General features: G+C 53.1%; 3 protein-coding genes, 1 long non-coding RNA gene and 1 other non-coding gene across 6 annotated transcripts; 2 read left to right on the top strand and 3 right to left on the bottom strand.

The window, feature by feature from the left end:
- Positions 7313 to 7384, top strand: TRNAM-CAU. The gene has a single exon. It is a non-coding gene; the product is annotated as a tRNA-Met (tRNA).
- GLTSCR2 (glioma tumor suppressor candidate region gene 2) lies at positions 11858 to 20745 on the bottom strand. 2 transcript variants are annotated; one of them, XM_018062682.1, is made up of 13 exons: positions 20491 to 20745; positions 19996 to 20060; positions 18284 to 18392; positions 17491 to 17690; positions 17052 to 17122; positions 15913 to 16008; positions 14659 to 14763; positions 14383 to 14583; positions 13868 to 14043; positions 13575 to 13641; positions 12794 to 12870; positions 12645 to 12701; positions 11858 to 12380 (listed from the first exon to the last, which is right to left on the bottom strand). In XM_018062682.1, exons 1-13 carry the CDS (start codon positions 20712 to 20714, stop codon positions 12374 to 12376), a joined length of 1455 nt encoding a protein of 484 aa, XP_017918171.1. In that variant the 5' UTR covers positions 20715 to 20745; the 3' UTR covers positions 11858 to 12373. The 2 variants fall into 2 exon arrangements, with proteins under 2 accessions (XP_017918171.1, XP_017918172.1); XM_018062683.1 differs by lacking the exon at positions 11858 to 12380 and having other exon boundaries at positions 12641 to 12701.
- On the bottom strand, positions 22386 to 41022 carry EHD2 (EH domain containing 2). Its single transcript, XM_018062680.1, has 6 exons — positions 40900 to 41022; positions 38228 to 38686; positions 37610 to 37707; positions 32793 to 33205; positions 27094 to 27258; positions 22386 to 24207 (listed from the first exon to the last, which is right to left on the bottom strand). Exons 2-6 carry the CDS (start codon positions 38629 to 38631, stop codon positions 23656 to 23658), a joined length of 1632 nt encoding a protein of 543 aa, XP_017918169.1. The 5' UTR covers positions 38632 to 38686; positions 40900 to 41022; the 3' UTR covers positions 22386 to 23655.
- On the bottom strand, positions 46333 to 121079 carry GLTSCR1 (glioma tumor suppressor candidate region gene 1). Its single transcript, XM_018062679.1, is given in 16 exon segments — positions 46333 to 48355; positions 48846 to 48948; positions 49163 to 49257; positions 49369 to 49517; positions 50622 to 50683; positions 51756 to 51865; positions 52166 to 52346; positions 52516 to 52976; positions 52979 to 53159; positions 61081 to 61257; positions 61808 to 63772; positions 65640 to 65705; positions 67796 to 67838; positions 67936 to 67981; positions 69881 to 69981; positions 120924 to 121079. Coding segments are annotated over 14 exon segments (4755 nt in total). The 5' UTR covers positions 67977 to 67981; positions 69881 to 69981; positions 120924 to 121079; the 3' UTR covers positions 46333 to 47234.
- LOC108638116 lies at positions 121348 to 122206 on the top strand. Its single transcript, XR_001919591.1, has 2 exons — positions 121348 to 121628; positions 121992 to 122206. It is a non-coding gene; the product is annotated as an uncharacterized LOC108638116 (long non-coding RNA).

Here is a 141822-nt window from a genome sequence, read left to right as displayed (position 1 = left end):
CCAAGAGACAAAGGCACACAATTACACAGTAATACGATGGTACACATCACCATGGCAGGGACAAGACACACAATGAGACTATACAACCACAGTGCTACCCTGGGAGGCAGAGCCTGGCACACAGCAATACAACCACACACACACACACAACATTAGCGAACACAGTAACCCAGCCAGACTCTCACCGGGATGCATCGCGACTTGAACACCATTGCACAACCACACACCAGCCCAGGGACACACTCAGGCAGAGACACTGCAGCCCAATTACACGCACACAGAGGCTCCCCCTACAGTCTCGCAGTGACCCGCACCCAAGCTCCGCAGGCCTGGGGTCACACAGTAAGCAGACGTGGTCCCCGCCTTCTGGGACTCACATTATGGTCAAGCAGACAGACACGGGAAAACAGAAACAGACTTCGAGAGGCTGTCGCGAGTGCTGGGAAGAAAAATAAAGCCAGGAAGGATGGTGGGGGGTTCTGTAAACAGATCAGGGAAGGCAGCTCTGTTATTAATAAGAGCAGCCAGCCCTTGAATATACAGTGACATAAAAGCCTCCTTCGGGCCCTAAAAGGCAGGAACTGTGATCATCCCATTTTACAGATGGGCAAACTGAGGTACTTGGCTGAGGTCACACCAGGCCTTGTCTGACTGTGGAGCCTGTGCTCTGAACCAGCTTCCTGTCAGCGTGATGGATAAAAGCAGGGTGGGGTGGGGACTTGTCAGGGACCTCGAAAGCTTCCCTGCTGGCTCACATGGTAAAGAATATGCCTGCAACGCTGCAGACGTGGTTTCCATGCCTGAGTCCAAAAGTCCCCTGGAAAAGGGAATGGCTACCCACTCCAGTATTCTTGCCGAATCCCAAGGACAGAGGAGCCTGGCGGGTTACAGTCTATGAGGTCACAAAGACAACTGAGCAACTGACACGGAAAGCTCCAAGGGGGTGAAGGAGGCCTGGACTTCTGAAAAGTCAGGAGATCCAGCCTCTGCCTCGTCCCTGTCGCAGGGAAGATGCTACCCGAGGCTCTGTGTAAGGGAGGGCTTCCTGCAGGAGGAGACTTCTGAGACATAGAGGAGGGAACCCGGCAGCAGGAAGAGCAGGATCTCCCACACCCAGACCCAGCAGGGCGTCGTGCTGCACCCCACCTGCGTCTTCGCCAACAGCCCCGAGGTGCTGCACACGCAGGAGCAGGCGGCCAGTGGTGGCGACGGGAGCCGAGGTACCGGGAGCCCCGGCGGGGGTGGGGAGAAGCCCTCCATCAGGGGTGTGAGGGGGCACAGTGATCTCGGGGTGCCGCTCGCCGTCGGGGGTTAGCCCTCCATCAGGGGTGTGAGGGGGCACAGTGATCTCGGGGTGCCGCTCGCCGTCGGGGGTTACCCCCCTCACACCTCCCACACTCCACCTTCCCTGGGGCTGCTGACCTGGGACCCGCAGGTCCCTGGAGCCACACCTGGCTGGGTGGCCTTGAGGGGGTCCACCCCCCTCCCCACATGGTGCTGGCTGCCCCGAGCCTGGAGCCTGGAGCCTGTCCCACAGCCTGAAGTATTAGTTGCTCAGTCGTGTCCGACTCTTTGCCACCCTTATGGACTGTAGCCCGCCGGGCTTCTCTGAAATCCCAGTTCATGGAATTCTCCAGGCAAGAATACCAGGGTGGGTGGCTATTTCCTTCTCCAGGGGATCTTCCAGACCCAGGGACTGAATCTGTGTCTTGCGTCTCCTGCATTGGCAGGCGGATTCTTTACTGCTTGCGCCAACTTGGAAGCCCAGCAAGCTCCCCTAGCTGTTCACAAAGCTGCTCTGTACTTTCGTGTATACACGTCTTTGCATGGCCATAGGCTTTCCTCAGGAGGGGTGGTGGTGAGGAGATACCCCTCGTCCAAGGTAAGGAGCAGCGGCTGTGCTTTGCTGGAGCAGCCGTGAAGAGATACCCCACGCCCAAGGTAAGAGAAACCCAAGTAAGATGGTAGGTGTTGCAAGAGGGCATCAGAGGGCAGACACACTGAAACCACACTCACAGAAAACTAGTCAGTCTAATCACACTAGGACCACAACCTTGTCTAACTCAATGAAACTAAGCCATGCCCGCGGGGTCACCCAAGACGGGCGGGTCATGGTGGAGAGGTCTGATAGAAATGTGATTCACTGGAGAAGGGAATGGCAAACCACTTCAGTATTCTTGCCTTGAGAACCCCATGAACAGTATGAAAAGGCAAAATGATAGGATGCTGAAAGAGGAGCTCCCCAGGTCAGTAGGTGCCCAATATGCTACTGGAGATCAGTGGAGAAATAACTCCAGAAAGAATGAAGGGATGGAGCCAAAGCAAAAACAATACCCAGCTGTGGATGTGACTGGTTATAGAAGCAAGGTCTGATGCTGTAAAGAGCAATATTGCATAGGAACCTGGAATGTCAGGTCCGTGAATTGAGGCAAATTGGAAGTGGTCAAATAGGAGATGGCAAGAGTGAATGTCAACATTCTAGGAATCAGAGAACTAAATGGACTGGAATGGGTGGATTTAACTCAGATGACCATTATATCTACTACTGCGGGCTGGAATCCCTTAGAAGAAATGGAGTAGCCATCATGGTCAACAAAAGCATCCAAAATGCAGTACTTGGATGCAATCTCAAAAATGACAGAATGATCTCTGTTCGTTTCCAAGGCAAACCATTCAGTATCACGGTAATCCAAGTCTATGCCCCAACCAGTAACGCTGAAGAAGCTGAAGTTAAATGGTTCTATGAAGACCTACAAGACCTTTTAGAACTAACACCCCTAAAAGATATCCTTTTCATTATAGGGGACTGGAATGCAAAAGTAGGAAGTCAAGAAACACCTGGAGTAACAGGCAAATTTGGCCTTGGAATGCAGAATGAAGCAGGGCAAAGACTAATAGAGTTTTGCCAAGAAAATGCACTGGTCATAGCAAACACCCTCTTCCAACAACACAAGAGAAGACTCTACACATGGACATCACCAGGTGGTCAACATTGAAATCAGATTGATCATATTCTTTGCAGCCAAAGATGGAGAAGCTTTATACAGTCAACAAAAAAAGACCAGGAGCTGACTGTGGCTCAGATCATGAATTCCTTATTGCCAAATTCAGACTTAAATTGAAGAAAGTGGGGAAAACCACTAGACCATTCAGGTATGACCTAAATCAAATCCCTTATGATTATACAGTGGAAGTGAGAAATAGATTTAAGGGACTAGATCTGATAGATAGAGTGCCTGATGAATTATGGACAGAGGTTCGTGACATTGTACAGGAGACAGGGATCAAGACCATCCCCATGCAAAGAAATGCAAAAAAGCAAAATGGCTGTCTGAGGAGGCCTTACAAATAGCTGTGAAAAGAAGACAAGTGAAAAGCAAAGGAGAAAAGGAAAGATATAAGCATCTGAATGCAGAGTTCCAAAGAATAGCAAGAAGAGATAAGAACGCCTTCTTCAGCGATCAATGCAAAGAAATAGAGGAAAACAACAGAATGGGAAAGACTAGAGATCTCTTCAAGAAAATTAGAGACACCAAGGGAACATTTCATCCAAATAAGGGCTCAATAAAGGACAGAAATGGTATGGACCTAACAGAAGCAGAAGATATTAAGAAGAGGTGGCAAGAATACACAGAAGAACTGTACAAAAAAGATCTTCACGACACAGATAATCACGATGGTGTGATCACTCACCTAGAGCCAGACATCCTGGAATGTGAAGTCAAGTGGGCCTTAGAAAGCATCACTATGAACAAAGCTAGTGGAGGTGATGGCATTCCAGTTGAGCTATTTCAAATCCTAAAAGATGATGCTGTGAAAGTGCTGCACTCAATATGCCAGCAAATTTGGAAAACTCAGCAGTGGCCACAGGACTGGAAAAGGTCAGTTTTCATTCCAATCCCAAAGAAAGGCAATGCCAAAGAATGCTCAAACTACCACACAATTGTACTCATCTCACACGCTAGTAAAGTAATGCTCAAAATTCTCCAACCCAGGCTTCAGCAATACTTGAACCGTGAACTTCCTGATGTTCAAGCTGGTTTTAGAAAAGGCAGGGGAACCAGAGATCAAATGGCCAACATCCGCTGGATCATGGAAAAAGCAAGAGAGTTCCAGAAAAACATCTATTTCTGCTTTGTTGACTATGCCAAAGCCTTTGACTGTGAGGATCACAATAAACTGTGGAAAATTCTGAAAGAGATGGGAATACCAGACCACCTGACCTGTCTCTTGAGAAACCTATATGCAGGTCGGGAAGCAACAGTTAGAACTGGACATGGAACAACAGACTGGTTCCAAATAGGAAAAGGAGTACATCAAGGCTGTATATTGTCACCCTGCTTATTTAACTTACATGCAGAGTACATCATGATAAACACTAGGTTGGAAGAAACACAAGCTGGAATCAAGATTGCTGGGAGAAATATCAATAACCTCGATATGCAGATGACACCACCCTTATGGCAGAAAGTGAAGAGGAACTAAAAAGCCTCCTGATGAAAGTGAAAGAGGAGAGTAAAAAAGTTGGCTTAAAGCTCAACATTCAGAAAATGAAGATCATGGCATCTGGTCCCATCACTTCATGGCAAATAGATGGGGAAACAGTGGACACAGTGTCAGACTTTATTTTGGGGGGGCTCCAAAATCACTGCAGATGGTGACTGCAGCCATGAAATTAAAAGACGCTTACTCCTTGAAAGAAAAGTTATGACCAACCTAGATAGCATGTTGAAAAGCAGAGACATTACTTTGCCGACTAAGGTCCGTCTAGTCAAGGCTATGGTTTTTCCTGGTCATGTATGGATGTGAGAGTTGGTCTGTGAAAAAGGCTGAGCGCCAAAGAATTGATGCTTTTGAGCTGCGGTGTTGGAGAAGACTCTTGAGAGTCCCTTGGACTGCAAGGAGATCCAACCAGTCCATTCTGAAGGAGATCAGCCCTGGGATTTCTTTGGCAGGAATGATGCTGAAGCTGAAACTCCAGTACTTTGACCACCTCATGTGAAGAGCTGACTCATTGGAAAAGACTCTGATGCTGGGATGGATTGGGGGCAGGAGGAGAAGGGGACGACAGAGGATGAGATGGCTGGATGACATCACAGACTCAATGGACGTGAGTCTGCGTGAACTCCGGGAATTGGTGATGGACAAGGAGGCCTGGCGTGCTGCAATTCATGGGGTTGCAAAGAGTCGGACATGACTGAGTGACTGAACTTAACTGAACTGATCTGAGGCTTTCCTCTGTCTGGCATAAATACCTAGGTGTGAAATTCCTGGGTCATAGAGGGGTATATGGTTCATTTTTTAAGGAAGCTGCCAAACTGTTGTCCATGGAGGTTGTAACATTTCATATTCCCACAAGCCGGGTGCCAGAGTTCTGGTTGCTTCATCCCCATCCTCACCCTCACCAGCATTTGGAAGACTCAGTTTTTTTTTCATTTCAACATTCCCATGGGCCTGGGGAACTATCTCATTGTGTTAATTTTGCACTTGTCGGGACTTCTCTGGTGGTTCAGTGGCTATAATTTTGAGCTCCCGATACAGGGGGCTTGTGCTCCATCCCTGGTCAGGGAACCAGGTTCCATCTGCCACATGTAACAGCTCACCTGCCACGACTAAAGATTCCCATGCCACAGTGAAGATCGAAGACCCTGCAGGTGCAACTAAGACTCGGTGCAGTCAAATAAATAGAATTTTTTTTAAATAAATGCTTTAAAAAATTAAAATAAAATTGCATTTCCCCAAAGATTAATGAAGACTTTTCATGCCCTTAGTTGCCAGTCTTTTCTACTTCCTCACATCTTTGGCCCATTTTTTATTGAGCTATTTCTCTTCTTATTAGATTGTAAGGATTCTTCATAGATTCCAGATACAAGTTTTTTGTCAGCTATCTGTCTTGGAAATATTTTCCCAGTCTGTGGCTTGCCTATTCACTTTTGCCACAGTGTCTTTTGAAGAGCAAAAGATTTTCATTTTGATGAAGTCCAAGGTACGTTTTTCTTTCATTATACTTCATGATTTGTGGTTATATAAGGTGTTTAAGATTTATATAAGGTGTATAAGAAGGCAATGGCACCCCACTCCAGTACTCTTGCCAGGAAAATCCCATGGACGGAGGAGTCTGGTAGGCTACAGTCCATGGGGTCGCTAAGAGTCGGACACGAGTAAGCGACTTCACTTTCACTTTTCACTTTCATGCGTTGGAGAAGGAAATGGCAACCCACTCCAGTATTCTTGCCTGGAGAATCCCAGGGACAGAGGAGCCCGGTGGGCTTCCGTCTATGGGGTCGCATAGAGTCGGACACGACTGAAGCGACTTAGCAGCAGCAAGGTCTTTATATCAAACCTATGTGTGTGCGCCCAGTCGTGTTTGACTCTTTTTGGAGTGGATTGCCATTGTCCTCCTCCAGGGGATCTTCCCCGACTGAGGGATCAAACCGGCGTCTTCTGAGTCTCCTGCTTTGGCAGGCGAATTCTTAACCCATGAGCCTATATTTTCTTAAAGATTAATGGTTTTAGCTCTGCTTTGGGGACTTAGGCTTTCTTTTTCTTATCTGGTTTCTTGTCTCCTTATCACTGCTAGTTGGAGAGATAACAGATTCAGCCTGACAGCAAGGGTGGGAGGTGGGGGCAGCTGGATCGCCAGAAACAATTACTAGCATTAGAAAGGACTGCAGGTAAGATCCGCCCTCCCCTTGGATCAGGGAAACTGACTGATTTTCCTCCCCTAACCCAAAACTTTCCTGAAGCTAAGAACTGCTCTCTCTGCCTAGACTTACAAAGCAGTATGGTTTAAGCTGCTGGTGTCTGCTTCCTTTCTGGAAGTCTGGAATTTAGGTACATGCTGGGTAGACTGTGCCTACATGAACAGCCTCCCCAAATTTTCGGGTGGGTCCTGAGTCGCTAAGGCGCTTCTCCGCGCGGAAACTTTGAATACAAGTGGCCGTATTTTCGTTGCTAGGGAAACGTGCCTGGGCAGCCCTGCTGGGAGGAGCCAGAGGCAGGAAGCTTGCCAGTGGATGCCCCGGGATTCTTCCCTTTGATCCGCTGCGTGTCCTACTACATCTCTACGGTATCGACTATACTGTATCAACTCTATATTGACCCCTGTAGGACCTCCTAGCAAGTCGCTGAACACGGGAGTGGTTTGGAGACCCTGACTCAACTGATAACCCTGGGTCAGACCCAGATGGAGAGGGGGCGGTGCCTGAAAAAAAGTCTAAAATGCAAACTACACCATGCTGTTCGCTGTTCCATTGTGTGTGGGCTGCCAGGAATTGCTTTATTAAATTTCAATTCTACTGCACGAAATGTTAGCAGAGTGGCGCAGCGGAAGCGTGCTGGGCCCATAACCCAGAGGTCGATGGATCGAAACCATTCTCTGCTAGCTGCAATGTTTTTGGGCTTCCCTGGTAGCTCAGCTAGCTGGTAAGGAATCTGCCTGCAGTGCAGGAAACCCCACTTGGATTCCTGGGTCGGGAAGATCCTCTGGACGAGGGATAGGCTAACCGCTCCAATATTCTTGGGCTTCTCTGGTGCCTCCGTTGGTAAAGGACTCTGCCTGCAATGTGGGAGACCTGGGTTCGAACCCTAGGTTGGGAAGATCCCCTGGAAGAGGGCAGGGCAACCAAGTCCAGTGTTCTTGCCTGGAGAATCCCCATGGACAGAGGAGCCTGGCGGGCTGCAGTCCATGGGGTTCGCAAAGCAGTAAGTAGGGAGAGATTGGGCATTTATGGGTATGGAATATAATTAATGCAGATTCCAAATGCATATTTCTAGCCCTTGAATGCTAGATTTTTATATCCAACTGCCTACTCCACACAGCCAACTGAGCGTCTAACGGGCACCAGCAATCTGAGTTCCTGATTCGCTCACACCACCTTTGGGCCCCTCTCTCTCCCGTCTTCCCCCATCTTGAAATGACAACTCCAGACCAGGCAAAAGTCCATTGGCTTTTTCTTTGTAGGTCAGCCATTGATGGTGGATTCACTCTCAAAATGCACCCTGGGTGCACCCACCTCTCTGCACCCCGACCTGCTGGCGCTGATGGAGCCGCCACCACCTCCGGGCGGGGCTCAGGGAGGCCTTGCTTTCCCTGTCTGTTCCCCACACGGCCACCAGGGGGCGCCAGTCCGCACCAGCGGCCGCTCATGCCTGGCTTCCTCACCCACAGTCACCGGCGTGGACCACAGAAACTGATGTTCTGACTCCCGCTTACCTTGTGATCTTACACCCTCCTCATGACGCTCCAGCTACACTGCGCTCCTTGCTTTTCCTGGGACACGACCGACACACTGCCTCTTCAGAGGTTTTCTTTTGGGGAGGGGGGGGTTGTGGGGTTTTTCCCTTTTTCAAAAAACTGAGGTTAAATTCACATCTCATAAAACTAACCATCTTAGGCTGTAGGATTCAGTGACATTTGGTACATTCCAGATATTCTTTTTGAAACAATGATCTTGTCATCATTTGTTACACGAAAGAATGGCGATGGGACTTATGTTTAAACTGTGGTAAAACACACCCTAATCTAACCTTCACCCTTAGAATTAGGAAGACTTCCCTAGTGGTCGAGTGGCCAAGATTCTGCTCTCCAATGCAGGGGGCCACGGTTCCAACCCGAGTCAGGGAACTAGATCCCACATGCCCCAACTAAGACCCTGTGCAGCCAAAGACAAATAACTGTGAAAATAAATAAACTGGTCAGAGTCATACTGTGTTCTTCCCTATTTTAACAGTTCTCTTAGACCTTAAGTATATTCCCCTGATCATTAAAAATTCTCCCCAAAGACGGTGTTCTCTTAAATGGTGATGAAATATCCTATTGTGTAGACAAGACCCTTTCTATTGCCTACATTTGGACAGTCTAATTTCAACTGTTCCCAGTCTTCCAAACAGCACAATGACTGACATCTCTGCATTCATCAAGGCATCTTTGTCCACAATCTGAATTCCTTTGGAAAAAAAAAAATGTGGAAAAGCTGGAAAAAGTCTTAAGAAGGAAAAAGAATCCCCTGGAATCCCCCACCCAAGAGACTCTGGGGTTAGTTCAGTGAACTGCAGCGTGGATGTGGGCAGATCCTGTTTGCTTTATTCCACAAAAGAACAGAACACAAACACATCCCGGTTATTACACACGCTTCCGATGCTGGTAACGGCTGCAGAGGCTGGCCTCCCTCCCCCGAGTGGCCCGCCCACCCCACAGCCATTACCACGCTTCCTTCCATTCTGCACAGCCCTCTGACCAACCTGTCTCTACATTATGTTTTTCCCCCAAATTTCCGGCTGTTTCCTTCGGGCATGTTCCCAAGAGTGCAATCAGTGGGTCAAAAGGTAAGAACATGTATGAGCAGTCTTTGGCACGGATTGCAAGTTTCCATCCTTTTTTTTCCCTAACCATTTTTGTTTCTTCCCTAACATTATAATAGCCAACACTCCTCTAGGGCTTACTCTGTCCCAGGTTTTCTAAGCACTTTTATGTACAGATTCCATCCTTGGAATAACCCACACTTGGAGACAGGGACTCTGGGGCACAGAGAGGTGAAGTAACCTTCACAAGGTCACACAGCTAGTAGGTAAGGGAGCTGGGATATAAAATCAGAAACTGACTCCCAAGTCCACACTCCTAACCAGTTTAAGGCTCATGCCTACAGGTGGTTTTTTTTTTGGCTGCATTGTGTCTTAGTTGCAGCATGCAAACTGTGGCATGTGGGATCTAGTTCCTGGACCCGGAACCGAAACCACGCCCCCTGCGTTGGCAGCGCAGAATCTAACCTAGGGAACCACCGCCAGCAGGTAGTGGTAAAGGATGGAGGGAAGCCCCTAGTAGCTGAAGCTTTAGAAGGCCACCTCACGGTCACTCGGCAGTATCAGTATACTATCAGCCATCACCCAGCTGGTGGGTTAACTCCACTTTTATACCACCATCAGGCAGATACAGGTTCTGTGGTGCTGGAAGCTGTTTCAACTGGGGGGGCTCACTGTAGGAAAAATACCAAGTTACAAGTTCAAAAGGAGGCGTAGGGTCTTGAAGGGACTAGTGCAATTGGCCTCGAACCTAAGCTTCACCAGCATCATGCTAAATCCTAATGTACTTTTCCCCAATAACTATTAGGAAGATTTTCAGACAGTAAAGCCCAGAGTTTTCCTGGGACTGCCACCTAGATTCTACCATCACAGTTCCGAGCTTGTTTGAAGTCGAGTCTAGGTATCTATCCCTCTCTGACCTGTCCCCCGTTCTATTTTATTTATTTCAAAGGAAGTTGCAGAACACGGGGTATCACTGCAGCTTGCAAATCGTTTAACTAGAGTTCAGCACTTTTTTTTCTTTTAATGTAAAAACCGTAAGTGAAAATGTAATTCACGTGCAGGAAGACCCACGAATGTCTTCATGACCGACCCCCGGTTTTTGTTATTGCACACAGGTACACACACATCCCCCCGGGGCCATTGAACAGCACTTCCTGAGGACTCAGCATTTGCCCTCCGGTAGCTGGGACCACCCCATCCCCCAGGTGTCCTCATGTCTAGCAGATGCTCTGCTGGCCATCTATGGACATTAACCATCTCCTCCCTTCTTCCAGAAGTTTAGCTTCCTTCAGACTCCCTCCCCAGGATGGATTACTGGGTCAAAAGGCTGAGGCTTAAGGCTTTACCAGATGTGGCTTTCATTTTCACTTCAACTCACCCTCTTCTGACCCCTGCTGTATACACACGCAGACTTGCTTTCTTGTCTGTACAACACTCTTCTATTTTTAAGATGGCAGAAGGGGAGGAACAGCAGAAACCCTTAAATCATGATGTGGGGGGAAGGGGAGGCTCTGACGTTAGTCTCTCCCTTCAGCCATTTGTTTTATAAATTGCCTGCTCTATTTTTATAAACATCTTGTCCTGGAGCAATCCACCTAAAGGCTATGGTTTAAAAAAAAAAAAACACACAGAGGAAGACTCAACACTTCTGGCAAGATACCGTGCATGTATCTTGTAAAAACGAAGAGCCTGGGAGAAATGTCTGTAGCATGTATGATATCTTCAGATCTGTAATAAACAAGCAGCTACTACAAATAAACAACAGTCCACGAGGAAAATAGTCCAAAGGTTTGAAAGCATGGAAGAAACTGCGAGTGATCACCTGAAACGATGCTCAACCTCACTGGTAGTCACACAACAAACTTTAAAAATTCACGAGGCCATACAGTAGTAGTTAGTAGTAGCAGTGTTCTTGCCTGGAGAATCTCAGGGATGGCGGAGCCTGGTGGGCTGTCGTCTATGGGGTCGCATAGAGTCAGACACGACTGAAGCGACTTAGCAGCATATTTAGCAGCAGCAGCAGACAGTAGGAGAGCTATGAGCAAGGAAGGGGGCGCCTTGGCTGCTGGAGGGCACACATCAGCACAGCCCACGCAGAGAGCAATTTGACTGAATCCAAACGACCCTTTAGATACTTTCCCTGTAGCCCAGAGATCCCCTTCCAGGTACTTGTCCTACAAACTCATGTGAAATGGCACAGCCATCCCCTTCCAGCTTCACCAGGAGTAACATGGGCCTGGGTGAGTGGAATTCCATGCAGCTGTGGAAAACAATAAAGATGCAGCCTACACAGACGCAGAAAATTCCCCAACATGCGCGACAGGGCAAATTATAGAGCCACATTAATATGACCCTATCCAAAACGCAGAAAAGTGAAAAGACTTCTATTTTCTGATGCCCGTGTATATAATTTAATAGACCCACACAGGGTACGATGGAGCCATTCACAGGAAACTGCAGAGAGCCACCTGTGCAAAGAGGTTTGGAATGGAGGGCAAGGGTCAAGGGTGATATTCACCTTTTCTCTGATATATTTATGAACCACAGTGACGACTTACAGTGAGACCACAGCACTTTACTACTTATAGAATAAAGATTTGGAAAAGTCCTTTATGGTGGGGGGAGTGAGAGGATTAATCCCTACTAATGAGCATCAGTTTCCTCACTTTTAAAAGGGGGACAGATCATTCCTGCCTCCTGAACCAATGGCTGGACAAGGCGGGACGGGCAGGTAGCGGACGTCAGGGGCTGCTCCGGCCCTGTGACGGTGCTCTCAAGGGCTGCCTCCCCACCGCTGGATAGCCACCTCCGCATCAGAAACCCAAGCGCAGGCAGCCCACACCGCAGGCCTGTCTCCTCCGCCCACGCCTCTGCCGGCCCGCCGCGGCTTCCCACCAGGCTTCGGTGGAGAGGAGGTCCCGGCACCCACATCCCTGTGTGCTCAGCAGGGCGGCAGGGGGAGCAGCTGCCCCCGGGAGGGAGACGAGGCACGAGTCACGCTCAGCGAGGCCAGAGGTGTTGGTCAGGAGCTGCTTTATTGAGGGGTGGGGGCTCCGGCGTCTCTTGGCAGCTACAACCTGGGGACAGAGGGGAGGCTGAGGGAAGACCAGGGGAGGGGGCCCGACATCCTGTCCAGGTGACGCGCTTCTTCTGGCTGGGGGCCCCCCACATCCCCTGGGGCGCGCTCCCTGGCCTGACCCTGGGGACTGATGGCTCTGGTGGGCTGAGCCTCTCCTGGGCTAGGCCAAGGCAGCATCGCTCCGCCCCCGGCCACCGCGACTGGGTCTGGGAAGGGCCCCGGGACCTGCTGCACACCCCTGGGGAGAAGGGTAGCCACTCACTGGATCTCCCGGAACGCACGCTTCTCCACCAATTTCACCTTGTACTTGCGCTTGAACCTGGAGGAGGGAGGAGACAGCAGTCAGCGACCACCAGCCCACCCCCGCGGGAAGGTCCCGGAGGCCCGCCCCCGCCGCGGCCCCGCCCTTACTTGGCTCGCTCCCGAGGCTCGATCAGGTTCCTCCTCTGGAAGCTCTTGAACCGGTCACGGAGGATGTTGCCCTCGGGCTGCGGGACACGGAGAGGCCTCAGCGGGCGCCTGGCAGAAACCCTCGGGCCCTGACTTCTCCACGGGGGCCAGTGGGGGGCTAGCCGGGGGCCAGCCTTGCAGTCCCCCCGTGAACCAAGGCGCCCAGTCCGGCCTCGTGTACACCAGGGACTTGGCCTGGTCCTGAGCTCGTGGGGTGACAGGTACTGACCCGTGGACCAGCCCTGAGACGGCGGCTGGAGAAGTGGGAACGGGCGGGGCCAGCAGTGGGGCTTGGAGGGTCAGAGGGAGAAGGGTGCACGGTGGCCCACTGCCCGGACCCCCGAGGCAGGAAGGACTACACAGGGCCCATGGCCGTGCGGGGAGCTGGGTTTTCTCCTGGGGGCACCGGGGAACCACAGCAGCTTCTGAGCGAGGGAAGAACAGGCTTTGCTCTGAGCTTTAGGGAGACCCCCGTGGGACCAAAGACACGGAGGGTGGGGCTGGGGGACCAGGGACAGCACAGGAGAAAAGACCTTCTGGGGGTCCCAGGCTCCAGCCATCCCATCACCCGGCCCATCACCCTGGGGGACCCCGTGCCCTCAGCCCCCAGGCATTAGCCCCACTGGCCCCGCCTGGGGGTAGCCGTGGTGTCGCCCACAGTCCCTGGCGGACACGGGGAGCAAGGATGGGTGTCATCACTGGGCACAGGCGCCTCCCCTTCAGTGCCCAGCGGGACAAGTACCTTCAGAGTCCTGAGCGAGTCAGAGAGCTCCGAGCTGAGCTGCACGTCGATGTCGGGGTCCTGATACCTAGAAGACACGGGGCGGGATGTGCCGGGGGTCAGCCCAGCCCGGCACACAGGACCTGGGGCTGCTCCCGGGAACCGCAGGCCCGGCAGTGAGGGTTCGAGAACCTGGGGTGTTGGGGAGAGAGGGTCTCCTGGGAGGAGCCCAGGCTGAGCAAAGGTAGGAGGGTGCCCGCTGTGGGGTGGGGACCCCTCCCGGTCTCCCGGGGAGCCCCCAGGCCGGGCCTCACTTGAGCCGCCCCAGCCGCCGGGGCTTGTCTGCCTCCGCCAGCCGCTTTGCCTTCCGCTGCTCCCGCCGCCGGGCCAGCTCCGCCAGGCGCCGCGCCACCTGTGCCTTGATCCCGCGCAGCCTGAAGAGCTCCTGGTGCCGGAGGCGGGCGGCCCGCACTGCGGCTTGCTGCGTCCTCTGCGGGGACAGCAGGGTCAGGGGCCCGGCCAGACGCCACCCCGCCCTGGCCACCTGCTGCCAGGTGACAGGCATGTCCCCACGGTGACTGTTTGCTGAGCCCACCTTCCTGACCCTGACTCTGACCCATTTGTCTCTACAGTCCACACCCTTCCCCAGCCCTCACCCCGAACATCAGCCCCATGGTGGCAGGGGCTTGACCTAGAATGTTCCCCACTGTGTCCTCAGAGAGGAGGTCGGGAACTAGTCCTCCGCTGACCAAGTGGCTTCAGGGATCCCAAACAGCCCCGAAAGACAGGCTGAGCCTGGGAGAAGCCAGCCGGGGCCCACGGCGCTCACCAGCATCCTGGCAGCCTTCTCCCGCCGCCGCTGCTGCTCCGTCTTCTTCTCCAGGGCAGCCGGGCGGCCGGGCGCGGGCGAGGCCTCCCCTCTTGCGGCCGGGTCTCCCGCCTCGGGCCCCTCGTCCTGGCCCTCGCCCGGCTCGCCCTCCCCGTCAGACTCCTCTAGCAGCCCCTGACACATCTCCCGGAAGGCAGACTCCTGGGGAGAGGGGGCGGGTCAGGCGCGGGCAGGGGCGGGGCGGGCGGCGAGGGTGGGTCTGCGCTCCCGGCTCACCTGGGTAGCGGCCTGCTCCGAGGCCGGCAGGGCCAGCTGCCGCTCCAGCTTCTCGGCCGCCTTCTCCCGCTGCAGCTCCACCTCATGGGCCGCCCAGAGCAGGTTCTGGGAGGGGACGGGGACGCGGGTGAGGACCCAGACCCGGGGGGCCCTCTCCTCGAGTCACAGACCTGGCCCTCCCACCTCCGAACTGCGCCCCCACCCTGGCCTCCCTGCAGTAGCCAAGGGGCTTTGAATTCTTAACCTCACCCCGGTTCTGCCCTTTCTCTTCAAAGACGGTCTACTCTGCCCCAGTACATGGAAACTCCTCAGACAGGGCGGAGCAGGGGCTGTCCAAGACCAGGGAAGACTGCAGTGGGGGGTGACCGCTGACCGGCACGAGCCTTCTTTCCGGGGCGACGAGAATGGTATAAAGCTGACTGCGCGATGGCTGCCCGACTCTGGATATGCCTTGCACCACTGAACTATGCCCTCCAAGGGGGCAAATCGCAGCGGCCTGGGAATCAGATCTCAATCTGATTTTTTAAAAAGAGAAAGACTATCTGACCTCTCCATGAGTAACAGCCTTAGTGAGCAGCCATGTCGTCTCCGAGTTCAGCATGGGTTTGCCCCCAGAGACACCACTCCCCAGGTGAGGGTCGCGGCCCCCGCCCAACTGGCTAGGAACCCATCCCCCAGTAAACGACCCTGGCTGGCATTCACGGAGCACCTGTGTCCACTAGTGATCTGGGTTTCTCTTAGGAAATCTGTGCCCCCAACGGCAGGGGTTCGTCCTCTTTGCTCGTGACATCGGTGCCTAACAGACACCTATGAGACGAACAGCGACCCTCGCCACCAGTTTCTCTGGCTGCTAAACTACCTTTGCCAACCTGCAAGGCTCATGCGGTCACGTGGTTTGTTGCTCATAGTTGAAGGCCTCTTGCATTTATGTCTGAAACATGCCACGGTCTCCCCCACCTCTGGGCCTTTGCAGATGCTGCTCCCTCTCGCTGGAACACCCCATCCTCTCTTACCACAGCAAACCGCCCCCAGTCCCAGTGTTGATGCCCCCTCCTTCAGGAAGCCCTCCGATTCCTAAGGCTGGATCTGACGCTCCCTCCGTGCCCCTCCACCCCAGCCCTGCCCACTGTGGGACATCACGGTCCAGGAAAAGGTCTGTCTGCCCGACAAGACTGTGATCCCTGGGAGAACATGCTGACGCACTGGCCAAGCACCAACCAAGGAGAGGCCTGGCAGGGCGGGCGGCCGGCGTACCTGGTGGTCCTCAAAGGTTGGGTTGTACGAGGCTCCCGCGGGTGTCACCTCCACAGCAGGCGCCTGGGAGGGCTTGGTGTGCAGATGCTGCGGCCGCTGGAGGAAGACAAGACCAAGGCCGGGTGAGGCCTGGGAGTCCCAAGACTCAAGCTCCTGCCGGCACCAGTGCTGGGACTCCGGGCCTGGGAGGCGGCAGAGGCCTCAGCACGGTCCACGGCCTTCAAGCTGGGAGAGGCCTGTGCATCTGAATGACGCAGAGAGGGACCGGCACCCTGGGTACGGCGTCCCCAGCACATGCAAGGGCTCTGCTCGCCTTTCCTGAGAAGAGTCTCTGTCGTCCAAGTGGGGGACCCTTGCAAAATCGTGCAGCACAGTCACCAGGCCACCACTGCAAGCAGCAGCCGGGTCGGGCAGAGGGCACAGCCGACAAAGGGCCGACAGACCCTCAGAGCAGGCCCCTGGGAGCTTGTGACGGCACGGCTCCCGGCTCAGCTGAAACCCGCCCACGGGTTTCTAACAGCCCCCCCGGGACCCAAGCACTGGCTCAGCTCTGAGCAGCAACCCCCAGCCAGACCCCCGTGTCCCTGCTCAGCTGGCTCCCACCCTAGCGAAAGCCTGGGGGTCACCAGGCTGCCCCTCCCCAGCCCCCACTGCCCGCCAGGCTGGGTGCTTCCACCTGAGGACTTCTCCTGGGTCACCCCCCATTCCTCTCCATGCCGGGGTGCCTGCCTCACCACAACCCCACCTCCGCAGAGCGCCCCACAACACCACCGCCCTCCTGTGCAGAAGCACTTGAGATAAAGCTCACAGCCTGAGCTGGGGTCCCTGCTGCCTTCTCCCCATCAGCTAGCCCCACAGGCCTGCCCTCACCTGGAGGCTCCGTCCTTCCATCTCCAAAGGCTCACTCACTACCCCAGGGCTCCAACCCATTTGCAGCATCTTATTTCCCTGTGAAGGTTTCCCTCGTCTCCTTAAAAAATGTCCCACCACTCTGGTTCCTCCCTCGGAGGCAGCAGATTCGCGGCCTGGCTCCAGCCTGTGCGTTCGTAGTCCTAGGATGCTCGGGCTCTAACGCGGCATCTCTATGGCCCCATCCTCTGACCCCTAGCTCCGAGGACGCCCTGCTGACGAACTCTCACCTTCACGCCTTTCTTCTTGGTCTGCTCCAGGAAAAACTCATCCTGGCCCTCCAAGGGCTGGTCCAGAGGGTCTGTGGAGGCAGCGCGGGGGCGGCTGTGGGACAACACCGTGGCCCTGAGGGGCTCCCTGCTATCCCTCCTCCCTTCAGAAAAACAACACTGAAGTACTTATGCAAAGATAGCCAAGGAAGGACTGATTCTCAGACCCTAAAGGGCCTCGAACGCCAGGAAGAGAGCACGTGAATAGGGTCCAGAAAGCAGAAAAGACCCAAGGCCAAGGGACAGGCATCAGTCCGTTCCGGAAAGCGGAGCAGGAACGAGGACAGGGAGCCACTTCAAGACACCTGACTGTGCCGAAGACCCTCAGTGACACCCGCAGGGTGCTCCCCGAGGTCACTGCACAAGCCAAAGGCCTGGGCCTGGCAGCAGGGACACTCACTGCCTTTGGCCCAGAGGTCGTAGAAGGGCCGCTGGACGGTGTCCTGGGGCCCAGGCTTGGCTCTGGCCGCTGGGGGGTTGAGGAGCCGGGCCTGCGCCCTGCGCACCTCCCCGGGCAGCTTGCCCTGCTTCGCCAGCCTCTCCCATAGCTGCTCCTTCCGCTTGAGCTTCCTGGCGTTGGGAACCTGGTGGGCAAGGACGCTGGGTGGGGGAGAAGTGGCCCGGAGCGGTGGGTGAGTCGGTCCCTGCCTCTCAGACACCCCCAGCGTCTCCTCCCTCCTAGAGGCGCCTCCTCAGGCTCCTGCTACTCCTCACTCAGCAGCTTCAGAGCCTGCCTCCCACACCTGTCTCCCTGCTGAACTCCAGACCCGACACCACCACGGCCTTGGGGGGCCTCGCCCGAGAGGCCTCCAGGGAACTCACCAACCTCGGCCTCCCTCCACCCCCACCCAGCCCCCTCGAACTCCTTCAGGGTCAGTCACCAAGCCCTGCCAGACCCTGCTCCCGATTGGGGCGCCCGCCCAGCCCTGCCCTCCGGCCCCAAAGCAGGTTTAGGCTCTTCTCTGCCTGCCCCAGCCTGGCCACAGCCTCACTGCCTCCAATGTGTCCTCCAAAGCCCCTAATCCGACCCCGTCTCCCCACCAGCACCCTTCACCTGTCACTCTCTTTCCCTACAATTCCTTTGGGGCCAAGAAGTGAGTAGGGGCCCCACAGAAGGGCACGAGGCCAGACCTGCTGTGGGGGGGGGAGTCGGGGAGGAGAGGACAGTCTGGGGGGGGTCAGGGGACACTCACTCTTTGGGAGCTGGGACCTTGGAGGTGTTCTCTAGGATAAGGTCACTCCGGAGGGGCTTCTTGAGAAGCAGTGACCTCTTCTGGCCTTTGGTCCTCTTCTTGTTCAGTTCTGGGGGTGGCAGAGAGCAGAGAGTCCATACTTCAGGCCTCCTCACTACCCAAGAGGGACTTCCTGCCCTTCCCAACCCCCACCCCCACCACTGGAGCCATCAGACCTGCAGGCCCCAGGCTCCCACCTGAGCAAAGAGGCCCCCAAGGGCAGGGCCCAAGCTGTGACCACCCACCACACCCATTTCCTGGGCCAGCTGGAGGCAGCCCTGCGCTGGGGACCGAGACCCACAGCCCTGCAGACAAGGGGCTTCCTGAGGCAGCAGAGAAGTGGCCACAGAACCTTCAATACTAAAAATAAAAAAGTGATGAGGTGACACGAGGCCCAGGGAGCTGGACTCAGGACGGACCCAAGATCATTGATTCTCAGCACCGGGCCATTTCCTGCCTTTACTTCTAAAGCATAGTAAGAACTCCAGGACAAAACAAGCTGAGACAGAATCTGTATCCTTCCATTGGCTACGAAACCTGACGGAAGTGACTTTGCTCCTATGCAGCCAAAACAAGAATGTTTAATGCCTACCCTAGAGATCAGATATGATTACAACTGACCACTGAACAACACGGGCTGGAACTCATACCCGACTTGCTTCAATACTAAATACTACGAGAATCCACAGGTATAACACCAAGGATAGAGAGCTGATCACAAATTATATACGAATCTTCGACCATGTGGGAAGGTCAGTGCCCTGAACCCCTGTACTGTTCGAGGGTCCGTTGCCTTCCAAGATCCCACAGCAGTGATCACCCGAGAAAGCATGCAATCGCTGCCGTTGTTTAAAAAAAAAAAAAACTAAGACAGAATCTATAACTACTTCTTCTTCTATAACTACAGAACAAATCTCACTTCTGTAAAAGCCGATCTCTTTAATAACCCTGTCTTACCTGCTCAAAGACTCCACCCACCCACCAAAGAGGATCCTTCATTTTCCTTAGACCAGATCCCCTGACTGATCTCATAAACGTTCATAAAGGGTACGCTCCTGTAACAGCAACCTGGTGTTTTGCTTATTAAAGCTACTGGCTTTCCGATTAAAACGCATCTCTTGGCTTTTCTATCCTCTCCTTAAAGAAGGCCGCTTATTCTTTATCTTTCTACGTATTGAGAGTAAACCCTATTATTCACTGAAGGAAACCCTAACTTGCTTCTCCTCCGTTTGTTTTGGCAGGTCCCAACCCTGTACTTTGACAAGTTAAAGCAAGCAGGCCAAGACAAGTTTCTTACCAACTCATTCGAGTTGATCCTTTTGTTCTCATTAAAGCACATCTTAGTGACTAAAAAAGGGCTGTTTCCTGACAAGTCCTTAGTTTGCTTTTCTGCAAATTAACTGAGACCTCCTAAGCTATGCCGTTATCTACCCATCAAGGCAGACCCCTACTGGCTTCTTCTCTAGGCACTGAGATCTCTCTGAAACTTCAGAAAGAAAAGGACTTATTTAGGTTAGTCACTAGCTTGCTTTCTGCTCCTTTCAGGTCCTCTTGTTTATAGCAGAGACCCTTTTCTGATGGTGTCTGCCATCCAAGCCACGCCGTGTTTTGGAGGCCGAGGTGGCCTAAGTAACGACTAATCGCCATACACCGCCACTGAAACCCTTCCTCACCTTTATCCTTGAAGCCAGTGTCCACGAAGAAAAGTTTCTCATCGGGGGCCTCTGATATCAAGCCACTGGGAGATGGAAATGCAGAATGTCAGCCATAGATGGGAGGGGGCTGCGGAAGGAGCGGGTTTAACCTCTCAGGGGCAGGTTTTCTTATGATGGTCATTCAACCACGCACTAACCGCCTGGAGTCCCCTCCAGGCCAGGGTCCCTCCGTCCACTTTGCAGAATTTAATACGTAAAACGCACTAAACTACAGTGGGTCACTGGACGCACTGACATCAGGAAAACTAGTCGCGGTTTACCTGGGAGTCTCGCATCTAGTAACCTGATCAAGTCTCCCAGCCTCTGGCCCAGAGTCCCCGGCCCACCTGCTGGGTTTCTTCGGCTGTGCCCCAACAGGCGCTCCCAGCCCGCCGGAACTAACCCCAGGCAGCACGGCCTCCCACCTCACTACACAGAACCTGGTCCTGCTGCCGGAAGTCCGGACCTACGCACCCGCTCGTGCGCTCCTGCAGCCGCACGTCCTCCAAGAACTGATCGACCTCCAGTCCCAGAGGCTCTTGAGCGAGCCTCCGCCAGCCTCGCTTCTTATTTCTTGGGCCTCGCCGCCGCCTCCTCAGCGCTGGATCCACTGACGTGGGCCGCAGCCCCAAGAAGCCGGTATCGGTCTCGCTTTTCGAGCACTGCCCGCCACCACCACCATTACTTCCTGCCGCCATCTTGTTAAAGAAAGAACCAGGCCGCCGGCACCCGGAAATCCGGTTTGGGGCATGCGCGCGCCGAAGTCCTTCCCCTTCTCGTGACGTACTTCCTCTGGCCGCCATCTTGGTAGGGTGGCCGGAGCCACAAAGACGCGTGAAGGCCGCCGTCTTGGTAAAGGATAAATGGCTCCTTCCTCTTCTACAGATTCGGGCGGGGCCTGGCTCGCAGGTTCCGGGTTTTAGCCCTAGGCGAAATACCTTTCACGACAGTCTAGAAGTACTTTTTTAATCTGAATATTTTTAATTTGCTCAATTTTTTTTTTAAGTCTAGTTTTCTTAAAAAAGTAAAGTTAGATGGGACGTCCCTGGCTGTCCAGTGGTTAAGACTCTGCGCTTCCACTGCGGGACGTAGTGGGGAACTTAAGATACCCCACATGCCCCACTGTGTAGCCAAAAAAAAAAGAACTGTCAGGGCAGATTCGGCACAAGGCACATTCCAATCTCAGAACGTTTGACCTGTCAATGTTCCAATCCTAGAATCTTGGAAATTAAAGAGCTTTCAGAAGTCGAGGTTGGGAGCACAGAAAGTTATGTAAGCATGCCGTACGCCAAATGTTAGCAACATAAAATATTAGAACCCTAGAAGCGCAGGCTTAGAATACTGAGCCTCATAGGTTATTCTGGAGATTGAACAAAGTAATATATACAAAGTCCTTAAGATGGAGCTAAATGTTAGCTATTGTTACTGCCTTGCCCCTTGAGATTACATCTTATAACAAATCTAGTCTGTTTACAAATAAGGAAGGAAGCTCAGAGGCCCTGGGGCCCTGGCAAGCGTCCATAGGGATCCAGAGCCTCATAAACGCACAGAGAGGGAAAACGCCACTCGGGGATTCACAACGCAGAATTCGGCATGGGAATGGTGATGGGGCCCCGGGTTGTGACCCTGGAGACCCGCTTACCCATCTTCTGGGACTGTGCCGGGGGCGGGCAGTGTGAGAAGTAGGGGGTGTGGTCACCGACTCTCCAGCCTAGCTCTCGAGCGTCCACCAGGGGGCGCCAGGAGCCGAACCACTGGGCGCGCGTGGGCGGGGAAGGCGCGAGGACAGCGTGTCCCCCGGCGCTGTGGGTGTGGCCTGGGTGTGAGTTCGCGGAACCAGGAGCTGGGTCCGCTGCGTTGCGGAGGCCAGAGGCCCCCGAGTGTGAGCCAGCGCGTGCGCACACTTGGTGTTCCTGATGGGCAGCATCACCGCCTCTCCGGGAGCCCGCTGGTGTTACATGTCAAGCTGTGTACCCAGGTTGTGTGGGTGGACGTTGGAAGAGAGGGAGGAGGGCAGCGGTGTATACACACACACACACACACACACACACACACACACACAAAACCCTACGCCCCAGGGCTTGGTTCCCAGGCTCCCACGGCAGGAGGTAGGAGGGAGGGATGTCCCAGAGGGAGGGCCCCAGAGTAACTTTTCTACGGAAAATATGTCGGTCTGGCCCCCAGCCCAGGCCTGAGTCATCAGGCTCCCGATGCATTGAGTCATGGCCTCCGCCTCCGCCCCTGAGAGCTTGGAGGGACCCCCCTCCACTCCCCGCCGTGAAGTCCTGCCCAGGGTCATCCTTCCCCAGGGGGTTTGGGCGGAGAGCGATCCCTGCCCTCATCCCATCCCAAGACAGCCAGACTCGCACTGGGAAAGAAGCCTTGGCTTTATTTGCACTCTGGGAACGTTATTCCGTTCACAGTCCCCTCCGGGGCACGGGGTGAGGGGTGATGGGCGTGGAAATCCCAGCGAGCTCCCTGGAGGGGGCGTCATCCCCATCTATTTCGCTCTCCCCCCCCATCTTTTCCGTGGGCTCCTCCACCAGGGTCAAGCACTAATGTGTGGTGAAGGCAGGGAAAGGTGTGTAGTGGGGGGTGAGAGTTCCTTTTAGGGGAGGGGAGGGAGGGCTGTAGCACCAAGAACCCCTCCCCCCACGACGTCCCTGAAAAGGGGATTGAAATGACGTCCTGGGGCTTTCCTATCTGGCAGGGGCTCCACTTAAATATGGACTGCGGGCGGAGAGGCCGTGCCCCCCGCCGTCTAAAATGCAGATCATCACTTGTGGCGAGCCTGGGGTGCGGGAGGGTGGGGCGGGCAGCAGGCCAGGCTTTCAGTCCAGAGCAGGTGAGCCGTGGAGGACAGGCCTCAGAGTGTGCGCCGGTCTGGGAGGAGCAGGCGTGGAGGGGGCTTTTCGTCCACCGAGGATCCTTAGTCAAGAAAGGGGTGTGGCCGGAACTGGGGGGCGGGGCTAAGAGGGACCCCGCGGAGGGAGTAGGAGGTTGCATCTCCCCGCTCTGAGCCCCTGGTGGTCCCTAAGCCTGAGGACCCGATGAGGTGGAGGGGCCTTGCCCTCATGGCAAGAGGAAGTGGGGCGGTGGGGCCCCTGTGTTAGTCATTTCAACCAAGCGGCGGCTCACTTATGGGGATAGGCGAGGGGTCTCGCTCAGAACCAGGGATCAGACTGGTTGGGGCTGGGTGTATGTCTGAGTGTGAGTGACCCTTGGGCGTGCTCTCTCCTGAGAATGTCAGCTCCATGAGAGCCGCAGACAAATGTGTCTGTTTTACTCCCCAGTGTCTAGAAGGAGCCCTGAACATAGAAGGTGCTCAATAAATACGTGAATGAATGAGGCACGTATGGGTGCTTGTGTGTGTTAGTGTCGGAATGATGTGCTAAGTGTAACGTGAGCGTAGAGGTGTGGAGGGTGGGCAGAGCAGCCTTGCCCCTCCCCTGGTCCCCACTGTTTGACGGTGGGGAGTGGGGGCAGAGGGACCCCCATCCTTACAGCTGGGAGAGTGGGCAGGGAGCGCGGTTGTGGGCCGGGGGTGGAGATGTGTGTGCAGCCATCCGGAGCTGGGGAGCCACAGCAGGGCAAGAGGGAGGGAGAACGGGCAGGCGAGGGTGGGGCGGGGGGGCTGGCTCACTCGGCTGAGCCCTTGTGGCGCCGCTTGGAGGGTGGCACCAGACGGCGGGGCAGGTTGGTGGGCAGCCCGTGGCCCTCGAGCTTGGCCTCGATGAGGTGGCTGGCCAGGGCGAACTCCTCGTCGTCCAGCATGCCGTCGCGGTCGACATCGCTCAGCTTCCAGATGCGACCCAGCACGGAGTTGGGGAGCTTGGTGCCCACCATCCAGGTCTTGACCTTGGTGCCGCTCAGCTTGCCGTCGGCCGGCGCCAGGTTGTAGAAGATCTCGTCGTACTTGGACTTGTCCTTGGTCACCACCCACTCGGCGTCGTCATCCGAGCCCTCCTCGCCGTCCTCCAGGGCCTCGTCGGGCCCCCGCTCCACAAAGGGACCCATGTGGGTGCCCTCGAAAGCGCCCCCCTGCACACCCACATCTGTGCTCTCCAGCTCCTCCTGCCGGAGCAGGGGCATGAGCTTGGCAATGTCGTGGGTCAGCATCTCATCCAGGGCCTCCAGCAGCTTCGGCTTCAACGAGTGGAACTTGGTGAAGTCGTGAGCCATCAGCAGCTCCTGGTTGCAGGGAGGTTGGGTGGGGGGGACACAAAGAAGTCAGGAGGCACCATCCCCAGGCCCCCCAGGCCCATGCTGGCTCCAGGACACTTGGCCAGCTCTTGATGGAGATGGGCAAAAGTATCTGATTATGGGGGAACACCCCAATTCACCTGGGTACCCACCACTCAGTACAGACTTGGCAGCAAGCTCCCACTGCCCCGTGACTCACTGGACGGGAGGGAGAACAGGGACCTCTGAGTCAGAGCAGCAGCCGTCCGCCAGCCAGGGGAGGAGGATTTCAACATGGTGACGTGAACTTCACCAGAGCGCAGCCCTCAGCCCTGCCCACCCGCTACAGCCTCCCCGACCATCATGCAAGTTAAGAAAATGCAATTCCTGCCACCCTGCTGGCTCTGTTACCCCACCACACAGAAAGGGCTAAGCGGCTTGCTCCCTATTTGGTGGTTAGGTTTGGGATGGACAAGTCATCAGGAGCTCCTGGGACGGGCCCCACCACCCCACCCCACCCCCAGTCCTGGCCCCAGGCAAGAAGTCATCTGGTGTAAGAGCTGAGCCGCTGCTGGGCGGAGTCTGTGATCACCCTGCTTCTCACATGCGCCATTGCTAAGCCAGCTGCACCAGGACAGTCGCTGCAAAGACTAATCCATGTTCTGGAGCCACGTTAAATTCCCACAGCCAAGGCATCAAGGTCGTGAGACCATAAAGAGACAAGGGTGTGGGGGCTTCCCCGGTGGGCTCAGTGGTAAAGAATCTGTCTGCCAATGCCGGAGTCACGGGTTTGATCCCTGATCTGAGATGATCCCACGTGCCTCGGAGCACCTAAGCCCGAGTGCCACGCTGCTGGGCCTGTGCTCTAGAGACTGAGAACCGCAACTACTGAGCCCAGGTGCCGCAACTGCTGACGCCAACACGCCCCAGAGCCTGTGCTCCGAAACGAGAGAAGCCACCGCAGGGAGAAGCCCGCTCGCCACAACCAGAGAAAAGCCTGAGCGGCAACGAAGGCCCAGCCCAGCCCGAAAAAAAATCATAACAGAAAAGTGACAGGGGTGTGATGGTTGTGAGGGAGGAGGACTCCAAGGCCAGACTTCCCAGGTTCCAACCCAGCTGTCACCTGGGAGCTGTGCACCCTCAGGAAAGTGACTTCACCTCTCTGGTTTCCCTGTCAGTTTTCAGATTTGTAAAACAGGTTGAGAACTAGCACTCCCCTCATTGGGAGGTGGCAAAGTCTAAATGAATTTATCTGGATCAAGTGCTCAGTAAACGTCAGTGTAATCTTCACAGCTCCTCTTTATCAAGTCCAGTGGCTCTCGGCCAGGGATGCTGGTATCCCCCAGGGGACAGTGGGCAACATCTGGAGATGTTTTTGATTGCCGTAATTTGGGAGTGCTACTAACATCTAGTGAGTAGAGCCCAGGGATGCTGCTAAGCACAGGGGGCTGCAATGCACAAGACAGCCTAAGGAAGCCTGTCCTTAGCCTTAGCCTGTCCTAAGGAAGTCACTGAAAGTGAAAGTGAAGTCGCTCAGTCGTGTCGGACTCTTTGCGACCCCATGGACTGTAGCCTACCAGGCTCTTCTGTCCATGGGATTAGTACTGGCAATAGTACTGGAATAGGTTGCCATTCCTTCTCCAGGGGATCTTCACAACCCAGGGACTGAACCCGGGTCTCCCACATTGTAGACAGACGTTTTACCGTCTGAGCCACCACTAACACCAGTCAATTCAGCATTCAGGGTAGATACAATCAGGATGATGCCGATTTTCCAGGTGAAGAAACTGAGGCTCAGGAAAGGTGAGTGCCTTGCACAGGTTCACGGAGCTCGTCAGTGGCCAAGAGGAATTTCACTGTACTATAATTCCTCAGTCTTGGAGTAGAAACATCGGAGACCCAAAGGTCACAGGCTTTGAGTATCACCCCAACACAGCCTCAAAGCAGAGCCTGGGAAGGGGCTAGTCCTCACCTCCATGCCTGAGCTCGGACCTCTGTCCCCATGCACACTGGTTGCTCCTACCCCGGCCCACCTCCAGTGGCTCTTCATGTACCCCAGGCTGCCACCCTCAGACCCAGGGCTTTCCATGTCACTGGTTAAGCCTAGGCCTGAAAATGGGAGGAGCCTTCAGTGATCCCCCAATATCCATCCTCCCTTCCTCCTCAGTATAGAATCCCCAAATGTTACCTAGGCACCTGGAGGAAAAACTACACTTCTAGCTTCCCTTGCAGCACTGTGGCCATGTGACTACGTTCTGGCCAACCGGAAGTCAGCACAAGTGGCACTTGCAACTATAGAATTACCCTGTTCAATACAGTAGCCACATATGGTTATTTAAATTAGTTAAAACCTAAAATTTCAGGTTAAATGTGGCAAGTGCCTACTACATTGGACAGCACAGCATAGAACATTTCCATCATCATAGCAGTATTGGACGGCACTCCTCTAAAAAGTGTTCTTAGAGAGCCTGTACCATTAACTCCCCCCTCCCCCACTTCTTGCTGGCTGGAATGCAGACACAATGGCTGGAGTTTCCACAGCCATTTTGTACCATGAGGAGTTCCTGGGCCTGGAGGCCAGGCATGGAGGAGAATAGGCCAGGCATGGACAGAAGAGAACTAGTTCTGTAAAGCACAAAACCAGCCCTGGACCATCTTCCAGGATACTTATGAAGGAGAGAAATAAACTTTTATCCTAATTAGGCCACCATTACGTTGGGATTTCTCTTCACTCCCTTATCCTAACTCACACAACCATACTCTCACGGAACCATTTGTGGGAGGTGCTTTCAGGAACCTGCCATCCATCCCTCTAGTTTTCAAGGCCCCATCCTCAGCCTACAGAAGTTGACCTTCCCATCACCCCTTGCCCATCCCTCCTGGGCGTCCACCCACCTGCATCTTCTGGCAGTCCGGGAAGTCGCCGGGAGATATGTGATGCTCCAACTGAATCTTGGCGAAGATGACAGGCAGCTTGAGGATCAGCTGCTTCTTCTTGTTCTCCTTCCCAAACACGGAGGGCATCTCCTTCTTCAGGTAACTGATGATGTAGGCGTGAACCTGTAGGGAGGTGAGTTCTTGCCTGAGCCTGCCTGTGTCACCTGGGAGGCTCCTTAAAACATGGGTTGGCTGGGGTTTCCGAGTCACCAGGTCCGGCGTGGGGCCTGAGAGTGTGAAGTTCTAACAGTTACAGGTGAGCTGCTGCTGTTGTGGGTACAGGGGCTCTCCCCTCTCCTCTAGGTCATCTCGGCCGCTCCCGTGGCTTCAGCATCCCTCCACGTCCACTGCCAAGGCGACATACCAGCCGCGGCCTCTCCCTGGAGCTCGACTCAGAGCCGACTGCCTTGTCAACATTCCTGGACAGCTCCATCTCGGGGACACCCGCGGTGGAATTCAGGCCCCGCCCGGCCGGGTCACCCTCAGCTGTGCCCATCTCTGGAGGCAAAGGGCACCCGCCCCCCACCTCTGCCTGCCCAGTGGAGCCCAGAGATCTGGAAATTACTCCTGATTTGATCCTCCCTCCTCATTGGTCACATCCACTTCATCAGCCGTTCCTTTGAACTCTCTCCCACTTTTCCATTTCTCTCCACCTCACCATCTCTTGCCTGGTGGGGGACACACCTGTCACCCCACTGGACTCCTGGCTCACCCTCTGGCCCCTTCCATCCTTTCCGCATGAAGCAGCAGCTGGAGTTTTTTTTTTTTTTTTTTTTTTAGGAACAAGTGCCAGACCATGAGACACTGCTCCCAAGTTTCAATTTGCTTCTTATCCAAATGCAAAATTCCTCCCACAGCCGCCAAGGCCTTATGGCAGCAATTCTCCAAGTGTGGTCCAGGGAATCCCCAGGGGGTCCCCAAGACTCTTTAAGGGGGTTGCACACTCAAAACTGCTTTCACAAGAATGCTGAGGGGCTATTTGTCTTTTTTACCTTCATTCCCTCCTGAGTGAATCGTGGAATTTTTAAAGGCTAAAAGGTACTGCAACTACCTGAATGTAGAAACAGATGTTCGAATCCAGATGTCACCTTTGAAGCCAGACATTAAAGAGATTTGCAAACATGCAAAACAGGGCCACTGTCCTCTCTACGTTGTTTTTTGGAGGGTTTTGGAAAACAGTTAATTTTCATAGAACATCTGTTGTGTGTTTCTGTGCTTAGTCGCTCAGTCGTGTCCGACTCTGTGGACTCCTATGGGCTGTAGCCCACCAGGCTCCTCTGTCCATGGGATTCTCCAGGCAAGAATACTGGAGTGGGTTGCCATTTCCTTCTACAGGGGATCTTCCCGACCCAGAGATCAAACCCAGGTCTCCTGCATTGCAGGCAGATTCTTTATCATCTCGGCCACCAGGGAAGCCCAAAACATCTGTTACTTAGGTTAACAGGCAATAGATTTTTCTTGCTATTTTAAATTATTTGATAAGACTATCAATATCTGTTAGTATACATGGGCATGATCAACAATGTATTGATAACATTTATAATCAATTGTTATCTACTATTAAGTATGTAAGTATTGTTTGGGAATCCCCAGTGGTCCAGTGGTTACGACTCTACACTTTCACTGCCAAGGGCTCAGGTTCAATCCCTGGTCGGGGAAGTAAGATCCTATAAGCCTCATGGTGAGGCTGATATAAGTATTGCTGGTTAATTAATATTATGAGAGAAAGTGCAACGTTTCTTAGTTTTAACTTTTTCCTTTTGGGGCTGCACCACGAGGCTTGTGGGATCTTAACCAGGGACTGAACTCAGGCCATGGCAGTGAAAGCCCCAACTGTTAACCTCTGGACCACCAGGGAGTTCCCTCAGTTTCCTAATACGGTTAATATAGAAAGATCTAATCTGTGTATATACAAACTCTTTGGGGTCTTCAATAATGTTTAAGAGTGTAATGAGGTCCTGAGATGGAAAGGTTTGAGAAACTGCTCGACATGCCTTGCCCCCTGCCCCTATCTGCTCAAGCTTCCTCAACAGCCTTCCTTTTTTTTTTTTTTTTTTTAATTAAATCAGCCTGCAAAACTCTCCTACATCAAGGCCTTTGCACATGCTACCCTCTGCCTGGAATTCTGCCCTGGTCTTCCAACAACTGAGTCCTTCAGCTTCCCTCTTCTTTTTTGGCTGTACCAGGCTACATGTGGATCTTCGTTCTTAGCTCCCCAACGAGGGGTTGAGCTCACGCCCCCCGCACTGGAAGGCAGGGGCTTAGCAGCCGGGCCACCAGGGAAATCCCACCCTTCAGCTTCCTTCTGATGTCACCTCCTCACAGAGACCATCCTGTGGGAAGCAGGTGCCCCAAGCACCACCATCCAATTTCTCTCTCTCTTTACTTTCATTGTTTCATTCACAGTACTTATCGCAATCTGCCATTCTTACTCTGTGCTCTTTCATCCTAATGTGCGCTCCAGGAGGGCTGGGACCTTTTCTGTCTCCTCTGTCCCCAGCGCTGGCACAGTGTGCAGAGAAAAGACTCAAGAAATATTTGGGAAGTAAACCAGTGAACTTGAGAACCTCTGAGCCACAATCTCATATGTTATCAAAAAGTAAACGAGGAGAGAAAACCAGCATTCATACGTCCTGTTTTCAAATGTGCTGTGCTTAGTTGCTCAGTTGTGTCCGACTCTGCGACCCCATGAACTGTAGCCCGCTGGGCTCCTCTGTCCATGGGATTCTCCAGGCAAGAATACTGGAGTGGGTTGCCATGCCCTCCTCCAGGGGATCTTCCTGACCCAGGGATGGAACCCAGGTCTCCCGCATTGCAGGCAGATTCTTTGGCATCTGAGCCACCAGGGAAGCCCTATTTTTAAATAGGAAGCTCAATAATTAAATGGATATGCTTAAGTAAAAATAGAATGTATCTGGAAAAAGACAGAAGAAACTATTCCTGCGGGTTGTCTGCAGGAAAGAGAACCTGAGGGCTGTCGGAGTCAGGGGTGGGAGGGGGCACCTTTGACAGTACATGAGTGCCTTCCCATGAGATGGTCTTAAATGTTCAATTAAAAACATTCATTAAAAATTCCTTTTAATGAGTCATAGGTTTAGAATGCTAAACATTCTGGTGACACCTTGGCTGGCTTTGAATCCTCATATCCTTTCACCATCCTGTCTCCTCCAGCCACCCTGGGCTCCATATTCAAGCATGTCCTGGTTTCAGGGCCTTTGCACTTGCTGTTCCCTCTGCCTGGGTACAGTTTCCCTCATCTCTCCACTCTGCTCACCCCTTCCCCTCCTTTAGTTCTCTGCTCGAGAATCACCTCCTCCAGGTGACCCTCCTTGATGACCCTAGTCCCTTAAATAGCCACCAGTCTCTCCTCTGCTTCATGTTTCTTCACATTCAGTGTATCAGGGCTGAATTTGTTTAATACTCACTTCCCCATTAAAAAGCAATTCTACAAGAAAAGAAACTATCTGCTTTTGTTTCCTGTGGCATCCCCAGGGTTTAGAACAGTACAGGAGCCCAGTGTCGGCCCTCAGTCACTGAGGAATGAAAGCTACTGGGCTGCATCAGAGAGCTCTGTAGGAAGGCTCAGGGCACCCTGGCCTCTTTAGAATTAGAACCTCCCAAGACCCTGCCCATCAAGGGTCTTGACCTGTGCTCAAGCGTCACACAGCCCATGGAAATCGCCCCTTCTAACAGCAGCTGTCGCTTCAAGCAAAGGGCAGAGCCAGAGGGCTCACCCACATCCTAAATCGTTACAGACAGGGAAACTGAGGCATAGAGGGGTAGTTACCAAGAGTGAGGAGAGGCTTTGTACTGTCGGGGGGAAAGCATGTGGGGAGGTGAATCGTGTGGGCTGTTGTTTGATGGCTGGGCCAGGTGTGGCAGAATCCCACGTGGGGGATGAGCGGGTAACACAGGGCAGGGGAAGGGCACCGAGGCTTGGTCACAGTAGACCCAGTATCTTGAGGGGCACTGGGGGGCCACAGAGGAGCTGCAGGAGCAAGGGGGGAGGCGGGGGTGCCAAGGGGGGAGGTCTGAGGGGACCAATGGGGCAGGGGTGTGGCCAGGCGGGTGGGTGGGGCCTGCGAGAGCGGGCCAATGGGGAGAGGGGGCGGGGCCTAAGGGCCGCTCTTCTGGAGCCCAGAAGACACGAGGAGGGGGGGCGCTAATGGCTTTTCCAGAGAGGAAGCGGGGGAAGGTGCCAGGAAGAGATAAGGTGGGTGGGCGGGCTGAGCCTGGGCGCGGGTCCGGGACTCCGGGGTTTGTCTGGGTTTCCGGAGCCGCCTCCTGCGTGGTGGGGGCACCAGGTGTCCGGCTCCACCCTGCCCCTCGGTCCCACGGACCCTGGGGTTCCAGCTCCTGCTGCTGCAGGAGCAGCTTCCCCGAGGGGCCTGCGGGACCGGGTCCGTGCGGGAAGCGGGTGAACCAGGCGGAGACCGAGGGAGGGAGAGGATGGAGAGAAGAGAAAAAGAGAAAAGAGAATGATGAGGGAAAAAAGAATAAGAGAAAAAAACAGAAAGAGGTAGGAATGAGGAGATCTAGAGAGAGAACTTGCCTGGAGAATCCCAGGGACGGGGGAGCCTGGTGGGCTGCCGTCTGTGGGGTCGCACGGAGTCGGACACGACTGAAGCGACTTAGCAGCAGACAGAGAGACAGAGACAGTCCAGGGCATGGGCAGAGGAGCGAAAGGTGTTTTCTGGAGGCTTCAGGAGCTGACCGCACTGGGCCGCTCCCTCCTAAGGAGGATTCCTGGGGTGGGGGGTGGGGGCTCTGACTCACCCCCTCTGCTGCTCCTTAAATCAACACCTCAGGCTCCTCCACCCCCCATAACCTTCCAGGCCTCCTTGCCTGCTCAGCTTCCTGCCCCACCTCCAGCCTGGCTGGCAGCCTCCCCCGTGAAACCATTCGGCCTCCAGAAACGCTCTTAAATCAGTGCTCCCCTCCCCTTCCCCAAAGCTATGTCCTGATGATCCAGGCTCCTCCTTGTTCCTCGGTCCCCCAGCCTCCTCCCTAGTCTGGGAACCCAGTCTTACTGCCCTTGAATCCACCCTCCAGAAGGCAGCAAGGGTCTGACTCTGTCCCTCCCCTACCCTGAGTCCTTCCATGGCTCCCCAGTGCCCTTGGGACAAAGCACAGGTTCCAGACCACAGTCCCGGGTGATCTGACTCTCACCCAGCCCACCCCAGCCCACCCCCACCCCTCAGATGCAGTTACTCCCACCATCTACACTGGCTTCAACACTGGCATTTCCCCTCTTCCTTGAACTGGCCATGTTCTGATTGCCAGTCCATGCACTTGCTGGCCCCATTTTCTAGAATCCTTTCCCCTCCTCATCCTCATAATCCTCCAGTTTGCAGCTCAGATGCCCTTTCCTCCAAGAAGTTCTCCAGGATTTCTCCTGGGCCCCCAAGTTCTCAGCCTTGACGATGCTGGATGGTAACTCTGGGGATGAAACGGTCTTCTCCCCTGGACTGCCATGGTCAGCGCTCCCTTCCCAGTACCACCTGGCAGAGGGCCAGGCACAACAGTAGAACTTTCTCAGATTAGTGAACTAATTCATCAGATAGCTGATGCCAGATCAGAGACCAGCAGCCAAGTAGAGGAGGATCAGAGGAAAGGCAAGAGCGGCTGCTGCCTCCCCATCCCCCATCACTGCTCACCCGCACCAGCCGGGCTCTCTTCACCAGATCATTGAGCTTGCGCAGCGCCGCGTGGCGCGGCAGGCCCTGGATGTCGCGGAAAAGGTCTTGTTCCTCCAGCTCGAAGAGGCGCCGGTTGTCAGGTACCAGCAGGGGCTGGGACCAGAAGGAGCCGATATAGACACGCAGCACCTCGGGCGTGCCCACCACCTTGCCCAGCGCCCACATGAGCGCCCCGTAGACACGCATCAGCTGCTGCGTCTCCACCATGTCGGCCTTGTTGAGCACCACGCGGATCTTGTCTTCATGGCCTCGCAGGGCGCCGATGGCCTCCGAGAACTCGTCAGAGATCTCCAGCTTGTGAGCATCAAAGAGCAGTATGATGAGGTCCACGCGCTCCGCGAACCAGCGCAGCACAGCCGGGAAGTCGTAGCCTGCAGGGGAAGGGTGGTACAGGGGCGTGTGCCTGCGTGCTCACTTCAGTCATGTCCGACTCTGCGACCCCAGACTCTGTAGCCCCCTAGGCTCCTCTGTCCATGGGGTTCTCCAGGCAAGAATACTGGAGTGGGTTGCCATGCCCTCCTCCAGGGGATCTTCCCCACCCAGGGATCCAACCGTCCCTTGCGTCTCCTGCACTGCTGGCGGATTCCTTACCGCTGAGTCACAGGAGCTCCAGTCCCCCAAAGCAGAGGTCAGCCCCCAGTCTTCAGCCACTGGGACACATTCATTGCTTTGGGCTCAAACTGGACTGTACAGATGTTCAGGTTGTTAACCACTGAAAATTTTGTCTGTGGGAAATAGGTCCAGGCCCCCAGCCTCCAGAGTTTCCCCATCACTCTGGCCCTCTAGCCATCCGACTACGGAGGACAATCACCCCCCTCACCTTTCCATTCATTCTTTGGGCAAATATTAGCAGCTTGCATCAGTCCCCTTATTAAAACAGTGAAATGTTTACTAATAGACTCCTTATGCTTCTATGGACCTCCGAGTCCCCCAGATGCCACCATCAACCCCAACTCCTCCCCAGGAAGTGTTTGATCACCCTACCATCCAGCAACTGAAAATTTTACTTGGGGTTAAGAGTCTTGCCATAGCAGATGTTAAATATTCTAAATTTATTAACAATAAATTACTGAGAGTCTCCTGTGTGCTGGGCCCTGTCCTGGACACTGGGGATCCCACAGAGAGCATACAAAGTCCTTGCCTTCGTAGGGCACCTATCCCACCAACAGCTGGCTCCTGGGCCCCATTCATTCATTCCTTTCACTGTGCATTTCTTCGTTCACTCATTCATTCAGCGGCAGGCAATGCCTGGGGGAGCAGAGAGGGGCCGTTGAGACCCCCTGACTCAGCAGTCGGGATGGCCTGGATTTGAATGCCGACTCTGCTTCCATCAGCTAGGTGACCTTAAGGAAGCAAGTAATCTCTCTCAACCTCTGTTTCCTCTTTGGTAAAGTCATAGAACCTACCTCCTGGGACTGTGTGAAGATGGAAAGAATACACATGAGCTAAGCTGTATGAAGAGCTTAAACAGTGCCTGGCTCTGAACTATACACTTAAAAGGCGTGCGCTTTAGGCATGTAAATTATACAATAAAACTTTAAAAACAAAAACAAGGACTTCCCTGGTGGTCCAGTGGTTAAGAATTTACCGTGCAAAGCAGGGGACCCAGGTTCGATCCCCGGTGGGGGAACTAAGATCCCACACGCTGTGGAACTAAATGCCCACGCACTGCAGCCACTGAGCTGCATGCTCTGGAGCCCACCTGCTGCAGCGAAGACCCGATGCCACCAAACGAACAAAGAAACATTAAACCAAAAAAACCCAGGGAGCTAGGCACACGGTGAGCAATCCACAAGAGTTCCTCATGACGCCCGCGAGACACTGCGGTGGAGCCGTCGAGGAGCCGCCCTCCGAACAGCCTGCTCTGTGCTGGGCACACAGGGTGGCTCAGACAGCCCCAGTTCTGTCCTTACTGGGCTTACCATCCAGAGTGGTCAGGCTGGCATGGGAAAACCCAGGGAGCTGCAGGAGCCCGGGGGCGGGGGGCGCCTGACCACCCAGGCTGGGTGGTCAGGGAGGGCTTCCCGGAGGAGGAAACTCTGAGTGGTGATCTGGGGGGTGAGGAGTTAACTGGAGGGACAGAGAGCCATCGCTGATTCACCAGAAGTCACCTCATGCCCTCCCCAATTCAACTCATCGAATCTTCAAAATGACTCCAGGAGACAGGCACTCTTAGGACCCCTATTTTCCAAAAGGGGAAACTGAGGAACAGAGTGGTTAAGGAATCCACTGGTTCATTTGCTCCAGACACAGAAGCACAGAGCCGCAGCCCTGGGGGTCTCCATGCTCTGCTGGGGAGCTGGTGCCGGGCCCATCCTGCCTGAGCGGAAGTGGGTTCCTGTAGCCACAGGGAACTGGACGGGATGGGATGGGGTGGCGGACGCTGTTTTGGGGGGAGGGAGGGCCAGGTCAACAGAGGGACCAAAGCTAGGGCCCCTCCTGTCCCCAATGTTTACACACACACGTCCAGATTTGGAAAGTGTGTCTCATGCAGGGAGGGAGGGAGGGAGGTTGAGTCAGCATGGGAATGGGAGACGTGGCAGGCAGACACCCCAGGTGCAGAATGACAGCCTCACAGAGGAAAAGCAGTCATCACAGGACCTTCACTAGCTCCTTCTGGGGGCCACACACTGCCCTAAGTGCCTCATACACTTTGACTCTTTTTTTTGGCCTCGCCACGTGGCATGCAGGCTACAGGATCTTGGCCCCTCGTTGGGGTTGAACCCGCACCCCTGCGATGGAAGCATGGAGTCCTAACCACTGGACCACCGGGGAAATCAGCAAGGTATGGCGTCAGACTATCATGTTCCCATTTTACAGGTGAGAAAACTAAGGCACGGAGAGGTTGAGTGGCTCGGGCAACGTCTCAGTGTAGAAGGAGCAGAGGCCAGATTGGAACCCCGTCAGAAGGCTCCACTCTGCCACAATCACACACGTGTACATTCAGATATTCTACACAGAGGCCACATGCTTCATCAATGCACACACACGTGCACATACAAACTTGTGCACCCTAGAGCAAGCAGACACCTGGACACCATCTGAGTCACACTACAAGGTGCAGACCCTCGCTCACACCCTCGCCAGCAATCTGGAACCTACACAGACAACCAGGGTCACACAATGGCAAAGATGTTTGAGAGCCGCACAAAGTAACAAATAGCAGGCACACAAGGAGCCTGTGTGCACCAGCACACCCACCAAACAAGAGATGCAATCATATAGTTACACAAAAGATACACCCATGCGCACACACACACCCCCTCACTTGTACAGCCCAAGAGCACAATTGTATACAGACATGCGGTTATACCCTATCTAACAAAATCACCTCAGTCCTACAGGGCCACACACAGGTACAACCACAAGCACAGCGCTGACACCTCAGAGTCACACCCACAGTTACACGGATGCAATCCGCCAGGCTCCTCTGTCCATGGGATCCTCCAGGCAAGGATACTGGAGTGGGCTGCGGATTCCTCCTCCAGGGGACCTTCCCGACCCAGGGTCGAACCCGCATCTCCTGCATTGGCAGGCGGGCTCTGTACCACTGAGCCGCCTGGGAATCCCACACACCTTCTGAGACACACACTAAATGATCCACACAGTCACATAAAAGTTCCCCTGCACAACACACCAACCACACGTTTCACAATACAACTACCTACAGAGACACGGTGAGTCACAGTCACACACAATCGCACAAGCGCCCCGCCCCCAGGCCCTTGGAGCTGCCCAAAGTCACACCTAGCCACCCACATGGGCACAGACGCTCATACACACACTCACCCTCAAGACAGACAGACAGACACAACTCTCCTCTTCCTCTACTCCCGAGGCCACAGAAAGAGACCCCCATTCTCTCCCCCATGGCACCCCCGCCATGGCTTGGAGTCGCCCCCCTCCCTCTCTCCCGAGGGACCCCCCAGCCCCCTGCCTCCCGCATGGGGCTGGCAGCTCACCTCCCCCCTCCCCGCTCTCCTCTGCAGCTGTCTCCTGCCTCTCTCCCAGGGGACGGGTTCCAGCTGGGCAGCGGCCAGGGACACCGGTAACCCTCCGCGCCCTCGCCCGAACGAGGCCCAGCCTCCCTGCCTCCTCGCCGTCGCCTCCGGGTCCCCTCTGCCCCACACTGCAACCCCCTTTGCCCCAGTTTCTGGCCTCCGAGGCCTCACGGGGCAGGGGTGGAAGGGACAGAAATGCGGGGAGGTGGGGATGGGGGGGCGGCGCGGAGACTGAGCCAGGCAGGGCAGGGGTGGGGGCCGGGCTCACCCAGAGGCCCCGCTGGAATTCACCCCCTCCCCCCGCCTCTCTCCCTGCACAGCTGTTTATAAATTCCTGGCCGCCCTTGGCCCCTGCCCAGACTCCCCGTCCCTGGCCCTCCTCAGCCGCATCCGTGGCCCAGAGCTGGAGCCAGGCGCTGACAGCGGCGCAGGGCCTCCCCGCCCGGCTCTGCCTTCTCGCTAGGTCTCCCCCTCTCCAGATCCTCTCTCTGGATCCCGGCCTCGCCCTCTGAATCCCTGTCCACCTTGGAGTCTCCCTCTCTCTTGGTCTCTCCCCGCTCCATCCTTTGGACCCGCCCAGACATGCAGCCGCAGCGGATTCACACGTGTTCATCCACACGCCTCCCCCACCCTTCAGCGCGCGCCAGCTCGGAGGAGTCACAGCCTTCCACCAGCTCCCCTCAGCTACGCAGCCAGCTCAGGGCCGGCCTCACACAGCCCCAGCAGCGACCCTGGGCCTTCCTCCCTCAGGCCCAGGAGCCCAGCCTCACTCACCACGGCTCACTCTCTGCTTGGCCCCCGACAGGATGCCCGGGGTGTCGATGATGCTAATGCTCTCCAGGACCTGATTGGGGAGCTGGGCGCACATGAACCTGGGGCAGAGGGAAGGTCAGGGGTCAATGCAGGGACAAGTAGGCGAGGGGACACATGAGAAGGGAACCCAGGACTTGCACGGAGGAGAATCAGGTTCGGAGAGGGAAAGAATCTTGGAAGAGAAAAGGAAGATTTGGACAGAGAATAAGAACTATTAAAAAAAATCAGAGCTGATGTTAATTGAGCACTTACTTTGTGCGGGGTGCTGTTCTAAGCACTTTGTATGTTTTCATTCATTTAGTCCCCACAACAGCCCTATGGAGGAAGGACTGTGGTTATCCCCATTTTCCAGATGAGGATAAGAAACAGAGAGGTTACATTGCTTGCCCAAAGTCACCCAGCTAGACAGGAGTCGAACTCAGGTGTCACTGGCTTAACTGCTCCCCGAGAGAGGGCAAGAAGAGGAAGGCTCTAGTAGAGAGAAGGGGATTAGGACTGAAAAGGAGAGAGACACAGGAGGGGATGGGACAAAGATGGGGGCCAGGGACAAGAGGACCCTCCGGGCTGCTGGCTGCGCACCTGTTGAGGAAGGTATTCCCAAAGGGGTTGAGTTTACGGAAGGGCTTGTCCGGGTCAACGACGAGGGCATTGCCAGGCACGGTGCCCTCGGTGTCACCGTGCATGACAGCCACGAAGCAGTCGGTGGTGGGCTCAGGCCCCACCCGGGAGCCGGGCACCTCCTGCTCCAGCAGGTACTGAATGAAGCTGGTCTTGCCCGTGCTGTACTGGCCGGCCACCAGCACCATGGGCTTGCCGTCGAAGTCAGCATCCTCCAGGGCCGGAGAATGGAAGGTCCCGAAGCGGTAGTGCTCCTCCAAAGGCAGCAGCTTTTCGCGGTACAGCTCCTTGAGGGCCGAGGTCACCGTGCGGATGGCCTCCGGCTGCTGGCCCCGAGCCCCGCCCCGCTTCAGCCAGCTGAACATGGTGGCTCCACACTGCCCACTGAGCTCTGACGGAGATGCACAGCGCGAGGGCTACCTGTGGGAGGAGAGGATGTTGATGGGGGACTGCCTGGAGGAGGAGGTGGAGAAGAAAGGGAGCCAGAAAGTAGAATCGATGGAGAAGGCTGGTGGGATGGGTTGGGGGGGAGAGCTTCTGAGAGCACTGAGGGTGGATGGCAGGAGCTGACAGCTGAAGGAGGAAGAACGTGATTATTCCAGCTGGAGGAAGAGAGAGAGAGAGACAATGGCATGCTGGAAGAAGCGAGATTGGTGGTGGAAGCCCAAGAGATAAACAAGGGGAAGGAGGCAGAAGCTGATCCGAAGAAAAGGATTCCTCCGTCTTTTTCTTTCTCCGTCCCCACCCCTTCCATTATTCGGCAATTTTCACTGAAATCGCACCATGTGTCAAGAGGTATGGATCCAAAAATAGACCAGAGACCAGTCCCCACACTCCCAGAGCCTCCAGTGTGGAGAGAACCAGGGCACGGAGCAGTCAGCAAGGCCTGGGCAAAGTTGGGTGGTGGACTTGTAGGCACCAGAGGGGGACAGGGTGAATCAATCACAGGATTAGGAAAGCTCTGGCTGGGCTGACTTTTCTTTTCACGTTTATTATTTATTTGGCTATACCAGATCTTAGTTGTGTCCTGTAGAATCTTTTCCCACACATACTCTCCAGGCCAGAATACTGGAGTGGGTAGCTGTTCCCTTCTCTAGGAGATCTTCCCATCCCAGGGATCGAACCCAGGTCTCCTGCATTGTAGGCAGATTCTTTACCAGCTGAGCCACAGGGGAAGCCCCCTGGGCTGACTTCTGAGCTGCTCCCTGAAGAGTGACAAGGGCATTTAGGCAGAGAGGATGGTGGGTTTCATGACCTGGAACTGTAAAATGGATGGACAGAGTGGCTGAACACGTGGGCACAAAGATGAGAAATGAGTCTCAATACTGCCTGGGTCCCCCCCGTCCCCAAGATCATGATGTTATCATTCACAAGAATAATAACATTTGTGATTACTGCATGCCAGAAACTGCTCTAACTCATTTAATCTTCACAACAACCTTGTAAGGTAAGGCTATTATTACCCCCACTTTTCTGATAAGGAAACTGAGGTTCAGGAAGATAGTATAACTTCCCTGAGATCACTTTGCTAGTAAGTGCTCAAGCTGGGACTCCAGATAACCTGACCTCAGAGCCAACACTCCTATCCCAGATCTAAGGAGTTAGGGAGAGAATGAATTGCCAGCCCAGCAGCAACCAGCACCCCCAGCACCTAGACTGTGTTCACTACATCCCCTTACTAGCCTTTCATTCACTGTAGGATCCGTAGTGATGTCCCCCTCCCCCTTTCATTCTCAATTATCACTCATTTGTGTCTTTGCTTGCTTTCTCCCCCTGCCCCGCCTTGATCAGTCTAAGTGGATGCTTATAATTTTACTGATCTCTGCACAGAACCGACTTTTGGTCAGATTGGGGTCTCTAAATACCATTTTCCACTAAAACAGAAACTGAGGCTTCTGGGAGAAATGGCTAATTCTGGGGCTGAGGCAGGGAAAGAACAAGTGAGTCTGGGTCAGATAGTGGGGAAGTGCTCAAACTGGGATGGGGCATGTCACAGGGACAAAGTCCTGGCTCGACAGGACTCCCACTGGCCAAAGATGGGACACTTTGAGCACCCAAACTAACTGCACGTCCAATATATTACAATCCATAAAATCATTGCCACGCTTAAAAAAAAAAAAATTTGTGTGTGTGTGGGAGGGGGAGAATTCAGGGAGGGTGTGCCAGAAAGGTGAAGGAGAGGCTGGAGCCAGACCTGGGAAGTGGGCAGAGGGAGGGGGCCCTGGGTGGTGTCCTACCCGGGGAGGGACCTGGGGGACATCTTAGCGAGGACGCTTTGGGTGGTTGGACAGGCAGCGGGGTTGGTGAGGCAGGAGAGGAGCTTTGGGGGTGGGAGGAGGAATGGAGCAGAGGTGGATGAATGCGATGGAGGGAGACTCCAAGGAAGGCCGCGGGAAGGGAGGAGGAGAGTGGGGAACACTGCTGCAGAGTGAAGGGGCCGCCGGGGGGTCGGGGCAGTGAGGGAGATAGAGAGGTTTCCGGAGGGGCTGCGGAGAACTGAGAGACCCCCTACACTGCCTGGGGTGGGAACTGAGGGTCTTCGGCGAGTAGGGGAATGATCCAGAGCCAGGGCAGGCTCGAGGGCTCCGCGGGCGGAGGCTGGGAGGCCACAGCCTCAGTTGGGGGTCACTCACCAAGGGGGCGCGCAGACTGCAGGACCTGGCAGGGAGAACTGGGCGGGGGTCCCGCGGGGATCGGAGGCGCCCGCGGAGCGGCCTGTGCTCGCGGTCCCGTCCGGAGCCGTCTGAGCCGGGTGGGGCCCAGAACGGGGAGGAGGGACCGGAGGGGCAGAGAAGGGGGGGGCGGGACGAGGCGCCCCCCCATCCCCAAACCGGGCGCCCGGCCTCTGGCGCCCTCTGGTGGGGACAGGCACAGTGCCTTTGCGAAATGGGTGCGTGCGCGGGTTCCCAGTCCTGCCTTCAAACTCCACCCCTGTCTCCCTTCCTGACATGGGAACAGCAATAATAAAACAGTAACACCACCAACAATATTAATTTTAATTATAAGTAATCATAATTTTTTCAACGGAAACGAGTGCATGAAAACTCTGTTCACAGTCCTCCATGGTTCTTCTTTCACTCAAAGCAGAAGCCAAAGCCCTCAGTGGACCGCAAGGCCCTGAAAGATCCGCAGGCTCCCTCTGCCGTCTCCTCCCTCTCTCCGCCTCGATCACTCAGCTCCAGCCGCACTGGCCTCTCCACTGTTCCTCAGACAACCCTCTTTTCAGCGCCCTTTGCACTTGCCCTTCCTCCCACCCGGCCACTTCTATCCTGGCTCCCACCCTTCCCTCCCTCCAGTCTCCACCCAAATGTCACCTCTTCCGAGAAGCCCGCCCTGATCTCCCTGTTTAATGCAGTACCCACCATCCATCCATTCTCACGGCTTTATTCTTCCCCGCAGCCTTTCTCACCATATTTTACATTTTTCTGTTTCAGGGAGGGTCTCCCTCACGAGAACATGAGTCCTGTGAGAGCAAGGATTTCAGACCGTCATCAAGAGGAATCTTCGATGTCCTCACACTGTGTTTGGAATTTCCAGTGATTGCTTACTCATCACTGATTAGACCCACTGCGAGCTAGCTTTCTAATCATGCACTGGTACACCAGACCCTATTACCATGTCACAGCTTTGTTGATTTCAAAAAATACTGATAACTGCATTTCAGTATAATTGGTTCCCTTGTGATCCTGAGGGTTACATTTTGTGCATTAAAGATAATATTCTAGGAAGGAGTCAGTGGAGTGAAAAAGCTCCACGCTGACGTATTCAGCTCCATTAAATACCCTTTGAGCCCTTAATAACCACGGTGGCTGTCGCATCTTGCTACCTGCTGACCTCCCAATCAGGGAGTCTCTGACATCTGTCCCCAGTGTCATCCAATTTCCTTGATGCCTTTGCAGCCTCTGGAGTCCCCACTGCAAAGCACAAGCTCGGATGTTCTTTTCTCTGCCCCCACCCTATCTGTCAAAACTGAAAAGAGAAACTGACATATTCTACGACATGAATGAAGATGTTCGGTTGAATGAAACAAGCCACTCACAAAAGAACAAATATTGTGATTCCACTCCCACAAGGGTAGTCTGATTCAGAGACAGAAAGTGGAACGGTGGTCGTGGGGGAGCTGGATAGAGGGGGAGGGGGGACAGGGTCATGCTTTCATGGGCACAGAGCTTCAATTCTGCAAGATGAAATGAGTTCCTGACATCCAGGCTGACTGCCAGCTCGTTGGTCCAATGGCTAAGACTCTGAGATCCCATTGCAGGCACCCCAGGTTGGATCCCTGGTCAGGAAACTATGAAGCCACATGCTGCAATTAAACAAACAGACAAACAAAAAAATCCTTCACGTTGCAACTAAGAGCCAGCACAGCCAAGTTAAAAAAGAAATGATGAGATGAGTTCTGAAGATTGATGGTTGCACAATGTAAATGTCTTAATGCTGATGTGATTACGAAGGTAAATTTTACGTTATGGGTATTTTTTCACAATTTAAAAAAAAATGGAGAAAGCAGCCAGTGAGCTTGTTCACTTGGGACACTGGTCAGTCTTGGGTTCCAGTTGTGCTCCATGTCCAGGTGATTTGGGTCCAGAGGTAGTCATTTCTGGCTTCTTTTCCCGTATGGCTCAGCTGTAGAAAGGGGCTTTCCAGGTGGCATAGTGGTAAAGAATCCACCTGCCAATACAGGAGATGCAAGGGACTCGGTTTCGATCCCTGGGTCAAGAAGATCCCCTGGAGGAGGAAAAGGCAACCCACTCCAGTGTTCTTGCCTGGGAAATCCCAAGGACAAAGGAGCTTGGCAGGTTACAGTCCATGGGGTCGCAAAGGGTTGGACACGACTGAGCGACTGAACACTCTCCAGATGCCCACTCTGCTGTACCTAGCATCTAAGAGCGAGTATGCCAAAGGCTAACTGTAGAAGCTGAGGTCAGTTTTGGTCTCATACCCCGGGGCTTGGGGAGGCTGTCTCTGCCTTTGCACAGCAGATTTACCAAGGCCTTGTATACAGGACTTCCCTGGTGGCTCAGACGGTAAAGCATCTGTCTACAATGAGGGAGACCCGGGTTCGATCCCTGGGTCGGGAAGATCCGCTGGAGAAGGAAATGGCAATCCACTCCAGTACTATTGCCTGGAAAATCCCATGGACAGAGGAGCCTGGTAGGCTACAGTCCATGGGGTCGCAAAGAGTCCGACACGACTAAGCGACTTCACTTCACTTGTTGCTGTATACACCCCTCCCCCCAGGCCGGGTGTGCACAGGGGAAGATTGCAAGCTCCTAGCCAGACCGCCTGGCTTGCAGCCCAGTCTGCTACTTACTACATCCCTTGGGGCCTCAGTTTCCTCATCTGCAAGATGGGGTTATTAATTCCCACACGGCAGCTTCTGTGAGCATCAAATAAGACATTCCGGGTGAAGAGCTGGGAGCAACGCCCAAAGTAAGTGTTCTGGAAACGTTAGCCAGCATGTCCCTCTGTCGGGCTGCGTTCAGCTAGCCTTCCGATGTTCAGTTCAGTTCAGTCGCTCAGTCGTGTCCGACTCTTTGCGACCCCATGAATTGCAGCACGCCAGGCCTCCCTGTCCATCACCATCTCCCGGAGTTCACTCAGACTCACGGCCATCGAGTCCGTGATGCCATCCAGCCATCTCATCCTCTGTCGTCGTCCCCTTCTCCTCTTGCCCTCAATCCCTCCCAGCATCAGAGTCTTTTCCAATGAGTCAACTCTTCGCATGAGGTGGCCAAAGTACTGGAGCTTCAGCTTTAGCATCATTCCTTCCAAAGAAATCCCAGGGTTGATCTCCTTCAGAATGGACTTCCAATGTTAGCCGGTGGAAATGACCGGCAAATTTCTTTCCACGGCCACATGGGGTCTTCCAGGAGCGCGCAGGAATTCAAGGATGTTGAGCACCGCTGTTCTCCTTTAGATCTTTATTACATACGCGGGGGAAGTAGGTCTAGAGCTAGGAAGGAGGGGGCGGTCTCTCTCTTGGAGATCCCATGTATCTGCTTCTCCCCTCCCATACACCCCCAGGAGCCTGCCGAGGAACGGGGTGGATCACCCTAGTCCAGCCGCCGTCACACCCACCTGACTGTGGCCGTTGCCTCCTTGCCCTGTAGCTTGCATACATGGCCGCCAGAGGGCGCCTAGGAAAACGAAGTCAGCTCACAGCCCTCTGCGCAGAACCTGCCGGTGGCTCCCGCCTCATTCTTAGAGTAAAAGCGAGGTTTTCAGCGCGGAGCTATAGGATCCTACAGGATCGGCCCCCTTTGTTCCCACTGATCTCACCTCTCGTCTGCACCCCGTTCTTCCCCAGGTTCCAGTCATAGACCCATTTGGCGGTTTTACATTCTGTCCACGCTCCTGCCTCAGGGCCTTTGCACGGGCTGTTCTCGCTGCCTTGGGTGCTCTCTTCCCGTGGTCCCCTCCCTTCTTTCATGCAGTTCTCTGTTCAGATGTCACCTCCTCAAAGAAGTCGTCCCTTCCCACTTGATCCTGAGGGCCTTCATGTGCGGTTGGGCAGGTTGTTCACTGCACAAAGCACTGGCTTGATTGAAAGGGGCTGGAATCCGGGTCATGTGCTGCTCTCCAAATCCCCAGAGGAAGGGTTTTCTAGTTCACACAAAAGGGTTCTAGGAACGAGCAGCTGCTGTGTCCTATTGAGCTGCGCCTCCCCAAGAGATATGCCAGTATCCTAACCCCGAGTGAATTACCTGTGAATTTGTGATCTTCTTTGGAAACGGGGTCTTTGCAGATGTCATCTAGTTAAGACCAGCACATACTGGAGTAGGGTAGGCTCAAATCCAATATGGCTGGTGTCCGCATAAGAGAAGACACACCCATGCAGAGGGGAAATGGCTCAGAAGGAGAGAAGGGAGGGATGTGGCTACAAGCCAGAGGAGACCCGGGAAGACGAGATTGGAAAATGGAAGGAAGGACCCTCCCCTTGTCTCTAGGGGAACTGTGGTCCTGACCACACTTTCGATTTGGAACTTCGAGCCTCTGGAACTGAGAGAATAAATTTCTTTTAAGCCACCCACTCAATTGGGATTTTTTTTTTTTCATATAAAGTGATTTTGTTTATTGGCTGCACCACGTGGCATGTGGGATCTTAGTTCAGCCATCAGGGATGGAACCCATACACCCTACATTGGCAGCGTGTTTTAACCACTGGACCATGAGGGAAGTTCCCGGAGGTACCCTTTTTTCGTATCCACGGGAAGCTAACATATCCTGCTTGATTGCCCCCACATCTCTGACACTCTACACATTTAGTCAATCCTATCAGCAGGTACCCTGCTTGTGGAACTTTTGCCTGTTGCCAAAAACCCGTGCTACTTCCACGGACATGCACAGAGTGGCGAAAACTTTGAGTCACCCAGCAGGCATGTTTCCGACTGAGTGCTGAATAGGTGAGGACACTCTCCTACTTGAAACGAAGCATCCTTTTGCGAGTGGATTCACATTTTGCTGCTTTTGTAGATTTCACTGTTTTAAATGGCCCCCGGGGTTCTTGAGTTCTTAAGCCCAAGGAGGCTAGGATGTGCCTCAGAGAAAACACCCGTGTTACAGAAGCTTCATTCAGGCACGAGTTAATGCTTTTGACTGTGTGATCAGCGTTAATGAATCAACACTATATATTAAGTGAAGGGTCTTTAAATAGAAAACACACATGAAGTGATGAGTTGAGGGTTTGACAAAGATGTGATCAGAGGCTGGCCAGAAGCTAGCCGCCTATTTTTCCCAGGAGGGATGGTTACATATTGACGAATTCCGAGCTCCGGGAGACCACAGAACCCCACCAGGAACGATACAAAAACACCTAGCTGATTGAGTTTTTCTCTGTCTGCCCCCTCCACTAAGAAGTCAGCCCTCCCAGAACAGGCACTTCCATCATACTCAGCTGCACCCTTGTGCCTAGAATAGGACCTGGCCCCCAGCAGGGGCTCACAAATGAATGTGTAGTAAGTCCCCACAATCCCCCTCTCCACCCACCTGTCGCCCCAACCCGCAGACTCCAAACAAGTTCCCGAAAATCCCAAAGCAATGCGGGCCGGGGGAGGGGGCGTCAGTACAGTTTTAAAAAAAGGATCGCTTTTTAATTTACAAGAGTTCTAAATGTACAGAATTCTTTTAAAAAAATCGTTATACACAATAAATACAGTACAAAAAAATTTATCTTACAGTACTAGTTTTGTCTCCAAGATTTCAAAATCTGGCGCGGGTGGCTGGCGGCAGGAAGAACAGAGGGGAAGACTGGCTGGGGAAAGGGGTGGAAGGAAGATCCCGGTTTTATTTGGGAGGTGCTCGGATTTCAGTCGAGGGACTGGAGGCTTTGAAATCTTTCTCACTCGAGCACATACAGAGGGACATAGGACACACACACACACACACACACACGGATGCGACACGGGTGCCCGCAGGCACGCACTGCCAGGTGGGGGTCCGGGGGGGGGGGGGCAGGCTCACGCCACCCTTTCCCTGCGTTTCCTGTCTCGGCCTGTAGGGGGCATTGGAGAGACGCGGACCCTGCCAGCGATGGGCGCAGGGACAGATTGAAGCCACGCGGGCAAACCGGGTACCTGGATGCGTGTGAGCGGTGGGGAGTGCCAGGGAGCCCTCCTCCCTGGCCAGTGCGCACGTGTCCCCCCGGGCGGAGGGGCGGAGCGTGGCTGGAAATGGGAAGAAATAGGAAAGGACACACCAGGATTACCCCCTCCTTTGGCAGGGGGGACCTTGTACATTAGAGCCTCCCCTCCCCGAAATCCACGACCCCCACCCAACCACCCGGCTGAAGCAGGAGGTGGGTGGGACGAGGCCTTTGTGACTCAAATAACTTAGGCAAGAAAAACTCAAGGGGTCCCCGGCTCGTGTCCCCCAGGAGGCTGAGGTCAGACGCCCGGCTGTCCCCCTCCCCGCTCCCGGCTGCGTCCCTGCGGAGCGAGGGGACAGGGAAGGGAAGTCCAGCCCGGTGTTATCTGTTCAACGTCCTGGTACCGAGGCCACCGTTGTGACTGGAGGGCGGGTAGGCCTCCGGCCTGTGCAGGGGCGTCGGGGAGGTGGGCGTGACGGCCGCCGGGGCGGCGTGGGGGTACGGGGGTGCGGGCGTCCGGCCGGGGGCTTGTTGGAGGTTCAAGATGCTGTCGATGGCGCTCTGCAGGTGTTCCGTGAGCGTGTCGTCCTGCGGACTGTCGCTGGAAAAGCTGGCCTGGTCCACGTCGGGCGACTCGGACTTGCGCCGCTTGGCGGGGGGCAGCGAGGGAGCCTCCCAGCTGGGCTCCCGGCTGCCGCTGCCCTGCCCGGTGCCCGCCGCAGGCTCGGCCGGGCCGGCCTTCAGCATCCGCTGGTACAGCTCGTCCTCCACTGCCGCCAGCTCGCGGATGAGCCCGCTGGTGGCCTCGTCCACTTTGGTGGGCAGCGGGGCCGGGCTGCCGCCCCGGGCTCTGCCCATGGCCGCCGCCACCGCCCCCTCGGTCGCCCCGACACCCGGGGCCTCCACATTCTCGCGGTAGGTCTTGCGGAGGGGTAGGCGGGGGCAGTGCGGGGCCGGCGGTGGCGGCTTGCGGTCAGCGGCGGCCGGCGGCGGCGGCGGGTGGTCCACCGTACCGTTCATCTGGCCGGGGGCGGGGGGTGGCGGTGGGGGCCGGGGCGGGGGCTCGGCCGCCTTGAGGGAGGTGGGGGGCGGCGGCGGCGTTTGGTGCACCGGGTCCAAGGCCGTGTTGTGGACGACCTTGCTGAGCCCGGCTTCCTGTTTGATCTTGAGCTTGAGCCCGATGCGGCTCCGGGCCTCGTAGGTCTTGATGGGCGGCCGGTTGCGGGAGGGCATGGGACCGTCCTCGTCGGCGTCCAGGGAGGAGGCGGCGGAGGATGAGGAGGACGAAGACAGGGAGGATGAGGAGGCCCGCGCCCAGGTCACGGAGGGGGAGCCACCCACGCCGCCGTGTCGGATCACCAGCTTGGTGGGTAGGTGCAGAGGGGGCTGGGCTGGGGCCCCGGACGCCGAGGACGGGTTCGGGCCGTGGCCGGGCAGCCGGTGTCCCTCGGAAGAAGCGGCGACGGGGAGGCCGAGAGTGCGGGAGGAAGACACGTACTCATCTGTAGGAGAAGGGGGCCAAGAAAACCCTGGGGGTTAGCCAAGGCAGGAGGCCCCTGCAGAGCTGAGGAGCCGGTGTCCACTGAGTACTGACCATCTGCCGGGCCCAGGGCTAAACCCTTCACTCACGAGGACACTGCGAGGCAAGACCCCTTCCCCAAGTCCCAAGTCCCCATAATATGCCAGCAGCCCTCGGCACCGGACAGAGGATACCACCTAACTTCTGCAACCCACCAACTTCTGCTGGCTTCACCCCAGTCCTGGCTCTGCTCTCCCGCTTTTCTGTGCCGCCGGGGGTGGCAGAACGTTCCCTCCCTCCAGGGCCAGGATTGAAGGGGGCGAAATGGACACAGGATGGTGGGACGAGCAGGAAGCAGAGGTCCACTCTTAGGGCTTTCAGGCTGGGCTCGGGCGCCGCCTAGTGGCGGAGTGAGGGAAAGCGCCGCAGCCGGCGGAGGCGGCGGGGACCCGGCTCCCTCTGCTCTCATCTACCTGGCTTCTCCTTGGCCAGCTGCTTGTCCAAGGCCAGCGTGGTCTTCTCCTCTTGAATGAACATTCGGTCGATCATTACCATCTCCGCGGAGGGGCTCACCCTCTGGGGGCAGGGAGGGGGAGACGCGATTAGATGAGCCAGTGAAGAAGCGAGGTGGAGGAGGGGACGCGATCGCCAGGGACGGATGGGCACAGATTCCCAACCGTCCCTGTGATCTGATCCACTCTCCCACCCTCCCTCCTTGCGGCGGCGGGGTGGGGGTGGGGATGGGGGAAGGGCAGGGTCCCCCAGGGAGAAAGGTGACAGGCCACCCTACCCGGGACTCCTCCAGCAGCAGGAGGCGGTATTTATTGAGCATGGCCTGGGTGCGTTTCAGCAGCTGCGTGGAGACGGTCTCGAACTCCTCGTCCACTGCGGAGGAAGAGGTCCAGAGACCCAGATGTTGGGGAGGACCCGCAGTCAAGGGCGCCTGCACCTTGTTGGTCTTCACCACCCGCCTCCACACCCAGGGGGAGGCCTCACCTTTGTGGTAGTCGTTGGGGGAGGGGAGGGCACCCTGGTAGACATGATAGGGCAGGAGGCGGTGCAGGGCATCCTCGAAGGAGGGGAAGGCCGTCTTGCAGTCAGGGTGCAGGACAGAGCCCTGATGTTTGTGCAAATGCTCCAGGAAGCTGGGGGGTCGGGGGAAGGACCACACACACAGATAACTCATGGTGAGGCCAGGAGACAGCAGAACCAGACCTTGAGCCCCCAAGCCACAAGGCAGACAACGGGGAGGGAAGGAACGGTGCAGAAGTATGTGCGAACGTGCGCCTGGCCTGCCTCTCTGTATCTCTGGGGACAACCAATGGCAGGAAGTGCTGTCCTTATGCCCATTTTACAGATGAGGAAACTGAGGCCTGCAAAGATGAAGTCACTGATCCAAAGCAGCTAGAGGCAGCACTGGGAGTTAGATGCCAGACCGAGCGACTCACCTTCCATGCAATACCATCTCCTGCCACTTGGGGTCAGCATGTCCCCGCTCTACCTGGAACCCAGCAGCAGGCTTGGGGAGGCGGGCAGGGAGGTTGGGCCCTTGGGTGGTTGGTTGATAAGATCTGCTTTCTCACTGGGCACTAGACTATCGCCTACTATGTATGGCTGTCTCTCCCATCAGACATGCTTGCTTGTCTGTACCCAGTGCTGAAGGCCAGCAGCCCTCACACACGGTGGATGCAGGACCTGGTCTGTGCAGTGTTTCCAGAGTCCAGCACAGGACTGGGCACCCGATGAGGATCTGACCAACACTCAGTGGACGGAGGGCAGGAGAGAGGGACAGAACGCGAGCATCCAACACTTACCCGCCCACCCGCCCAAACAGCCATCCGTCCAGCCACGCACCTGCCTGAGTAGCGTCCATCCACCCATCCATTCACCCTGGCCCCCAGGCATCCCTGCGTCCACCTGAACACGCACCCCCCACCCCCAGACAGGAGCCACTGCCTGCCAGCCTGGTCTGAGGCGCTCAGGGTACTGCGGTGATCAAGCCACACCAAATATCCACCCCTGCTCACTTGAAGCCACCAGCCTAGCTGCCCCATGAATGCTGCTAACACAGCCACACGGTACTCTCGTCATTCACTCTATAATCACTACTATTCACACCCCCCTCCCTAGAGGGGGAGGCAGAGAGATCAATGGCACTTCTCGAACCCACAGCGGGGGACGGCGCCCACAGGGGGGACGGCGCCCACAGCGGGGACGGCGCCAGGAGGGGAGGCACCCACGGAGCTCACCAGGCTTCTTTGCTGGGCTGAAGCACAGGCGGTTTCTTCAGGCTGCCCAGCTTGCTCTCATACTGCAGGGGAAAGAGAAGCCAGTGAGGGGGGTTTCGTGACAGAGGAGGCTTCCCTTGGCACCTGAGCCTCTCTACCCACAGCCTGGGATAAAGATGGGAGGGGCTGATGTCACCCAAGATGGGGTCCCGGTCCTAGCTGCAGGATTCCCCACCCAGCACACTCAACCTGCGGGGAGACTGGGGCTGGATCCGGCGGGGGACACGGCGAGGAGAGGGTGATATGCAGGCTCAAGCCCCAGGCATCCGCGTGGGCCGCCTCCTCTAGCCCCTTCTCAGGCCTGGGTCTCTCAGCTTCCACCTGGTGCCTCCCTCCCTGCCCATCAAAAGGCCCATAAACCCCCCCTCGTTGTCTAGCACCTGATGGGCACGGCCTCTTTCCTCCTAGCCTGCCTAAATCTCTACCTTGACTTCCCTTGTCCTGCCTATTCTTCCCTTTCAGGCTCTCTCGAATCCTGTCTCTGCCTCAGTCTCATCCACCCTCCCGGCCTATGCCCCTCTGGCCTGGGTGCCACCATCCTAGCTCTCCTCCTGACCACCCCCCCCCACCCCAATCTCCACCTTCTCTCTTTTTTCTCTGGCTGCACTGCAAGGCATGTGGGATCTCAGTTCCCCGACCAGGGATTGAACCCGTGACCCTGCACTGGAAGTACGGAGTCTTAACCGCCGAGGCAGTCCCTCTGCCATCTCTGACTCAGTGTCTCACTGGCCACCCTGCCCTGTCCTTCCTTTTAGGGTCTCCCCACCGCCTGTCCTGAGCCAACACAGTCCCTCCTCCCACAGCCTCCATCTCTCATCTGCTCACGCCCCCAGTGACCGCCTGGGATCTCTCTCAAGCCGTCTCTCCCATCCTCATTCTGTCATTTTGGTGTTCGGGGGTGGATCTCCGTCCAACCGTCTTGGTTTCCCACATGCCCCGGCCTGGACTGGCCTGGTGGCCTGCCCCCACCTGGCTGTGTCTCTGCCCAACTCTACCTTCCTGACTGCCTGCCGGCCTCCCCTACCCCTCCAGCCCCATCCCAGTTCCCCAACGACCTGGCCTGGGCCCTAGCCCGCCATTCTGGGTGCCCCTTACCTGCAGCCCGGAGGACTTCGCTGGCCCGGAAGGGGCGGCCTTCGCCACGGTCAGAGTTGGGAGGTTGCTGGCAAAGGCTTTGCTCTCGGCAGGAAGCAGAGGAGGCAGGCCTGGGGTGGGGGTGTGGGCAGACAGGGATCAGGGGTCACGGTCACAAAGGCCCCCCAGAGACCCTGCACCCCATACTGCTCTGGTTCTTGGGCCTCGGTGGCCGTGGCGGCCCCAGAGTGAGTGCCCCTGGAGGGGACCTGGGGTGTACAGCCTGCCCCCCTCCACCGTCCCTGTCCCTGGAGATCTAGGCGACCCTTGGGCTCTGGTGCCCACAGTTCTGGCCCACCCGTCCTCCTCGTCACTCCCACCCACCCGCTTCGGGCCCCCCATGGCTCCGTTGTGGGCTCCCTCTCCCTTACCTGCGGCGGCCATGGGCGCTGGGGCGGGGGGATGGCTGGGGGTGGTGGGGGTCCCGGATGGAGCCTGCCCGCTGACCAGCACGGAAGCAGTGGGGCTGGCGAGGGGTCCCAGGCTGGCGGAGGACTGTGGGGCGGTGGGGGCCCCCACGGCCTTGCTCTGGAGAATGATCCCGGACGGCACCTGAGAAGGGGGACAGGTGGTTTGGGGGGGGACACACGCTAGGAGCAGGGGCAGCCAGGAACCAGGACCGGGGGTGAAGAGAAAGCCAGAAAGCAGCGGGAGGGAATCGGATCGGCGGGGAGGGCGGGGCTGCGACGTGGGCGGTGGGCCGGCCCCTGCCTCCAATTACCTGGTGAAATCTCTCGAGAAGAGCCTTCGGCTGGGGCAGCGCCGGGAATGGGGTGGTCACCATCTGGAAGGTCCGAGGAGGCGGTGGGGGGGGCGCTGCGGGCTCAGGGACCAGGTGGAGGGTCGGAGGGGGCGTGGGGGACTTGTGGGGCCCCTGGCTGGGCGGGTACTGCAGCTGGAAGTCAGGCGGCGTGGGGGCTGACAGCCGGGAAGACGTCTCGGAGGAGGAGGCGGAGGCGGCCCCGACAGTGGAGGTGGAGGCCGGAGGGAGATGGGGGGCAGGGGCCAGTGGCCCCTCCAGGGGCTGGGATGGGGGTCGCAGCGGAGGCTGGGGCGGGCCTGGGGCGGTGGGGGCCGGGGTGCTTGCAGCGGGGGCGCCGCCCAGCTGGTTCTGGATGACAAAGATGCCAGGCAGGGTAGGGGGGGCCTGGGGAGGAGGGCAAGGGTGCAGGGCGGGCTCTGAGGGGGGCGGGACAAGCTCTGCGGCTGGGAGGGAGGGCGGGAGTGGGGGCGGGACGGGGGGCGGGAGGGGGGCCGGGCCGGGTGAGGGGACGGCAGGTGGGGGCTGTCCCCCAGGGGGGCCTGGTGAGGTAGTGACGGGGAGGAGGAGGGGCCAGGGCCCTTCAGCGGAGCTGCCGCGGGGATCTGGGCAGGGGAGGGAGGGAGAGGGGAGGGGGCGGGGGTCAGAACCAACCTTGGCTCTCCTGGCCCCAAGACGCTGGGGACCCCTGCCGCTCCCACCCAGAAGCCCCGCCCCCTTGGCCACCCCTTGTCCTGATCCCCGCCGCCACCATCCTTCTCATCACCCCACCTCCGTCCCCAACCTTGCACCTGCCCCCCACCCCCTACCTTCCACCTACCTCGTTCCCTCAACCTATCCCTTCTCGACCCACCCATCTGCCCCCCCCAACTCCGTACCTCTGCCTTCTGATCTCCCCTCTGCCCCCCAGACCCCCCTCCCCACCCCAGAGGAAGGCGAGCTCTGCAGGCTTTGGGGGCAGCAGCGGAGGAAGCAGTGGCGGCGGGAGCACCACACCAGCTGCCAGCGGCAGGTAGGCAGAGGGGGCCAGGGAGCAGAGCACAGCAGCAAGTGCAGGGGGGTGGGGAGGGCGCCGGGCCGACGGGCCAGCTGACCCAGGAGAACAGACATCAGCAGGGAGACCAGGCTGCTGCGAACTGGGGGTGGGGGTGGGGACCGATGGCTGAGGAGGGCACGCTGGGGATGGGGGAGCCGCTGGGGACGGGGGAGCCAGGGATGGGGATGGAAACCAAGGGTCAAGGTCAGGGTCTGGTCCCCCTGGATGCCAGCACATGAGTTACGAGTCCCCTTCTAAGTGTCCATGACCTGTACCTGTGGGGTCATGGCTGCATGCCTACCTGGGGGTCGTGGGAACCTACAGGTACGGGTGTGTGTGCGTGCATGCGTGTGTGTGTGTGTGATCAGGCTTGCATATGCAATCTAAGCACTAGTCTGTAACACGTACACAGTGACCTCACCTAAAACACACCTCAGTCAGGGCGTCCTTCTCCCCATGAAGGTCACCTAAAGGTGACCTCTCCAAGAACCTCAAACCTCAGCAGCTGCTATTGAACCATGGGCAACAGCTGGGCACCCAATACTGAACTGGCACCTCTCTGCTCTGGGTCATAGAATCTACCCCCCCACCGACAGCACCCACTGACCCAGTGCTTGCAGCTGGGAACGTGTACCCACTCATGGGCTCTCTCCATGGTCCTGAGAACTGTGATCATATCCGACCCACTTCACAGATGAGACATTGAGGCCAGGGAACCAAAATGACCAGTCCAAATGATACAAATGAACTTACAACACAGGAAGAGACCCACAGACCTAAAACCTAACCTACTGTTTCCTGAGGGGGGGCGGGCGGGCAGAGGGAAGGGGACTGGGAGGAGTTTGGGAAGGTCATGGACACACTGCTATATTCAAAATAGACAATCAACAAGGACCTCCTGTAGAGCACAGGGAACTCTGCTCAGTGACATGTGGCAGCCTGGATGGGAGGGGGGTTTGGGGGAGAACGGATGCATGTACGTGTATGGCTGCTCACCTGAAACTATCACTGAGTTGTTAATCGGCTATACTCCAATACAAAATAAAAAGTTTAAAGTCTGGAAATAAATAAAAAAATATTAAGTGAAACAAACAAAACAGAAGAGCCTTGAGTGGACCTGGTAATCTCGCCTGCAGGAATTCGTGATCAGGAACATTCAGGCTCTTGTTCACAGGGCTGGCCACCGCGGGACTATTTACAACAGAGAAAACCAGAGAAGAAAGCTGGTGGGAGCCGCAGGCGAAGAGCTGACAGTGAGGACCAAGGGAACTGTCCCGCTTGGCACTCTCCCCTCCTAAGCACAGACTTCAGAGGGCACGGTGAACTGGCAACACAGACCAGATGCTGAGTGAGAGAAGGACAGCGATCCACGACATGATTGCTAGACAGCTGGCTGCACTGCATTATGGACGGTGAATTTGATAACAGTATTGTCGCAACGCTAGATGCACTGGATCTGATGACTGCGGTGGTTGAGTGAGAGGATGCTCTTATTCTCAAAGACAGAAATAATCAGATCAAAATATGAAGGGGGTGCAGAAGCATGATGTCTGCAATTGACTCTCAAATGATTCAGGAAAAGAAAAAAGGATACATGTTGAGAGGACCATGGCTAAAGCTAATGTGGCCAAATATTTACAGTGGTTAAATCTGGGGTGGCCCCCAGCGATCCCCGCCTACCTGTTTTCAAGCTCCAATCAGGGGTGGCCCCCAACAATCCCCGCCCCCCTGTTTTCAGGCTCCAATCAGGGGTGGCCCTCAGCAATCCCCGCCTCCCTGTTTTCAGGCTCCTCCCACACTGTACCAGGGTTGGTCTCCGCAGCCATAGGAACTCAGCAGAAGAGATCACGTACCACTTCCAAGATTAAGTTATAAGAAAGACTGGCTTCTCTCCTGGGCAGCTCCCTTGCTCTTTTCCCAGTCGATTGTGCGCTCAGGCGAAGCCGACTGTGGACCATGTTGGGAGCTGCCCTTCGGGGAGGCCTCAGTTTCTCTCTGCGTAGGCCCTCTCTCCCACCAGCAGCCCTGCCAGCGCACCATCTTTGTAGCTGTTATTCTGGCTGCGCAGTGCGGTATGCGGAATCCTAGTTCCTTGACCAGGGATCGAACCCTCACCCCCTGCAGCAGAAACACAGAGCCTTAACCACTGGGCCACCAGGGAAGTCCCACGAGTGCAGCTTCTTGGAAGCAGACTGTCCAGCCTGGTCAAGCCTTCAGATGACAGACAGCCCTGGCCGATACCTTGACTATAATCTCCTAAAAGATCACAAACCAGAACTCCCAGTTAATCTGCTTCCAGATTCCTGATACTTAGAAATCATGTGAGGTAAGTTAATGTTTGTTGTTTCAAGCCGCTCAGTTTAACAACAGGTAACTAAAACATCTGGTTATAGTAAAGAATTCACATGGGTATTATACCCACATTCTAGTCTTACAACTTTGCTATATATTTGAAACGACCTAAAAATGAAAAGCTTAAAAATAACCCAAAAATTGAAAAATATTTTAAAAAATTCTCATCCTCAATAAAAATACAGGGACAAATACTCACACACTCCCCCCAAACCAAGTCAAGAAGCAAATGACATACTGGGGAAAATAGTGAGAGTCCCTTGGACAGCAAGGAGATCAAACTGGTCAATCCTAAAGGAAATCAACCCTGAATATTCATTGGAAGGACTGATCCTGTAGCTGAAACTCCAATACTTAGGACACCTGATGCGAAGAACCCATTCATTGGAAAAGACCCTGACGCTGGGAAAGATTAAAGGCAGGAGAAAGAGACAACAGAGGATGAGATGGTGGATGGGATCACTGACTCGACAGACATGTGTTTGAGCAAGCTCTAGGAGACGGGGCAGGACAGGGAAGTCTGGTGTGCTGCAGTCCATGGGGTCGCAAAGAGTCAGACACGAGTTAGTGACTGAACAACACAGCCTAGACAAAGCTCATCTTTCTCATAAAAAGAGGCTCTGGAAATCACTAAGAATAACAAGCCGTGAGGAAAATGGGGACAAAGGATATGATCAGACACAGTGTAGAAAAAAAAAACACACGAGGCTTTAATCCGTCAAGAGATGCTCAACCTCCCTTGTAATAAGAGAGATGCAGATCAAAGGTGCCCTATGGAGCCAAGTTAAGGCCACATTACAAACAAGTCATATGTCTCATAAAGGCACTCGCACGTTGCCCATGGGAGCCTAGACTGGCACCATTTACTACAGCCTCAGAGGAATGCAATTCAGCAGCTGCTGTGCAAACTCTAAGTGCTCCTGTGCTTTGATCCAGCAAACAGGCTTCTGGGAAGTGACCAGAGAGATACACGTACACGAGATGACGGATGTTTACTGCAGCTCTGTGTGAAGGACCAAAGCCTCGACGTGGTCTAAGGGCATCAGGACAGCATGTCCGAGGATGAAAGCCCGTCCAGCCCCATCTACACAAAGGAATACTTCTCCACTGTAACAAAGGACCAAGGAAATGCTACCCAAGTACATGGATAATGTGCTACCTGCTGGGTAGAGAGAAATATTAACCTATACTTGCACAAGGTTGTATATGCACAGAGCTGGAAGAAAATACGAAAAAGTAAGTGCTGAGGCTATGGGGAGGGGTTGGGAATAAAGGATGGGGTGGGGTACTTCCCCTCATACTTCAAAAATCCTTTTTGGAACGTCCCTGGCTGTCCAGTGGTTAAGACTCTGGGCTTCCACTGCAGCAGGTTCAATCCCTGGTCAGGGAACTAAGATCCCACACACCACAGATAAAAAGAAAAAAAGATTAAAAAAAAAAAAAAAGCTTTTTCATGATTGAACCATGTGAATATACTACCTAATGTCAAAAGGGACAAATGTTTGAAATGGATGAGAAGAAGAAAAGCAAGGCTAAAAGAAGACTTCATACCAAAAATGTTGCCAGCAGCTTCTGCACGCTGGTATTTCGGGTGATTTGTTTTTCTTCTTAGTTCTTTTCTGTATTTTTTAAATCCTCTAGAGAAGCATGAAATTATTTTTATAATTACATTTTTTTTAAGCTCCCACATGAGTGGACTGTTTACTGAGAGATTCCAACTGCCCGTGGGGAGATGGGAAGACATTCGAATCAAGCAGAATTTGAAAGCACAGGAGTGGGGGGACATGCATTTTCCCCTGTGGCGGGCAATGAGTGGGTCGCTGATCTAGGGTTGAGGAGGCTGACAGAGGCCTTTACCAGCAGGAACCTCATGAAGGACCAGCTGGATTGGTCCATAACATGCTTGGGCAGTGCGTACTGTCAACCCTCCATATCCACAGGGGCTAACCCCATCAGATACCAAAATCCAAGGATGCTCAAGTCTTTTATACCAATGGTGCAGTATTTGCATATAACCTACGCACAACCTTTCATATATTTTAAATCACCTCTAGATTACCTGCGATACCTAATAAATGGCGCTAGTGGTAAAGAACCCACCTGCCCATGCCAGAAACGTAAGTGACGTGCATTCAATCCCTGGGTTGGGAAGATCCCCTGGAGGAGGGCATGGCTACCCACTCCAGTATTCTTGCCTGAAGAATGCCATGGACAGAGGAGCCTGGCAGGCTACAATCTATGGGGTCGCAAAGTGTCGGACATGACTGACGTGACTTAGCACGCGTGCACAATGCCAATGCTATGGAAGTAGTTGTCTGCATATTCAAATGGGGCTTTTTGGAACTTTCTGGAATATTTTCCCCTGAATATTTTCCATCCACTGGTGGTTGAATCCAGCGGAGCAGAATCTGCAGATTCGGAGGGGCAACTGGATACCCTCCGATGCAGCAGTTCTATTTTTAGACATTCACCCTATGGGCATTCTCACGCACGTGCAAAGCCCGGTATGAGAATATGGACGGGAATGTTTGTTAGCGATTCCGTGGGACTGCATACCTTAAGTGTTCACCAATAGGGGACTGAATAAGTGAAGTCTTGCACATCTACATAATAATAAAATAAAGATCTCAAAAGGTTTGGCAGACTAAGGCCCAGAAGCCAAATGTGGCCTGCTGCCCGCTTAGCCCGACCATTTTGGACGGCCCGCAAGCTAAGAATAGTTTTACGCTTTTAAATGGTTGAAAAGAAATCAGAGAAGAAGAATATTCTTTGACTCGGGACACTGATAGGAGATTCAAATTTCAGGCTTTATGGGAGCCCACCCACGCTCATTCATTCATCTAGAGCCATTTCTAGGCTATAGTGACAGTCCTGCAAAGCCTAAAACCTTTACTACTAGCCCTTCATGGAAAGTTCGCCGGGCTTCTCTCTCATGCTCCGGGACTTCTGACATGTTGGTCCTGTTGAAGCACTTTACATACACTGATTCATTTACTCCTCACAACAGCCACTGTCCTCAAACCCATTTGTCAGGTCAGGAAGTTGAGGCCCAGGGAGGTTAAGGGGCTTGGGGGAGGTACCATCTTGGTACTGTTGGTCACCCAAGGAGCGAGTCCAGACAAGCACCTGCAGGGTGTGTGTAGATCACATACGGGCCTTGCCCCGGCTCTCAACCACAGCACTCAGAAGAAGGGCACCTACCAGCCTCGAGTTCCAGCTGAGGATGGAAGGCTGGGAGAGGGGACTGCCCTTGCCCCAGGGACCCAGGCCCACGTCTGACCACCCTAGAAACAATACTTTCAACCTGAGTCTCTCACAGTCCAGGCGGCCCCTGGCCCCTGCCCTTCCTCCCTGTGTAGAGATGACCTGAGGAAATCTTGGCCCCCTGTCCCTCTGGACTGACCCGCGCCTGATGCCACAAACACAACAGCTAAAACCAGCGTTTGTTGTTCAGTCGCTGAGCCACGTCCATCTCTTTTGTGATCCCCATGGGCTGAAGCCCGCCAGGTTCCTCTCTGTCCACGGGATTTCCCAGACAAGAATACTGGAGTTGGTTGCCATTTCCTTCTTCAGAGGCTCTTCCTGACCTGGGGATCAAACTCGCCTCTCCTGCACTAGCAGGCAGGTTCTTGACCACCGAGCCACCCAGGAAGTCCCCAGGTGATAATAACAAGAGCAAATATTTTTGGACTGCTTCCTCTGTGCAAAGCACATAGCAACTCGGTTACTCGTCCTAGTAGACGTATAAAGAAACTACTATCCCCGTTTTCCAGATGAGGAAACTGAGGTTCAGCAGTTACAGGGACTTGCCCAGTGTTAGCAGTTACAGGGACTTGCCCAGTGTTAGCACAAGGCCTGGCACATACTTAGCGTTCTCTTTTCCCTAAACAACAGTTGACGGAATGAAGAAGCTGGTTGCTTCCAGTCATGTGGTGAGTAGCAGAGTCTGAGAGTGAAATCACGGCTATTGACGGCCAAAGCACAGAGGATTTCTGCCTGCCTGGCCCTTGTTCATCTTATTTCCTCCTCTTCTGCCTGTCCTAATCTACCTACCCATGGATCCTTTTTGGACAAGTGCAACATCTATACCTCCAGAATAAAAGGGGCCCATCCTAACCTCTCATATGCTGATGCACTGACGACTCATAGGAGACAAAGTCTATTTCTCTAATATGTAAAGAGTTTCTACAAACCAACAAGAAAATGACCAGCAACTCAAATTTGGAAATGGCCACATGTATGAACAGATAACTCCACAGAAAACACAAATAACTCTAAAACTCTAAATCTATAAAAACCTGCCCTCATTTACAGTAAAAGAAATACAAATTAGAACAAGATACTGTTTTTTACTTACGCAAGTGGCCAAGTTCAATATCACTTGAGGGTGGGGGCAAACAACCAGAGATCATATACTGATCAACCACAGATAATCCATTAAACCAATTTATACTCTACAGGGAGCAATTTGGCAATATTTGTCACAGTTATAAACGCATATGCTCTCAGACCTAGCGATGTCCTTTTAGAATTTATCCTACAAAGAGACATATGTACAGAGTTGTACTTTGCAGCCTTGCTCATCTGACAGCTAAAGACCAAAAGTGACCTAAATTCCCAACAACAATATCTGGGTACATAAAGAGCACCCACACACAGTGGAATACCATGCAATCGTGTAAAAGAGTGAAGTACAGTCCCCAAGATGAACTTCTAAATGATAAAAGGTGCAGAATGCATGTAGAGTATTGCTTTCATTTTCGTAAAAATGGAAGGAAAAGAACCCCGTTGTCTTTTTGTTTGTCTCTTCGTGGGAAAGGAGTGAAAAAAACCCTCTTGGGGAGGGAAAGCCAGGCTTGGATCTAGACCTCTTAGTGTCTTCCTCGAAATGTGAGCTACTTATCCAGACAGAAAAGAGATCATTCTAGGACCTAACTATGGGTCCCTGACTAGAGTGTGGTCTCAAGCATCCACGGCCCTCGGGAAACATCTGGGGAGCCAAGGGGAGCACCGCTTCCCAAGCCAGCGAAACAGAGAGGCAGGCAGGACAGCCAGAGAGCGCGTGGAGGGGGGGGGCGGGAGGCGGGGCGAGGGGCAGGGCTGGTCTGCGCTGGGACAGGCTGCTGGGGTTCGTCTACCTGGGGGGCCGGCACCGGGGAGGCCTGGCTGTCGGGGGCCTGAGGGCCAAGGCCAGTTCCTTTGGCGACAGGGGTGGTCGGGGCTGGGTCTTGGGCGGGAGGCGGGGCGCTGACTATGACCGAGGCGGGCACGGAGAGGTGGGGGCCCTCTGTGGAGAGGGGCTGCTGGCTCCTCTCCTGCAATGGGCAGCCCACAGTGGGTCAGAGGCCACCCCCACAGACCCGAGGCCTCCACACCCCGACTCCCAGCCCCCGCAGGTGCTCCGGAGAAGAGGGTGGTGGGAATCAGTTGGGGGGAACCCAGAGGCTAGATGCCGAAGTCTGGGGATTGGGAGCCCCAGGGTCCAGAGGGCATGACCTGGGGTAGCTCAGTCCCCTCAGTTCTGTGAGTCATCTTCCGGCTCCACCCCAGCATCCATCTCTCCCGCCCCGTCTGTCTGTCTGTCCATCCATGTATCGCCCACTCTCTCTCCTGGACCCTTCTCCAACCCTCCAGCAAGAGGGCAGCCTTTCTCTCTGTCCCTCCCCTTGTCTCTCTGTCCTGGTCAGTCAGCTGGGCCCTGTCCCCCCGGGACCTCCTCTGAGCAACCTGGGGCAGGGGTGGCAGCTCTGGGCACCCTTCCTGACCCCCAGGCCCCTCCCCACTTGCTGCTTCAACCACATCCGGTTCCAGCTCCAGGCCCCCCTCCACGCGGGCCCCTTCCCCTGCCCCGGCGGCCCTGGTTACCTGGGGCAGAAACATCTGCAGGGAGTCCTGAGTGAGGACGGCCGTGGGGGCAGCAGAGGGAGGCTGCCCCAGGACAATCTTCTCTGGGCTGGACGCCAGGCCCGGGCTGGGCTGCGGGGTGGTGGCCTGAGCTGGGGCGGCGGCCTGTGGGGTCGGGGCCTGTGGTGGCGGCGGCTGCTGTTGTTGCTGCGGCTGCTGGAGGCCCAGAGGCAGTGGGGTGCTGACCGTGGGGGGCACCTGGGGCGCTGTCTGCACCGTGAGGACAGGTGTGGCCTCCCCGGCAGCTGGGGTGGCGGGCTGCACCAGACCATCGGAGGTGTTAAGCATGGCCACGGCGCTGGGGGGCAGGGTGACCCCCTGGAGGACGGTGGTGGCGGCCGGCCCGGCGGCAGCGGGCTGACTCTGCGTGGGCAGGCTGCCAGCGGCCAGCGACACGGGCATCTGGAAGAGCGCCGGCTGGCCCACCTGGATGGGGGCGGCCGAGAGAATGTGGGCGGCGCTGTGGGCCCCCGAGTGGGGGGCCAGCACGGGGCCCAGGCTCAGCGGGCCCGCCAGGTTCTGGTTGGTGAGGATGGGGTTGGCGATGAGCTGTCCGCCCGCATGGGGGGCCGCGGCTGCCAGGATCTGCCCGCCCACGTTGGCCGGCAGGGCTGAGAGCGGCTGGGGGAGCTGGACCGCCGACGTGCCGGGCAGCAGGAACTGGTTCTGGCCTGGAAGCATGTGCTGGGCGGGGATGACGATGCTGCTGCCTTGGTTCAGGAGGTGCACGCTCATGGGCTTGCTCAGCGTCCCGGGTGGCTGCGGGGGGGCCGCCCCCGTGGTGGTGGCCGGAGGTGGCTTGAAGACGTTGGCCTGCAGGGCAGGTGCCGGGAAGCCCGACAGCACCACGTTCTGGCCAGCCTTGCCCGCCGCCATGAAAGTCAGGTTCTGGGGAGCCTTGGGTGGCTGCGGGAGGGCCCCAGCCTCGCCCTGGATGGTGAGCGTGGCGCCCGCAGGGGCGAACGGCTTGGGGGTCAGCTGGTAGAGCTTGGGGGGCAGCACGCCAGCAGGCTTGGGCTGGATGGGCGTGGGCGTGCGGTGCAGAATGACATTGGGCGCTTGAACCAGTGGCGATGTGCCCAGGCCGGGGGCCACTGCCAGCGGCTGTCCTGAGGGCGCCCCACTGGCCGCCGCCGGGGCAGCTCCCGCCCCTCCGAACACCGAGTTCCCATTGAGCGTGGTGGCCACAGCGGCAGGGAGGTTCTTCTGGAGGACCAGGCCGGCCCCCTGGGGTGAGACGCCGGCTGATGCCAGGGTCACTGGCTCCGAAGGGCCGGCCGCTGAGGCCAGGTAGCCGCTGACGGGCACCTGCTTGGCCAGGAGCTGGGAGGTGGGTGGGTTGAGTGCCATGACGGGTTGGCCGACCACCTGGATGGGGGCCAGGCCGAGCGTGGCTGCTGCGGCACCCCCAGGGCTGCCGTTGGGCAGGCCCTGGAGGCCCGGGATGGGCTGCAGGGTCACGTTGCCCAGGCCCACAGGCTGCAGGAAGGGCTGGACACTCAAGGCTTTGCTGACCACGTCCTGCGGTGGCACCAGGGCCTGGTGGGTCAGCACGGTGGGCGGGGCCTGCAGCCCCAGCAGGTCGGCACCCCCCGAGAAGAGTGCCTGGGGTCCTGTGGCCACGGCAGCAGCCCCTCCGGCCCCTGCCGGGCCGGCCCCACCGTCCGCGGGCTGCAGGGTGGGCAGCTGGAAGGGGCCCAGGTCCAGCTCGGCCTCAGCCTCAAGTGTCTGCTCGGTGATGTTGGCCTCCTGGAGGCTCTGCTGGAGAATGTCGCAGGGCTGGTCAGCACCCCCCGCGCCCCCGCCGCCGCCCCCGGCCGCGGGCGAGTCCAGGATGTCATCTTCCAGGAAGTCGAGGTCCACACTGGGGGCCGGCTGGCTGGGCTCTGGGTTCAAATGGTTGCCAGAGGCTTCTTGCACATGGAGCTGGAGACGGGGAAGGTGAGGGAGGAGAGAGCCCAGGTTAGCAAGGGGCTGGGCCCAGGACACAGCTGAAGCCAAGGGTACCTGATGTCAGGGCAGCAGGGAAAGAAAGAACCTTCTACAAGAAGTGGCTGGACCCAGGTTCAAATCCCAGCTTCGCCAGGGCTGAGCTGGGCACCCCAGGGCTGGCTTAATCCGGCCTGTTTTTTCCCCCATCTGTGCACATCAGCAGAAGGTAACAAAAACCATTTTCTAAACAGCCATACAGGCCCATGATGCTCTTCTGCAATTCCAAAACCCCAAAGGCTCTGAAAACCGTGAATGTTTTGAGAACTTCAGGCTGGAAAGCCCTGACCAGAATGCAACTGATGCTCAGAGGGAAAGGCGTCATTCAGTCACACAACAGGACTCGCCCTCGGTGTGACCACAGAAAAGTGAGCGTGTTACGTTACACGCAGCACATACGTAGTCAGCACTGCCTTTCCAGCATCTGAAAAACCCCGAATCCCACAACAAGCCTGCCCCAAAAGTTTTGGATCAAGGCTCATGGTTCTGTTAAACGCAGGAGCAGCAGCAGCCTTGCCCGGTGCCAAGCACTGTGAGTCTGAGGTTTCTTAAGTGCTTTCCGGATGGTGATCCAGGTCACGAATGTACGATCAATACATGTATGCGTTTTTGAGCAAATATTCCATAAGTAATGAGTACGCTAGCAGCATGGAATACCCACTGATAATGGGTCAAAACTGTTGTTAAAAAGATTCTGAGTTCACTCCACGTGGACGGCTCAGAGCAGTACCTGGCACCCGAGAAACACCGTCTATCACTGCTGCTGGCATTACTATTACTGTCTAGGTCGCTGCTGTTAGTAACAGCCCAGGGAGGTGGGCACTGCTCCCTCCTTGCCCCCTAGACTGGGAGGGGGTCACCCCGCTGCCAAGCAGGGGGCACTGCCTGGCGAGACAGGCTCCAGCTCAGCCCCCAACCAAAGACCAGGGGGTTCTGAGCTCCTAACTGCTAAATGGCTATAACCAAACCTGTCTCCTAGGAAGGTTGTGACATTTACTGACATCATGCACGTGAGGTGCTAAGAACCTGACCAGGGTCTTTATAGGTTAAATTAAGACAGGGCCGTGTGGATAAGAATGACGCATACTCTAACCGATCTGTAAGTGTAATAACATGAGAGTACTATTATTTGCTGGGTTCTGGATTTAGGCATGTATGTTACGCCAGATCAATTGTTTGGAATGTGTTATTACGGTGGTTGTGAGGATTAAATGAAAATTACCGTAAAGGGTCTAGCATATGATAAGTGTTCTGTAAATGACAGTTATGATGACGAAGGAGGGGGCGGGGTAGGGAGAGAAGAGGGGAAGGGAGAGGCCACAGAAGGGGAAGAGGACGGAGCGGCCTGGCACGCAGGAGGTGCTCAATAATGTAGATGCCCACTGCGTGTCCTGCTTTGGGCTTTGCTCATCATCCCTGCTCTCATTTTCAGGCAGAGACGGAGGTCTGTATCAGTGGATCCTCTTCCCCGGCTGAGCCAGGACAAGACCCCCAAGACGCCCCTGTCCCCATTCCTCAGGGGCCAGCCTCAGCCTCCATGCCAGCGCTATAGCAGCTGATCCCTAAGGCCAGGGACCCAGGAACCGCACCTCCTTCTCAGGCACAGCCTGGAGGTAGGGGAGGTATCTGGCAGCCTCGGCCTCACCTGCACCCCACTCTGCTCTCAGTGACTACGCCCCAGCCCCTCACTGAAGGGGCAAAAAGTGCCTCAGGGAATAAGTGAGACACCCTCCAACCCTCTCCCACTGGCTGCTACCACGGGCGTCCTGCCCACCACCCTCCCCGAGCCCCTGTGGCCACTTACCCCAGGACCTTCATAGAAGGCACTTTGGGCCTCCCCGGGATTATCCAGGAGGTCATCACTGTCGAGCTGCAACAAGACCCGCCCCCACCCAAGGTCAAAGGTCAGCTGGGCAGTGGGCCGGCCCACACGCTAGAACAAAAACCAATTTCATGTTACACGGACACAAAGACAGAGACGAGGTGGGGGTGGGGGGGATGCAGGGGGTGGGGGAGGTTCGAGGGGTACGGGAAACTCCACCTCCAGAAAAGAGGCCCCAAAGGAAGGGGCTTGGCTGTAAATTTAAATCCTAAGGAGCCCCCAGCACCACGTCTGAGGCTCCCCGACATGCCTGCCTGGAACTCTAGAATCCTGCCTCCGCACCTTCACCCAAGCAGCACCCCGGGCCTTCACCCTCTGCCTCTTTGGTAACACATCCTGCAGGGCCTGTCACACGTGCCTCCTCCTCCCGACACGTGCCCGTCTGTCCCTTCCTATGAAATCAGTCCTTCCTCTGCACAGCCGCGTTCCCTGGGCGCCGGATGTGTGAGCTGCTCCCATGTCTGGAAGGGCAGGGACCGGTCTCATTCCAGGAGTTATCCTCAATGCCGAGAACAGGCCTTAAGCGCCCACTGTCCATAGTTGAGCTCCCCAGTTTCTAGCTGATCCCCTTCTAGAACCCTAGACTGGTATGGGGTTGGCCAAAAACTTCATTTGGGTTTTCTCATTACATCTTACAGAAACATCCAAACCAACTTTTTTTGGCCAATTCAACATATCTAACTGCTGCCCTCGGACTTCTGGGGTCTGCTTCAAACTCCCAGTCTCAGGGAATGGTACAACCCATTTGGTTGCTCAGGTCAAGTCCAGGAGGCAGTCTGGACACTTCTTCACCATCTAATCCACTGTCAAGTCGAGTGATGCTGCCTTCCAGGCTGACCCCAAAGTCAGCGCCTGGCACCTCCTCCACCGCCTGCCTTGGGGCCCAGGCCGCCATCCTCCCATTGCACTTGCCTCTGCTCCGCAAATTATTCGATACATCCCCTTGAGGAGTGGAGCTCTTTTCCCTCTCTGAGAGTGTGGGTGGGCATGGTGACTCGCTTCCAGTGAATGCAGTGTGACTTCGGAGACTAGGTCATAAGAGGCACTCAGCTTCCTCCTGGCTCTCTCCCCTGGGTCACTTGCTTGGGCAAACCAGCTGCCACGTCATGAGGATGCTCAAGCAATCCTCTGGAGAGGCCCACGTGGCGAGAAGCTGAGGCCTCCAGCTAACAGGCACAGGAGTGGAAGCAGGCCCCCCAGCCCCAGGCAAGCCCCCAGATGACAATGACTCCAACCAACATCCTGAATGCTACTCAGGGGAGACTGCAAGACAGACACCCAGACTGCTCCTCCATTCCCAATCCCCAGAAACTGAGAGCTCTAACAAATGTTATTAGAAGTCAGTAGAAGCCACAACGCGTTGGGATAACTTGTTCTGCAGCCCTAGGTAACTGATACAACCCCTTGTGGCTCAACAGATGTCCCCTTGTCCCCGCTGTGTTCCATTCTCCAGAGTGCAAATAGAATACGCCATGTGGCTGCTTAATAAACTGTCGGAGCTGCCTGTCACATTCAGAATAAAGTCCAAACTCCCCAGTCAAGCTCCTCTAGGCTCTGCATGACCTGGGGACTTTTTTCCACTCCAGTCTCCCCTCCTACTAGTTTACCTTCCATCCTGGCCCCACTGGCCTTCTTTCTGTTCCTGGAACAGGTCGGACTTTCCCGCCTTCCCACCTGCTCTCCCCCTGGTCAGAGCACAGTGGGTGCCTCCCTTTGGTCCTTCAGGTTCACCCTCAATGTCGCCTCTCTGCCCACTGCAGCTAACGGAGCCCCTGCCCTTGCCCCCCACCTCCCATTCATTTCCTTCGGATCCTCCTTTGTGGTGCAGCAGTGATGTTGCTATTTCTTCTGCTGCCCGGCGCGGTGCTTTCCACCACTGCCTTTATTAGTCACTGGTTGCTTGTTTACCCAGGAAGTGTGTATGGCGTGAGGGCAGGGATTTGCCGTCTCTTTCCCTCTTCGCCGTGAGCTTGGGGCCTGGCTCCTGGAAGGCAGATGTCTACTCAGTGTGGTGGTGGGGGGCTTGACTCACAGCACCCTGCTGCCCTGGGGGATGCCTCGCCCTGCCCAGCACTCACCTTCTCGGATCCATGTAAGAAGTCATTGAGGGCCTGAGGGTCACTGAAAGAGAGAAGGGGAGAGACACTTGAGGAGATGAGGGACAGGGGAGAGGAGGGAGAGTGAGGGGGGAAGGGGGGACGGGAATCCCACTACTCACCAAATCACGTCTAGTAAGCATCTCCCATCCTCATCATCCATCGCCACTGGATGGGGCAGGGCGGGAAGAGGGCGACAGGTTAGATGGTGGCAGCGGGCCAGGACCCTCCCCACAAGGACCATTTCTTGGGGGCCCAGACCCCTGGAGTCTGTGGGCATGGGCGGTGGGGGGGGCGAGGCAGGACCCTCCCCACCAGCAGCTCTGACCAGAGAGACACGGCTGCCTTTTCCTCCTCCCTCTGTCCCCCCAGCATCCGGTGATGACAACGATGACGTCAGTCCTAACTAAGTGAGCCCTGATCACGTGTGGGCCCTGAGCCAAGTGCTTCACACACGCTAATGCAGTTAACCCCCGGGGAGCCCCTCGAGGTGGGTCTTGCCGCCCCCAGCTTCGCAGAGGAGTTAATGCAAGAGCAGAGGCTGTGGTTCTCCGTCTCCTGGCTCGCAGAGGTCTGGCCCCCGAGCTTGTCTGCCTCCTGAGGGCAGGGCTGGCCCAGTGCGGGCGTTGGGGGGCTTGTCCTACACGCGACGGGGTCGGGGGGAAGGCATGAAGGGGCTCAGGTTCTGGGTCCCCGTGGAAGACACATGCAGTACAGTTCTCACGGAGGGAAGGAGAGGGAGAGGGACCCGGAGGGTGGGCGCTTGGCATCAGAGCAGCCGCCGGAGCCCGGCTGAGCCCGTCAGAGCATGAGGATGAGGATGGCTAACATTTGGCCCGGGCTTATCACGTGCCCACCAGGCACTGTCCCAAGCATTTCACTAATGTTAGCTTGTTCAATCCCCATGGGGAAGGGTACTGTGTGTCCCATTTTATAGCGAGAAAACTGAAGTTCTCTGTGTTTGCCATCCCCCTAACCCTCACCTAACCTCCCATTGCTCCAAACATCCCACCAGGCTTCCAAGTACCCATCTTGCCAAACTTCCGCCTCACGGTCCATCTCTCCTGTCTTCCAAACACATCCAACTGATCCATCCTTCCATCTGCCCACACATCCTTCCCTCCCAACGATGCAGACAGGACCCGAGAAATCACACACAACCCCAGCCCAGAGCCGTGGACTTTTCACCCTCTCTTTTTTTTGTTTTGGTAGGGAGAGCAGGAGTGGTCCTGAACTCACGGAGGAGGATCTACCCCTCCCTACACCTCAAAACACACAAAATCTCACTTGTGCCCTCAGATGGGTCATGATTCCTCACTCTGACAGATCCTCTGAACTTCGCAATCGCCACCCCAACCCCCAGTAACCTCAACGGCTCTGTGACAGCCTCGGGAGGAAGCCCGCATCACTAGTTTAGGGTCTTCTCTGAACTGTGCCTTGGAGGGTCTGATGAAAGCAAAAAGACCCTCTGGCCAGAAACACGCATGTGGGCCAGATATGTTACGCGTACTTCTGCACGGGACATGCACACACATATGCACACACGTACACACTTCATGGGCCCCGGGTTACAAGGCCAGTCTAGAACAGAAACATCCATCTTCAGGGCCTCACACGCCAATCACCCTCCCCTCTAGAGCTGGCCCTGGGCACGGACCCCAGAGAGGCCTTTCCCTTCCAAGACTCTGGCTGCACCAGGCGTTGGTACAACATACTCTCTCTGGCTTCACATCCCCGCGCCCACCCACGCTTCCTTCTTCCCACACCACCAGCTCTGCTGCCAACGAGCCCCTGCCCTTCCCAACCAGCCCACAGTGGGCAAGGCCTGGCCAGGGAGCAACCTGGCAAGATCTGCAGAGCACCTGGAGAAGAGGGGGATGTGGGAGGGAGATCCTGCTTCTCTTGTAGATGGCGAGGAGGCAGGGGGCTGGCCCAAATGACCCCGGGGCCCCAGGTTGGGAAGGGTGGAGCTGAAGGTTGCGACTAAGTCAAGGAGGACCGTCCATTCCATGGAGGAGGTGGGGGACCACAGTCCCTCTGGGAATGAGCTCACGCTTGGCTGGTTACCTGCGCTACAAACGAATCATGAAGGGAAGGAGGGGGTGTCCACTCCAGGTCTACGCGGGGCCCCCAGCTGGGGACTTGGGGAGTGTCCTTTCGGGGGCCAGCTGTGGAGAGAGAGGGAGAGAGAGGCTGTGAGTGGGACCGTCAGTGAAAAGGAGAAAGATGCAGCCAGAGAGAGGAGAGGTCAAACCCAGGTGTACAAACCACAGGAAACAACGCCGCACATGATCACACGCGTGGTAAGTGCAGACAAGACCGCCCTGTATCTACCCGCACTGCATATGTACATATACACACTCACGCAACAGCACGCAACACCGTACGGCTTAATCCACCGGCACTTCTGAGCCATCAGCCCTGAGGAAATACAGGGTTAGCTTCCTGCCAGCCTCTGGCCCCATTCTCATCAACCCAACAACATACCACCTTGGCTATGTGTGTTTCTGTTTAAAGACGCCTTGTTGAATATAAATCGGTGAATCGCTCACACTGGGCTTGTGGCCAACAGCGCTGTAACTCAGGTATAACTGTTCATCTCCCACGTGCTTTCTCCATAGAGCTCACTGCAGCCTTCCTGCGCTTACGAGCACTGGGTGGCTTTTCACCTCTGTGCAGGAGGGGCCATGTTTAACAGCAAAACCACTTACAAAAAGCACAGAAGTGCAAAACAACAGGGCCCTAAGGAGGATGCTTCTTGACAGCTGAACTGAGAAGGCAGAGGGTCACCGTGTTCCACCTCCGCTGGGGGGATGTGCACCGAGAGACTCAAACACTTCTCGACTCTGCACGTGACTGGGAAAGCCCCATACTGATTTGGGGCTTATTGACGTTAGCGGGTGGGTGGATTAGCAAAATATGGAATCCACGAACACCGAGGGTTGACCTGACGTGATGATGGTGATGACAGCTGCTGATTTTAAGTACTGTGCGTGTTTCCTCTGTGTCACCATCTTGGACTCCCTATGAGGCGGGTGCTCTGCTTAGCCCCATTCTGCAGATGAGGACGGCGAGGCTCTGAATGGTGAGCCATACGCCACCCCCAGATGCCTGCAGTGGTCAGCGGCCAGGCTGGGATCTGAGCCAAGGCAGGCTGACTGCAGAGTCCCCGCCCTTAACCACAATCCCACAGACAGCCCTCTCATCATGCTGTTTCTCTTCAAAATGTGAAGCAAACATGGCCACAGTGTCAAGATAAGACAAAGCTGGGTGACAAGCCTTTGTTAGCATTTTGTGAATGCCTGGGATAGTTCAGATCCAAAGATGCGATAAGGGCAAGTGGATGGAACAGACAGGAGGGACGGGAACTGCTGCTCCTTTTGATGGAGAGTCCCAGACCCCCGGAAAGGTCTAGAAAGCCTCTGTCACAGGACCCTGGAACATGGAGTTCTGGCCCATCTAGGCTGCAGGGGCACTGCCCTGGCCCGGAAGTGATCCCAAGCGCCCGCAGCAGCTTCGTGAGAGCCGCCAGCTCCACGTGGGTCCCCCCCACCCCGCCTCCCTGCCCCGAGCTTCGGGTGTGGCCCAAGTTCTGCAAACCTTGGACCAGAAGGAGAGCCAGGAGGTGGGTATTTCCTGAACGGAGCTCTCCAAGCAGGACCTGCGGGTGAATGCCCAGCAGGAGGCGCCAGGCTGTGAGAATCGGCCATCTCCGCGTTTTCATTTTGATGGCGACAGCTGCGAATGGGTGAGGGGGGCTTTCTGGGGAGAGGACAGATCCTGCACTGCGATGCGGCATCAGTTATATGGGGGTTAAAAAGCTATAGCTCAGGGCGTCCCTGGTGGCTCAGTGGTAAAGAGCCCACCGGCCAGTGCAGGAGACGCGGGTTCAATCCCCGATCCAGGAAAACCCAGCATACCCCTGCAACCACTGAGCCTGGGCTCTAGAGACCGCAAGCTGCAACTCAGCACTGCAGCCTGTGCTAGAGCCCGTGCTCCGCAATGAGAAACCCACACACCCCAACTGGAGTAGCCCCTTGGCAGCAACGAAGACCAGCGAAGGAAGGAAGGAAAAGAAAGAAGGGATGGATTCTAGGCGTGTAACAATGGCATCGTATTCTCTTTCTTTTCACTGAGAGTCTTTACCTTTCAGAAATACATCCTAAAATACGTAGAGGTGACATGAAAAAAACGACTGTGACTTAAGTTCAGAATAACCCAGTTGTGTGAATTCGGAGGCATATTGTCCCTATGCGGTTCAAAACAGTACCCAATTAGCCACGCGTGACTACATACATTTAAGTTCAAGCTGCTGAAATGAAATTATGTCAAAGGACTGGAGTAAGTATTTGTCCCAAGACGACATACAAACGGTCATAAGCACACAAAAAGATGATCACCACCACCAAACATTAGGGCAATGCTATCGAAATCACAGATGCTGCCTCACTCCTATTAAAAGGTGACGAGCAAAAATTCAAAAATTAACAAGTGTAGCTGAGGACCTGGAGAAACTGGAACCCTTGCGCCCTGTTGGTGGGAACGTAAAATGATGCAGCTGCTGTGGAAAACACTTTGGTGGTTCCTCAAAAGATTAAAAATAGAATTAGCATATGACCCAGCAAGCCCACTTCTGGATATATATATAACACAAAAGAATCGAAAGTGGGGTCTGGAAGGACATATTTATGCAGCCCTGTTCATGATTCCCAAGAGCCGAGAGGTACAACCACCCAGGTGTCCGTCAACAGGTGAATGGATAAGCCAATCGTGGTGTCTGCTTAAAACAGAATTATCATTCAGAGAGGAAAGGCTGAAGGGACGGCAGGGGAGACTTTGTGCCAAGTGAAGTTAGCCAGGGACAGAAAGACCAGGATACCGTCTTATTCCACTCATGATGGAGAGACAGGAAGGAGAGCGCAGTTTGCCAGGGACTGGGGGGTGGGGTGGAGAGAAGCGAGGACTTGTTGCTTAGTGGGTGTCCAGTTTCAGTTCTGGAAGATGCAGCGAGTTTGAGAGAAGGACGGGGGTGATGGTGGCAGGCACCACCGTGCACACGCACTTGATGTTGGTGGCACCACTGTGCACACGCACTTGATGTTGGTGGCACCACCGTGCACACGCACTTGATGTCGCTGACTTGTACATTTAGATGTGGCTGCGATGGTCACTTTTGTTACGTGTGTTTTAACCACAATAAAAGGATGGAAAAAAGAGAGGACAATCAGGAATATGCAAGTTTCCAATAAAACAGATTCACATTAAAAGTGCAAAGGAAATGAAAACACCGAGTCCACGGTCACCCCTGCCACATTTCATAGGCTCATCTGCCACACGTGGCTGGTGGCTACCACGTGAAACAGCACAGATCTAGAACATTCCCGTGGTGGCGGGAAGCCCCCTTGGACAGGACTGGTCTGGCAGAGTGGTGGAAGATGGGTAAAGCGCTGGTTGATGCGGTTCAAGTTCTACTATTCTCTCTGCTTTGTGCACATTTGCAATTGTCCACAACGAAAAATTTTTACTTTGAAAATACTTGAGCATCAAAAATCATATGGCTCTCTGACTGTTTACTGTCTGTCTCCCCTACAAAAGCGTCAACCCTCCGACTACAGGGATTTCTGTCTGTTTTGTTCCTTGTGGAATGCTCAGAGTCCACACAGGACACGGCACATGGAAGGAACTCACTAAATATTTGTGGGATGAATGAATGAATTTGCAGGGACAGTTAAAACAAACCCATTTATTCGTTTAAAGAGCAGCCTGGTGAAAAGGGCATTTATTCGTTGTCCGTTCTGTGTCGGGGAGAACTGAGGATCCTGTAATGAGCAATGAGATCCTCCAGCCCTTGACCTTGGGGAAGATGATGCTTAGTGGTTCTTAACCAGGGATGACACTGGATGCCCAATGTCACACAGATACTCAAAAAGCTTTTGAAAAAAAAAAAAAAAGATCGGGAGACTGGGGCAGGGGACACACAATTAGTATGCAAAGCTGCAAACCCAAAATATCCACACAAGAGGACGTCTTCCACCCCTGCAGAGCAGAAGCTTGAAAAGCCACTGTATGGTTCCACTTGAGTCCCAGCACGATGTGGACACATGGATAGGGCCACAGCCAACCCTCAAAGCTTGGACACATGAGCAAGAGAGGAGCATTCGCTGCTGTCAGCCACTGAGATCTGGGGCTCACTTGTTACTGCACATCACTCAGTCGAAGCTGACTGATACATCTTGCAAGAGCACCTCCCCAACCCCAGTGCTTCCTCGGTATCAGGCCTTGTGCTAACTCCATATAGACTCCTCCCAGTCTCCAGGGAGACAGAAGGAATGTTCCCCATTTCACAGCGCAGGAAACTGAGGCTCACAGGGGTCAGGACATTTGCCCCAAATCACACCGTGGGACCAGACTCTGAACCCAGGCCCTGTGATTCCGAAGAACCTCATTCTCCAGCATCGGGCTATAAAAAGCATGAGAAGCCAGGCCTGCAAAACCACAACCAGCTCAAGAGAACAGCCATGACGCAACAATGACAAAGTGTCCTTCCAGAAAATCGTGTGAATTCCTCCGGCACTTGGAATGCCTTCGGGGTTTTGCGTTGTCATCAGGAGCTGTGCTGAAGCCAGGGTGCTGAGCAGGACACAGAATTCAAAGTCCCCGTGAAGCTCCATAAACAGGCTTATTTTAATTTCCCGATAGGAATGCTACTAACCCTCGGGTTATTTGCAAGTCATAAAAAAGAAAGTCAACGGAACCCTATCATTTGCTGATGGGAAGTGATAGGCAGAGAAGAGGATATGGCAAAGTCTAGCTGTTGCTTTTCCAAACACCATTTCCCCAGCCCTCCTTGTCCTGCTCACGGAAGCCCAATCTCGGGGTAACATTTGCCAGCTCCAAGATGTAAACAAAGGCTGTTCTGAGTCAGTCTTTTTCAAACTACGGGTCACGCCTTTGAGGGTTGTGAAATCCAATTAGCAGGTTGTGACCAGGGATCGCTTTTAAGTTAAAGAGTATAGAATCAAATGGCTTGGGATAGAATAGAAAATATTAAGAGGCATCACACAGGGTTTCAGTGGACACTGGTTTCAATTATGTGTGTGTGTGTGTACATATTTCCTACTGTAGATTGTGGCCAAAACAGCTGCTATCCCTTTATGAGACATTCACTTTCCAAGGCTTCCTTGCAGCCAGAGTGGTCACAGTTTTGCAAATAAGTAAAAAGCAAAGTGTATAGAATTGGGTTCTGCTCAATGAGTCTTTCGGCGAAGACAGAATTTGAGAAAGGTTTTCTTCCAGAATGTCAAGATAGAGCTTCTCTAGGGAGAAAGTCATTTCTCATTTTGAATATAGTTGAGAAGACTGGAGCTGTGGCAGCCATTTTGCTGCCACAAGGCAATAAACCTGAGGCTAACAAGCCTACCTGTAGAGAATAACGGATGAGAGGAGAGAAAAAGACTAGGTTTTTAAAAACTCCTCATGGCTTGCCTGCCTCTAGACTGCTTAATCCTAACAGTTTAAGCCACTATTAAGTTTCCACTGTTTGCAATCAAACACAACCTAACACAAATGAGTTAGTACTTCTAGGTATCTTTGCAACCCATCACAAGGACTCTCGCAGCCTTCCATGAGTCAAGGAGTGTACTCTGAATCCACTGAGAAGAGAGGCCCAGCAAAATGGGAGAGGGCTGATGGTAAGGGGATCTGAAAAAAATAAAGACTACTGTGGTTGACTGCAAAAGCAGCCAGAAACTTTTCTCCTCCTGGTCTTATCAGGGCCTCCTATCAAGAGATGGAGTCTATTAACCAACCCTTGAACTTGGGTTGGCCTTTTGGCTTACCTTGGCCAACAGGATGTATCGGAAGAGACGGTGTGTATTTCTGAGCCTATTCTTTGCCCAGCTGACATGTAAAGAAATCCAGGTTAGCCTTCTGGAGGACAAGAGACAAATGCCTTCACCGCCATAATTCCAGCTCACAGGCAGCCAAGCTGTCGAAGCAGAACCACCTAGCTGATCTACAGCTGACCACAGCGAAATAAGACAGAAGTAACTAGAGGTGCCCAGGCCAAGTTCCAACCATTGGGGTCACGGTTTTGTTTTGACCTACAAAACTCAAAGATGTCTGCAGTAATGTCTCCAATCCCTCATGATATTCCACCTTGTTAGTCCCCCTGAATTAAGCAAAGTTTGTGACTACTTCAACCAGGACAGTGAAACAGAAGCACCACTATGTGACTTCTTAAAGCCAATTCATAGTTTCTGCTGTGTCCATCAGGACATTTACCCTAGAAGCCCTAAGCTACTTTAATGGAATTCTGGCTGCTCTGGGGAGGCCATGCTATGGGGAGGCCTAAGCCAGGCGCACGGAGAGACCACAAGTAGGTGCTCTGGTTGATAGTCGTATTTTCCAGTCATCCCAGCTCAGGTGCTAAGCATGTGTGTGAAGGAGCCTTCAGCCCCTAGCCTTTAGGTCTTCTCAGCTAAGAACTTAGACGTCTTGGAGCAGAGACTCACTATTCCTGGCCCATAAAACTCATGAGCACAGTACAATTTTTCCCTTAAGCTTTGGGATAATTTGTTAAACAGCACTAACAACCTCTAAAGGTTTGGGGTTGTTTGTTACCTGGCAGCAGCTAACTGATACAGCCCTCTCTAGGGACAAAGGAACAGCCATGACCTCACACCTCCGACTCACCCAAGTCTTATCCATTCTGCCTCCCGAATCTCTCCACTCTATCTCCTCCTTTCCAAGGCCACTATTCCTGCCCAGATCTAAGTCTCACTGTCTCTCTTTCCATCTGTCCATCCCACCAGCCTGCTTTAACATACAGGGTAACAGCTGGCTGCTCTGTTTCTAAAATATTCAAGCACTTCCTTACTGGTTGGTAACTAAATGCTGCCCCAACCCCCAGAACCTCACCTGCCTGCTCAGAACCACCTGAGATACCCCCATGGCCCAGCACAGCAGGGAGCCTGCAGGTCCCTCCCCTGGCACCATCCTGGACACTGCCTGCCTGGCATCCATGCTGCTTGTCATGAACTCTAAATATCACCACTGCCTGCTGCATCCAGCCATTCACCCACTGATGGGCAAGTGTCCCATATTCCTGGTCCAGGCTGGGTGCTGAGATACAGCTGTAGACAGACAGAGATACACCTTCACAGAGGCAAGGCCACAGGTAAAGATGCCAATGAAACTACACACAGACGACCATATAGCGCCCGCCTCCTCCACTGGCTAGGGTCTCACTGGCCTCTGCTCACGCGTGCCAGCCCCCATCTCACCAGCCACCAACCCAACCTGCCCAACCACAAGACCAAGCCCCTGCTAAGAAAACTTGCTCAGCTGGTTGGAGTCTGGAAGTTCGGGCGTTTGAGGTGGTGCAGGTCTGTGCCCTCTGCCCTCGGTCACCACCACTTCCTGCTTTGTCGTCCTCTTCGTCACCATGACCAAGGTTTGCCCAGGGTTTACCACGGGCCAGGTGCTGTTCTCAGTGCTTCATCTCACCTCACTGCAGCCTCAACAACAATCCTACACAGCAGGTGCCAGTGTCCTTGTACCCATTCCACAGCTGAGGAAACTGAGGCTGCAAAAAGGACTAGGTGACTTGCCCAAGGTTCGCCCAGGTAGCAGGATGGCAGAGCTGGGATTTGAATCCAGGCTGACAGGCTCCTGAGATCGTGGAAACTACAGAGCGGTGGCTGCCTGGCTGGCTATCCCCTGTCCACCCTGCCATGGGTGTACTTCCTGCAATGTCTTCATAGGTCCCCCACCTTCCTCCAGGCACCCACTCGGGTGCTCTTCCCTGATACTTTCCTGAAACGCCACACAGAAGTCATAGCACTTTCCCCACACCTGGGTCACACACAGACTGGGTGATTCCCCGACGGGCATTCCACGCTGGACTCAACATACCACAATGCCGAGAGGTCATGCTCCTAGGATGCATTTTTTTTTTTTTTTTACCATGCCACACAGCTCGTAAAATGTTTTAGCTCCCCAACCAGGGATGGAACCCAGGCCCTCAGCAGCAAGAGTGCAAGAGTCCTAACCACTGAACCACCAGAGAATTCCCTTAGGATGCATTTCTAAGGCATCTGTAGTGCACTGAATGGTAGTCCCCCTAAAAAGATATGTCCATGACCCCAAATCTGTGAAGGTGGCCTTCTTGACTTGGGAAGAAAAGGCTCTGTGATTAGGTGAAGGAGCTCAAGACGAGATCATCCTAAATTATCTGTGAGCCCCGAATCCACCAACCGAAGACTGTTTTTGGCCGCGTCACGCGGCACTCGGGATTTTAGGTCCCCGACCAGGGGCTGAACCTGTGCCCCCGCTGTGGGAGCACAGAGTCCTAAGCACTGACGTATCAGGGAATTTGGCCACGTCACGCAGCATTCGGGATCTTAGGTTCCTGACCAGGGACTGAACCTGTGCCCCCGCTGTGGGAGCACAGAGTCCTAAGCACTGACGCATCAGGGACCTTTTAACAGACGGAAGACACAGAAAGAGAATTTCCCATGAATGTGGACGTAGAGAACAGAGTGATGCCACCTCAAGCCCCAGACCACCCAGAGCCACCAGAAACAGGAAAAGACAAAGGATTCTTCCCCAGGGCCTTCAGAGAGAGCATGCCAATATCTTGATTTTGAACATCTGCCCTCCAGAACTGTGAGAATAAATTTCTGTTATTCTAACTTGTTATAAGATAGATGCTAGTCATCTGTAGGTACAGGATATGTATGCACCAACCACCATGTACAGTTGCGCAGGCTGTTCACTGCACAAAGGAGTCTAGTATGGGTACAAGTCGGGCCTGAAATCCAGCAGTCTCTGCTCACAGCAGTGAGACTCAGAGAAGAGCTACATCCACACTTGGACTCACTTTTCCTAATTCACTCAAGGGAGACTCTTGGGACTGTGCCCTCCCAGAAGAGATCTTTTGCAATTCCGTGCAAAGACCTAGTAAGAGTAAACTGGGCCCCAGATATGTAGCCATGGGCATGCTGTGTCAATTTCAAAGCCAGAAAAGAAAAACAGGGAGGGGAAATGTTGATTCCTCACCTACTCCCACCCTTTTGGGGGGAGAGAAAGAAAGCTATTTGGAGAGCAATTAAAGTCGACACCAGCTTTATTTTCAGTGACCTTTAGAGTTCTCAAATCACTGAATGAGTTTAACAACATAAAAGCGCGCCCTATAAAACTTGGATTGCTCATAAAGCGACTGGTGTCTAGCTCCTAAAAGCCTCGTTTACACAGGTAGTTACACACTAGAAATGTTTTGTACATTCTTTCTTTTCCGTTTTGCTATTCACCGCTGTTCTAAATGCAGCTATATAGCTGCAGGCCTGCCAAGAAAATCAGGCATCCGAAAAGGTTTTTGCTTTTTTTTCTTCTTAATACTAGTGTATAAAAAACAAGAGGAAACTCTGAGAAGGAATGGAACAGGCAATGGGGCAGGGTGGGGTGTGAAGGCAACACTGGCAGCGATTACCTTGACAGGACCAGGGTCACCCAGGGCATCAGGCAACGAGAGGCGGCTTCAAGCTCAGGCCAAAATGGAGCTAAGAGAGGTGAAGGGGAAACAAGAGCCCCTGCAGCATCCGCACATGCTTTAGACCACTTGGTCCTAAACGTGTGGGCAGGCACCAGAACCACCCGGAAGGCTTTTAAAATAAAGAATGCATTTCAGAGGGGCTTTCCTGGTGGCTCAGTGGTAAAGAATCCGCCTGACAATGCAGGGGACACAGGTTTGATCCCTGATCCCGGAAGGCCCAGGGAGGCCCAGGAAGGCCCCAGGTGTCTCGGAGCAATTAAGCCTGAGTTCTGCAACAAGAGAAGCCACCACAGTGAGAAGCCTGTGCACAACTAGAGGAAGACCCACTCAGCAGTGAGGACCCAGCATAGCCAAACGAATAAACAGAACGATTATTTTTTTAATGGATTTCAGAACCTGAAGGCTAGGGCCGGAGGACTAAAAATTTGCATTCCTAACAAGCTCCCTCGTGATGCTGATGCTGCTGGTCCCAGGGAAATCACTGCTCTAGAAGCTGGGGTGTCTTTAGTTCTCCTGCTGGGGCTCTTGCTCTCGTATAGAACACAGGCCACCAGCTTCGGGCCAGTGTCCAGGCCCCTGACAAAGTGGCCTCACAGGGTCCTCTCCGAGGCTCAGGAGGATGCAACAGCCAGCCTCGGTCTGACAGCTTGGTGAACAGAACTTGAACTTGGTTCCATTCAGCAATGTACCTTCCCAAGAGAATGGCTCACAATGAGTGGTCTTTTGTCCCTTTGCCAGAAACGTCCTTTCACAGCCTCGTTTGCAGCTAAGTATGGACATGGGAAAGAGTTTTACATTTGGATTTTAAAAAAGCCTTATATTGGGAAGATTATTTGCCCCTACTCCTTCCTGCTTGAAAGGCTGATGTGAAGCATGGTGATAATGGCCGGTGCTAGCGCAGCCATTTTGCACTCCTGAGGGGGAAAGGTCAAGCAAATCGGAGACAGACCCAGTGGCCAGGCAGTACTGAGCTGCCAAATATCCCTGGAAAGGCCTTCCACTACATGTCTTGCTCCAGAAGAGAATTAAAAGCATTAATTAACTAAGGTTAAACACTTATTCTATAACCCAGCAATTCCAGTCCAAGGCATCGACTAAGCGGATATAAAAAGTATGTCTACAAAAACATTTGTACAAAAATTTTCCTAGCAGCCTTATTGACAAAAGCCCCAAATTGGAAACAGCACAGATGCCTGTTGACTGGTAGCTGGATAAACAAACTGTGTTATAACCCCGCAACGGAATATAGCTTATTAACAAAAGAGAATAAACTACTGATACAGGCAAAGTCATAGATGAATCTCAAATCCACCATGCTAAGCAGAGGAAGCCAAGTACAAAAGACGACCCACCATGTGATCCTCTTTAAGTCTAGTTCTAGTGAAACTGTCAGGAAAAAGATCGGGGTGCGGTTGCCTCAAGGGGGCGGGGTGAAGGGGAGCAGGCTAAGCACTGCCCAGGAAGATCCGCAAGGAAATATTCTGGGATGCCGCAAACGGTCTACAGCTAGATCTGGGTTATGGTTTCCTAGGTAATGTTTGCCAAAATTCATCAAGCAGTGCACGTAAGATTTGTACATTTTATTATATCTAATTCGTATCCCAGTAAAGCACAACTAGTGTGTTAAAATAATAAAGCCCACACAATCAACTCTTGTTATTTGTGGTAGTTACGTTCTACAGAGTCGCCACAAGTACTGAATTGGAGAACAAGGAACTATTGCTCCGGAGAGAAATACAGGTTCTTAAGAGCCTCTGATCCCAACATTTTCATCGACCGATCAATACGTAACCTTGTTTTTACGAGTGCTTCTGTTTAAAGACACCTGATTTAATATATACTGCCGATTCATTCACACTGAACTCATAACCAGCGGCACTGTAACTCGCACCGGAATGAAGCTCATCTGAGACACACCACAGACTTCTGGAGCTTAGGACCGCAAGCCAACACTTCAGCGCGATGCTTGGGGCATTTCAATGAAATGAATCACTAACGAAAAGCCCCCCGAATGTGAAAAACGTGGCCCTAAACAGATCAAGAAAAAGCCACTTGTCTGCGACGGAAGAGCTGAAACAAGAAGACAGTGTCGCCACGGTCTATCTCAGCTAGGAACAGGCATACGGGACAACTCAAGACTTTCATCTGCTCTGCACATGTCTGCAAGCGATCAGGAAAGCATTATGAGTGCTGATTTGGGGCTTACAGAGAAATGTCAGCAGGTAGATGAATTTGCAAAAACAGCACGAGGGAACAAGAATCGACCACACAGGGAAATAATTATCAAGGTTATAACACATTTACTCTTTACCCGGAGATGTCCCTCATGGGCCTGATCCTCTAGTAAAACCTGATCCTCTAGCAAAAAACTAGGATGGGGGACCTGCAGATGGGGAACTAATGGAAGGGAGACATTCCGCTGCAAATTTTTCAGAAATAATATTTGGTTTTTCAGCCAATGTCCTAATCATTTCAAAAAGGCAAATATTAAAAACTGGGTTAGGGACTTCCCTGATGGTCCAGTGGTTAAAAATCTGCCTTGCATTGGGACGTGGATTCAATCCCTGGTCAGGGAACTAAGATCCCAAATGCTGCAGAGCAGCTAAGCCCGCACACAGCTACAGAAGCTCGAGAGCCACTGCTAGAGAGCCCGGATGAAAAGTCCTGCATGATGCAACCAAGATCCCACGTGCCTCAACTGAGACCCGGCGACAGTAAATAAACAAAAAGAATGTTACAAAAATAAATTAAAAATGGGTAAAAGAAAATGAGAGGAATATTCCCACCATCGCTCATCAGATCCACTGTTACTTGCAGCCGAATGCACACAAACTAAAAGCTATCCAGTGGTAACAGCAAGCGCTGGGGTTTGAACCCAGATTCTGTGGAAGCCTTGGACTACCTTCCAGGACGTGGCGCTGCCCCATTTCCAGTGCCCGTGAAAACGCTGGGAATCTGGCCATCTGCTGGCATGACCTCCCTTCCTTTCCCCAGCAGAAACTCTTTTCTCCCCGAACTTGGAGGGAGCCTTCCAAATCATGGCCTGATTTCTCCCACATGATGACTGAGGCAGAAATTCAGGAGAGTCCTGAGAAGGGCGAGCCAGAGGCCCACGCCAGGAAGGGGCGGGGAGCCGGGTGGGCAGATCCTGAGCCAGCCACGAGTTTACAGTCCTGGCTTCAAGAAGCCACACTTCATCCTGTTTCTTAACAAATGTCTGCACCTTCCTCTGCTGTTGTTGTTTAGTCGCTAAGTTGTGTCCGACTCTCTTCCGACCCTATGGACTGTAGCCCAGCGGGCTCCTCTGCCCATGGGATTTCCTAGACAAGAATTCTGGAGTGGGTTGCCATTTCCTCCTCCAAGGGATCGTCCCAACCCAGGCATCAAACATGAGTCTCCTGTGTCTCCTTTACTGGCAGGCTGATTCCTTACAGCTGAGTCACCAGGAAGATCCCACCCTCCTCCAGGGCTTACTCAAAAGTAGCATCCCTCCAGGCAAGAACACTGGAGTGGGGCGCCACGCCCTCTTCCAGGAGATCTTCCCGACCCAGGGATCAAACGCCCATCTCTTCTGTCTCCTGCATTGGCAGGCGGGTTCCTTACCACCAGCGCCGCCTGGGAAGCCCACTCAGGCAGCATGGTCCCTCTAGCCCTGTCTGTGCTCACCAGCTGGAAGGCTGAACCAGCCTCAGTCTCCTGCTGCTTCTAGAGTCCCTTCTCAACTCAGCTCCCCACTCCAGGGCCAACAAGATGCATGCCCTGAGAGGTCACGTGGTTTCCCCCTCTCAGGACGCTCTGCCACCCCTAACAAAGCGGTGCTGGGGAGACGGCAGCAGGGACAACAGACATCCCTGCTCTCCCGGCGTGGTCCAGGGCAGGAGCCAGACCACGAAACAGCGACACTGCGCTGAATGGAGAAAAGCAAGGACACAGAAGGTGACCGGGGAGGGGGTGGGGGTGCATTTTTAGTGGTCAGGGGGTCCACACGAGGGAGCGAGTCTGAGCTGATGCGCAGAAGATAAGGATCGAGTGAGGCAAATGGGGAAGGGCGTTCTGGGCAGAAGGCAGAGCAGATGCAAAGGTCCTCTGGCAGAAATGTGCTGGGGACGCTCAAGCAACCGCAAGGAGCTGAAGCGAGGTCAAGGAGGTGGGGTCAGACAGGTGATGAGGACAAGCCATGGAGGCCCTTGGGTTTTTATTCTGAGTAGGTCCAGGGAGGTGACCAGACTTGGGCTTTCACAGGATCCTTCTGGCTGCTGAGTGGAGAGTGGATTGCAAGAGGGGAGGATGGGAGCAGGGAGCCCAGAGAGGAGAGAATGGTGACAGGTGGAAGTGTCAGTCGCTCAGACATGTCTGACTCTCTGCAACCCCATGGACTGTAGCCCGCCAGGCTCCTCTGTCCATGGAATTCTCCAGGCAAGAATACTGGAGTGCACTGCCATGCCCTTCTCCAGGGGATCTTCCCGACCCAGGGATTGAACCCGGGGCCTCCTGCATTGCAGCAGTTTCTTTACCACTGAGACACCAGGGAAGAGAATGGTGACAGGGGAGGAGGTAAAAAGTGGTTGAATTCTGGAATGAAGGCAAGGCAACAGGGTCTGCAGATGGACTGGCCAGGAGGTATAAGGGGACGAGCAGAGTCGAGGGCCCATTGTTATCTGAGATAGATGGGAGGGTAGAGCAGCTGAAAGTGGGCAGCCAGCCAGGACGAGAAGCCCTTACACACCCTCTTGTATCAGCTCTCTTGGTTGACCTAGCACCTTCCAGTTAAGGCCATTTCTCCTTAAGGGATTCTGATGGTCCCAAAGCTATTAATTATCTTATTAGCAGAGGGATTGACCTCCCACCTGGGGCAAGAGCAGGCGGGGCTGCTCAGTGTCTAGACAGAGAGGAATAGCTGAGACAAGCAAGACCTCCAAATCTTCCTCACCCAGCAGCTCTCTGTGTATCTTGTTTCAGAGTCTGGCCTTTCCCCAAAGTCTAAACTGAGATTCACAGTTTAGATCCAACTCTGAATCCTTAAACCACCTGGGGGTATATGGTGTGAGTTAGGGTGCTCAGTTGCTCGTGTCCAACTCTTTGCGACCCCTTGGACAGTAGCCCACCAGGCTCCTCTGTCCGTGGGATTCTCCAGGCAAGAATACCGGAGTGGGTTGCCATTTCTTTCTCCAAATGGACCCACCCCATTTCATCTCTTTCCAAATGAGCTTTTGGTCCCCAGCTTGGCTTATTAAGTCTCTCCTTTCCCATCAATGAGACCAGTGGCTACTCTGGCCTCACACCAGAGGTCCATACGTGGTCTGGCTCTGTTCTATTTCATGAGTAGAATGTCAATTTCAATTTATTTCCTAATCTCCGAGATAAAACGTATTCAGCTGGACAGGTAATCAATACACGGATTGACACTGTGTAGGATATAAGGGACAGTCCAGATAGCAAGACGCCTCAGAAGAGCACAAGGTGCCCAAAGCAGAGATTGTGATGTCCCTCTGCTGGACGACACATCCTTCAGTAAGCTGACGTATACCACACTGCCAACCTTTAACAAAACTATCCTCACAAAGAGACAGAAGGCATGAAAAAGTACTCACAAAGAAACCAGGAGATTGAAAATAATAATCTGTGGACACAGGTCACATATCGTATGATTCCACTGATATTAAATGTCCAGGTAAACCCATGAAGACAGAAAGCAAATTCCAACCAGTCCATCCTAAAGGAAATCAGTCCTGAATATTCACTGGAAGGACTGAGGCTGAAGCTGAAACTCCAATACTTTGGACACCTTATGTGAAGAATTGACTCACTGAAAAAGACCCTGATGCTGGGAAAGATTGAAGGCGGGAGGAGACGGGGACAACAGAGGATGAGATGGTTGCATGGTATCGCCGATGCAATGGACATGAGTTTGAGTAAACTCCAGGAGTTGGTGATGGACAGGGAAGCCCGGCGTGCTGCAGTCCATGGGGTCACAAAGAGTCAGACACGACTGAGCAACTGAACTGAACTGAGAAATGAGGATAAACTGCTTAATGGGCGTAGGGCTTCCTTTTGGGCAAGGGAAATTATCCTAGGTAGATGGGTAGGCAGAAACTAGACAGTGACAAAGACTGTTTAACATTACTAGTGTAACTAAAAGCCACTGACTTTACAGTTTAAAAAATTCTTTTGTAATTGACATATAGCTGATTTACAATCTTGTTAGTTTCAGGTATACAGCAAAGTGATTCAGGTTTTTATATTTTCACAGATTATTTTTCTTCCCTTATAGGTTATTTCAAAATATTGACTATCGTTCCCTGTGCTGTACAGGAGGTCCTTGTTAATCTTTTATATATAGTAGTGTATATATGTTAATCCCAAACTCCTAATTTATCTCTTTGTCCCCAAATTGCTAACTTCATGACACGTGAATATTAACTCAAAAAAAGGCAAACAAAGTTAATGTAAGCAGTAAGCGGACGGTTCTGTTCCTACTATAAGCTCTTTCTGCCTGTTTGTGTGTGCGTGTGTGTGTGTGTGTCTCAGTTGTATCTGACTCTGCGACCATATGAACTGTATGTAGCCCGCCAGGCTCCTCTGTCCATGGAATTCTCCAGGACGTTCTCCAGGTTGCCATTCCCTTCTCCAGAGAAATCTTCCCAACCCAGGGATTAAACCCAAATCTCCTGCATTGCAGGCAGATTCTTCAACGTCTGAGCCACCAGGGAAGCCCTGTAAGCTTTCAGTGATGTCTTAAGCAGAACTAACAAAAAGTTGACCGAAACTTTAATTATCAAGAACATTATTCAAAATACAGACTTTAGGTTATTTTGTTTTCAGACTTCAGTTTTTATCATTAGTTTTTATCATTAGTGATGACTACTGATAAATAATAGCTGGAATCAAGATTGCTGGGAGAAATATCAATCACCTCAGATATGCAGATGACACCACCCTTATGGCAGAAAGTGAAGAGGAACTCAAAAGCCTCTTGATGAAAGTGAAAGAGGAGAGTGAAAAAGTTGGCTTAAAGCTCAACATTCAGAAAACAAAGATCATGGCATCCGGTCCCATCACTTCATGGGAAATAGATGGGGAAACAGTGGAAACAGTGTCAGACTTTATTTTTGGGGGCTCCAAAATCACTGCAGATGGTGACTGCAGCCATGAAATTAAAAGACGCTTACTCCTTGGAAGGAAAGTTATGACCAACCTAGACAGCATATTGAAAAGCAGAGACATTACTTTGCCAACAAAGGTCCGTCTAGTCAAGGCTGTGGTTTTTCCTGTGGTCACGTATGGATGTGAGAGTTGGACTGTGAAGAAGGCTGAGCGCCGAAGAATTGATGCTTTTGAACTGTGGTGTTGAAGACTCTTGCGAGTCCCTTGGACTGCAAGGAGATCCAAGCAGTCCATTCTGAAGGAGATCAGCCCTGGGATTTCTTTGGAAGGACTGATGCTAAAGCTGAAACTCCACTACTTTGGCCACCTCATGCGAAGAAGAGTTGACTCATTGGAAAAGACTCTGATGCTGGGAGGGATTGGGGGCAGGAGGAGAAGGGGACGACCGAGGATGAGATGGCTGGATGGCATCACTGACTCGATGGACGTGAGTCTGAGTGAAATTCGGGAGATGGTGATGGACAGGGAAGCCTGGCGTGCTGCAATTCATGGGGTCACAAAGAGTCGGACACGACTGAGCGAATGAACTAAACTGAACTGATAAATATAATATTATTTAATATGTTTGATTTTTTAAAAAAATCTTCCTTACCTGTCTTATGATAAGCAGGTGACGCTTAAGAGCCTGGACTTTGGAACCAGACCCTCTGGGTTCAAATGCCACCTCTGCCACTTAACTGACCTGTGACCTCAGGCAAGTTACTTCAACCTCCCTGTTTTCTTTCCCTACAGTTTCTTTCCCTGTAAAATGAGATTAAAAGTAGTGCCCACATCAGAGAGTTGTGAGCCCTAAAATGAATGGACGCATGTAAATAGATATGCATAAGGCACACGCTTACCATTTTCACTGCCAAGAGTGTAGACTCAAAAGTTGTTGTGGCCTGGCCAGGCAATCAAGGTCAGCATCAACCTACTCAGTCAAGTTGATTGTGTGTACCTTTGATGAGATAAGATGGGAAGGGCAAGGGCACTTCCTCTCTGCAGGCTTCTTCCTAAACCCCTAGGCCCTTGTGTAATCACAAGAATGTTGCTCAGGTGTGTCTGACTCTTTGTGACCCCATGGACTGCAGCCAGTCAGGCTCCAGGCAAGAATACTGGAGTAGGTTGCTGTTCCCAACCGAGGGATCAAACCTGGGTCTTCCTGCATTGCAGGCAGATTCTTTACCAGCTGAGCCAACAGGGAAGCTCAATCACGAGGAAAAAAACGCCAGACAAATCCCTGGAGAGGCACATTCTCCAAAATTCCTGACCAGCAGTCCCCCCAAATGTCAAGGTCACCAAAAGGAAGGAAAGTGTGAAACCAGCACAGCCAGGAGAGGGAGGTCTAAGGAGACATGAAGGGCGCGTAATGTCATCAGTGTAACGAGGTGTCCTGGGTGGAGTCCTGGGACGGAAGAAGGACATCAGGGGAAAACTGAGGAAATTGGAATCAGTTCTGAAGCTGGGTTGATAGGAATGCTGCTCTCTTGGCTGTGACAAACTTTGACCAGGTCCCGGGCCCTCTGACCCCCGATTGTGCCCTGGTTCTCCTACAATCTCACCCCCACATGGCGGCCAAAGGGACCCTGTCCACTCACGCCATCCTCTGCCTAGAGCCCTCCTGTGACGGCTGCCTCACTCAAAGTCTAAGTTCTTCCTGTTACCTTCTGCCTCCATCCTGCCTCTGGCCTCGCCTCGCACCCTCTCTCTCCCACCTTCAGTCCCCTCCAGCCACATCAGTCTGCCCCACATCCCTCCAAGGCATCAGGCACACGCCTGCCTCTGGACCTTTGTACCAGATCAGAGATGCTCCGCAGGCTGTGGACAGCTGTGGGCCCCACCCCCTCACCCAGCACTTCCACCTCCCTCTGCCCCGCTGTGCTCGGTCTTCAAAGCTCTGATCACCATCTCACGTGTGACTGTGATTGAGCTTATCTACGGCCTGACTCGGCTGGGAGGGATGAGTGCCAGCTGTTTTGTTCCTTCCGTGTAAACAGGGGCTGAATGACAGAGGGGGACATTCTCGGGGGTCACAGCTGATGCTGAACAGAGGTGATGTGTGACCGGGTTTGGGGGAGGGCGTGGTGGCGGGGGCAGCATACAGCCACAGGCAGACCAGGGACTCATGGGGCTGGGCTCGGAATGGGGGACTGGCCACGGGGATGAGAGCAGGGACCCAGGGGGAACCTATCAGTGGCAGATGGGAGGGGTGAAAGGTCACGGGTCAGGGAGAGGGGAAATTGAGCCTCAGCACAGAAAGCTGATCTGAGAAGGGGGAATTGAGCAGAGGGTATGATGGGGCCAGAGCTACAGAGAGCAGCTCAGAGAGAAAGAAAATGAGAGGGAGAGAGAGGGGAGCTGGGCGCCTCTCTCCAGGACAGGATCGCGGGGGTGGGGGGAAATGCTCCACAGGACTTCTCCACCTGCCCCCGCCCAGCACAGCAACCCAGGAGGCAAAATAATCCAGTCAGTCTACACCAGCGGCTTCTGCCCCAAATGCCAGGAGCCACCCCAACACAGAAGACAACAAAAACCTCCAGACAAGTGTGCAGAATGTGTGCAGACACCCTCCCTGACCTGTGACCTTTCACCCCTCCCATCTGCCACTGACAGGTTCCCTCTGGGTCCCTGCTCTCATCCCCGTGGCCAGTCCCCCATTCCGAGCCCAGCCCCACGGGTCCCTGGTCTGCCTGTGGCTGTATGCTGCCTCTGCCACCACGCCCTCCCCCAAACCTGGTCACACATTGCCTCTGTTCAGGATGAACCCCGTCAAGCTGGTCAGGACGCCGTGCCCTAGGGCCAGACCCTCTGGCATCTCCATGGACGTCGTGGACGGCTTGCTCATGGGCACTGTGGAAGAGGACATTCCTCCAGTCCGCAGAGCAAAGGCTGAAGAGCCACAGCAGCAGGGAGGTCTGCCAGGATGGGTTTCAGTCCTCACCTAGGAAGGAGGATGCTGCTGCTGCTGCTGCTAAGTTGCTTCAGTCGTGTCCGAATCTGTGCGACCCCACAGATGGCAGCCCGCCACGCTCCCCAGTCCCTGGGATTCTCCAGGCAAGAATACTGGAGTGGGTTGCCATTTCCTTCTCCAATGCATGAAAGTGAAAAGTGAAAGTGAAGTCGCTCAGTCGTATCCGACTCTTCGCAACCCCATGGACTGCAGCCCACCAGGCTCCTCCATCCATGGGATTTGCCAGGCAAGAGTACTGGAGTGGGGTGCCATTGCCTTCTCCAAGGAGGATGCTAGAACATATGATGTGGAGTACACTCTGTCAAGGGAGGAGAGCCTACAGACAATTTTCTACCTATCATCATATGAAGCCAGGGGCTAGTCTTAATTCCACCCTTGTGACTAATGGGGCAGATATAGAACATTCTAGAATCTCCACACCACCTTCTAACTGGAAACAACCCAGATGCCCATCAATGGAAGAATGCATGAATATGCCGTGGTTCGTCCACACAGTGGAATACTACACAGCAAGAAAAGAGGACCAAACCACTGGTACACAGAACATAGAAGCATCTCACAAACATTATGTGGAAAGAAACCACCACTGTATGGCTTCACATACAAAGTACACACCCATTCTAACTATGGAGTTGGAATCAGGATGGTGGTTCCCCAGGGGCTGGGGGTGGTGAATGGAGGGACCAGAAAGGGCTGGGGCATCTTTGGGGAGGCTTCCCAGGTGGCTCAGTGGTAAAGAATCTGCCTGCCAATGCGGGAGAAGGGGGTTCGATCCCTGAGTCAGGAAGATCCCCTGGAGAAAGAACTGGCAACCCACTCTAGGAAATCCATGGACAGAGGAGCCTGGCGGGCTAGAGTCTGTGGGGCTGCAGGGTCGGACACGATTTAGTGACTACACCACCACCACACCACCACGTTCTGCTGTTTGTTTTTTATCTGGGAGCTGGTTATATGGGTGTGTCCAGTGTGCAAAAACTCACCCAAATGCGCATTTAAAATGCGTGCACTTTTCTGCATGTTGTAATGCAACAAAAAGTTCCCGGGTACGGGGAAGAAAACGATACAAAAGAATAACCGTCCCCCTCATCTACTCCTGGTATGATGTAACAACGCTGTGGTGGTATGGGAAACAGTCTGGCAACTCCTCAAAGGGTCAAACAGCTACTTTATAAGCCAGCAATTCCACTCCCGGGTACCTTACCCAGAAAACCTGAAAACAAGGCCACATACGAACAGGTGTACAGATGTTCACAGGAGCATTATCCGTAACAGCCAAACAGTGAAAACAATCCAAATACCTGTCGACCAGTGGATCGAGAAGCAAAATGTGGTCCAGCCAAGCGACGGAGCATGACTCGGCCGCGAAAAGGAACGAGGCAGTGACACGTTATGGCGCAGACGAGCCAAGGAGCCATCACGCCAAGCGAAAGAAGCCAGGCACAAAAGACCGTATCCCGCACGATTCTCCTTACATGAGATGTCCAGAAAGAAGCCAGGCACAAAAGACCATATCCCGCACGATTCTCCTTACATGAGATGTCCAGAAAGAAGCCAGGCACAAAAGACCATATCCCGCACGATTCTCCTTACATGAGATGTCCAGAAAGAAGCCAGGCACAAAAGACCATATCCCGCACGATTCTCCTTACATGAGATGTCCAGAAAGAAGCCAGGCACAAAAGACCATATCCCGCACGATTCTCCTTACATGAGATGTCCAGAAAGAAGCCAGGCACAAAAGACCATATCCCGCACGATTCTCCTTACATGAGATGTCCAGAAAGAAGCCAGGCACAAAAGACCATATCCCGCACGATTCTCCTTACATGAGATGTCCAGAAAGAAGCCAGGCACAAAAGACCATATCCCGCACGATTCTCCTTACATGAGATGTCCAGAAAGAAGCCAGGCACAAAAGACCATATCCCGCACGATTCTCCTTACATGAGATGTCCAGAAAGAAGCCAGGCACAAAAGACCATATCCCGCACGATTCTCCTTACATGAGATGTCCAGAAAGAAGCCAGGCACAAAAGACCATATCCCGCACGATTCTCCTTACCATATCCCGCACGATTCTCCTTACATGAGATGTCCAGAACAGACGAATCCATAGAGGCAGACAGTAGAGCAGGGCGGGGGTGGATGGCAGTGGGGGGAGGGTGATGGCCCAGGGGCACAGGGTTTATTTTGGGGGTGATGAAAACGCTCCAAGTGGATTATGGTGAGGCTTACACATCTCTGCGAATGAGCTATAAACCAAAGAGTTGGACATTTTAAATGGGTAAAACTGTATGGTGTGTGAATTGAAGCTCTGTAAAGTTATTTAAAAATATATATATAACTTTATAGAGCTTGCTGTCGTCTCATTGCTGGATGGAACACGTTTTCCACTTTTCTGTATGAACCCTCTATTTCGCAATTTAAAGAGAAAAGTAGGGACTTCCCTGGGAGTCCAGCGGTTAAGACTCGGCACTTCCACTGCAGCGGCCGCGGGTTCAGTCCCAGGTCAGGAACCAAGTAAGATCCCACGGGTGACCACACCCAGTCACTTGATTTTCCCCATTTTACAGAATGAACACTGAGGCAACGCCGCCCCCCCCCCCCCCCCCGCCAGAACATGCCCCAGGTCACAGAGCAGGTCTGCCTGGAAGCCGGGCTTTGGGTTGTTCGAGGGCTGGGTCCTCAGGAGTCCCTGCTTGTTCTGGGAGGCAGAAAAGAGGTGAGACCAGACTGGTGGGGGAGGGGTGGCTGGGACAGACCTCCAGCCCTCTCCCCTGCGCCTCTGCGCCAGCAAAGACCGCCTGCTTCTTTGCCAAAAGCATTCCTTCATTCAATTCAAAATCAGTGAATAATCCCCAAACCCACGTTATGCCTGAATTTCTTCAGTAGCCTCCTCATCAGTCTCCCTGCCCCAAACCCCAGTTCAGGGACCTGGTTTGAACCCAAATCACCTCCCGTACCCGCTCTCCTCAGAATCCAAGCAGAATTCTGGTCTCATTCAAAGTAAAGTCCTCTCTGTGACCCACCAAGCCCCTCAGGACCTTCCCCTGCTCCCTCTGCCCACATCCCCTGCCCTCTCTCCTGTGTCCACTCATCTCCGGCAACACGGGCCTCCTCAACCTCAGGTCTCTCCATTCAAATGTCGTCTCTGCGGTGACCTCACCGGCTCTGGCCCCTGCCTTGGAAGTGCAGCCCCAACCTTCTGCACCCTGACCCCTCCTTCTCCTGCTTTATTTTTGTTAGGAAACTTACTGACACCTGACATAGTAAATCTTTTACTGACTTACTTGTTTGTCGTCTGTCTCTGAAGTAAACACTTGGGAAATACTGGCTAAACCTTGGCTAACCATGTACAGCGGTGTAGGTCGTACACTGCACAACCCTGCCCAGGGAGGGTGGGGCATTCCTATTTTAGGACACTGTAGATTCATGTATATATACATAAGGACAATTTTCTGAGAGATGGCAGTAAAGTCATACGAAAGGGTGTCTGTTTTTAGTTCCACATAGGCTGGCGGGCTACAGTCCTTGGGGTTGCAGAGTCAGACAGGGCTGAGTGACTAAGCACACACACAGGCTTGTGGTGGCCACAGTTAAAGAAACAGGTGAGCTGTTTCTTCAGACGCGCCCAGACTGCCCAGGTTCAGATCCCACTCTGATTCTAAGCACCGGTGTGACCCTGGCCAAGTCATTTCTTTCTGCGCCCCCGTTTCCACTTCTGAAGGGAACCGTAACACCTCCACGGTGTTGTATGAGGATTAAATGAATGAACAAGTGTAGAGTACAAGCCTGGGGCGCCGAGGCTGTCCTAGAGGAACGTGCATTACCATCAGGAGTAACTACTATTCCCAAACCCCCAGGCTCAGGTTTCAAAAAATAAAACACAGGGGCTTCCCCGGCAGGCCAGTGGCTGAGAATCCCTGCTTCCACTGCAGAGGGCGCAGGTTCGATCCCTGGTCCAGGAACCAAGGTTCTTCATGCTGAGCAGCAACTAAGCCTGTGAGCCACGAATACCAAAGCCTGCATGCTCCGGAGCCCATGCTCCACACCAAGAGAAGCCACTGCAATGATATCACAACTAGAGATTAGCTCCCCTCACACCCCCCACAACTAGAGAAAGCCTGCACACAGCAAGGAAGGCCCAGCACAGCCAAACACAAAATGCATTAAAAAAAAAAAAATGGGAATGATAATGTCTTCCCAGGTTGTTCTTAGAGTCATAAGATTAAAAAAATGAAAAAACTTAAAAACTGTTAAGTGTGATGCTACCAGCCTCATACATGTTCCGCTTTGGGTTTAGAGCATTCTTAAGGAGCCCTGGAGATCTAAGGGCAGTTCCAGCAGGGACGCAACGCTGCCTGCTCACCTCAAGGACACAGCCTCTGGGCCTCTCCCCTGGGAACAGCTCAGGGGGCACTAACTCCCAGTCCGTACGCCCCACCCATGAGACACCCACGAGACACCCACTTGGCCAGCTCCCCAAACACCTCTGCACTGAGTCTGACCTCCTGAAATTTGCTCTTGGCCTCAGCTCTCAAAATATGTCACTCCTGTCAACTGGGCAAGAATGACTGTCCCAAGGGCAAGAGGAAAAGCAGACTGATGGGGAGGAAAGGTGCCAAAACGTTAATAAGGCTTTTCTGCCCCGGGAGACAGAACAAGTCCGTTTCATGGTCTCAGCGTTTCTGGAACTCTGTATATTCCAATTTCTTCCCCCTCCCTGCCCTCCCTCTTCTAGTTCTTCTAATGATCTTTCACTACTTGCTGCATGTTAAGAGACTGTGTTTTCCTTTAACTTTTTATTGACATCACACATCTCCCCAGATGCTCATACTGGAACCGTAATGGATTGTCAAAAAATGAACACGCCAGCCGCTGGAAGCAGAACAAGACGACCAGTCCAGCAGAGAGCTCCTCTGAAGGAAGAAATCCAGCTGGCCAAGAGAACAGGTTCGGACTTCCCCGGTGGTTAAGACTGCACTTCCAACGCAGGGAATATGGGTTTGATCCCTGGTCAGGGAACTAAGATCTCATATGCTGCATGGAATGGCCCCCCCTCCAAGAAAAGTGTGGACAGATCTTGATCTATGGAACCTGGGAATAAGTAACAGAGGGTTGGTGTTATGCTGTTCTTTCTAATTCTGTATACATTTGGAAATTTTCATTAATAACATTTTTTTTTCTTTTTACTGCACACATCCTCTGTCCAGCAATTCCACCTACGGGATTTTAACTTACACTCTACTCACATTCATGGCTCAGCTGATGAAGAATCCACCTGCAATGCTGGAGACCTGGCTTCGATCCCTGGGTTGGGAAGATCCCCTGGAGGAGGCAGGGAAACCCATTCCGGTCTTTTGCTTGGAGAATCCACGGACACAGCAGTCCATGGGGTCGCAGAGTTGGACACAACTGAGTGACTAAGTGCACACACACACACACATTCACATTGACGCAAACCAACAGTTGCACACACACTGCCTCTCCGGAGTCTTGTTTACCATAGCCTGGAACTAATCAAAGTGTCCAGCAGAGGGGGACTAGTTCCAGTAAGTTAGGGTCCTCCAGTGGAATAAATACTATGGAACTACGAGAAACACAGAATTTGACAAGTTAGGCTATATTATTATATATCCTATATATAGGATATATTATTAAAAATTAATAATATATTAACTCCAGGATATATTATTAAAAGTTAAAAGCAAAGGGCAGAACAGTGTTAGAATAACTTGCCATTAGTACCTTAAAAAATAGGGGGGTGTGAAGAGAAAGTCAGGGGTGGGGAGAGAGAGAGATGCTAACACAAGCAGAATGTCTGTTTAGAAAGAGGCTCCCAAACCATGACCATTTACGTAGGTACAGGTGGCTGGGAGACAGTGAGGGGTCGGGGGGGAAAAAGGCTTTTCACTAAAAATCTTTGATGTTATTTGAGTTTTACACTTGGACACGTTGTTTCCTATTTTTTATTTATTTTTTTTTAATGTTTTTAAGCCCCAAAGAAAATCAGTTTCCCAAGCATGGCCCTGTCCCCACACATCTGCTCTGAGGCTGGAATAGAAGGATCAGGTTGTCCCCTCTGGGGATGGGGCAGGCATGGCTGAGACTTAGCTAGGAGAGCAGAGCCGCCCTGTAGGGCTGCCCGGGGCTCCCTGGAAAAGATTTCCTAAAGAGCCGCTTGATGAAAGTGAAAGAGGAGAGTGAAAAAGTTGGCTTAAAGCTCAACATTTGGAAAACTAAGATCACGACATCCGGTCCCATCACTTCATGGGAAATAGATGGGGAAACAGTGGAAACAGTGGCTGACTTTATTTTTCTGGGCTCCAAAATCACTGCAGATGGTGACTGCAGCCATGAAACTAAAAGACGCTTACTCCTTGGAAGGAAAGTTATGACCAACCTAGACAGCATATTAAAAAGCAGAGACATTACTTTGCCAACAAAGGTCCATCTAGTCAAGGCTGTGGTTTTTCCAGTGGTCACGTATGGATGTGAGAGTTGGACTGTGAAGAAGGCTGAGCACCGAAGAATTGATGCTTTTGAACTGTGGTGTTGGAGAAGACTCTTGCGAGTCCCTTGGACTGCAAGGAGATCTAACCAGCCCATCCTAAAGGAGATCAGTCCTGGGTGTTCATTGGAAGGACTGATGTTGAAGCTGAAACTCCAATACTTTGGCCACCTGACGCGAAAAGCTGACTCATTTGAAAAGACCCCGATGCTGGGAAAGATTGAGGGCAGGAGAAGGGGAAGGCAGAGGATGAGATGGTTGGATGGCATCACCGACTCGATGGACGTGGGTTTGGGTGAACTCCAGGAGTTGGTGATGGACAGGGAGGCCTGGCATGCTGCGATTCATGGGGTTGCAAAGAGTCAGACACAACTGAGAGACTGAACTGAACTGGCTGAGGCTGGGGGAGGGGGAAGTACAACTCAGGAGGCACTGGAGGAGGAAGGGGAGGAGGGGGAGGCCTGTGTACCTATAAGAACACACAGGAAGAGCAGGCGCCTGGGCAGGGGGTGGCTGGAAATGCCATCTCCCACCTTGGCTGAAGAAAACAGCCCCCAAGTAGCTTCATTCACAGCTGACAAAAAGCAGAAACAACACAAATGTCCCTCAGTGGACGGATGGGTAAAGCAGATGCAGTACGCGCGCACAATGGAATACTACTCGGCCAGGAAAAGGGGGAGCACTGAGCCACACCACGGTGCGCATGAGCCTTGAGAACAGCGTACAAAGAGGGAGCAGCCAGGCCCAAACGACCACATCTTGCGGGCTTCTGTTTGTTCGCTGTTTAGGAAAGGCAAAGCCCCACAGGCAGAACGTGGGGCTTCGTGCCAGGGGCCAGGGGACGATAGGTACAGGGTTTCTTTTTGGGTGATGAAACTGTTCTAGAACTCGAGTGTGGTGACGGTTGCACAATTCTGTGAATGACATGCTCTCAAGGGGGGAATGAATGGCATGCAAGCACCTCAGTGCTGAAAAAGAAGAAGGAGCGAAGCTCTGAGGCATGCTTCAACAGGGGCGATCCTCGGAAACACACTCTGCGGAAGTCAGACCAAAAGGCCACATAGTGGCGGGTTCCATTTATATGGAATGTCCAGAAGAGGCAAGCCCGTAAGAGGCAGAGAGCAGACTACGGGTTCCCAGGGGCTGGAGGGCAGGGGAAATGGGGAGCAACTAAGGGAATTGGGGTTTCTATCAGGGAGGATGAAAACGTTCTGGAACTAGATCGGGGATGGCTGCACAACTCTGTGAACGTACGAAACACCAATGAATCGTACTCCTTAAATGGAGTACGTGAACTCTGTGGTGTGTGAACTCTATCTCGATTCAGCTGTTTACAATTTGAAGCAAGGTGGGGGAACTTCCCTGGCAGTCCAGTGGTTAAGACTCTGCCTTCCAATGCAGGGGGCGGGGAAACCAAGATCCCACATGCTGCGAGGTGCAGGAGAAATAATTCAGAAATAAATAAGCAAGGGAAAGAAGAAAGGCAAAAAGAAAAAAAAAAAAAGAAATTTTAAGCAAGTTTAAAAAAAAAAGAAGAAACTGGTCACGCAGCCCACCGCCACCCTCACTCGGACCCTGACTCCCAACCCACACTTCCCAGGCCACACATCCTCCCAGGGCATGTCCCCTCAACGCAACACCCTCCACCCCATCAAATACACAGGGAGCACCTGGACCCCGGGCTTCCAGTCCCGGCTGTACTTCCTGGGTTCCCTATAGGATCCGGGTGGGAACCTCATCACCAAGGCGAATCCCTGGGTCGCCTCCCTCTGGTTGACCCCGGAGGGCCCCTACAAGGGCTGAATACGAAGCTTTAACCTCTCATTCTACCCACCCTGCCCCAACCCCACCAAAGCCAAAAATGGGCAAGAAAACACAGAAACCACAAAGGCCTGTGAAATGTGCTGGGTTTGTAGAATTTCTTAAGTGTGTAAAGCGTTGCTCTCAGAGGCATAGATGCCTTTAGAGTTCAAAAACACAAAACCCAGCACACAGAGGAAACTTCCTGCTTCAACAAAAACTAAAAACACATCCACACAGAGCAACTCGGGCCCAAGGGGCTGGAGGGAAAGGACCTGAGGGAACCCCCACCCCACTCCACCCCTCCCCAACCCCTGGCTCCCACCCCTCACCCCAGCTTTGCGGTGCCTCGGAAGGTGAAGCTGGTTAAGAGGTGAGATTTAGAACTGTTACTTCCGCAGAAGACAGGAAAACCTGCACGGTTCCTTCAATGATCCTTTGATGAAATAATCATCTACAGACTAAGTTCTTGCTTCAAGCTATTGATTCCACAGCATTCCTGGGAATCCCTTTCCATAGAGGACAATCTACCTTTCCAAAATGCTGATCAGAGAAGCTGCTTTCCCACCAGGTAGAGAAAAAAACAAAACCAAAAACATTACATTCACTCACTCAAGGAGTGAGCACCAACTATGCCCCAGGTGCTGGCAGACCCCTCAGGGAAGAAACAAATCCTAAGTTGGTAAACAAAGTCACCTACAAGGTGATACTGGCCAGTAGTCATTGTTCAATTTTGTCCAACTCTTTACAACTCCATGGACTGTAGCCCACCAGGCTCCTCTGTCCATGAGATTTCCCAGGCAAGAACACTGGAGTGGGTTGCCATTTCCTCCTCCAGGGGATCTTCCTGACCCAGGGATCAAACCCAGGTCACCTGCATTGCAGGTGGATTCTTGACCACTCATTGAGCCACCTGGGAAGCCTGAAGTGAGGCAGGATCTTGGCAAATAGGTGGGGGGGGGGGAAGCATCCCAGACAGAGGGAACAGAGAGTGCAAAGGCCCTGGGGGAGAAATGTGCCTGACTGGCACCAAGAACGATTAGATCATCGTGAAGCGGGTGAAGGTATTAGAAAGGATGGGGGAGGGGGGTGGACGGGGAAGCAGGGGAAGTGAGGGGATTTGATTCTAAGTGTTCTAACCTTCCAGAAGCGCCTCAATGCCTCCAACATGCTTCGGGGTCTGAGCCTGGGCTATATAAGGGGACCGAGGCGTTACTCTCTCAGGAGTCTAGAGGTTGCCAACAGTCCAAATTTTCTCACATTTCTACTTTCATTTTTTTCACTGTTTTTTCAAATTGTGGGTTGCAAAATTTGAGCAGTGATGTAATCAGTGCAGTGGGTCTCAACCATCACTGAAACAACGAAGGAAAAACAACCAAGGAAAAACAACCGAATTAAACTCAGAAAAACGGATTGCTGAAGGACTCAAAAGAGGTTAGGCTAAGTGCTCCACAGAACTTTGTTTCAGGGGCACGTGTGTGTACCTCTGTGGGTCACGGTGTGAAATACGTCTCATCAGAGATTACAGGTTCAAAAGTAGGGAGAACAGCTCATCCAGATATCCCCTCCCACAGATATGAGGCCTTCCCACTCACTCGACTGGCCACGCGGGCAACTACAAACACACACCTAACGTGGCGAGGACTGTGTCGGTGGCCCCCCCCAGCCATTTTCTTTTCCTGGACTACATCTCCCAGCACCCCTTGTAGCTGGGTGTAGTCACGTGACTGGATTCTGGCCATCAGCATGTGGGCAGAAGTGACACTCCTGTTTTCCAGGCCTGGCACAAAAGACATCCCTCCACACTTCTTCATCTACAGTGGACCCCACAGACTAAGGGGAGGGCAGAGCCACACGAGGAAAGGAGCCCGGTTCTCTGGATGGAGGCATGTGAGGCCGCCCCAACAGAAACAACCTCCTTGGTCTATAACATGTGGGAGAAACATACTTTTAAGCTGCTTAATATACTTAAGCCACTGGAGAATAAAGGGCTTATTTGTTAACAGAGGCTAGCACGACTTGTGCTAACTTATAAACACCGCCCCCCCCACCCCCAAATGAAAGCTGGTTGACTCAGCAGCCTGCCAGATGAAGAACATTTTTGCTGAAGTTCCAGAGAGGGAATGAAAGGAAACTGAGTCTCTGCACGTCCCAGAGTAAACCAGGTGTGTCCGGCTCAGAGGAGCCTATTGCGAAGCATCAGGGTCACGATCAGGGTCTCGTTCAAGGACAGAGATGTCACATCCACAAAATGCGTTCTAAGCCACAACAGGTTCTTAGTTTAAAAAGAAACACAAACTCCATGATGAAGACACAAGTTGCACCTCCAGCCCGAGACCACATCAAAACTGAGCGCGCCCACTCAGAAGCCACCATCACCGGAAATGATCTAGAGCTGATGTACAACCTCCCGTCGCCTCAGGTGTGCAGCACCGTGACTCAGGCTTCCATGACAGCCCTGCATCCCTACTTTACCAGTGAGGAGAGCTGAAGCCAACAGCCCGCTCCACAACAGGAGCTGAGGTTTACCACAGGCCACTACAGTGCTCGATTTAACTCCACGTGACCCCGGAAGTGGGAGCCCAGGCTAGGGCTAATGAGGGGGAAGACGCTGCCTGCTAGGCTTTCCTCGTGGCTCAGTGGTACAGAACCCCCCTGTCAATGCCAGAGACACAAGAGACGCGGGTTCGACCCCAGGGTTGGGAAGATCCCCTGGAGAAGAAAATGGCAGCCCACTCCGGTATTCCTGCCTGGGAAATCCCATGGACAGAGGAGCCTGGTGGGCTACAGTTCGTGGGTTCTTAAGAGTCAGACGCGGCTTAGTGACCAAGCAGCAACAACAGACGCCGCCTACTTTATCTACTACAGTGCCTGGCACGTGGCAGCAAAGCAGGAAATATCTGTTGAATACATGAACAAACAGCTACTCTTCTCCCTGTTTACAGATGAGGCCACAAGGCCCAGAGAGGCAAGTCACTGACTCAAGGTTACCCAGTAAATGAGGGAACCACAGTTCAGATAAAGTTCAGATACCCCCTCCCCGGCATTCTCCCTGTCTCCTCTGCCAGCCTGTTCCCTACCGTCCCTGACACCCACTCGGGGCCTTTTTTCTGCTCTTCCCAACTTCCTCTTCTCTCCCTGCTCAACACACTTTCTTATGGCTAATTCACATCCTCCCGAGTTCCTCATTCACTAAATATTCACCCATTCAGCAATTAAAGCTTGGGACATGTGCTGCGTGCCAGGCTCTGTTCTAGAAGCTGGAGGGACGGCTGTGAACAAGACAAAGATCCCTGTTCACTTGGGGCTTACATTCTGGAGGAGGGTAGGATGGAGACAAAAAAAGAACAATATAACATATTCAACTAAGTATTTATAAATATTTAATTTATATATATTTAGTTCTTATTTATTGAATAAACATTAATAGATATTTTAATTTATGTTATACATAGAGTTACTTATCAATAGAGAATCTGCCTGCCAAACAGGAGATTTCAGAGACATGGGTTTGATCCCTGGAGAAGGAAATGGCAACCCACTGCAGTATTCTTGCCAGCTAAATCCCAGGGAAAGAGGAGCCTGCCAGGCTACCTGCCCATGGGGTCACAAGAGAGTCAGGCATGACTTAGGGACTGAACCACCACCATGTGATATAAACAAATATGATCATTTCAACGTGTCATCAATATAAAAAAGTGTTAATGGGAGATTGACTCTTTCCTCCTCTCCTTTCAAGGCTTTGAAATCTAGCGTGTTTCTCTTCTGGAACACGCGCGGCTCATCCAGTGGGTAGTGCACCGGTGAGCAGAGTTCTTGGGTATTTACTGATTGGCAGGAGCCACGAGGGCTCTGAGCAGACTCAGGTCGTAACAGGGTTCCTTTGGGTGGCTGGATGGGGCTGGGGGCTGCGGAGGAGGTGGGGAGAGGGGCCAGATCGTGGAGGTCTCCTGCAAGCTGAGCTCCCAGGCTACGCTGGTGGACCAACAGGGGAGAGAAGACAGGCATCGACACAACGTGTGAATAACAGAGGCGTGAGGCAGCCAGTTTCGCGTCATGTGTTGCTTATACCACAATAAGAAAAATTCAAACTGGGAGTTCCCTGGCAGTCCAGTGGTTAGGACTCAGCGCTTTCACTGCCAGGGCCAAGTCCAAATTCCCGGTCAGGGAACTGAGACCCCCACAAGCTGCGCAGCATGGCCAAAAAAAAAAGAAAAATTAGAGAGAAAGAGTCAAGGATGATGCCAGAAAAATTAGAGAGGAAGAGTCAAGGATGACGCCAAAGTACCTGACCCAGGCCAGTGGGAGGATGGATGGACCAAGATGGTGACAAACTGGAGAGAGGCAGGCTTTGCTTTTTTGGCCGCTGTTTATCTGTGCGTCGCTGGGGGTAGGCAGTGGGGAGCTAGGTGTCAGATGTGTTTGGGTTGAGGTGCCTATGAAACAATCCAGGGCAGTGTTCAGCAGAGCAGGATGTGTGCGTGTGCCAAATCGCTCAGTCACGTCCAACTCTTTGCGACCCCATAGACTGTAACCCGCCAGGCTCCTCTGTCCATGAGGATTCTCCAGGCGAGAGTACTGGAGTGGGCTGCCAGTCCTTTCTCCACGGGATCTTCCCGACCCAGGGATCGAACCCAGGTTTCTGGCTTCTCCTGCATCGGCAAGCAGGTTCTTTACCACTAGCACTGCCTGGGAAGCCCAAGAGGGGGAAGGGCTGGAGGCAAAAGTGAAAAACCTCTGCTCCCTTGCCCACTCGCCCTTAACTCCTCTCATGCCCATTTCCACAGCGTGGCCTCCCTGGACACCGCGTCTGTCGGCACAAGGAGCATTGCATCACAAGGGCTGGCCCTTCACGCTCCCCCTTCCTCCTCACCACCAGTCAAGGCCCAACTCAGACTCCAGACTCCCAGGTGCAGGGTACAGGCTTCCAGAAGCCTCTCTACCCACTCCTGCCGCCCACCCAGCGTCCTTGCCCTCGGAACCCACCAAGGCTCGACGCAGCTTCTCATTCTGCAGTCTACCAAGAAGCGCAGAACCTGAATAGTAAACACCACCCAGTATCACTGCATGGACAACTTGCACCCTGCAGGGTGGGCCAGCGGGTGACAGAATCCACGTGCTTAGAGGTCCCCGAGGCTTTGTTCAAAACCCTGGAGGGGAGATGCTTCTTGAGCAGCAGATTCTTCTCCAGACTTGGCCAGGTGCTGCGATGAGCACGTGTCTATGATGGACCACCCACAACCGGCTGCGGGACACCACCGGGAATCAGACGCTAGTATTTCTGCAGCCAAATATATGAATATTCACACAGAGCACAAAGACAGACTATAAACAGCCTCGCTTCAGGTCAGGTTAGCTGACCTGCAGGTGAGCTCCTGTTACCACCACTGATGGAGGTGCTGTTACCCTGAGTGTGTCTTGCTCTGCGTGCTGCTATGAGAAGGGAAGGGTCTCTATGTTAAGCACGAGGCTTTCCCAAAGTCTGGAAGTGGGGAGCCCCTGAGCCCAGGTGCGACAAACCTGGCTTCAGATCCCTGCTCCACAGTTTTTCTGACCCCAAGCCACTGACCTTGTATCTCTGGAGTCTCAGTCCTGAGGGGTCTGGAAGGAGCTGGCTGTTGCCTATAAGCCTTAAGTTAATAATGATGATAGCCAACCTTTACGGAAGGGCTTCCCTGGTGGCTCAGTGGTAAAGAATCCACCTGCTAATGAAAGAGTTGCAGGTTCGATCCCTGGGTCAAGAAGATCCCCTGGAGGAGGAAATGACAACCCACTCCAGTATTCTTGCCTGGAGGATCCCCATGGACAGAAGAGCCTGGCGGACTACAGTCCATGGGGTCGCAAAGAGTCGGACATGACCGAGTGCCTAGACAGCAACAACCTTTATGGAGCCTGACTGGTACAGGGGGCCCCGAGTGCCACGTAGCTATCACCTCATTGACTGGACCCTTATCACCCTCCAGGGAAGCAGCCTCTGTTTTTTTAATCCTCTTTGAACAGAGGCCTGGTGCAGTTGGCCCAAGGAAGGAGACAGCTTGGGTCTCCAAGTCCAAGTGTATCTGCAATAGGCCCTAAACACGTCCAGAACACAGTCATACCAGACCCTAGGTCAGGCCACCCGGTTCCTGATGCTGATCCCCTCCCAGTGGGGATTAATTAGCCAACCACCCACCCATGTGCTGTCTGCTTCCCACTGAACCCTCCCAAACAAGCCCCGAGAGGGAGGTACTATTATTTTACTCCTCAGCTGTACCCCGACATGTCCCACGTAGAGGGGGAACCCCCCACACACAGTCTCCAGACGAACAGTCTGCCTCCGGATCCAGCCAACACTCACACCACCGGGGCTGGGCCAAGCCTCTTTCCAGCACCTAGAACGGCCTCTGGCCTCTCCTTTTTTGGTTCCTCTGAGAGCTTTGCCTTCCTCTGAGCTCAGAGGCTGCTCCAGAGGCTGCCCCACATCTCCAGGACGAGAGTTATCTAAGCAGCGGGACCTGGCTTGATTCTCAACAGCAACTCCAGGGTCTGGCACATGGCTGGCACTGAGCAGTCACTCAGTAAATTCTGGCTGCTGTCTGCCAGGGCTGAGAACGGTGAGGCCTTTCTGGAATGCCACTTGGCACTGCCTCCCTAATCCTCAGTGGACACTTCCCTTTGCCTTGGCAAGTCCCCTTCCAGGAATCTGGCCGGTAGAAACCCTCTTGCACAAGCCACTGCAGGTGCAGATACAAAAATGTCAGGTCAGGTCACTCCCCACCTCAAAAGCCTGCTGTGGCTCCCATCTCCCTCCGAATGGGAGCCCAAGTCCTCGTCAAAGATGCAGAATGGAAACGCTAGAGCAGCAGAGAGACAGCGTGAATCACCTCCTAGTGGAGATAAGATGGAATGCCAAACTGCTCAAACTAAAGGAGTCGGCAAACGAGGGAAAAAGGAACACAGGACACTGGCGATAAACTGAAAACTAACAGCAAGATGGGAGATCTCAATACAGCCGCATGAGTAACGAGGGCAAACACGAACGGTCTAAGCCTGCACCATCCACTCGCAGCAGTCCCACATGACTTCCTAGCCCCGGAAACAGAGCTGGTCCAACAAGATGTTCTGAGTGGAAAATACACACTGGACTTCAAACACTCAAGTGTGGGGCGGGGTGGGGGAAAGACCATACAACCCCTGCTGGCAAGGATGTGAAGAAGCTGGGACGCGTGTGCGCTGTCGGTGGGAATGTGAAAGGGCGCAGCTACCGTGGGCAACAGTGGTTCCTCTGAAAGTTAAAGAGAGAATTACCAGAGGACCCAGCGATTCCATGCCCAGGAATATATCCAAAAACACTGAAGGCGACACTCGGATACTGGCGAGGAGGCGCAACAAGGTTAGGAGACCGTGCCACCTCACACCCTTTATGTCGCTCAGTCGTGTTCGACTCTTTGCAACCCCATGGGCTGTAGCTGCCAGTCCGTGGGATTCCCCAGGCAAGATTACTGGAGTGGGTTGCCATTTCCTCCTCTAGGGGATCTTCCTGACCCAGGGATGGAACCCGTTGTCTCCTGCCTCGGCAGGCAGATTCTGTACCACTGAACCACCAGGAAGCTCAAAGATACATACAGGCTCACAGTAAAACCTGGTAGCCAAAAGAAAACAAAACAAAGAGTCCACTAAGTAGAGGTTAAATAAATTATGGAATACTCTTTTAGTTTGCTAAAAGAAAGAGTTCCAGGGGGGCAGGGGAGAGGGAAGGATTGAGAGGTTGGGATTAGAGATACAAACGATTATATACAGAGTGGACAAATGCCAAGGTCTTACCGTATAGAACAGAGAACTGTACTAAACAGACTGTATAAACCATAATGGGAAAGAATATGAAAAAGAATGCGGGTACGAATAAATATATATATAAACTCAATCACTTTATTATACGCCAGAAGCTAACACATTATAAATCAACTATACTTCAATGAAAAAGGAAAAAAAAAAAAAAAGAGGGACTTTCCTGGTGGTCCAGTGACTAAGACTCTGAGTTCCCAATGCAGGGGGCCCTCATTTGACCCCTAGTTAGGGAACTAGATCCCACATGGTGCAACTAAGACCAGGCGCAGCCAAGAACATAAATATTAAAATGAATAAATAAATAGGGGGGAAAAAAAAAGAATGGAGTCCGAGATTGCTGTCACGGAAATAATTCTAAGTCGTTTATTCAAGTTAAAAGAGCCAGGTGTAAAATAATTCATATGAAACATGCGATCAAGAGGGGAGAAAAATGTACTCATAGAATAGAGGGGCAGAATGAATGCACCCGAAACTCCTCACAGAAGGCCCGCTGGAGGGGGCAGGATGAGGGGACGGTGAAAAGACTTTCACGGTGCTATATATGACTTTCTTTCCCCCATATAATAATTCATACGGATCTGCCTTCAAGTTGGTAAGCCCCAGAGTGGCGGCTCAAATGGTAAAGAATCCTCATGTATGCAGGAGATCCAGGTTCAATCCCTGGGTCTGGAAGATGCCCTGGAGAAGAAAATGGCAACCCACTCCAGTATTCTTGCCTGGAAAAATCCCATGGGCGGAGGAGCCTGGCAGGCTATACAGTCCACAGGGTCGCAGAGAGTCGGACATGACTGGGTGACTGACATCTTCACTTTTAATTTCAAAGAGTTAAATCCTAAAGGAAATCAACCCTGACTACTCATTGGAAGGACTGATGCTGAAGCTGAAGCTCCAATACTTTGGCCACCTGATGCGAAGTCAACTCACTGGAAAAGATCTTGATGCAGAGAAAGACTGAAGGCAGGAGGAGAAGGGGTCGACAGAGGATGAGATGGTTGGATGGCATCACCGACTCAATGGATGTGAGTTTGAGTAAACTCCAGGAGGTGGTGAGGAACAGGGAGGCCTGGTGCGCTGCAGTCCCGGGGGTCGCAAAGGCTGAACCACCACCAAAGAGTTAAATCTGACTTTAGCTTCCCTGGCGGCTCAGACAGTAAAGAATCTGCCTGCAGGGCAGGAGACCAGTTCTATCCCTGGATGGAGAAGATCCCCTGGAGAAGGGAATGGCTACCCACTCCAGTATTCCTGCCTGGAGAATCCCATGGACACAGGAGCCTGGTGGGCTACAGTCCACGGGGTCGCAAAGAGTCGGACACAACTGAGCAACTTCACCTTACCTTAGCTTCCCTGGCAGCTCAGACAGTAAAGAATCTGCCTGCAGGGCAGGAGACCGGTGCCATCCCTGGATGGGGAAGATCCCCTGGAGAAGGGAATGGCTACCCACTCCAGTATTCCTGCCTGGAGAAGCCCATGGACACAGGAGCCTGGTGGGCTACAGTCTGTGGGGTCACAAAGAGCTGAACACGACTGAGCGACTAATTCACACTTTCACTTTAGCATCCAGGGCAGAACCCTTGGAGCAACTCAGAAATCATCCAGAAACCACTCTATCCCTTGCTACTCAAATGTATGGCCCCAGACCAAGGGCAGCCTCGGTGTCCCCTGGGAGCCAGCCGGAAATGCAGAGTCTGAGGGCTGCCACAGACCCTGCACTTGAACAGGCTCCCCAAGGGATTCATGCTCAAGGTGGAGACACTGTTGATCTGCCACACAGCCCAACCTGTCCGCACCAGCAGGTACAGACTAAAGGCTGGTTAGTGATAATAACAGCAACCAACCTCTACAACGGGCTTACTGAGTGTCAGGCCCTGGATGGTACCTTATCTCAATGAAACTCCACAGACACCCCAAGAGGTAGATCGTTTCTGTCTACAACCCCATTTCTGCAATTCCGACCTCAAAAATCTCTAAAAACCAACTCCTTTCCCCCACCCCCAACTTTACTCGCGTTGAGGGGTGGGGGGAAGGCAAAAGTTGACCTGCCGTGACCATCCTTCCACATCCCGCTTAGTATAAACTGTCACAGATACACTGGGTGAAGTTCCTTTAGGTTTTTCCGTAAGCTGTTCTGGAAAAACCCAAACGAACTTTTTTGGCCCACCCAATATTAGCAGCAGAAATAGTATTTGCTGCAAAAATCTTTAGCCTCTTTGGGGAAGGAGAGCTGTCCTGCCCAGATGGGAGCTGTTCTACCTCATCTAGCCTGCTCTCGGCTCTGAAATATTCTGAATGTTGAAACACCACTGAAGCCAGTTACTGCCATAAATTTACAGCACTTCTACTGACATGTGACGTCATCTATGAAACCTCTGGGAGGCAGGCATCAGGCCCTTCTTGCTGATGGGGAAACTGAGGCTGAGCGGGGTGGAGAAGGTCCTGCGCCCAGCCAAATCTGCCTTCTGGAGTCCTGACCTCTTCGGGCAGGCCTCACTGACTCACACTCAGTCACCCACCTGGCTCCATCACAAACTCACAAACACATCCCACAAACTCACAAACATATCTGTTGCCTAGAGGAAGCACAAGGTTATGTTAATGAAGACACCAAGGAGTGGAGAGAAAGAGGAGGAAGGGAGGCCTCCTGCTGAGCCGAGACCACCCCCCCCACCCCCCCAACCTCCCCACCCCCCCACCCCCCCACAAACCAGGCCAGATCCCAGGGCAATAGTAGGAAGGGGGAAGGGCAGCTTCTGGACTATGGGCTTTGGTCCTGGTCCCTGCAACAAGCAGGCAGTGAGGCTTTATGGCTAAAAGCCTGGGCTCTGAGGCTAAACTGGGCAGTCTGGGAGGCAGCTGGGGGGAGGGATGGGCGGGAATCCCCTCTAGCCTTCAGCAGCTGTGTGACTCCGGGCAAGTCACTTAACCTCCCTGGGCCTCAGTCTCCTCATCTGTATAACTTGTAACTGTTGTTCAGTTGCTCTTTGGGACCCCATGGACTGCAGCACACCAGGTTTCCCCATCCATCACTATCTCCCGAAGCTTGCTCAAACTCATGTCCATTGTCAGCGATGCCATCCAACCATTTCATCCAGTTGCCCCCATCTTCGCCCACCCTCAGCCTTTCTGTACAATGGGGGTTGCCCATTGCACCTACCTCCTAAGTTTCCACGTGTGTAACGGAGTCAGGTCTTGGGAAGGCGCTACAGCAGTGCGCAGCATCAAGTGAGCTGTTATTATTAGTGTTGCTATGGAAACTGGATCCACCCTCCCCGCCCCGAAATCCTCCACCAAAGGTTGGGATGTAGAGTCAAGCATGCATTTCTCTGGGGGGAAGGTCAGTGGCCTCCTAACAGGTTCGCCAAAGAATCCTCAAACTAAGGACCACCGCCTGCTCTTAATCGGGCAGAAACAGCTTTACTTTAGGGCTTCCCAGGTGGCGCTACTGAAAAGAACCGCCTGCCAATGCAGGAGACATAACAGACACAGCTTCGATCCCTGGGTCGGGAAGATCCCCTGGAGGAGGGCACGGCCACCCACTCCAATCTTCTTGCCTGGAGAATCCCACAGACAGAGAAGCCTGTCGCGCTACAGTCCATGGGATCGCAGTAAGACACAACTGAAGTGACTTAGCTTCAGCACGTGCTCTTAAGACCTCTAAAGATAAGAGGCAGCTGCCTTCTCCCAGCCGCGGCAGGACTGCCAAAGCTCCCTCCCTCCTAGCAGCTGGCAATACCACCAGCTTCCCCTCAACCTTCTCCTCCCGTCTCCAAGCAGGTCTGCACTGGCCTCCTGAACTCCTTCCCAACTACACAAACACCCTTCTTCTGCCTTCACTCCCCTCTCCTCCTCATCTCCTGACCTATGAAACCTCACTCTTGAGCCCAACCAGCACCACCCCCTCCTGCCTCTTCTAGAATCTTCCTTCTCTCTTTTTCTCTAAGCCTGTGCCAATCCTAGGAATCTTTGTCTCTAAGCCTGTCCCCTCTTTCATGCAGTGAATACTGAGTCTGGACTTCTTCCCAGTCAGGTCCGAGGGACGAATCCTGACAAGGAAATAAACCAAGCGACGTAGATGAAGTTGGACAGGGTCATCAAGGAAGGTTTCCTGGAGGAGAGGGTATTTAAACTGAGGCCTGCAGGACGGGACGAGGAGCCCAGAGACAGGAAGGAGTGGGTAAAGATGAGGGCCAGGAGGCAAGAGCAAAGGTGGGAGGGGGCAGGAACCAGCTGGGTGCCCGAAGAAAGCAAGGTGAAAAGGCAGGAGATGAGGTCAAGGAGATAAGCCCACGCCAGACTACTGGGCTTCGTGAGAGGAGGGGAGGGCTAGATTCTCACCTGAGAACACTAGGGAGCCATAGAGGATAGCAGATATAGATATAGGTTTTCAATCTCAGGCTGCCAAGAGCTCCATCTGCCTGCCTTCCTTCCATTTATCCACTATCCATTCAGCCATCTTCCATTCATCCATCCCTCTATCCCTGAAGCAATCCATCTTTCTTGCCTCCTCACCATAATCCAGTCTGCTTCGGGCCCCTCCCCGCCCATCAAACCCAGGCTCCTCCCTCTCTCTGTTTTGGCCAAAGAAGCTCCCACCTCTCCTGTCCCCATCCCTGGGGCTCGAGTAATCACTCTGGGTTGGCGTCTCTCACTCGAGACGCCTCCAGTTCATTCATTCCTCCCGTCTGCATCTTTCCACCAGCGAAGAGGGTGCTGGAGTTTTCTTCTCTGGGGTTTGTGCTCCCCAAACCACAGACACCACTACAGCATCCCATGAAAGGGTACCTGCATCCACTCAGTCGCTCAAGCCAGTGATCTTTGATCATCCTGGAAACCCTCTTTCTCTTATGTCCCATCAACAAAATCTGGGCACCCGAGATCTCAGTCCCAGTGTCCTAGTCCCTCTTTCCCTGGAAGTTTTATGCAAAGCGTCCCAGGATCCTCTGCTAGAAATGGGCTGCAGCCCAAAGCCCCCTCCCAACCCTCCATCCCTGAAGCCCCCCTCCTCCAGGAAGCCTGCCCTGATGCATCAATATAGCCCAGCAGCCATGCCTCCTCCAGGCCAGCCCAGGAGACACCCCCGAGATACAGATCTCACCTAGCTGGGAGGATGGGTATGTTTGGGGCTTACTCCCCTCCCAGTCCCTGAGGGTAGAGCTCTGAGACCAGGGACGGGAGAGGCCTGCTGTGCGGGTCTGAATTAACTAGCAGGAAGCACCTGGATTCAAATCCTTGCTCCACTAGCAGCTAGCAGTGTTGACCTTGGAAGAGACATTTCACCGCTGATAACCACAACCGAAGGAGTCCCACAGCAGGAAGAAGCAGCAGGCGAGATGGACTAGGGGCAACACGGGGCAACACAGGGCGGGGCCTGAGAGTGGGGGTGCTGGGCAAAAAAGACACAGAGGAAGAAATACAGCAGGAGCCTCTGGAGAAAGCAAAAATCCACCACACAGAGCGAACAGTTTGCCAGGGCACTGAACGATCTGCCAGGGCAGAGGGCCAGGGAAGGGGATGGGAATAAAAGGGGATTGTATACAGACTTATAAATCTATATTTGCAGATATCTGTATATGACATATACATTTATTATATGCTCATCATAGTGCTAAATTTACATTTACTATTAAACTATTATACAAACTACAATGATATGGAACATGTGGAAATGTATGTGTATACATTTTTTTTTCCTTTTTTTTTTTTACTGTCTGTTTGCTTAAAGCAGGCTTATGTTAGGAACTCCCTTAGATAAAACTCCCTCTTCTTCTACAGGGCCTTCCCAGGTGGCTCAGTGGTAAAGAACTCACCTGCTAATGCAGGAGACTCAGGTTTGATCCCTGGGTTGGGAAGATCCCCTGGAGAAGAAAATGGTAACCCAGTCCATTATTCTTGCTGGGGAAATCCCATGGACAGAGCAGCCTGGTGGGCTACAGTCCATGGGGTTGCAAAGAGTCGGGCACGACTTCATAAACAACAACAACTCCTGCTACAGAGTTTGGCCCAGAAATGGGCTCGGTGTCCCCGTGACAAATGGAGACGCAGTGCCCTGCCCCTTAATGATCTCAAAAAAAACCAGGACTGTGGGAGGGGGAGAAGAGCTGGGTGGGTGTCAGGGAATTCTGCTTGTCCAGCTAGACAGAAATCTGACAAAGAGAAGCAACACTTCATGAAGCAGCTTTGAGATGTAGGGGGCAAACCGTAGGCATTCAGAAAAGCGAAAGTGTGAGTCACTCAGATGGTCTGACCCTCTGCCACCCCATGGACTGCAGCCCACCAGGCTCCTCTGTCTGCGGAATTCTCCAGGGAAGAATCCTGGAGTGAGGAGACACTCCCTTCTCCAGGGCATCCTGCTGACCCAGAGGTGGCACCGGGCTCTCCTGCATTGCAGGCAGGAGACCATCTGAGCCACCAGGGCAGCCCGAAGGGTTGCACAAACATGAAGGCCAGAATGGAGAGATTTTCCCAAAACTGTTACCAACCGAGACCTGAGTCCGTATCCGTCTATGAAAGGAGATGCAGCTTACAAGCGACAGCTAAGATTTGACAGAACACAGAATGGCTGGTTTCCAGTCTGTGACTAAACTCAGAGGGACAGCACTTGAGCACCCCCCCCCCACCGCCCGGCATCTCGGTCCTTCCATTGAGCAAGGGCCAGGCTCCCGTCCTGACCTGCCCCACGGGCCCTGATTCACTCCCTCTCTGTAGATAGTTAGGGAGCGCCTACTGGGCACCGGGAAGGCAGCCAGGGCAGGACGTAACAGCACCTACGGAGCAAGGGTCATGAGCAGCTGGGACACCAGTGGCTTCCTGTCCAGAGCCCTGCAGCTTTGAGGGCTGGGCATCCGGAGCCAAGGAAGGGGCACTCAGGGGTAGGGCGTGATAAAAGTGCTAAGGGGATAGGTCCAGGGCAGTGATGAAGGTGGCTGAGTTGGCCCGGGCCGCAGCCACCAGGACTCTCAGGAGATACGTTCCAAGTGGGAGCCCGGGATTGGCACTGTTAGCAAACACCACTGGTGCTTTGGAAGCAAATGGGTCACACTTTTTAAGAAATAGAATGGTGACTCCAAACACAAGCTTTCTGCTCGGCTTTCTTCACCCCTGTGACATATTCCATCCTTCAGTCAGTCAGTTGGTCAGTCAACAAACATCTCCAAAATTCCTACTGCACGCCAGGAGCTGGGAACATGGGCACGCTGTTTCTTTCCTTCCATAGTTTAGAATCGAGTGAGAAAGCCAGGCCTGGAGGGATGCTCACAGGACATCTACATCCCTACAGAGCTACGAGGGGTGGTGTAGTGAGCAGAGACAGCATCCCCAGACTAGGGGCTGAGGAAGGCACCCAGGCGAGGGGCTCCTGAATGACGAGATTCCAGGGAGGTGGGGAGCGGGAAGATCTCTCTCTCCGGAGAGAAAGGAGGGAAAACCTTCCCAAGGACTCCTGCTCGGTGAAAAACAGGCAGGCCATCCTGAGACCATAACTACACGGCCTAATCTCAAGACAGTGATGCTGAGATGCTCAACCCAAAGGACCAGGCGGGTCTGCAAGAGTCTAAGGGATTCGAGAAGAGGCAAGGCAGACCTGCAAGCCCCAACATGAGGGAGCAGCAGGCCAGGGGCTCTGATGCTCTGGGAGGGGGTGTTGACTAGGAGGGGGCACAAGGGAACTTTCTGGCTGTGATGCCAACGCTCTGGGTCTTGATGGGGTGTGGATTACACAGGCGGCTACCATTTGGCAAGACTCAGGGAGAAGCATCGATCATCTCAGTGCGTTCTGTTGTGTATGTCAATTACATCCGGTGAAAGGATAAGCGGGAAATATATGCCTGTGAAAGAATACACACATCCACAGAACTCAGAGGTGACTGTGCAGGTTCTGGGGAGAGGAATGAAGCCAGTGTGGCAAGAGCTTGCCCAGGAGGAGGGGAGCCCAGCCCGACTGGGTAAAGAGCTGAGAATTCTTCCAGGGATCCCCCCACCTCGCCTGGGAGGCTGAGTGTCTGAGGATGGATGAGGTGCCTCCTTGAAGGACAGGAGGGAGGTTATACAGTCCAGCCAACTGTCACAAGTGTCCCAGGAGGTCAGTACTCTGGGCATCAGCCTGCCCAGCACCATATGGTGAAGGAGAGGCAGGACAGCATGCCTCCTCTGGAAAAAGGGGACCCAGGGACCCTCAATCTGCAGGTGTCCTGGGGGAACAGGTTGTGGAGGCCACCAGGGCTCCCTCCAGGGCCCCAGGGGTCATTAACGAGGGTCCCACAGCCATAGCCAGACATTACTCCTTCACTCCGCTCCCAAGGCTGCCAGGCTGGGATCTACGGGACACAGGGGGTGGGGTGGGGGGGTCATCGAGAAGTCAGCAACCCTTTCACCCCGGCAAGGACAAGAAACACTTCGAAGGAGAATTACAGAGAGACGGAGTGAGCAAGAGGAGGGGAGAAAGGCAACTGGGCCTGGCAGGGGGACTCCAGAGACATGGACCCTTTCTCTGACCTCTGAACCCTGGAAGGAGCCTTTGGTTACAGTCCCCTTGGGGCACACCTGGAAGTAATCACGACAGTGACAACGGTGACCTGCCAAGCACTTACTCAGAGCCAGGCACTTGCAAAACACTTTTCCACGCGGGACCTTATTTAACAAATGCAAAAGCTCTCAAAAGAAGCATCAGTTATTGTCCCTGTACTTCTGCTTCTCTAATCTGGGATGAGAGGATAGTAACTTGCCTCCAAGTGGCAAAGTCAGGAGGGGCAGAAAGAGGACCCGAAGCCCTCACCGTCATCTATCCGTCCCTCTGTCGACAGCCCACCTTCTCTGTGATTTCTGCACAGAATATCAGAACCCCCAACCCACACAATACACATCCAGGCATAAATCCCCAAGCATGTGTGATGTGAAACAGCTACCAGCGTGCAAAGCCTGGGGTGGCCAAGACAGAACGGAACAATCTGACCACAGCTTACCGCCTGCAGCCTTGACTGCCCCCACCTGTGAAATGGGCAGATCCCAGACGCGATGGTAGATTGCGGATGCGAAAAATAATAATACCATTAAAAACGTTAATGTTACAGTTGAACTGATAAAGTGTTTGGAATTTGCTTAAACATACTTTAGCACAAAAGGGAAAGGAAAGGGCAGAAATGAGGAAGGGGGATCAGGAAAAACTGGCAAAGCTGGAGATGGATACACAGGGGTTGATTATTCAATTCTCTCAGCTCTTGGCGGGTGCTTTAAAATTTCCATGATAAAAAGTTAAAATAACAACAAGCAAAGCAAACCTCCCCTGTGCACTCCTGCAAGCCAGGGTCTGTCTTAAAAGCTCTCCTACATCTTCACTCATTTAAGCCTCACGGTGACCCCATGAGTTCTGTCAGAGATGAGGAAACTGAGGCCCCAAGGGGCATTTGATTCCCTTGGATTCTTCTTTTCAATTAAAATGGCCAACATTGTCTGCCCAGGGTTTTAGGGGAAGGAGGCAAAGACTTGGTATCTAATTCCACGGGAGACTTTGGTACTTCTCTCCATCACTATCAACATCATCACCACCATCACCACCACCATCACCACCACGATCAGCACTGTTACCATCATCATCACCATAACAACCAGGAACGTTTGCTGAGCACTGGCGATGTGCCAGGCACCATGTGAAGCGCTCAACAAACGTGAGCACAAAGGTGCGTCTCCCGTCACAGCCACTCCTCCAGGTAAGGAGACTGAGGCCCCGAGCGGGGCGGCCCCGTCCAACCCCAGGGCCGCGTGGCCTTGCCGCGTGCCAGAGCAGCCTGCCCTGTGCGCTCTGCAGCCAAGCAGTACAGAATGCCAACGTTCCCTATGTGCCTTTTGGGAAGACAATGGAAAGCTTTCAGAGCAGGGAAGTCAGCATGGGGCCCATGGGAGAAAAGTAATCATAGCGAAAACAACGGCAACATCAGATGCTGATTCCCAAACACCAACTGCCCGCCGGCCCACTGCCTCCTCCTGCCCTTACAGCCCTGCCAAGGAGACGCCATGGGTCCATTTCACAGACAAGGAAACCAAGACCTGAGGAAGGATCACTCGCCCAAGGTCACACTGCAGGTAAGTGCAAAAGTCACCTCCCCTGCCTGTCAGTAAGGGAGTTCACAGCCCAGGATTAAGGGGTTCCTGCCCCCAGGTGATAGGACTGCCACTGAATGACAGATGACACTGCCACGGACAGCCTAGACTAGGCTACCTATGAGTCTGTTAGATACTATTTAATCCTCGTAACAAAGTTTCCAAAGATAAGTACTGAGACTGGCCCATTTAACAGAAGGGAAAACTGAGGCCCAGAGTCAGCAAGCCCTCAGCCTGCAGCCATTCAACCAGCAAGTGGCAGAACCTGGATTTGAACCAACAGCACCCACGCCCTTGATCTCCACCTGGGGTGGGTGCAGGTTACGGGCAGGAAGGAGGGGGCAAGGAGGTCATGAGAAGCAAAGACAATGGGGCGGACTGGCGGGATGACCTGAACAGGAGAGGGACTGACTTCCTTCAAGATTCAGCTGCACAGGTGCCTCCTTCGTGTGACCCAATGACAAACAGCAGGCTCTTGACCCATCAGTCCCTGCCTCCAGTATATCCTGGCGGCATACCCGTTTCCTGAAACACCAAGCAGATGTCTGTCCTCCTGTTCGGCAGGTAGAAACATCAGGAAACACCTCCATGTCCATGCTGAGTCATGGAGGACATGCCCACACCAAGGAATACAACGCAGTCAAGAAAAATCCAGAGAAACCCTCTGGGTACTGTGTAGGTCTCCCAGGGAGATGAAGCAAAACAAGCAACATGCAGGACAATGGGCAGAGGGTTCTAGCGTGTGCAAAATACATATTTTTAAAGACATACACATGTACACAAATGTATGTGCACAGAACATCAGGACTGAGGAGTCGCCTCTGGGGAGCTGGGAGACCGGGGAGGTCCCAGAGGAGGAAAGGGGAGCTATGTTTGGCATCTTGAATTTGTCCTGGGTATCACTCAGGAGGAAAAAAAGAGAGAGAGGGAGAAAGAAGGTGTTTCGTCCCTGGAGCCTTTGCAAACCACCCAGACAGAATGGATCAAGTCCTCCAGCAGCCTTGAAGACAACTCTTCTCTCTGCCCTCCTCCTGAACTGGGTCCCCATATCATAACTGGGCCCTGGAGCCCAGGCACACAGAAGACCCTCAGGAAGTTTGATTAGGAACAATTAGAGACACAAAGGCCTTCTCTCCAGCTTCTCCTGCCAGCAGATCCCCAGCATCAGCGAATATCCATAAACTCAGGACACAATACTCATTGTTGCCAAGCCAGAGATGTCTTAGAAAACCCTCTCTCTTTCCCACTGGGGGGATCCTGCGTGCCGTTGAGACACAAAGGCTTCAGTGGATGGGGACAGAACTCTAATGGTGGGACCCCAGGCAGGGGAGATGTCTAGGGAAGGAAGGAGGGAATCCTCGGGGACCAGTTAACCAAACATTTCCCACGTGTCTCGAGAGTGACACATCCTAACTGGAGAGCCAACTCAGGCCCTCCGCCCTCAGAGTGCGGGGGACAAACATGGGTATGAACCAGTGAGGGGGGGGGGGGGGCGCCGCCCAAGTGATTGTGCTTGGCGGGGAAAAGTGTTTCATACCACGGATGTAAAACAGGCAACTTGCTGTTTCCAGTAAAAGTCAGGGAGTCCGGTGAGGGAGAGACCCCAAAGAGATCAAGGCAAGATAACCATGCCCCCCACCCCTCTCCCCTGCAGGGCGGGAGAGGCAGAAAGGCAACCCTTCACTGCTTTCCAAGCCCAGGCCGTCTAGAAAGGAATGCCATGTTTTCCTGTTTCCAATTAACTTCCCCCCACCAGCAGCCCTCTGCATTCTTGAGACCAGGAGTCAAGACAGCCACGGGGAGAGCTGGGGAGGGTGACTCTGGTTGTGGCTGGGCCTGGGGTGGAAAGGTGACCCCCCACCCCAGGACCCTCACACAAACCCCAGGACCTCTCCAGCCAGGCTCTCAGGGCTTGGCGCTGACCCCTGGGCCCTTTCAAAGGGGAGAGGGGGGGAGACCCCCCCACATCCCCAGGGAAAGTTGGGGAAGGCCCGGGAGGCTTCTGGGAAGGAAGTTGGCAAATAAGGGGGCGGGGCATAGGCCTGTCACTCTTGGGCCTTACTCATGCTTCCCCCACTTCCCTCCCAACCCCCCCAAATCAGGAAGCACTCACTCCAGAGAGGCCCACAGCCCCGCCCCTCCTGCCCCCACCCCACAGGGATTATTATGACTTCCTACGCCTGTCACCTCAGGAAAGTATCTGCAAGGGGTCCCTGAAAGTGTTCGCCCTTCTCCAACGGTACCCCCAGCCCCTTCATCCCTGCAGTCTGGGTTGGAATCCCCTCTCAGCCACAGACCGCAGTTTCCTTATCTGAAAATGGCGAGGTCACCCCTACAGCCTCCCTCCCGTGGTAGGCTGGGCCCTCCACAGCCCTTCTCCCTCATGCCAGACACCCACCCACCCAAGGGTTTATTTGGCACCAGTAAGTACTGAAGGGAAAGGGTCCCAGAAAGCTGGAGGAAGGGGGTCACCAAAGTGAAACTATTTTGTGGTGCTCATCCACCACAGGGAATTCCTCCAGGGTCTTTTGCTGGTCACCCTGAAAAACCCAGCCCCCCAATATTCCTCCCCACCCCTACAGGCCAGCCATATTCCCGCAGAGTGAGGGGAAAACAAAAATAACACGCGTGGATAAAACTTTCAGCCACGGCGAGGTCAGTTAAAGAGGCTCTAATGGTCCCCCCACCCCCTGCCGATGAGGAAACTGAGGACAAGTGAGTTGAATCTGGTGCCTGAGGTCGCAGGGTGGGACAAGGAGCCTGCCACCTGGGCCACGGGGAGGATAGGCAGGGACTTCTCTGCCAGCTGTGTCACGGCACCACACAGGGTCGCCAGGCAGAGCCACAGCGAAGTTCCCAAGTAGTTCAGCGTCCCTACCAGCAAGGCTGAGGAGCAGCAAGCTGGGCCAAGAGCCAGCTCAGGTGCAGGAAGAGGATGACAGAGGGGCCAACCACCAAGTGCCCATCCCCCTCAAGCCCCACGCAGCAAGGCCTGGGGCCCCCCTTCTCCCGACCCCCACGTCTTCAACCCTCTGCTCCTGCAGGTGAACGCTTTGCTTGGGCCACAGGTGAAAGCACCCTGCCCTCAGCCCAGCTGACCCCTTACGCGTACTCTGTGGGGGAAAAAAAAAATTTGGCAACTCCTTCCCCGTCTCCTCTACATTTGAGACCCAGCTGAAGTCAAAGGGATGAAAATGCCAAAAGCAGGTACAGGCAGACCTAACAGTTTTGAGCTGAGCTGGGAAAACTTGAGATGGTTACAGACTGGGGCCGTGTGACCCTGGGCGAGTCACTCAACTGCGGTGAGCCTCCATTGGCCTGTCTGCAAAATGGGACTCACATAACTGACCCCCCCCCAACTTCCTCCTTGGGTTGTGGCCAGTGTGTAGCTCACCTAACAGCGGCTAATCCCTAGTGCTCTCTGGGTAGGGAGATGTTATTTCCGGCTTCTAGGAGTGGGGGAGCTCCGAGGGAGGGGCAGAGGGTGTAGGTAAGCATACCCCTTAAGGCCCGCTAGACACTGGCACGGGGGTCCTCATCTGCCCACCTCCCCGGTTCTCCCATCACCACAGCAGGTCAGAGATGACAGAGCCCCCCGCCCAACTCCCATCCCAAGTGGGGGTTGAGGTTGAAAGCACAGAGCGCTTATCCGAAATCTCAGGCCGTGAAGTCTGGGGTGTTCCGAAAAACTGTTTCCTTGAGGAGCAGCCGGCGAAAGGAGGTGTGAGGGGAAAGCAAACACATCCCCCCAGACGGTTACACTATAGGCGGGCTGTGACAAAAGGGGCCGCCTGGCCGGCATCAGTCCGGGCACGGGCAGCAGCAGCCCCGGCCCGGGCACACCGGAGTGCTGGGACCTGTCACCCCGGCCTCCCGGGAAGCGCTGACACAGCGGCCTCTGACCCCACCTCCCGGGAAGTTCAGCTGCTCAGAACCACAAAGCAAAACAAAGGGGTGCGGAGAGGAAGGAGCCGCCGAGGCTCCAATCACCGCTGCCTCCCCAGCCCGCCCGCGGCTCCTCGCCCCGCTCGCCGCTGGCCGCGGACCAAGGCCTGGGCAGCTCCCCGGTCCCTTGTCTCCCCGCGGGCCGCCCGTGACAGGAGCCGGAGAAGCCGCCGAGGGGCAACCAGGGATGGGAAAACCAGATGGCTGCGGCCCTCCTCCCGCCTCCTCCATCCCTCCCTCCGGGTGCCCGCGGCCTGGCCGCCCTCCGCAGGGGCCCGGGGAGGCCTCGGGCCCGGCTCGGCCGGGCTCACCCCAGGGAAAAGGTTGCCTTTGTCTAAAGGTCACCACCCGAGCGCGGTGCCCGGGCTGGGCCTGGTGCCTCCCATTCCCCGGCCGAGGGGGTGGAGATGGGGGGCCGCCCCAAATCTCGGGAGGTGACAGGGGTAAGGCTCACTTCCCTCCTCCCCCCCACCCCCCTCCCCGTAACGGCCCCCTCCGGGACCCGCCAGCTAGCGGGGGAGGGGGTCAACTCCTTTCACTGCTGGGGGGTGGGGGGACCAAGTCAACTCCTTTCATTGTTTAGGGGCGGTGGGGAGGGGGAGACCCAGTGGCCGCCTTCCGCATCCATCCCCCCCCCCAAGCTTGCCAGAGGCCCTGTTTCTCCCCGGACCCCCGGGAGTGATTTGAGGAGGGGGCGCAGGGCACGGGGCGAAGAGGGGGAAGATGAAGGCTCGCCGGCTCCGGCCGGGAAACCACCATCCGCTCCCCCACGGCCCTCTTCTTCTCCGAAAGGCGGGGAGCGGAGCGAGGGGAGGGGGCCCCCGGGCCGGGGGAGGGGGTCTCCCCGCCCCTCCCCCCGTGGAACGTTAGCTCTCGTTTTTCCGCCGCTCCATTGTATCCCCGGCAGCCGGCGGGAGGGCCGGGGAGGCACCGGGCGCGGGCAGGCGAGCCCGGGGTGGGCGGGCGGGGGGGTCCCCGCAGGATAAGGGCGGCGGCGATGGTGGGAGAGAAGCGGGGGGTGGGGGGAAGCTGCCGGGGGTGGTGGGCGCGGAGCAGAAAAAGAGGCAGCGGGCGCTGCGCCCCGGTTGGGGGGCTGAGTGTTGAGTGTCGGGGGGGGTGGGCTCGGCCCCGGCTTCGGCTCCCCCAACACACACCCTCGCCGCCAACCCCCACTCCCCCCCCTCGCTTTTGCGCCCTGTCACAGCCCCGACTCGCAGGTAGAGAGAGTTAAGAGATTTAAAGAGAAATTGCTACATTGTGAGAAACTCACCCTGATGTTTGAGCAGCCGTCGGCGCGGGGTCTCCGAGACGGCCCCGCACGGGCTGCAAAGGGAGGACCCAGAAGGGGCCGACCGGCCGGGCCGGTCAGCGCACTGCCTGATCGCATGGCGGCCGCCGGGCGGCCTCCGCCAGGCCCCTGCCGCCGCCGCGCGCCGCGGCCCGGGAGCCCCGGACTCGCGCCCGCTCCGGGCGGGACCCCTCGGGTTTACAAAAAAAAAAAAAATTTTTTTTTTAATTAAATGCAAAAGGAAAAAAAAAACCTTGCAGGTTTTGTGTTCCGCCCCCCCCTTTCCTCCTCCTCCCTCCGCCCTCACCGGGGGACGGGCTTGGAGGAGGCCCCGCCCCGCGACTCGGCGAACCAGCTCCGGCTCTGGGCGCGGAGCGGCGGGCCCGCGAGCGAATGGGAGGCTGCGGACGCCCCGGGAGGGTGACCTCCGCGCCGGCACCGCCCCCTCCCCAGCCGGAGTCCCGGGGGTTCGGGGGCGCGCTTTCCCAGGCTCCGGTGGAGTCGACCGACAGCATCGAGCGATGCTCCGGATTAGAGAGAGAGGCTAAAGGGATTGGCGCTCCCGGACCTCGGGCTCGACTGGGCCGGCTGGGGAGGGGGCGCCGTTCACCCTGGGCGCGCCCTGACTCGGGGGACGGTCGCCAGGCAGGAGGACGCGAGCAGGGGCAACGCCGATGGTTCGAAAAGGTAGCGGGAGTTGAGGATGGAGGATACGGGAGGCCCCGTAGGTGGAATCGCGAAAGAGCCGGGAGTCGGAGTTAAAAGCGTGGAAGGCGCGGGGGGCGGGCGGAGGCTGTTCTGGGGCTCCTCGCCGGGACCCCGAACGCTGCTTGCTCACTCACCTCAGTCGGCCTTTTGAGCTGCTACGGCCCGGGGAGGGCGCCGGGGACGCGGGTCCGACCTGTCTTACCACCTCCTCGAGGCCTCGCGGGCCGCGCAGATGGGATTCCCAGAAGCCCCGGGACGCCTCGGTGGTGTTGGGTCTGTTTCCGCCTCGCCGGGCTGTGTACGCCTTGCGGGCGTGACAGTTCGATTCGCGCATTCCTTCAGGGAACGCTTGCAGAGCGCCTGCAGTGTGGCCTGCGCCGTGCCCGGGGCCCATTGAGCACCCAGACAGCTCGGAGCTACCCTTCCGGGGCGCACAGGCCAACGGCACCTACACTCTGGTCTGTTATCTTCCGCTTCCCCGGTGCCCTGGAAAAGCCACGTGCATACCGAAGCGACTCAATAATAATGTGTGTTGAATAAACGAGTGATTGTTTTAAGCTTTGTGTTTTAAGCTTTAGAATTGATCCTGGGATCTTGGTGGTACTATGCATATTATTGAAGAGACCACGGAGGTCCAGAGCCCTGACGCCAACCAGTGAGCCCTTGGTTCACATCCTCCCACTTCCTTTGCTCTGTGACCTTGGGCAAACTACTTCACCTCTCCGTGCCTCCATTTCTAAGGGGAAATCAATAACAGGCCTCATTTCATAGGGTCATTAGGAGAGAATGTTCTCATGGAGAGCAGCACCTGACAGGAAGTGCAGATAAGTGCTGTTATTATTATAGCAAAAATGAAATTTTATCCGTTCCAGATGTGAGCACATGTATTGCCCCAAACATAAGACAGTAGTCAATCTATAAGTTATACAGTGGTCATCCACAGTCCTTGGAAGTATGCGACCCTTCCAGGAACAGCAGTATACACAGACATTATTTTTGTGCAGTTTGCCTTTCATCTGCCAAGATTGAGCCTAGGGGGCTAATGCCTTGAGTATTCACGTATGTGCTGTTTTTCCAGTCTTCACCAGAAGAGACCTCCAGGGACCCCCACCTGGAGGTCTTTAGTGATTCCCACCTTGGTGTTCAGTCTGGAAGCTGTGTCTGCCTCTCTGTGACCCCATGAAGTGCAGCACACCAGGCCTCCCCCCTTGCAGTGTAGAAAACTAAATTGGCTCAGAGAGGGGAAGTGTTTTGCCCAGGGTCACACAGCCAGCAAGCAGGACCTGATCTGAGCTGGGTGGCACTGATGTCTCAGAGATGCCAATCCTGGGGGACTCGGAACTTGGGAATTGACTGGGGTTCAAAGTTAGCAGACAGGAGGCATTGCAGGGGTGACTATCCAAGTTTATTCATTCATACAGGAAGTACTGTTTATGAGTATCCAGTCTGCCAAGAATATAGTTGTGACCAAGAGCACCCTGGTTCCTGCCCCAGTACGCAGTCTGTTGATGAACAAATAAGTTGCTTACCCTCAGTTTCCCCTGCCCTCAGGTTGCAGGCTGATTTGGTGCACTGTGGTAACCATTCCCCGCCCCCAACACACACACCCCTGTACAGTACCTGGCACTTAGTAAGTGCTCCAGAAAGATCTACGAAACCATGAGATAATGCCCACCCTTCTACAGACATTCTCTTTGGACCAGGTCCCCAGGAATAGGCATGAGTATGAAAGAAGCCCCCAGTCTAGCCATGGCTGGCAAAGCCCTAGGAGGTCAAACATCCAAGGCCAGAGGAGGGGTCAACATGGGCCCAAATGGAAAGAGACCTGCTATCCTTTGGGGGGGAGTGACACATACCTTCACTTTGCAGCTCAGATGTAAGTTGGGAGTTCCAGATTCAGAATGGAGTTGGCGATGAGACCCAGAGAGGTTCAGCTGGCCCAGGGATGCCCATCCAGGGGAAGGACTTATTCAGTGCACCTGGGTGTTCTGTTTGTCTCCAAGTCACCAGATGGACCTGGGGCAAGCCACTTCTGCAGCTCCTCCATGTTCTCATCTGTACAATGGGACTGTAGAGTCAGACACCAGAATTCACCTCCCCCAACATTTTCTAATGAACATTTTCAAACATGGAAAAGCTGAAGAAATAGAACCTCGACACCAAAATACCCCCCATGAGCACATTCAACAATCAGCACGTTCCTCTCCTTGCTGTGTCACACATCTGTGCCTCTATCCATTCCTCAAATCCATCTCATTTTTTTGATGCATTACACACATCTGTGTATCTCTCCCAAACACACGGTTAACACAACTGTAATGACAAGCCCCTGAGCCAGAGAATTAAACCTCAATTCTCATTTTTTGTGTGTGAATGAGAAACCAGAGAGGTAAGAAACCGGACCAAGGTCACACAGCTGGGGATTCCCAGAGTCCAGACTATGAAGACCACCGGGAGGATGAAATGGATACAAGGCACGCAGAAGCTCTTATCGGACAGGGACAAAACAGCATTCAGATGTAAGAAATTAGTACTGGAGAAGATGCACCCAACTTTTCTCAGTGAGCAAATATGCTACATCCCTGTAGCCAACGTGAGCTTGGGTTTCCGGGCCCCTCATCTTGTTTAAGGGCTGTTTTAATTATACTCGTGTAGCAGAAAAGAACAGCTGGAAACCGCCTCCCCCATTCCACCCCACACACGCTCATTTGCACGGAAAAGTCCAGGACATTGGAGAACTAGTTTGCCCTCTCCAAGTGGCCAGGATGCCTAGGTCCACTTTTAGTCCACCGGCTCCAAGTCCCGCAGGCTCCCCTCTCCCACCCTCAGTACCAGCGAATTTCTGTCCCACCCCCTCACGTTTCAAGTTTTCCATTCCCAGCCTCTCAACCAGACCCTAATCCCCCTTATCTCTAACTGCCTATACCTCCTACCCGTCCCACAGCCCAGCTCCTACTCAGCGGGAGCTTGACCAGAGTCTGGCCTGATTACCATCTCTCTACAGAGAGGCGTGGTTTTCCTTTTTCTTTCTTTCCTTTTTTTTTTAAAAAAACAAGCGGTTTGTGCCTCTGAAAACCAAAACACCGCCCATCGCGGCTCCTCCCTCGCACCCGCAGCTGCGAAGTTTAAAACTTGGTCAACTTAAGTAGCTTTTTGATCTGGGAGGATGTTTCCACTGGTGTTTTTCGTTCTCAGCTGAGCAGCACGCTTAAGATTTGTGCACTTTTCTGGAGGCGTATAAACGATTCCATAACAAGAAGAAACAAAACAAAAAACCTTGCCCCGAACACCCCTGCGGACCCTTCACGTCTCGGTCAATCCAACGTCAGGGATCCGAATACTAGCCGCCAGGTGGGGAGAAATAGGAGGGCTCGGAGGGCACTGACTCCGGAGCGACCTTCGCCCTCTGACCGCGCCCTTTAAGCGTGCCGCGTACAGCGGGAAAGCGCTGCCCTAGCTCCCTGAGACGCTGCCTAGCCGGCTGCGCCGAGACCACGCGCGGCCGCGAATCAGGCAGATACAAGCCCAGCCCGACTTCGGGTCCTCAGAGCGGCAAGTGCGAGGGGCGGGGCCCAGTCGCCCATTGGCTCACGCTGGGGGCGGGGTCACGTATTCGTCCCGCCCCCATTCTCCGCCAAGCTAAATAGGTTTCGCGCCGGCCGGGGGAGTTGTTCACCGTGGGGCGGGGTCGGGGTTTGTTTACACACTGCTATTGGCTGGATTTGAATCGGCCAGACTGCCGGCTGCGGGGCGGGGCTCCAGAGGGCCCCTGCGGGCGCCTGACAGCTTCAGCCAGGCAGAAGCTGCGCCGGACGCGCCGCTGAAGCTTCGGGACACTGGAGATGGGAGTGCCCTGGGCGGGTGCGGGCAGCGGGGGCCGGCAAGTTTGAGCCTTCCGCTGGCTTCTTGATAAATGCTAACCAAGGGCGTAGGGAGCATTGTTTTTGTTTCCATAAAAATGCGTAAGGAAAAACAAACCCGGAAACAACCTAGCTGCCCATGGATAGGGGACTCAAATAAGCTAGGGGACTCAAATAAGCTGTGATCTGGCCCGTAGTGGGCTTCCCAGGTGGCGCTAGTGGTGAAGAACCCGCCCCCCAATGCCAGACACCTAAGAGGCTCGGGTTCGATCCCTAGGTGGGGAAGATCCCCTGGAGAAGGAAATGACAACCCACCCAAGTGTTCTCGGCTGGAGAATCCCATGGACAGAGGAGCCTGGTGGGCTACAGTCCATGGGGTCGCAAAGAGTCGGACACTACCGAAGCGACTTAGCACTCACGGAGTGGCCCATAGTGGGACATAAACATAAAATGAGGAAGTAATACATGAACTGACACGAACTGAGCTATGAATTCAGTTAAGGGAAAAAGGCAATAATGGAAGCAGAGTGTATAATTTAAGGTGCGTGAGAAAATATAACCTGCTTGTTAAACACGCAGAATATCTTCGGGAGCAAAAACAAACTCCTAACTGCAGATGTCTGTGGAGAGGAGTGAGGTGTGTGGAAGGCAGATCACTTTGGACCTTTGTAAAATTAGCAACTTGTAGCACCTATTCAAAGACATACAGGGTAAACAAAAATATTAAATTCTGAGAACTCTCCCCACGTATCTCATATCTCGAAGCAACTGCCCCTAGGAAAACTCTTGACTAGGCTACAGAGGCCATGGACCCCCAATCTGCACTCCTTGCATCCCACAATGGTATTGGGGAGTGGGAACGCGTTAGGAAAGAGCTGCTTCACCTACTCAATGACCAAGAGATACCCGGATCCAATGAAGGGTTTTTTTTTTTTTAGTAATCACTGCAGGATTTAACATCCCGACTGGGAGAGAGGGACACCTTCCTGAGAGACGCTAAGTGGAGAATGTGGGGGAGGCCCTCTTAGGAAAGAGAAGTCAAAACTAGGAGAGGCCCCTTTAAGAAAGAAAGCCAGCCTCCTTTGGTAAACGACGCGAGGCTGACGGAACTGACCGGCAGAAGGGAGAGTTGTCCGGATTTTGACGTTTGTTATTACTCTCTGTTCTCGGTGATCTGGAGGCAAGGATGAGAACGATTTCCTGCAGCTGAGTTTTGACCTGTTATGGATCTTACTTGTAAAGACTTCCTCTGTATAAGTTCGCTGAAGGATTTGTAAAACATTGTTTACATGTCTGGGAAAGTCACCCAGGCCCGTAGTGAAAACTTGCCGAGCTTGTAGTTCTAAGGAACGCGCCTATCGGAGCTGGCGCTGCCGGCCCAGATACACAGATAAACTCGGTAAATGCCCCAAAGATCCTCACACCTTCTAACAGCAACCCGTTTTACGAGTGTGGAAACTGAGTCACAGAGAGGTTATATAACTGCCCACGTCTGGCGTCACAGCTATTTGGACCCTGGCAGCTCTGCTCCACAGTTCATACTTTTAACGAATATTTTATACTTGACCCTAAAAACTGCTTTGTCTTTTGATGCGTTGTTTTAAAAGCCATGAAAAGCTTAATGCAGATTCTTAATGACGGTGAACCATTTTCTATGCTTTCTGTTGTAAAGGAGTTTTGTGATTTTTTTTTATTATTGAAGTATAGCTGATTTACAATGCATGTAAGTTTCCTGTGTACAGCAAAGTGACTTGATATATATTTTTCTTCTTTTTCAGATTCTGTCCCCTTAAAGATTGTTATAAAATATTGAGTATAGTTCCCTGTACAATGCAGTAGGTCCCTGTTGATTATCTATTTTATATATTGTATTGTGTATATGTTAATCCCAAACTCCTAGTTTATCCTTACCCCCCCTTTCCCTTTGGTAACCACAAGTTTGTTTTGTCTCTTTCTGTTTTGTCAGTACGTTCATTTGTTTGGGGTTTTGTTTGTTTCCTTTTTGATTCCGAGTATAAGTGATATCATATGACGTTGTCTTTGGCTTACTTCACTTAGTATGATCCTCTCTAGGTCCAGCCATATTGCTGCAAATAGCGTTATTTTATTATTTTTTATGGTTGAGTAATATTGCGGATTTTTTTGAAATAAAATAATTTCTGATTTTTTTTTCCCCTAAAATTCTATATCAGGGCAAGCTTTTTAATTTAATCTAATTTTTTCTTCCTCAATCTTTTTTATTTTTTAAAGTACCTTTCACGAGGAAACATTTTGCCCTCAGCTGTCCTGCTCCTCTCTCACCATTAAATACTTCCCTAATGATTACCGTGTTCGAGGCACACTTCTAACTCACTGAATTGTTACAACAACCCTGAGGTCAAAATGGTTAGCGGTCTCACTTCACAGACGAAGAAACCGAGGCACAGAGAAGTAACATAACTCGCCTGAGGTCACACCTCTATCTCCAGAAAAAAGAAGAGGAAGACCAGGAATGGGTGGATCATGGCAGGAGAGAGAAGAAGGTATGCAAAGTTGCTAAGAGACAGAAAAAATGGGAATTAAGCCTGTGGCTAAGCAGCAAGTTCCCACTGTATAGCACAGGAAATTATATTCAATGAAGTGAAGTGAAGTGAAAGTCTTTCAGTCGTGTCCGACTCTTTGTGACCCCATGGACTATACAGTCCATGGAATTCTCCAGGCCAGAATACTGGAGTGGGTAGCCTTTCCCTTCTCCAGGGGATCTTCCCAATCCAGGGATCGAACCCAGATCTCCTGCATTGCAGGCGGATTCTTTACCAGCCGAGCCACAAGGGAAGCCTAGTTATGTTCAATATCATGTAATAAACCATAAAAAAAATTTTTTTCTAAGTTAAAACCAAGGGACTTCCCTGGCAGTCCAGTGGTTAAAACTCTACATTCTCAATGCGGGAGGCACAGGTTCAATTCCCTGGTTGGGGAACTAAGATCCCATATGCCATAGGTGGTGCAGCCAAAAAATAAAGAAATAAAGGGGCGGGGGGAGGTGGGGCCCTTTAACAGAGAGAGAGAGAGAGAGAGAGATAAGCCAGTGGATTGGTGAATACAGGGAAAATAGCTTTAGAGAGGTGTTAGGAGCTAAGGTCCAGAGAAGGCAATGCCACTCCACTCCAGTACTCTTGCCTGGAAAATCCCATGGACGGAGAAGCCTGGAAGGCTGCAGTCCATGGGGTCGCTGAGGGTCGGACACGACTGAGCGACTTCACTTTCACTTTTCACTTTCATGCATTGGAGAAGGAAATGGCAACCCACTACAGTGTTCTTGCCTGGAGAATCCCAGGGATGGGGGAGCCTGGTAGGCTGCCATCTATGGCGTCGCACAGAGTTGGACACGACTGAAGTGACTTAGCAGTAGCAGCAGGAGCTAGGTCAGTTTGCAAAAGATAATGACCAAGAAGCACACGAAAAGATACTCAAAGTTATTAGTCATTGTGTATATGCTCAGTCATGTCCGACTCTTTGTGGCCCCATGGGCTGTAGCCCGACAGGCTCCTCTGTCCGTGGAATTTTCTAGGCAAGAATACTGGAGTGGGTTGCCATTTCCTACTCCAGGGGATCTTTCCAACTTAGGGATGGAACCCATATCTCCTGCACTGGCAAGCGGGTTCTTTACCGCTGTGTCATCTGGGAAGGTATTAGTCATTAGAGAAATGTAAGTCAAAACCACAATGAGGTGCCCCTTCACCGTCATCAGTAGGGCTTTAATCAAAAAAATGGACAATACCAAATGATAGGAAGGATGTGGGGGAATGAGAAGTGGCTAAAATGGGGCCACCAGTATGGATGACAGTTTGCTGTTTCCTCCATCAGCCGCACCTGGAATTACTACAGGGTCACACCTATGCGTATACCCAGAATAGTTGAAAACAGGCGTTCAAACCATAATTTGTACATGAATGTTCCCAGCAGCTGTAGTCACTGCTGTTTTCACAGAGGTGAAAACAACCCAAATGTCCATCAACGGATGAAGGAATCAACAAAATGTGGTATACCCAATGGGAAATTATTCAGCCCCATAAAAGAGAATGGGTCCATGCTGCAACATGGAACCTTGGAAACACAGCTGAGTGGAAGAAGCTAGATCTGAAAGATCACATATTGGATGAGCCCAGTTTTATGAACTGTCCAGAAGAGGCAAATCCACAGAGACAGAAAACAGATGAGCAGAGGTCAGGGGATGTGGGGAGGGGGGAATGGTGAGTGACGGCTACATGGGCACAGAGTTTCCTTTTGGGGTGAGGGGGGACTTCCCTGGTAGTCCAATGGTTAAGACTCCATGCTTCCAATGCAGGGGATCTGGGTTCGATCCAGGAACTAGATCCCACGTGCGGCAACTTAAGACCCAACAGAGTCAAAAAAAAAAAAGATAGTGGTGATGGTACAACATTGTGAATGTACGTGATGCCACAGAATTATACATTTTAAATGGTGACAGCAATCAATTTCATAATACACAAATTTAAAATTTTCTTTAGATGATGAGAAAGCAGAGGTGTTAAGCACAAATGATTTAAAAAATAATACACATGAGGGGTTCCCTAGTTGCTCAGTGGTAAGAAATCTACCTGTCAGTGCAGGAGACATGGGTTCAATCCCTGATCTGGGAAGATCCTGCATGCCCTGGAGCAGCTAAGCCCCTGAGCCAAAACGATTGAGCCTGTGCTCTGGAACCCGGGAGCCACAACCACTGAGCTCTCGAGCCTAGAGCCCATGCTCAGCAGCAAGAGAAGCCACCCCAATGAGAAACCCGTGCACAACTAGAGAGTAACGTCTGCTCTCCTCAACTAGAGAGAACTCTCGCAGCAATGAAGACTCAGCACAGCCAAAGAGAAATCATTTTTAAAAAACATAAAAATATTCTGTAATAACATATGCATGCTCAGTGGCTCCAGTCGTGTCCAGCTCTTTGCGACCCCGTGGACCCCACCAGGCTCCTCTGTCCATTGGATTTCCCAGGCAAGAGTACTGGAGTGGGTTACCATTTCCTTCTCCAGGGCATCTTCCCAACCCAGGGATCTGGACCCCCATCTCTTATGTCTCCTGATGGGCAGGCAGCTTGTTTACCACTTGCACCACCTGGGAAACCCAACCTAAAGAATCTGAAAAATGGAGGGATATATGTGTATGTATAACTGAACCACTTTGCTGTACACCTGGAATGAACACAACATTGTAAATCAGCTACATCCCAATATAAAGTAAAAACTAAATTAAAAAATACACATGGCAATGTCCAAAAACAGTTAGGGAGGGACTGGTGGAGAGAAAGGCTGGAGGGAGATCTGGGGAGATGGCAGTGGAGTGAGACCCAGTCAAGGTCCCTGCTCTAAGGTTCCTGAGAGCCTAGGGTGGACCTCGTGGAGATCTCACAGGTCTCTGGAGGATACAGACCCACCCCCAGGGTAGACAGGGCTGGTATGGGGGAAGCCCAGAGCAGGCACTCCACCACGCAGCCTACAGTTCAGGAAGGCTTCCTGGAGGAGGAGAAGGATAAAGAGGGGTCTGACAGAAGAGACTGGATGGGGAGGAGTATGGGTCTAGAGTAGAAAAGGAGCCTAGAATTTCTCCTTCTTTTTTTTTCTTTAATATTTATTTATTTGGCTGCACCAGGTCTTAGTTGGGACACACGGGATCTAGTTCCCTAACCAGGGATCAAACCCAGGTCCCTGCATTGGGAGCTGGGAGTCTTAGCCACTGGACCACCAGGGAAGTCCCAGGAGCCTGGAATTCCTAAAGCACAGATCAACCTTGACACTCCCCTGATGGAAACCCTCCCAGGGATCCTCAGTGCCCTTGGGTGAAAGTCCACACTCCAGAATTACCTGGCCTGCGTTCATTCAGCACACCCTCTCTGAGCAGCTACTGTGAGCCCCACCCTGCACCAGTAATGCTAGGATACAGTGGGGAAGAGACAGGCCCCGCCTGCCTTCATGGGACTCAAACCGCAGCGGGGGAGACAGGTGTGAAACAAACCATTTCCCAGCCTGACAGGTGTTAGTCTGATGGCTGCTGTGGGAGTGAACCCAGCCCCCAGGGGCTTCCCCACTTCGATTATTCCCGAGGGGCTATTTCACAGTTTTTACAGAGTATTGCCTCTGTTGTTTGTATCTTAAAGATCTGTTCTCTTATAAACAAGGTTCTCCTGTATAGCACGGGAAAGTACGTGCAATATCCTATGACAAAGCGTAATGGAAATGAATGTGGAAAAGAACTTGAAAAAGAATGTCTAGTAGCGTCCCTGGGGGTGTGAAGAGTCCACCTGCCGATCCAGAAGACGCGGGTTTCATCCCTGATCTGGGAGGATCCCACCTACCTCGGGCGGCTGGGCCCATGTGCCACGACTGTTGAGCCTGTGCTCCAGAGCCAGGGAACCACAATTACTGAAGCCCATAACCAGAGAGAAGCCCTGGCAGCAACCACGACCCAGCACAGCCAAAAATTAAGAAATAAAATTATTTTTTAAAACTCTTACAAAAAGAATGTCTATATACGTATCACTGAATCACTTTGCTGTACAGTAGAAATCAGTATTGCTAAACCAACTCTACTTCAGTAAAATAAATTGTTAAAAATTTGTCCTTTCTTTCAAGTCTTTTTTCTTCCTTTGATGGGTTTCCCTGGAGCTACCTCAGGCTCACACCAAGCTACAAAATTCATGAAGTCCAGTTACTTTTTCGCCAACATGCATTACAATAAATCACCTGGAAATCATCCCTAATGCTACTTTGGGAACCTGGTGACCTGCACTCTGGAGATTAAGGGAAACCTTCCTGAAGGGAGCCCATTGTAAGCTCAGACTTGCAAGATAAATGGAGTTAGAGAAGGGTGGAGGGGAGCAACGGGTGCAAAGGCCCAGAGGTGGCAGAAACAGGGAAAGAAGGCTGGTCAGGCTGCTGGCGTCTGGAGAGCTCAGCTGCATGAGGCTGAGGGACTGAGTGACCTTACACCAGAGGTTTCGAGTTTGATCCCAAAGGTCACACACAGTCATTGATGGGTTTGTTGTCATTGTCATTATTACTTGTAACTGCCAGGCAATTCACATACCATAAAACTCACTTGTTTAAAGTGATCCATTCCAAGGTGTTTTTTTTTTTTTATAAGAACTTTAAAAAATTATTTATTTGTGTTTGGCTGCACCAGGTCTTCGTTGCTTCAAGGGTTGTTCCCTTGCAGCCAGCAGGGGTTACCCTCTGGTTGCAGTGCTCAGGCTTATCACTGCAGTAGCTTCTTTACTTCTGGAGCACCGACTCTAGGGCACTGGGCTTCAGTAGTCGAAGCACATGGGCTCCAGGGTGCAGGCTCAGTAACTGTGGCCCAAGGGTTTTGCTGCCCCGAGGCATGTGGGATCTTCCCCGACAAGGGATGGAACCGATGTCTCCTGCTTTGCAAGGCAGATTCTTAACCACTGGACCACCAGGGAAGCCGCTCCATGGTTTATTGTATATTCATTCACAGGCTTGCCCTACCATCACCACTATCTAGTTCCAGAACATTTCCATCATTCCAACAAGAAACCCTGTATCATTAGCAGTTCCTTCCTATCCCCTACCCTCCCCACCAACCCTAAGCAACCACTAATCTGTTTTCTGTCTCTACCAATTTGTCCATTCTGGACCTCTCGTATAAATGAAATCCTGCCACATGTGGCCTCTGTGTCTGGCTTCTTTCACTTTGCATAATGTCTCTTTTTATTTTTTAGCTCTGCCTCATGGTTTATGGGAACTTAGTTCCCTGACCAGGGATTGAACCTGGAACCCTGGCAGTCAGAGTGCAGACTCCTAACCACTGGACCACCAGGGGATTCCCAGCATAACGTTTTCAAAGTTCATGTGTGCTATAGCGTGAGTCAGAATTTCATTCCTTTCTATGGCTGAATAATATTCCACTGCAGGGTCTCCCAAGGTAATAGAAATAAAAGCAAAATAAACAAATGGGACCTGATCAAATTCACAAGCTTTTGCACAACAAGGGAAACCATAAGCAAAATAAAAAGACAACCTATGGACTGGGTGGAGAAGGAAACTGCAACCTACTTCAGTATTCCTGCCTGGAAAATCCCATGGACAGAGGAGCCTGGTGCACTATTACGGTCCATGGGGTCGAAAAAGAGCTGGACATGACTTAGCAACTAAACAACAACAACATGGATTGGGAGAAAATATTTGTAAATGATGCAACTGACAAGGGCTTAATTTCCAAAATATACGAACAGCTCATACAACTTGAAAACAAAAAAAATCAAACCTATCGAAAAATAGACAGAAGACCTACATAGCATTTCTCCAAAGATACGGATGGCCAATAAGCACATGAAAAGATGTTCAACATTGCTAAAAATTATCAGAGAAATGCAAATCAAACCTACATTGAGGTATCATCTCACACCGGTTAGAATGGCCATCATTAAAAGTCTACAAATAATAAATGCTCGAAAGGGTGTGGAGAAAAAGAAACCCCCTCACATACACACTGTTGGTGGGAATATAAACTGGTGCGGCCACTATGGAGAACAGCATGGAGGTTCTTCGAAAAACTAAAAAAAAACCCCACACACAGAGACACTAAAAATAGAGTTTCCTTATGATCCAGCAATCCTACTCCTGGGCCTATATCTGGAAAAAACTCTAATTTGAAAAGATGCGTGTACCCCCATGTTCATAGCATCACTACTGACAAGCAACCTAAGTGTCCATCCAGAGATGGATGGATAAAGATGGTGTGGTGCATACATACAGTGAAATAGTGTGCGCGTGCTCAGCTGCTCAGTTGTGTCCGACTCTGCAACCTCATGAACTATAGCCCGCCAGGCTTCTCTGTCCATGGGATTTCCCAGGCAAGAATACTGGAGTGGGTCGCCATTTCCTCCTCCAGAGGATCTTCCTGACCCAGGAATTGAACCCATGTCTTCTGCCTCTCCTGCATCAGCAGGCGGAATCTTTACTGCTGAGCCACCTGGGAAACCCACAGTGGAATAGTACTTAGCTATAAAAAGAATTAAATAATGACATTTGCAGCAAGATAGTTGGACCTACAGATTATTATACTAAGTGGAGTAAGTCAGAGACAAACGGCAAATGACATCACTTATATGTGGAGTGTAAAGTATATGATACAAAGGACCTTATTTACAAAACAGATTCACAGACATAGAAAACAAACTCATCCTTCCCAAAAGGGAAAAGACAGGGAGGGATAAATTAAGAGTTTGGGATTAGCAGATACAAACTACTACATATAAAATAGATAAACAACAAGGGCCTACTGTGTGGCCCAGAGAACTATGTTAAATATTGTATAATAAACTATAGTGGAAACAATACATATATATATATATACACACATATATATATGTGCATGTGTGCTAAGTCGCTTCGGTCATAGGGTGACTCTTTGCCACCCTATGGACTGTAGCCCACCAGGCTCCTCTGTCCATGTGATTCTCCCTGGGAGAGTACTAGAGTGGGTTGCCATGCCCTCTTCCAGGGGATCTTCCTGACCCAGGGGTCGAATCTGTGTCTCTTATGTCTCCTGCATTGGCAGGCAGGTTCTTTACCACTAGCATCACTTGGGAAGCCTATATATATATATACACACACATATATAACTAAATCCATGCTGTATATATGAAACTAACACAACATTGTAAATCAACTTCATTTCAATTAAAAAAAAATTCCACTGTTGGCATATACCACCTTTGGTTTAGGACTTCCCTGATAGCTCAGCTAGTAAAGAATCCACCTGTAATACAGGAGGCCCCGGTTTGATTTCTGGGTCAGAAAGATCCACTGGAGAAGGGATAGGCTACCCACTCCAGTATTCTTGGGCTTCCCTGGTGGCTCAGCCGGTAAAGAAGCCGCCTGCAATGTGGGAGGACTTGGGTTTGATCCCTGGGTCGGCAAGATCTGCTGGAGAAGGGAAAGACTATTTACTCCAGTATTCTGGCCTGGAGAATTCCATGGACTGTATAGTCCATGGAGTCAGAAAGAGTCGGACACGACTGAGCAACTTTTACTTCACCTTTGGTTTATCCATTCATCAATGGACAGATATTTAGGTTGTTTCTGCTTTTCGGCTGCTGTGAATAGTTCTGCTTTGAACCTTGGTGTATAAGGGTTTGTGTGGACATAGATTTTCCTGTCTCTTGGGTATCTACTGGGAGCGGGATGAATGGTTTGTTTTGCTGATATGTTTTTCACCAGATATAAGATCAAACAACGGAAGACAAGCAAGAAGAGTGAAAAGAACTCCTCTTTCCTAGGTTTGTCAGTCAATAATATTTTTCCGCATGTGTTTTATCTCTTTTCTGAGTATTTGAGAGTCAGTGGCAAACATCCTGTCCCTTGGTCCCTATAAATACTTCAGCATGGAGCTACAGAACAAAGACATTCTCTTCAGGAGCCCCAGGACAGTCATCAACATCAGGAAATGTAACACTGATACAACAGTACGATTGTTTAATCCACAAATTCAGATCTCTCGCCTCACTTCAATAACGCCCTTTATAGCCATGTTTTCCCCCAGTTCAGGGTCCCATCCTGGATTGCGCAATGGACTGAGTCATGTCACCGAAAAATCTTAGGAAGGAAGGCATCTGATCTGCTTTACCCCTTCTTTGCCTCCCGTTGGCTGACTGGGGAGCAGAGATGGAGGGGTCAGCAGGGAATCTCGAAGACCAGGGAGAAGCTGGCGCTCACAGTCAGAGACAGAAATTGAGGCAACAGATGGATCTCAGTTCAAATCTTTGTCAGTCATTCGGTAACCGTGACCTTGGGCAACTGTGACCCTGAGGCAGTCTGAGCCTCAGTTGTCTCGTGGGGAAAATGGAACTAAGCCCTAGGCTCCCTGGGAGGACCGGTGATGTACCGAGCACAGACCCAGCACATCAGGTGGAGTCAGTCCCCCACCTGGCTCCTGTTGTGGCCATTCAGCCCTGTCATCTCCAGGACCAGGGCAGCGCAAGTGCTGCAGCTCTTCAGACGAGGTTGCTTTTCAGATCCTCACAACAAACCCCCATCTAAGCAGATAGTTTTATCACTAACCTATAGAAGTGAGTCATTCTTGTTTTTTTTTGTGGTCACGCTGTATGCAAGATCTTATTTCCCAGATTAGGGATCAAACCTGCGCCCCCTGCAGTGGCAGCAAGGAGTTTTTTTAACCACTGGACCACCAGGAAAGTCACAGAAGTGAGCAAGGTATCATAGAAGATGTGTCTTAAGTCTGTCTAGGATGATGTAACAGAAGACCATAGACCAGGTAGCTTATAAACAACAGATTTTTTTTTTTTCTTATAGTTTTGCAGGCTGGGAAATCCAAGATCAAGGTGCTGGCTGACTCAGTGGCTGGTGAAGTCCTGCTCCCTGGCTCACAAACAGCCACCTTCCTGCCTCGTGCCCACGGGGCAGAAGGAGTAAGAGCAGCCTCTGGGGTCTCTTTTCTAAGGGAATTTATTTTATTCATGAGAACCCTCACTGTCATGACTTAATCACTTCCCAAAGGCCCTGTCTCCGTATAACATCACACTGGAGATTAGGTTTCAAGATATAGATCTGTGGGACGAAGGGGGAACATAAACATTCAGTCTACAGCAGAAGGAAACTGAGGCCCAGAGAGGTAAAGTCAGTCCCCTCTGGTCACCCAGCTAGTTCACAGCAGAACCAAGATGAATACCCAGACACTGCTGCTCACAGTGCTGCCTGCTAAGTCTCTTTATTCATGTCCGACCCTTTGTGGCCCCATGGACTGTAGTCCACCAAGCTCCTCTGTCCATGGGATTCTCTAGGCAAGAAGACCACAGTGGTTTGCCATGCCCTCCTCCAGGGGATCTTCCCAACCCAGGGATCGAACCCGCATCTGCCGTGACCCTTACTTTGCAGGTGGATTCTTTACCACTGAGCCACAGGGGACGCCCAACCACTCACCACCCCCATACATATGGTTGTTGTGAGTCTAAGACAGGAGATAGTGGTGACACCTGAACCAGGGTGGAGGCTTCTAGAGACAGGAGGACTGACCCACAGGGAGGCAGAAGGGTGACCGCCTGGGGGGTGGGCTAAGAAAGTGGGAGGGGTGGACTGCTGGCGAAGAAACACTTCCTCACAGGAGATGGAAGAAATAAGAAGCAGGGAAGCAGGAATCAGCTTGATCCTAAAGTAAGAGGGGCGTCATCAGTGATAATGGGTGGAGGTGGGGTTGGGGACTTGAGATAAAGCAGCCCTGAAAGAAATCAAAGGGACTCACAGAAAGAAGTGAAGATTGAAATCAGCAAACAGGAGCGTGGGGCATATGAAGCAACTGGACAACGGGAATCAAACTTTCCCTGACCAGTGGGAAAAGAAGCAAAAATAGGAAGGGACTACTCTTCTTTGATGCTGGGAAAGACTGAAGGCAAAAGAAGTGGGTGGCAGAGGATGAGGTGGCATCCTGAGATGAGATGATGAAGTGGCATCACTGACTCAATGAACATGAATTTGAGCAAATTCCAGGAGATAGTGAAAGACAGGGAAGCCTGGTGTGCTGCCATCCATGGGGTCACAAGGAGATGTGAGAGTTGAACCATAAAGAAGGCTGAGCACCGAAGAACTGGTGCTTTCAAACTGTGGTGCTGGAGAAGACTCTTGAGAGACCCTTGGACAGCAAGGGGATCAAACTAGTCAATCCTCAAGGAAATCAACCCTGAATATTCACTGGAAGGACTGATGCTGAAACTCCGATACTTTGGCCACTTGATGCATAGAACTGACTCACTGGAAAAGACCATGATGCTGGGAAAGACTGAGGGCAGGAGAAAAAGGTGACAGAGGATGAGATGATTGGATGGCCTCACTGACTCAACAGACATGAGTTTGAGCAAAGTATAGGGAAGGATGGGAAAGCCTGGCGTGCTGCAGTCCATGGGGTCACAAACAGTCAGATATGACTGAGTAATTGAACAAAACAGCTAACTCTTCTCTACTTTGAGGCTACCCTTCTTCATCCCTCCTGTATCCAGGCCCTTTGCCATGTGCTTTTGCAGCTCCTCCCATCAAGAGACAGAGTTTTTTTCCCTATCCCCTGAACTGAAACATACAACTTGTTTTCATCAGTAGATTGCAGATTAAGCCTTAAGAGGCTCTGAGTATTTCTCTTCTCTCTCCTTGCTGTGAGAACATGCCTAGGCTAGCTAGCTGGAGGGATGTGAGGGAAAGGTAAAGAAGTGAGTCATCCTAGCTGAAGTCATTTGAAACCAGCCAGCCTCCGGTTAACCTGCCAGAGGATGATGGCGGATTCATGAATGAGCTCAGCCAAGGTCAGTGGAGCCTGGCCCAGATTAGCAGAACTGGGTCCAGATGACCCAGATAACATATAAGAAAAAAAAAAAAGTTGTTCTTTTAAGCCACTGAATTTCAAGATGATTTCTTACACAGCTGTAGCTAGCTGATACAGAGGAGAGGCTGAACACTAGGATAAACATGTGGGCATTCTCAATGAATATTCTAGTATTCATCGAAAGACAAAGGAAATCCAAAATTCTCTCTTGTCTTTCCTTCAACAATTCCCCTTGAAACTTATTCCAAATCCAGCTCACAGCTTGCTACTAATAATAACAAAACATGCCTTTTCCAGGGATACGATGTCAACATTTTAAGAAGGAAAGAATGACATGGCTAAAGAGTAACAGCTTTGGAACTGAGGCCGTGTATTAGCTGAGAACTACTTTTATCACTGAAGTTAAGAACAATGGTGTGGATTTCAGAGGGACTATGATCTTGTTGTATCTCGAGAAATGAGGTGAGAAGTTCTAGTGGAAATGAGAGAAGAAGCCACCCATATCACCTGTGCAAAGATGGCAAGTTTTTTTGTTTTTTTTTTACATCGTTTCTTCCTTTCTGGACTCCACTCAGAGAAACTGCAAGGACTTAGGTAAGGAAGGGATGGTATTTGTGAGCCTGGATTTTCCTCTTAGGAAAAATGGGTGCCTGGGTGGCTTCAGACATAGGACACACTTGGATTTTAGTTCCTTCATGGAAAAAGCTACACTTGGGAATCCTGGAGCCTTGTGTCTCAAACGGATGTGGGGAGACAGAGCATGGACCCATCTGCCAGGCTGGGCTGGCGCTACTTGTGCTCAGAAAACCCATCTTGTGAAGGCTGGACACGTCTCATGTTTGAAAGAAAAAAAAAAAAAAGACAAAAATCCACCCCTAAAGAAGTTTAAGTAGAGGGAGCTGAGATAACCTGTAACACATTCCTAAATCCCTCACCCTCTTTCCTGCTCACCTCAACTCCCCACCCCACAGTCTTAACTCATTCAGCAGATTTTAACGGCAGCTTCTCTTTTTTTAGGAGAATGTCATTACAGTCTTAAAGGATTTCTCCTTTTTTACCGAAGAGTAAGTTGATTCACAATGTTAGTTTCTGCTATACAGCAAAATGGTTCCGTCATTTATACATTTTTTATACTGCTTTTTCATTATGAGTTATCTCAAGATATTGAATACCATTCCCTGTGCTATCCAGTAGGACCTTGCTGTTTATCCAGTCTATATATAATAGTTTGCATCTGCTAACCCCCAACTCCCAAGCCTTCCCTTTCCCACTCCCCTCCCCTAGGCAACCACAAGTCTTTCTCCATGTCTGCGAGTCTTTTTCTGTTTCATGGACAGGTTCACAAGTTCTTTGCGCCCTATTTTAGATTCCACATGAAAGTGATATCACATGGTATTCGTCTTTGTTTGACTTACTTCGCTTTTTTAAGATACTCTCTAGATCCATCTATGGTGCTGCAAATGGCATTCTTTTGTTCTTTTTTTTTATGGCCGAGCTCTTTGTGTGTATTTACCCCATCTCCTTTATCCATTCATTTGTCAGTGGATATTTAGATTGCTTACTTGTCTTAGCTATTGTAAATAGTGCTGCTATGAGCATTAGGGTGCCCTTTCTTAAATTGTGGCTTTCTCCAAATATATGCCCAGGAGAGGTCATACGGCAATTCTAGCTTCAGTTTTTTGAGGACCCTCCATACTGTTGTCCACCATAGTGGCACTGCAGCTTCTTTCTGAAGTCAGAGAACATGACATTGAGGAGAGCAGGCTCTGGAATGAGGCCTCCAGGTTCATACCCCAGCTCTGCCACCTACTGGCTCTGCGTCTTGAGCAAGTTAGTTAGTCTCCTCTCTGTCCCTCAGGCTCCTCGTGGGTACAGCGGGCACAGCAGCAAACCCTCACTCACCTGGGGAGTGAATGTGAAGGGCCTAGCACACTGGTGGAAAAAAAGGAAAATGAAAGTCTGTTTAGGTCGTATCCGACTGTTTGCTACCCCAGGGACTGCAGCCCGCCAGGCTCCTCTGTCGATGGAATTTGCCAGGCCAGAATACTGGAGTGGCTTGCTATTTCCTTCTCCAGAATCTTCCCGACTCAGGGATAGAACTGGTGTCTCCTGCTTGGCAGGTGGATTTTTTACCACTGAGCCACCAGGGAAACACAGGTGCCTTTACATTATTACTAGAAGGTCCTGTTAGGTACTGAAGACCCAGTGACCAAATCAGCATGGGCTCCATCCTCACAGAATGAGCAGAGGAGACACATACTTAGTCATTAGTTACACAGTGAGGGATTTTACTACAATTAAAGTCAGAGTCGTCATTTTTCACCATCTCCATACCGACCACTTGAGTCCAGGCTGCGGTCATCTGTGACATGGTCAACTGCTGGGAAACATTTTTCTAGAAGGGCAGAATCAGACACCAACATCCCTGGGGGAAGGCTGGTGGGAAGCAGGATGCTCACGGTGTCTCAAAGCATCACCTCTCAGACTGCTGGCTGCAAAGAAGTTGCCTTTACTACAGATTCTTCAGTTTAGTAACAGTCACCAGCTAAACACCTTTAGGCAAGAGAGTAGTAGCTAAATCTGTCCGCACCCTTCTTCCCACGAAGAGTGGAGGGGTCCCATTTTCTTTTTAGAAAGGATTGCAGCAGCTGGTGTGGGATGAGATTGTGCAGGAAGCGGGAAAAGGAGGGGGAGAAGAATTAGAAGGAGGAGCAGTAGAAGTAACAGAAGCGGAATGGTGAAGGAAGAAAAGAAGGTAAAAAAGAAAAAAGAACAGGATGGAACCCAGGGGTTGGGGGACTGGTAATGGATGGGAAGTTGCAGGGGCTTGTGCTCTGGTACTGGGCAATGAAGAGGTTCCCAAATGATGGCTTCAGTCTGCACAGGGAAGTGAGGGACGTGGCCACCAGCTGGATGAGAGGGCTAGGTGGGTGGGAGGCCTGAAAGGGAACAGGTCGAATTGCAATGGG

The sequence above is a fragment of the Capra hircus genome, chromosome 18 (genome assembly GCF_001704415.2).
Source record: "Capra hircus breed San Clemente chromosome 18, ASM170441v1, whole genome shotgun sequence".
Taxonomy (NCBI): domain Eukaryota; kingdom Metazoa; phylum Chordata; class Mammalia; order Artiodactyla; family Bovidae; genus Capra; species Capra hircus.
The sequence above is the reverse complement of the archived record's forward strand: the minus strand, read 5'-3'. Positions and strand labels throughout refer to the sequence as shown.

What these genes read in the sequence shown, in the direction of transcription:
- GLTSCR2 (XM_018062682.1), bottom strand. Translation starts at nt 20,714, where the DNA reads ATGGCGGCAGGAAGTAATGGTGGTGGTGGCGGGCAGTGCTCGAAAAGC. An exon ending in CACTGGCTTCAAGGATAAAG is followed by an intron (nt 18,393 to 19,995) that starts GTGAGGAAGGGT and finishes TGCCACCCCCAG; the next exon opens with AACTGAACAAGAAGAGGACC. An exon ending in CGGAGCAGGCCGCTACCCAG is followed by an intron (nt 14,584 to 14,658) that starts GTGAGCCGGGAG and finishes CCCTCTCCCCAG; the next exon opens with GAGTCTGCCTTCCGGGAGAT.
- EHD2 (XM_018062680.1), bottom strand. Translation starts at nt 38,631, where the DNA reads ATGTTCAGCTGGCTGAAGCGGGGCGGGGCTCGGGGCCAGCAGCCGGAG. An exon ending in GGGAATACCTTCCTCAACAG is followed by an intron (nt 37,708 to 38,227) that starts GTGCGCAGCCAG and finishes CCTCTGCCCCAG; the next exon opens with GTTCATGTGCGCCCAGCTCC. An exon ending in CAAGCAGAGAGTGAGCCGTG is followed by an intron (nt 33,206 to 37,609) that starts GTGAGTGAGGCT and finishes CTTCCCCTGCAG; the next exon opens with GCTACGACTTCCCGGCTGTG.